Source organism: Cryptomeria japonica, chromosome 10 (genome assembly GCF_030272615.1).
Source record: "Cryptomeria japonica chromosome 10, Sugi_1.0, whole genome shotgun sequence".
Taxonomy (NCBI): domain Eukaryota; kingdom Viridiplantae; phylum Streptophyta; class Pinopsida; order Cupressales; family Cupressaceae; genus Cryptomeria; species Cryptomeria japonica.
The window spans coordinates 57,318,588-57,462,766 of NC_081414.1; positions in this window are offsets into that span (position 1 = coordinate 57,318,588).

Consider the following 144,179-nt stretch of genomic DNA (forward strand, 5'->3'; position numbering starts at 1 on the left):
ACGATGACAAAGAACCATGGTGGGGGAGGAGGAGGAGATTAGTTAGGGGGGCAGAGATGGTAGGGGAGGTGGAGGAGGGTGGTTATAGAGGAAAGGCAGAGGTGGGAAACACTTACGACTATCACAGGGTCCATTGATACAGGGAGCAGCGAGAGCAGGAGGGAGAGATTTTGGTGGTGGAGATGGTGGTGATGTGGCTATGGAGATGGGATAGAGAGTCGTATGTGGGGGAGAGGGGGACCTATGATATGTGGTGATATTATGGTTGTAGACTTTCCTAACGGCTGTCGATGTGCACATCCAAGAGTTAGAGGCACAATAGGAGGACATAGATGCAGAGATTGTAGTTAGAGATGTCCATCTTTTTGCATGGGGGACCAAGTTGACCCAGTTGTGCGAGAGAGAGATCATGTGGTGGATAGAGTGTGAGTTTTGGAGAGAGTATAGGGAGAGGGCCTGACTGGGGAGATGATGAGGGAGATGCGACAGGAAGGGGCAGAGATTGACTACTGGTGGGGATTATATGAGCAAGTTGTACCGATTAGTCAGTGAGCAATGAGCTACTCCCAGATGTAGCGGGTGAGATCAGAGCAGTCTTAGAGGGGTCAAAGCAGTGGTGGTGTGATGGGTCCTCCTCAGAAAATGGTTAGGGTGGTGGGGGGTTGGAGCCATGACATCTAGCCAGAGTTCCATTTGAGGTGTTTTTTTTGCATTGTTACATTGTTATTGTATTGATACTTGGATGGCTCTTGGTAGCCAATATTTTGGACATCATTATATCCTAATATATCACATCATTATTGATGTGATATATGATGAGATCTCAATTTTATGATGATGATATGATATGCATTTATGTGATGGCTTGATTGCTTTATTTATGATGATGATATGATTTATGTCTAGATGTACATGTTGATGATATGATTTATATATCTATAATGATATATATGATTTGCTAACATGTAGATATAGTTTAATAGATGTATGATGTTTATGTGATGTTGTTAATGATTTTCTTAACATGTGAATGCAGGTTAATAAATGTATCTTGTTTATGTGATGATGTTAATGATTTGCTAATATGTGAATGCAGGTTAATAGTTGTATGATGTTTATGTGATGATGTTGATGTGATTAAATGATGGTGGTTTATGCTAAATGATGAGATGAGATAATGAATAATGATATTTGATAGATAATACTTTATATGTTGAAATGATGAGATAATGATATGGACGACATGAGTAAACTATGTGTTTTGAAATGTACTTAATGAATCTAATGAATGCACTTAATGAATGAAATGATATTAAAATGTCATGTATGAATTAAATTAATGCACTAAATGGATGAGATAAATGTATTACCTAAATGAATACAAATGAAGGCTTTTAAAATGAACTAAATGAATTCATGAATGCACTTAAATGAATACACTTAAATGAATAAATGAATGCACTTGATGATTGAAATGCAACTAAATGAAGGAATGAATGCACTTAAATGAATAAATGAATGCACTTAATGAATAAAATACAGCTAAATGAAGGAATTAATGCACTTAATGAATAAAATGCAACTAAATGACAATGCCAATCCTACATGATATATGAATGCCAAGTTGGTTGGAAAATGCAAATATAGAATGGAGATATGAGATGATGTAGAAGAAAACTTCATTGTGATTGTACCCAAGATAAGGCTTATATGATGATCTTTCTCATAGAAACCCAAATTAATTGCATGCTGACAATAGATTTGTACAATGGATGAATGAACAAATGAATGGGTGATATACAATGGAATGCAATATATATAGATGAGATGAAACTGACGATCCATGGCTTATCATAATACTTTATTTTCTCATCGAGCATAGTAATACCAATCTTGGGTGAGGTATCAGAAACCAAGGTTGAGCATTTCACCTATAAGCAAATGTCACATACAAGGAAAGTTCCCCTCCATTCTGGTTCATATATAAATGGTCAAGCTATACATTGTAGTTTGTAAGCCATAGTGATCCATGACGTTATTTTTGCATAGGATCTTGTAGCTTAGTGAACTTCCCATGTAGACACCATTAGTAAATGCCCCAGAACTTCATTAGAATGATCCATAGACAACAAGATATCAAGAACCATCCCAGCTACTCTAATCACTTGTGGATATCCTAGAGTAGCATAGGAACCTAATATAAAGGCAAAAAAAATTCAACCAAGTGCTTATCATCCAAATAGAATTTTCTTGTCAAAGAAAAATGGAACCGTGTCTTGTTTGTAAGGAAGGATGCATCCTTGTGAAGATGGTTGTCTATAGATGTGTGATTTGTTGATTGATTTGATAGGTGGTCATTGTTTAAGAAATTTCAAAATGTTGTTTTTGCGTCTGTTGTGATGTGTATGTACAAGTAACAATTTCTTTTGCAATGGTTTTTTTTTTTTGATTGATTTTGATGTTTTTGTCATGTTTTTGGTTTTTTGAATGTTGTGAATGTTTTTATGTTTTCTTCAGGACATTTTACAACTGTTTTGGGTATTTTTTGAGATTTTACGAATGTTTTTGGTATTATTTTAGGACGTTTTGAATGAGTAACTCAAAGAATCACAAGCATGGAGAATCCACTCCCATCAATAGGTTTAAGAACATTGCCTCCAGTTACATGTTTGTATGAAAGCATGATGTGGAGAACATGAAGTAATAATGTTGATTGCAGATCAATAACAAGCCATGGTATAAATGATGGATGAATGGATGCAATGGATGTGATCGCAACAAGTCTGAAAGAAAATGGAGTTGTAGCCTTTACGAATGGCACCTGTTTATCAGGTTTTCACCACCATACTTACCCAAGGTGCCATCGAAGTGGTTTTCACCATTTGGATGAATGATTTTTCTTTACTATTTTCTTGATTTTTCCATTTTTTTTTCAGGACTTTTCTAAATGTGTTTGGTATTTTCTGATATTTGATGAGCCTGATGCTCTGTATGGCTTACGTATGAAACTTTTTGAGATGCATGTTGTTGATTGGATCTGCCAGTGGTTCTCCTTCTAAATTTTCTAATTGATATGCCCTAGACCCAAAGACTGTAGTGATGACATATGGACCTAGCCAATTGGATTAAAATTTCCCTCGGTGTTCTCTATTTGGTTGATTGTGAGGATTTTCTCTGAGAACAAGATTTCCTACCTCAAATGTGTGAGGTTTGAACCTATTATTGTAGCTTCTTCTCATACATTGCTGATAGGCTTTTAGGTGATTGTAGGAAACTTGTCTCTTTTCATCAAGCAGTTCTAAGTCCTGAAGATGTGATAATCGGTATTCTTCTTCATTTATTAGAGTGTGCAAGGAGACCCGTAGAGATGGCAATTCAACCTCAATAGGCAAGATGGATTTTTCTCCATAAAAAAGTGAGTAGGTGGTTGCGCTTGTACAGGTTTGAATACTAGTTTGATATGCCCATAGTGTTAGATTCAAAGGAATGTGCCAATCATGGCTAGCATCATTGACTGTCTTTTTGAGGATCCTCAATATATTCTTATTTGATGCTTCTGCTTGACCATTGCCTTGTTGATAATATGGGGTGGAAAAATGGTGTTGGATATGGAACTTCTCACAGAGTTTATGAACATCTTGATTTTTGAAAGGGAGGCCTTTATCTGTGATGATGCACATGGGTACACCATACTGGAAGATGATTTAATTGATGATGATGAGGCGATCTACTTCCCAATGACTTGGGTGAGTGGAATGGCTTTGATCCACTTGGTGAAGTACTTTGTGGGGGTAATGATAAATTTATGATCGTTGGATGAAGATGGATGAATTTTACCCACAAGGTCAAGTCCCTACTGACAAAAGGGCCATGGTGTTGTGATAAGTTGCAATTCTTGTGTTGGGGCATGTATCAGATCTCTGTGAACTTGGCATTTCTTGCAATTTTTGACAAAGTACTAGGAGTATTTTTCCATAGAGGGCCAATAGTATCCTGACTGCATGATCTTTTTAGCTAATGAAGGGCCACTTGAATGAGCTCCACAGATACCTTCATGTACTTCTTCTAACATTGTAGTCACCTCACCTTGTGCTAGACATCAGAGAAGAGTACCATCGAGACCTCATCGGTATAGGGTTTTAGTAATGATGGTGTATCGAGAGGATTGGTGTATGAAGGTTTTTTGTTGATTGTTTGATTGGTTAGGGGGAAGGATTTGATTACATAAATAGGCATAAAATTCACCATACCATGGGGAATCAGAACCGATGAGTTGACATACCATCTCAAATTTTGGGATATCATAAGTGGGGATCCAAAGTTGTTTAACTAAGAACTCCTAGCATGTGGAGTTCTATGGAAGATCAAGGAGAGAAGCTATTATAGCCATTGCATTTGCAGCTCTGTTCTAGCCTCGAGGAATCTGCTCAAAAGTGATAGCTATGAATAATTCCCTAAATTTATCAACCTTTTTCTTGTAAGGCACAAGCTTATAATCCTTAGTCTGGTATTCATCATTGACTTGTCGTATGACTAACTGGGAATCACCATATACTTGTAGTTATTTCAAATTCCATTAAATGGCCATGCGGAGTCCTATGATTAAAACCTCATACTTTGTTGTTGTTCGTGCATGGAATGTGAGCCTGTATGATTTGGGTATGTTATCACCTTGAGGAGTGATAAAAATAATGTCTGCTTTCAAACCATGTCTAGTGTAAGACCCATCTAAATATAGCTTACATGGTGGTGTTGCCATAACTATGAAAATCTCCTCATCTGTAAAATTGGAAATGAGAGGATGGTCACTTGTGAGCGGTGCTTCAACTAGCTAATATGCAATGAAATTTACTTTGATGGCTTTGCATTTGATATATTCTATGTCAAATTCACTAAGGAGCATAACCCACTTTGCCAAACGATCGGTTAATGCTACTTTACTGAGTAGATACTTGAGTGGATCTATCTTGGAAATGAATTGTATCTTTTGTGTCAACATGTAGTGCCTTAATTTGGTGTCTACCAAAATTACTGCTAGACAAGCTCATTCAATAGGGCTATAACTAAGTTGATACCCTACTAGTATTCTAGAAATATAGTATACTATGCATTCTTTGCCTTCTGCATTATGTTGTGTGAGTAAGACGCCTAAGGTTGTAGTTGTAGCTGATATGTATAATAAGGGCATGTATGGAGATGGTGGTGTTAGTAATGGTGGCATCATTAGGTAGTACTTTAACTGCTGGAATGTTTGCTTGAAATTCTCTTCCCATTTGAAATGAACATTCTTGTGAAGAAAATGTGTGAAGCGATGACATTTTTCAGCCTATTGGAAATGAACCACTAAATTGATTGTAGGCTTCCTTGTAATGTTCTTAATTGACTAATGTTCCTAGGAGGTGGCATTTCCATAATTGCTTTGACCTTTGCAGGATCAACCTCAATTCCTTTATTTGAGACAATATATCCTAGGAGCTTCCTAGAGATTACCCCAAAGACACACTTCTTTGGATTTAGGCATACATTATATTGCTCTAGTCTATTGAATATTTTGTACAATACAGCGAGGTGACCCTCTCTGGTTAATGATTTAGCTAGTAAATCATCCACATATTCTTCCATCAGTGTATGCATCATATAGTGGAAGATAGTAGTCATTTCCCTTTGATATGTGGTGCTAGCATTCTTGAGACTGAATGGCATTACATTCCAACACTATGTACCCCATGGGCATGTAAACATTGTTTTGTGTTGATCCTATGGAGTAACATTGATCTAGTTGTATCTTGAAAATCCATCCATGAGTGATAGCATTGCATGTCCTCTTGTGAGGTCCATGATCATATAATTTTTTTGAAGGGGTAAGTCATCCTTAGGACATTCTTTGTTTAGATCTCTAAAATCTATATAGATATGGATGCTCCCAGTTGGTTTTTCCACTGGTACTAGGTTGGAGATCCATTCTACATAGTCAATGGGTCTTATCAAACCCACATCTAATAGCTTTTTGAGTTCAGATTTTACTAATAGTATGATCTGATGATGCATCTTTCTAAAATTTTGTTTTACGGGTCTAGCACGTTCTTCTATGATTAAGTGATGCATTACTAGTTTTAGATCTAGTCCTGGCATGTCTACATAGGACAATGCAAAATTGATTTGTTTCCTGTGAAAGAAATCTATAAAATCAAGATCTTCTATTGGAGTCAGTGATTCTACTGCATGTAGTATGTGTGAATTTTTTAGGTGCTCCTAGATTGACTTCCTTTGTTCTTTCTATGAGAATAGACGATCTCTCATGACTAGTGCTAAAGGGGAGAATGTCAAACCTTCCATCCTCAAGTTCCTCAGAGAGGTTTTCATCATTGGATACATCCTTTGTTTTTAGTCTTTTTGTTTCCACAAGTGCCACAGTGTGGTTTACACTTGAGGATCCTGATTTGATTGTAATGTTTTTGTGACTGAATGGTTTGGCATTCTCTCCAAAGTAAGTTGCATTGTTAAGTTCAATAGCATACCCAGCTTTGTTATCCCCACTTGGTATGTCATCCCATAATTCAAGGAAGTCTATGATCGCATCATCATTTTGGAAGGTGTCAAGTTGTGGAGGATCTTGCTAGTTCCATTCAATGAGTTTGGGATGAATAATTGGCATTGCTTCATTGATCAGGTTAATTTCATAAGATGTGTTAGTTATGGTAAGTATGGAGGAACCAAGGTCATCGCCAGTACTATCCTCTTTGTAATCAGGCTTGGGAGGTGACATATTTGTTGTTGAATTATCTGTTAGGTCCCGCAAACAACTTAGAACAGGGGGTGAATTGGTTATCAAATAAATTCAAACCAAAACAACTTAACCAACTTTAATGCTTGATACCGGTGAACTAGACTTGTATGCCGGCAGACAGTTTTATCAGTTAATTATAGAACTGGTAAAGATTAATGAATGAAACAAAAAGACAATAACATTCACAACACATAACACCAATATTTGTACGTGGAAACCCTATAAGGGGAAAAACCATGGTGGGAAACCTTACCCACAATCAAATGATACTACTGTGGATAGTATGTGTATACAAATGGGGTCTGCACATGCAGAAAGGCCAAGCGCCTAGAGCTCACTGCTCAATCACAAATAGGAGTCACATTGACTACAATTGGATGGTTAAATCCAATAAGGATGTACTGCTCAAATTAGCATCTTTCTATGTTGGATTTAGTACCGGTGTAGTTCTGATTATCTTCACAAAAAGCCTCCTTCAACCTTCAAATGATGTATGCATGTATAGCTCTGCTTATTCTCGCATATACCTTCACTCAATTCTATTTTCGCATTCCACATCGGATCTTACAAATAGGATCTTACATTTATATCATAACCTAAGACCAATTTTAGTAGGTCAGCTCTAAAGGATATTACAATAAAATCAATTTACAAATAAAACAATGTCCGATGCAATAACCGATTCAACATGTCGGCTTGATGTATTTACAATAATAATAAGACATCTCCATAGCATTTCGTGCTCATCTGGAAAAGATAAACCTGTCAGTGTATAACCTGGACCTATTTGCTGGTAATAACAAATATGGAAATACGAATATGCCAATGAACAAATATCCAAGACAAAGTGTCCAAATGATGTCTTCAACATAACCAGGTGTTTTCCATGCCATTCCAAGTGTCGGTGAACATTTATATCTTGTCGGTGTACCAGATACCGATGACTGTGCATAAGTCACTTGCTTGTCAGTGAATGTTGTTGATTCTCCAAAGTGCCAGAGTTGATAAGTGCTAGTAGGTGTTGACATCAATGACAAAACCATACCAAAATACCAACAATCTCCCCCTTTGGCATTGATGGCAACACAAGATGGAAAAACCATCAAAGTGCCAAAACAAAAATGCCAAATACCAAAAACCAACAATCTCCCCAAAGTAACAATCTCTCCCCCTGGGAGTGACATGTGTTTTTCTTGTGTTTTTCCATACCAATCTCTCCCCCTTTGACATCAAATGCCAAAGAAATATAAAGACCATTTTTTAGATACAAAATACCAACCAATTCACTACACCAACTACTCCCCTTGAGAAGTAGCGTTCTCATCAAAGCAAGAGTAAAAGATTTCTCTGTTAATTCTGTCGGTTGATGACTATCATCAACTATCTAAGTTTCTACCAGTGGGGGTATGACCCCAAGCAGGTCTCTGAGATATTCAAAAGTCTCCTTAGGTAGAGGTTTAGTGAAAATATCTGCAATCTGTTCTTTAGTATTCACATAAACCAATTTAATTTCTTTTGCTTCAACATTTTCCCTTAGAAAATTCAGTTTGATAGAAACATGTTTGGTTTTAGAATGTAATACCAGATTCTTAGATATATCAATTTCTACAGTGTTATCACAATAGATAGTAATAGGTTCCTTGCATTTTACCTTTATATCCTTCAACATTTGCTTAAGCCATAGTACCTGTGTACAGTTAGTTGTTGCTACAACATATTCTGCTTCAGCTGTTGATAAAGATGTACAACTTTGTTTCTTACTCAACCAAGAAATTAATTTGTTGCTAAGAAAAAATGCTCTGTTGGTGGTGCTTTTTCTATCATCCACATCTCCTACCTAATTTTCATATGTGTATGCACATAATCCAAAGTTTTCATCTCTAGGATACCATAGTCCAAGAATTATAGTGCCTTGTAAGTACCGAAATATCATTTTTACTATTGATTCATGATTTTCTCTAGGATTACTCTAAAATCTTGAAACAATACATACTGCATTCATGATATCAGGTCTTGTTTGTGTCAAATATATTAAACCTCTTATCATAGATTTGTACCTAGTCGAATTAACAAGTGTAGATTCATCCCTTAGTGATAATTTGTTATTTGTAGTCATAGGTGTGCTTGCCAGTTTAGAGTTCTCCATCCCAAATTTCTTTAATAACTCCTTTAAGTACTTGGATTGACTCAAGAATATACCTTTGTCAGTCTGTGAAATCTGCAATCCTAAAAAGAATTTTATTTCTCCAATCATAGACATTTCAATAGAAAAGTCTTTACATAATCCATCTTCTCCTCCAAAGATTATATCATCAACAAAAACTTCTATAACCAAGATTTCATCATTAGTCACTTTGTAATATAAGTTGTTGTCGGTATTACCTTTAGAAAAACTAATCTTCAAGAGATACTTATCCAATCTTGCATACCAAGCTCTTGGAGCTTGTTTCAACCCATACAAAGCTTTCCTTAACTTGCAAACCATATCTTTGTTATATGTCAAAGAAAATCCATCAAGTTGTTCAATGTAAACTTCTTCTTCAAGATCTCTATTCAGAAATGCACATTTAATATCCATTTGATATACTTTGTAGTACTTGTGTGCTAGAAAAGCCAAGAATAATCTGACTGCCTCAATTCTAGCTACCGATGCAAAGGTTTTATTATAATAAATTAATTCTTTTTGAGAATATCCCTTACACACTAGTCTTTCTTTATTCCTGATTACCTTACCATCTTCATTAAGTCTGTTTCTGAATACCCACTTTGTTCCAATCACATTTTTGTCTTTAGGTCGGGGAACTAATGTCCATGTGTTGTTTTTCTTAGTTTGTTCTAGTTCCTCTTCCATAGCTTTAATCTATTTTTTATCTTCACATGCCTCATTAATTGATGATGGTTAAATTTGAGAAATAAGACATACCTCTTCATTTGCCAGTCTTCCTCTTGTCATAACTCCTTTATACTTGTTCCCAATTATCTGATCTTCAGAGTGATTCAGTCTTACATATCGAGGTGTCTTTGTTTGTTGTTGTTCCTCGATTACTATGGATTTTTCAGATGATACCAGTGTAACTGGATCTTCATTTTGTACCGGTGGGTTCAATGTAGGTATATTTTTTAGAATCTTTGTTGCTGGTTCAGAGTCTATATACCTTGAAGTTCCTCTGAATTGTTCATCAATCTTCATATTTGTACTCTCAACAATTTTATGCAATCTCTTGTTAAAACATCTATATGCCTTTCTCTTAGATGAATAACCAAGAAATATTCCTTCATCACTTCTAGGATCAAATTTTCCAATATACTTATCTCTTCTAACATAGCATTTTCTTCCAAATATTCTAAAATATTTAAGAATAGGAGTAATACCAAACCATAGTTCATGAGGTGTCTTACCAGTTTCTCCTTTGATGTGAACTTTGTTGAATGTGTAGACCACTATGCTTACTGCCTCTCTCCAATATACATGTGGTAGATTTGCTTCAGATAACATACTTCTAGCTGCATCCAAGATAGTTCTATTTTTTCTTTCAACAACTCCATTCTGTTGTGGTGTCCGAAGTGCTAATAGTTGTCTTCTTATTCCATTCACTTCATAGAATGCATTAAATTCCTTAGATGTAAATTCTCCTCCTTGATATGATCTCAAACATTTGATTTTCTTACCAGTTTCATTCTCTACCATTGCTTTGAATAGTTTTAACTTCCCAAGTGCTTCTGATTTTTCTCTGAGAAAAGTAACCCAACACATTCTAGAATAGTCATCAATGATTAGCATAAAATATCTATCACCTTGTAAACTTTTAGTTCTAGCTAGACCACTTAAATCAATATGAATTAAGTCAAGAGCATTATTTGATTTTTCTGCAATACTTTTAAAAGTATCTCTAACTTGTTTTCCAAATTGACATTCCTTACATACTGTATTGTGAGGTTTGACAATCTTAGGTAAATCTCTAACTACCTTTGTAGTACTGATTTTTACCATGCAATCAAAATTTACATGATAGAGTCTCTTATGCCATAGCTAACTTTCATCAATATGTGCAATCAAGCATGTCTTTTCACTATTATTCAAATGAAAGATATTACCTCTAGTTTGATTACCGGTTGCAATTTCCAAACCAGTTCTATTCATGATTTTGCATTGTCCATTTTTCAATTGTAACTGAAATCCTTTCTCAACTAATTGACCAACACTCAAAAGATTATGCTTTAAACCTTCCACATAGTAAACATTGTCAGTATTATGCTTACAATCAAGAGATATTGTACCTTTACCTTTGATCAAACAAGCTTTATCATCTCCAAATCTTACTAAGCCTCCATTATATTCCTAAAAGTTCAAGAATGTGCTTTTATCACCAGTCATATGTTGTGAGCATCCTGAATCAATGATCCATTCATCCTTAACTTCAATTTTAGCTGCCAAGGCCTGTTCTACTAGTTGAATAGTAGGTGTCGGTTGATCTTCTGTTATAGCAACAAAAACCCATCCATTGTTTGTCGGATCTTCATCTGAATCATCTGTCACTCTTCATCAACAAGATAACAAGATTTATTTTTTATTTTCTTAAATTTGTATCTATGATATTCAGGTTAGGTTTGTATCTTCTCCTAGCTTTATCTTAGTCTAGCATGTCTATCAGGGCATGTAGAAGCCATATGACCAATCTTATTATAGTTAAAGCATTTAAAGGATGCTTTACCTTCATACTTACTTCCAACTAGACCTTTAGGCATTTTCCTTGCAAATAGTGCTTCAAGTTCTTCATTTTCTCTCCTGCTTTCCTCAAGTTCTCTTGCATAAAAGGCTTTCCAATCAGACTTGTCAAATGATGGTGCATATGATGTTGATGCCTTAAAAGATAAATCTATATTTATAGTAGCAACAGGACCAAATTCCTCAATTGCAAAGGCTAAAAGTTTTCCAATCAATGTATCCCTAGTTACTGATGTATTATGCATTGTTGTTAACTCATTTATAGCAGTAGCCTTCATTTTATATGTCGGTGGCAATCCTCTTAAAACTTTTGAAACAATTTCATCTTCACTTAAGGTTCCTCCACAACATTTAATACCTAAAACAATTTCATTAACTCTTTCCATAAAAGCAGAAATCCTTTCATCTTCTTCCATTTTTAGATTTTCATACCTGACCTAGAACCTTTCAAGTTTTGCAATTTTGACTATGGAATCTCCTTCATTCAATGTTTCTAGATGATCCCAAATAGCTTTAGTAGTTGATCTATCTAATAATCCCATGATTTGTTGATCTGTTAATGCGCTCAAAAGTGCTTCTCTTGCTTTGCAATCATTTTCCTCATCTTTAGCCAAGTTTGGTGGATTAGGCTGATTGGTTGTAGGAGTTGTATAGCCATTCTTTGTAACATCCCAAATGTCCTTTCCAATGCAATTTAGATGTGTCTCCATTCTAATCTTTCACATGCCATAGTTGGTTCCATCAAGTTTAGGACTGTCCTTCCTAAAATAGTTTGTAGACATTTGATCTCCTCAAGCTGTTAAACTTCTGCAAAAAGAGGACTAGGCTCTGATACCTATTGTTACGTCCCAGGGACAACTGAGAGGGGGGGGGGGGGGGTGAATCAGTTTTCAAATAAATTCAAACCAAAACAACTTAACCCACTTTAATTCTTGATACCAATGAACTAGACTTGTATGCTGGTAGATAGTTTTATCAGTTAATTATAGTACAGGTAAAGATTAATGCATGAAAGAGAAAGATAATAACATTCACAAAACATAACACCAATATTTGTACTTGGAAACCCTGTAAGGGGAAAAACCATGGTGGGAAACCTTACCCACAATCAGATGATACTACTATAGATAGTATGTGTATACAAATGGGGTCTACACATGTAGAAAGGCCAAGTGCCTAGAGCTCACTGCTCAATCAAAAATAGGAGTCACACTAACTATAATTGGATTGTTAAATCCAATAAGGATGTACTGCTCAAATTAGCATCTTTCTATGCTGGATTCAGTACTAGTGTAGATCTGATTGTCTTCACAAAAATCCTCCTTCAACCTTCAAATGATGTCTGCATGTATAGCTTTTCTTATTCTTGCATATACCTTCACACAATTCTTTTTCACATTCCACATCCAGTCTTACAAATAGGATCTTACATTTATATCATAACCTAAGACCAATTTTAGTAGGTCGGCTCTAAAGGATATTACAATAAAATCAATTTACAAATAAAACAATGTCCAATGCGATAACTGATTGAACATGTCAGCTTGATGTATTTACAACAATAATAAAACATCACCATAGCATGTCATGCTCATCTGGAAATGATAAACCTATCGGTGTATAACCTGGACATATTTGCCAGTAACAACAAATATGCAAATACGAATATGCTAATGAACAAATATCCAAGACAAAGTGTCCAAATGATGTCTTCGACATAACCAGGTATTTTCTATTCCATTCCAAGTGTCGGTGAACATTTATATCCTGCTAGTGTACCAGATACCAATGACTGTGCATAAGTCACTTGCTTGCCGGTGAATGTTACTGATTCTCCAAAGTGCCAGAGTTGATAAGTGTTAGTAGGTGTTGACATCAATGACAAAACCATACTAAAATACTAAGAGTATCCTCATCAACTGGATCCCAAAAGGTTATAATAAATGCATCTCCTTTAGCTTTCTTAACCTCAAAAGTGTCCCATCAGATGATTGTGAAAATGAATAATCCCACTCATATTCATGTGAATTTGTCTCGAAATAACTCCATAGAACTTTGTCACTATATGCTATAGGGATGTTTGTTGATGTGAAAGTCTTGTCAATAGTTCTTGTAGGGGTTTTATCTGACGGGTTTGTTAATGTTTCTTGGGTGTCTAAAGTAGACAAGAATCTTATCCTAGGAGTGATAATTTGGCAGGCAACATAACTCCTTTACTTACTTGCTATAAATTGAGGAGTATTTCTGTAACTTGAAAATTTAGACCTGGTAGGTTTATTTGTAATAGACATTGTCCTGCTTCTATAAGGGGTGATCTTAGAAGTGATCCTCTTATGTTTGCTTGGAATCCTGAGCCTAGAAGATCTACCTAAAATGAGGTTGAATCCGAGTCCAGTTGTATCTCGTGGTTGTAAAAATGGTTGAAATGGCTCTTGTACACCTTACTTGTGGAATAATAATGCACTATGGCCATCATAACCTATCTTTTGCATTAGGGTAAAACCTTTACCATATCTTTTTGTCAGGATCCTGACCTATTGGCTAGTTGTTTCAGAAGGATCTTTGTAGATCCAACCTGCCAAATCTTCATCAATATTTTCTTGTTCCTATGATCTACCTAGGATGAAGCCATCAAGTGTAGTAGTATGGGATGAAACAAGTGGTTTGAGTGACTGTTGTGGTTTTTCATAAGTCCTAGGTGAGAGGGGTAGTTGGCCAACATAGAAAAGATGACTAATACTATACTCTCCTGGGCCTTCATCTTGTACTTTCATTTTCATATTTTCTTGTTTGGGTGTAGGGATTGGTGGATTGGTGAGATTTGCTAGGTGAATGTAAGATGATGAGGCAGTGGCTTCTCTCTTCCTAGGGACTGTGATATTAGGTTGATACCTTATATGGTTGCAAAAAGTGAATGGGTTGGCATCACCAAGGATAGTAATCTCTACTCCGTTATATGGAAACTAGATACATTGATGGTAAGTAGATGGTACTGCTTTTATGGCATGAATCCATGGTCTACCTAATATGATATTGTATGGAAGAGTGAGGTCTAGGACTTGACAAGCTACATTCTTCACCATGGGTCCTACCCTGACTGGTAGAGTGACACACCCTTTAGAGGAGCATTCTACTATTAGGATTCCCAAAGATACTAAGAGGGGGGGTTGAATCAGTATCTAACCGGTTTGATAATTTTCTTAACTTAAAACATGTAAAGCATATCAATACTGTATACTGGTAAACAAAAAGTAATGCAATAATCAAAGATAATATCAACCACATGAAAAACACACCATAACACAGTAGTTTAATGAGGAAACCCGGTGTGGGAAAAACCTCGGTGGGATTTGTGACCCACAATATTCACTTGTTGGCTAATAAGAGAATATTATTACTACAATAGGGGCCTACACATGGAGGAAGGCCAAGTGCCTAGAGCTCACTGCTCAATTACAAAATGGGAAGTCTCACTGACTTACAAAATGGATTATGAAAATCCAATGTCTTGTACTACTTCAAAATAACATCTACTATGCCAGATCCAGTACCGGTTTTAGCTCTGCTTCATACATAAACCCTTAACCTATCATTCGCATAATAGGTCCGCCTTATTTCACCTATCTTCTTCCTTTTTTTTTTAAATGTTCTATAATGATCTCATACATATATGAGTCATTTTACAACTTTTCAAGTCAGCTTATAATGATTTTACAATTAATTACAAAATATATTATAAACAAAATTCCTGTCGGCCTGGGTGCCGATATACTTCCTTTCACTATCGGTGTTCTATGTGTTGGTGTAGAGTCTGTCGTTGCTGGTGCCGGTAAATTGTCTTGCTGATGTCATAGGATTGCAAGGTTTCCATCAATGACAAAACCTTCAATCACCTACAATATCTCATTGGAGTGTGCATTTGCCAACATCTGCATCATCATAGGCCTTGATGGTGATCCGCTTTCTAGAATCTATAGCATATCCCAATGTTGTGATTAACTATAATGTTCAAATGTTAAGGCCAACTCCATTGTCAATGAAGACTCGCTTGATTATGTGTTTATGTATGAATCCCTCAATATGGAGAGGGGCATTATGCATTTGTTGAAAGGATGCATCATCATTCTCCACAAAAGTGAGACATGGTGATCATTTGAGACTACCAACCATGGCTTGAAATTGATCTATATTGAGGTCAGGTGGAACTGATGCTTCTTGGAGAGCTTGATCTAAGATGGTTTTATATGAGGGTGATATATGCAAAAGCTCTAGTATGGAGATAAGTGTTGGCATCTTATCTAATTGGTCCATGAGGTTATAATGTTTGGGCACATATGTCTCTCTTGATGGTGCACCTGGTAAGACAAGCTTGCTACGACGAGTAACAACATTGCAAGTGGGATCCTTGCCTTTGATGGTAATGGTAGCAACTTGTCCATTGGCATCATTAAGATTATTGATAGTATAGGTATAGGATACACGTGTATAATCTATTGTGTTATCTTGATTCTTATCTTGATGGGAGAGACATCCTTTCTCATATGATGGAAGTGAATTTTTTAACATGGTATGATTGGTATTGGAATTTTTTGCATTGTGACCATCCACTTCTATGTCACCTTGATCAATGAGGTCTTGAATGGTATCCTTTAATTGATGATAGTTGTTTGTTTTGTGCCCTCTTCCTTTATGAAATTCATAATAATAATTATCTCTCCACAAGGAAGGTTTGACTAGTGGTTCATAGTGTGATGTTTTAGGTAATGTGATAAGATCAGAAGAGATGAGCTAGTGTAAGATCATTTGAAGAGATTCTCCCAAGGGTGTGTAGGTGCGATTGGGTTTGTAGGTCGGGTACCTATTTTTAGGTTCCTCTTGTTGTGTGTTTTAAGGTTGATTTCTTGGATTGGTTTGAGGATTACCTTAATTGGTAGTGGGGTTGTTGCAATTATCTACAACCCCTGCAATTTTGACTATGGGTTGGGTGATTTTGATAGTTCATGCATCCACAACACCATTGTTGACAATGTTTTTATTCTTATCCCAAAACTTTGGTTTGTCACTGTTGTAGGCTAGTCTTGGACCCTCCTTGTTGTCATTGTATATTTTGACAAGTCCCTTTTTTGATAAGAGCCTTCTCTATTTTAAGTCCTTGAGCTATGATGTCTTTGAAATTGTCAGAACATTTTAGGTCTAAGTAAAATTCCATTTCCTCATTTAAGCTTGAAATAAAAATTTCAAATAATTGCTCTTCGGGAATGGGAAAGGAACATCTAGAAAGGTGTCTCCATCTTTGTAAGAATGTTGAAAATAACTTGCCATTCTTTTCTTTTGTATTGCATAGATCATCCATGGAGACATCTTGTTCTATGTTATGTGCATGATGAGTGAAATTTTTGTATGAGGTCCTCAAAGGTCTTGATCTCATCGGGTAGGAATGAGAACCATTGCATGGTTGAGCCTCCGAGACTTTGGGGAAAGAGGCACATTAAATGTGTGTCCTCATATGCAACCTCTAAGCAGGTGGAGAAAAATTCTCGCACATGATCTCTAGGGTCTCCCTTTCCTTTGTATTTATCAAACTTTGGGGTTTCGAAGGTGCGTTGGAAAGGAGGCATGTATATGTTTCTATCAAATGGATATGGATAGATATCTTCAAGGGAATATTTCTTTTGTGTCCTTCCTGAGTGCATTTATTTGGAGAGGTCTTACATCTATTGTCTTAACATATCTATTTTTGTAAGATGAGAGGGGATGTTGTTGTGTTGATAGTTATCATCATAGTTATGTGTATTCCTTGCCTCCCTTTCACTATGATTTTGTTCTTGTCGATGGCTATGTTGGGCTTGTTTTGGTATATCCTTTAGTTGTGATACATCAAAGTTAGTGGGAAGTTTATGTTAGGCCCAATATGGAAAGCTAATATACTGAGAGGGGAGGGGTGAATCAGTACTCCAAAACTTTTCTTGAATAATAACTTTATTGCATAAATAGAATAGTGCAGTAACATAAAATAAAGTTAAAACAAATAGATAACAAGCATACATGATTCACTCCATAACACATATATTTTGGTTATGTAGAAACTCTTAGTTAGAGAGAAAAACTGTGGTGGGGATGGCACCCACAACTTCACTACTGCAATAATAAAGAATACTCGGTTAGAGCTACACTTTAGCTATTTCTGATAGCTTACCCTGTTAGGAGTAACAGGATCTATTAGAATTACCTTGCTAAAGTATTTTACAACATTTATTCTGAATGTTGCACCTAGTTAGAGGCTTTAAAATTTATAGACTTGATTAGAGTCTTTTACCCTGTTAAAGGTTTCTCTTTCAACTTCACAATATTACAATAAAATCATTACAAATATCTGCAAATTTACATTTTAAATGTTATAGCAGATTCTATGTGCTTAGAATAGATTGCCTTGCTTATAGCATACCTCGGTAACCCATATAGTAACTCGGTAAACCCTTCTATTTACTCTATTCTTTGACTGTTCTCTAAAAACCTTCTCGGTGACCTATGTGTCTCTATAATAGTCTTCTTTCATGCATACATACACCCTTAACTCATGCTATATAAATAGATCTCTTAAGATGGTGATCCAATTCATTGCTTCAATCTTACAAACAAGATTCCTTGAATGAATAACTAAACAAAATACTTCATTGGTTAGATTGACCTCGTAATCATACACAATCTTCTAGTGCAATTTCCAATGTGATAATGGTTAGATGTGCCTCGATCTTGTAACACATTTTCATATGCATGTCCTAGTTCAATGTATCTAGTAACATGTTTCACTCAGTTTATGTCAACTCGGTGTGTCATATTTGCTACTCGGTAGCTATAAAAAGATACTCAGTAGACAGCTCGGTGTGTACTGCATTCTGTGATTGCTTTCTTCGGTAACTGACTAGACTGTGCATACCGACTTCTCTGTGTATACTGACTGCATGATTCGGTAGGGCTAACTAGCTAGAGTATATAGTATGACTTTGAATATAAAAACTAATGGCAACTTGATAAGTAGTAACAATCTCCCCTTTTGACATTAGTTGAGATGTTTGACAAAAACTACTTTCAAAGTCATAACTCAAAAATCTATATACTTTGCAAAATGACTATACTTGACAATATATACAATAGTCAATGAATTAGTATATTCAAATATACTCCCCTTATCATTATACTATACATAACTCTGATTTTGCATGCTCGGTTATGTGCTTGTGTGCTCTGCTTACTTTGCATACGCTACTTCTCGGTATACTCCCCCTGTATACAATACTCCGAATATTAAATCAAAACTATATCACCAAAACTATATCACTCCCCAAATATATTATATTACTCCCCCTATATAGTATCACTCCCCCTTTTTGACAAACATCAAAAACTTAAATTCCATCTGGGGCTGGTAACTGGTCAAAAATAGATTTATACTTTTTCTGGGTGTCAGTGAGAGTGACTGACAGTGCATCTTTTACACTTTGCATTAATGAATTTTTTGCTTGAATATTAGCCAATAGGGATATTAAGCCATCAAGAGTGCTTCCCTCTTATGTAGTAGATAGGTGTGTAGCTCGGTTAATCTATTCTTGAACTGATGAAAGATGAGGAAGGAATAATGTCTGGAGTGTCATTATATCCATCCTGATCTTGTGTTCTTCATTTCTTAGTTCTAATTGTTGAGCCATGAGCTGTTGAAGCTTGGTATAAAAATTATGAATTGAATTTGGCTCTGTGGTCAACTTATTTGAGAGATCGGTGATCTCTTTCTCAATTGCATCAGTTTTATTCTTTTTTATCTTTAATGAATAAGGAAAATGTGCAAAGTTTTTGAAATAAATAAAGAATATGCTTGAGCTGAGGGAACAACTCAGCAATGAATTTGACAGGCTTGACTTTCCCAATAGCTAGAGCTTTTTGTACCTCTTCTATCATTTTTGCGGTAAGTTCTTTATCTTTTAGCTTGCTCAAATACTCAAATGCATCAACTCTAGATATTTCTATTTGATTAAGGAGTTCATCCAGTTGAATGTGGATGGCTACAATGGTTGACACTGTAGTTGTAGGTAGAATATCTGATAGCGGTGTCTTTACCTTTTGAAGTACTTTATTCTTCTTTTGAATGGCCATCTATTTTTCTTGTTCAGCCTTTGCTTTGCATAGCTCACCAAAATCAATGAGTGCTTGCCCCTTTAATTTTGAGATATCCACATTGGGCAACACTATTGGTTTAGATAAATCAACTTTAAAACTATGCTTTTTCACCTTCTTCTCTTTACCTTTGGTTGGTTGGACCAAGACAATAGCTTGTGAGGCTTACTGACCCTCAGTAGGTTGTTCAGTAGAGGCAACACTTTGGTCAGTTCTTGTAGCTGCTATGGTGTCTTTTGGTGTCTTGGTACAGGGTGTCTCAGCTGCAACATTTTCAATGCTTGATGGTGCTTGAGAGGTCTGTTCCTGAGTTGTACCTTCTGCTGCTTCAGACTGGTGACCTTCAGTGCCTTGTGTTGTATCCTGAGGAGCTTCAGTAGAGACAGGTTGCTTGACCAGTGGGTAAGGCTGAACTTGTTCTAAAATGGATTCACTAGATACAAGTTTTGCATATGTAGTGCCTTCTATCATTTCCTACTCCAGTGCTTCTGTATCCATGACATCTTCATCAATTTGAATAGTGTCAGTTGGGTCTTGCTTGGTAGCTTCAGGACCTTGCTCGGTGACATCAGGATCATGCTCGATGACATCAATGATTTCAGCTATAGATTGTTCATCGGCATCCTTGATTTTGAATATTTCCTGCCATTTTGCTTTTGTCTCCTTTTCTACATCAATATATAGCCCATTCATCAGTTTTAAGGCTCTTTGTTTGACAAGAAATTTTGAATTGTAGGTTGTCAAATGTTCCTTTATTTCTACTACAAACATATCAGGAAATAGATGGACTAGACTTCTTTCTCTAATTTGTTTCTCTGAGTCCATTGCATATTTCCACCTATTATCAATATGCAAGTAAAGTTCATTTGGAAGTGACTTTACTAGTTCTAATGGAGCTAGCCGAAACTTTAGAACTGTGCAGATGACAGCTTCTTCAATTTGTCTCTTCTCATCATTATTCCTAGTCTCATAATTGACATATCTAAATCCTCCAAATCCACCATATTCTTTTAGATTGGCACAAAAGTTTTCAACACTGTGTATATTTACCTTCTTGCTCTTGACTATCTGGAATTTGTTTGCATCTTTGGATTCTGTATCACTAGACTCTTTTGCCAAAATGAGTCTTTGAGTAGATTTCTTGTAGGTCTTTGTTACCTTGGGAATAGTAACACTCTTTTGTTTCTTACTCGGTGATGCTCCAGATGCTCTTGTGTTAGGTCTCTTTGTTGGAGGTGGAGTTGGTAGGGCCTTTGAAGTGTCCAGTTTCTTTCTTTTCATCACTTTACCCTTAGGAAATTCGGTGCTCAATGTTATTGCTACCTCTTGAGCTTCAAACTCCTCTTCAGTGATGGCAAGAGTGCCTTTGACAGGTGTAGAGGAGGAGTCTTCTCTGAATTTCTCAGATAATGCCTTAATCATCTTTGTAGCCTTTCTTGTAGCTTTGGGTACTACAATGCTCTTTTTTACCTTTTCCTTAACTTCTTCATAAGTTCCATATCTCAGCTCGGTAGCATGCCTTGGTAATGAAAGAAATGCATCAATTTGTTGTTGTGTGATATCAAAGTCAATCTCGTAACCCATAGGTGGAAAATATTGAGTCCTTGGTTCCACAACATTCACATAATAGTAATCGGTGTCTACCTCAAAGCATATATCATCTTTATATTTCTCTACTAGCTGGGGTGGAATCCAGTACCTATTGTGCATTTTCTCTTGAAATTTGCTAAAGTAGTCATCCATGATATCATTGAAATTATCTCCCAACTTCTTGATAAAGTCATTAATCTGATGGGTGATTGGTTGGTGTAGCTCCCAAACTACTTTACCGACTGATGGAAACAATTTCTCAAAGTAGAAAAACATGCATACAAGAAGTGAACCAAACTTTAGTGTATTTGCCGAGTTGTTCTTCTTCGGCTTCCTTATTGTGTTCAGGTTCTCAAACAAGTTCTTCAGTAACACTTCACATAAGTCAACTTTCATTCCCTTTTTCACAATTTTATAGGCTAAGTCAACTGTGACACAGGGTACACTATTTTCCCTTGCTGATTGGAAGAAACAGTAACCAATTACTCTAATGGCAAACTTAAGTTCTGCATCAGTGACATTGTTCAGTTTCAGTCCTCTGTAATCAGATTCTACTCTGATTAAACTGATTAACTCCTTCTGCGATATCATCTTCTAAGCTCGGGCATGATCATAGATAGGATAACCGGTGATCACATGAATGATTTCCTTGGTGATTTTGAATGGTTACTCTTCTAGCCACATGAAATCATCATGAACTTTGCTAAAAAAAAACTTAACCCATTGGATCTTGAACACACGAGTATAGGTTAGGGCTTCAGTCAATCCTTTGATTTTGATGTGTTCATACTTGCTCTCCATTTTACCATTGGTACATAGCTCATCATAGGTGTCACTTATCTCAACATGATTGAGTTCTTCAACACAACATTTGGTGAACAATCTTACATCTTCAACTAACAAGACTCAATCCAGGATGAGTGAAAAGGTGGTTTTGTCATCTGGTTTGAAGGCGACTTTAGGAGTCAAAGAGTATTTCAGTGAGGGCTTCTCTACATTCTTGATAACTATGGGATCTTGGATCTTGGGTGCCATTTGTAAATTTCAGATAAAACTAGCTAACTATCCTTAGGGTTTGATGGTTTACAAATGGCAGATGCTTCACACTCAGTAGATAATAGCAATTTGATAAGATTGGTAAACTAGCTTAATAGTGTGATGAGATTTGATGAAATACCTTGGATTCCCTTTGAATGAGGTTTGATCATCTTGGAATTTCTCTACTCTGCTCTCTTGACCATGAAAATGCTTTTAAGTACACAAAATACCTCATCAGGCTCCGTGCGGGTTAGGTCAAAACATTAAATGCACTCGGTTCACCTTTAACCGATTTACTCTCTTTTTGTTTTAACTGAGTAACCAAATTTTACTGACTTGATAGGCTTTCTATATACACTGACTTGACAGGTTTCCTGTAAAGTACCTTTGATAGAATGTCAAACTTACTAATGCATCTTGACTATGTAGATTTTGAATTTAGTACATAATAGAGTAGGAACTGTTATGATTTTAACCTTTAGAGAATACAGTCCCTTCATACCTTTTATGATTAATTTGGAATAGGTGCACCTAACTGGGTAGGTAAGGTGCTTTCTTCATTTGACATGATTTCCTTCTTTTTCCAAATCATCTTTAATTTGTCTTTTATCTCTTTAGTGTCTCCTCTAGGTTGATCTCTGCAATCTCCAGCCAAGTGTCCAACTTTGTGACAATGAAAACATGCCATACCAGGATTTCTCCATGATCTTCAGTTGTTCATTCCAAACCTTACAAAACCGTTGGCACTAATATGTCCATATCTTCCACAACATTCACAACATATCCTTGTATTGTAATCCCATGGTACTGCTACATATTGTCAGTAAGGATTTGTGTGAGTTCGGTAACCTCTAGTGTTTGCTCGGTGTGCAGACCACATGTAGCTCTTTTGCTTAAGCCAGCACTTCTTGGTACTATGTCCATATCTATTGTAGTTTTTACAAAACCCTTTGAATTTTGCCTTCTGATAGATGTTAACAGACTTTGTCCTACATTGATTAGATGTGTGACCATATTTATTGCAATTGTAACAATAACCATTGGACTTAGTGATATTCGGTTACTTACCTTTTCTGATCTGACATATGTTGGCAGTGTGACCTTGATTTCCACAGTAGTAGCAAATAGGCTTCTTTCTTTTGATGTTATTCTTGTTTCTAGCTTGCTTTGATGATTCTCCTCTCTCGGTAGTATGAATTCCTTTCTCGGTAGAGTCTTTTCCTTTGTAACCGAGTCCTGCATCTTTGTTGGGTCTTCTTGTATTCAGTTGCTCGTCCAACATCTTTGATGCTTCATAGCTCTTCTTCAATGTTTCTTCGGATTTCTTCTCTGCTTCAAGTTCATTGGTCAACCTTGATACTTCAAGTCTCAATGCTTGGTTCTCATCATTCTTCAGAATTGCTTCATGATGTGCATAACCTAGTTGATCTGTCATATTTTGTTGAATCCTAGTTAACCTTGTGATTTCATCATTCTTATCAGATACTAAGACTTCAAGTTGTTGTTTCTCTCTTTGTAGATCTCTTGCTTTATCCTTAGCTGTCCTCAATGCATCTAGATTTTCAGTCATCTGTGTGTTGAAATGTTCTTCTTCTCTTTTCATTGCTTTTATTTGATCAGACAATGCATTGTTCTTTTCTTTCAATACAACAATCATTTCTTATGTTTCTTCAGATATACTGTTCTCAGATGATGTCTCAATTTGTTCCACTAACTCTTGAGAATCCTGCAAGTCATCAGATAATCTTCTTCTTACTTTCAAAGTTTTTTGCATTTACCTTTGCATGTCTGCAATCACCTGATTAGCATGATCCAGCTCTTCTTCCAGATACACAATCCTTTGAGATTGTTTATAGCCTTCCATTGATAAGATCTTTCTCTTTAGGTAGTTAAACCCTTTTCCAAGATTCAAGCTCTGATACCAATTGTTAGGCCCAATATGGAAAGCTAATGTACTGAGAGGGGAGGGGTGAATTAGTACTCCAAAAAATTTCTTGAATAATAACTTTTCTTGTTATGCATAAATAGAATAGTGCAGTAACATAAAATAAGTTAAAAAAAATAGATAACAATCATACATGATTCACTCCATAACACATATATTTTGGTTACACAGAAACTCTTGGTTAGAGAGAAAAACTATGGTGGGGATGGCACCCACAACTTCACTACTACAATAATAAAGAATGCTTGGTTAGAGCTATATTTTAGCTATTTCTGATAGCTTACCCTATTAGGAGTAACAAGATCTGTTAGATCTACCTTGCTAAAGGATTTTACAACATTTATTCTGAATGTTGCACCTGGTTAGAGGCTTTACAATTTATAGACTTGATTAGAGTCTTTTACCCTGTTAAAGGTTTCTCTTTCAACTTCACAATATTACAATAAAATCATTACAAATATCTACAACTTTACATTTGAAATGTTATAGCAGATTCTATGTGCTCAGAATAGATTACCTTGCTTATAGCATACCTCAGTAACCCATATAGTAACTCGGTAAACCTTTCTGTTTAATTTGTTCTTTGACTATTCTTTGAAAACCTTCTCGATGACCTCTGTGTCTCTATAATAGTCTTCTTTCATGCATACATACACCTGTAGACACCCAAAATTGACCAGTCTAATTAAATAAATATGTTATTTATTTAATTATCTAAGCTTAATTCTTCTATTAATTAAATAAATCTTTATTTATTTAATTAATTCATTTATCCTCTTCTAACCTTATTTCTCATTTAAATAAATACATTTATTTATTTAAATTATCCTTTTCCTAAATTAAATAAATATCTTATTTATTTAATTAATCCCACTTCTTCTATTAATTAAATAAATCTTTATTTATTTAATAAATTCATTAACCTTTTCTACCCATGACACATGTCATTCATCTCTTAATTCATACACTACCTACCCATTTCATTATTTTATTATTTCTTTTACCTACCCTCTAATCATAGCCGACCTCCTTTTACACCTCTCAATCTTATCCCTCCATTTCATATAGTGTCTTCTATATAAAGAGATGCTTCCTATCAAACCCTGGCTAATCATCATTCTTACTACTTGATCAATTGACTACTTGGCATATGTGATCCTACTTGCAACCACATTCTATTCTTTGTTGAGCTCTTGTGCACATAAAATCTGAGAGCAAATATATCAAGCAAGATCAATGGAGATAGGAAAAATGGAGATCCAAACCCTATTGGACATGTGATGGTATAATCTTTGTGATTTCATTTGATTTGCATTGTCTTAGGTAATATTCATATGTTATGGTGGATCTTTGTTGTTGTTAGGCTAGGGTTTTGTGGTTGAATTCATTTAGCCTTTCAACATCGTTATTATTGTTATCCATTTGCACCATATACATTTTGGCACACCCGGTGGGACTCTTGTCCCTTTTTGCATTTAACATCCTTGTGGCAAATTTTGTGTTTTGAAGTTGCAGATCTAACATTTTCGACAACATTTTGATATTTTCGCATTTGCATACTTTCGGATCACGTTTTTGATTTTCTGGTGCGTCTGCGACATCAGGAACCGCGTCTATGTTATCGACAGTATTTTATTTTGCAGATTCCAGAAACCACGTTTGTGTTCCTAAGGCGCGTCTACAGTGTTTTTGGATGCGTCTGTGTCCAAAAGTCGTGTCTGGGTTTTGGAGATGCGTTTGTGTCTCACAGAACCACATCTGTGTCACAAAGTCGCGTTTGTGTCTAAGGTAATCGTGTCTGTGTGCACCGGTTTCAAATTTTGAGTTATTGATTTAGTTTTGGGTTTTGCATTTAAGGTTTCAAATCTGGTTTATTTTGAGCTAACATTTTCAAATCTAGCTAACGAAATTGGTGTAGCTTGTCTTGAAAGCAAATTCTTTTTGTTGAAGGCCCCTATTTTCACAAAGTCTTTTGGATTTAAAATTTACCTAACTTGTGTGCTTGCAAGAAGGGGTGATTATTTGAAACAAATCCAAACTACTAACAAATCTTTGTTGCAGGTCCTTGGCAAGGGTTTTTGGATTTTTATTGTGTGCCTTGTTCTCATAGACTAGCAAACACTTGAATTAGTGCACTAAAATTGAATCAATGTCTTTTGTGTCTTGAGCAATAGGCTCTTTTTGTTTAATCTTTAGAGGGCCTGTCTTCCCGTGTGGTCATTAGGACTATTAGTGAGAAGAGAATGACCCAAGTGGTAGCAAAAGAAAAGCCATCTTCTTCCAAACCATTATAAATAAATGTATTCATGTTGAAAACTATGAATAACGTGTGCTGATTAGTTCATACCGACATTGTCTCCCCATAAACCCATTTGATCAAATTTATTTGATCATTTGTAGGGCATAACCCCTACCGGCTAGGAGCCTTCTGTATTTACAGAGCTGAAAGTGCCGCATGTATGGCCACACGAGCGGATGCCCTTACTAGCACCTTTTTGTTTTAGAAGCCCAAATCCTTCTAGTTGTTGGGACAGGAGGTCGGACCTCTGGTAGTGGCCCACACACATACGATTCTTAGTAGAGATACAAAGTTCGCCATGGGGAGTTTTCGTGGGGACTGATGCTTGGTTGACCCAAGAAGTGAGTGCCAAGGGTGGAACCAGTGAGGTCAAGCATCTAAGTATCCGCTCTGAATAGCATAGCCTCGGGGGTAAAACCTCATGTGGGATCAACAACTATTGTCTTAGCCAGCCATAAGAATTGTTCTTGACTTATTTTAAACATTCAAAACATTCAAGACCAAATAGAAAAACATTGTGTCTTTTGTGTCTTCAAGTGTATGAAAAACATTTTTACATCAAACAACACACTTTTCTTGGAGTCATTTTGAGTCTAGACACTTGCAAACATTAGGTCTTCTTCAACACTGTGTCCTCTTGTCACAAAAAATAGTCAAACAGTCAGATTTGGTCACATCAAAACAACTTCACAGATTGGAAAAAATTGCACAAATTTTGCAGAAACACGTCTGTGTTTGATATAATAGCATCTGTGTTATATAACTACGTCTGTGAAGGGCAGAAACGCGTCTGTGTTTCCAGAATCAACAGTGCATTTTACAAAAAATCTCAGAAACGCGTCTGTGTTAAACAGAACCATGTCTGTGTCAGGAAATTGCATTTGTGAAGTATACAGGAATGTCTGTGATCAGAATTGAAAAGAAAAAAGAAACATAAACTGTTACAGTTCAACAAACAAACACAGTCAGTTTCGAAATTCTTGAGCTTCCTAGGTCATTTCTTCAAAGTTTCATTTAGCATTCAACCTGTCTTTGGGTCTCACACAGTCCATCATTGCTTTATACCTTACATTACATTCACATTTGTCTAAACTTGAGTCAAAAGGTCACTTGCTTGTCCTCATCATACTTTGTCAACACACTATGTACAACAACACTTTGCTAAGTGGTCCCTCATCAAGGTCTCTCACCTTTGGGTCTCATTTGGTCTTACTTAGAGTCAAGGTCAACTTACCTCATCAAGAGAAACTATCCTCTCTTTGGAAGTCACACCTACTCTACTACATACATACTTGGTCATACACTTTGGACATTGCAAGTACATTTCAGATTCATTTACATTCCATCCAACCCTTGGTCTTCCATACTTTTTCCATTTTCATCTAGTCTCACACATCTCGGTCAATACCTAGTTCATGGTTGAAACCTGTTCCTAAAAATCTACGAGAGAAACTAAAGAGGCTCAAGAGTCCGCAAACATGAGTTCTTATGATTATGACAATGATATCTTTTTCAATTCTTATCATACTACATTACCTGACATGGATGCCTATAGAAACATTCCAAATGTTGAGAACATGGACACTACAAACAACAATGATACACACAATGACAATATGGACAACTTTTTCATACATTCAGCAGATGTGGAAGAATCCATTATGGACACCTACTTCAATCGATTGATTGAGGAAACAATGAGGAGGGATAGACAATATTTCTTACAAATGATGGCACAAAGTGGAGCCAAGATACCTCATGATTTTGACATGTCTCAACTAATGGAAAATCGACCTTTGCAACAACCTCACTCCAACATGGATCAAAGGAGGCCTAAAAGTGGAGGCAATAGAGGACCACATATGGTTCCTGAATCACCATCATCTTTGTTTCAAAAACTAGAGGTCCCACATACACATGGTCAAGCATATGATACTCACCTTCGCAGACCATTATGGAAGTCTTATGTAGAGAAATATGATTAATCACATATCAACGCTAAGGATCAACCACCAAAGCAATTGGATATTCAAAGGCATGCTCAAAATTTGTACATAAGGAAACCCCATGTCAAATTTGGGGGCAACAGATTAGAACATGACATGCCTGTAGAGTATGGTATACATGGAGAAAATAGATATAGTGTTCCTCAACATGAATTTATACCAAGTGGTCCATATATGTAGCATCACTATAGACCTCCTCCATATGAACATGTGTATGATCAATATCATCCATATATGCAACATGCTCCTCCTCCAATTGGTGCCTCAAGCATAGGGTATGGTCCAAGAAGTCGATCTCCACCTAAGAGCAATTTGGAGCAACAAATCAGGGACTTACAAAAGAAAATGGAGGACATAAATACACTGAAGCCAACATACACAATGAGAGACATATGTCCCTATCCATTTGACAAAAGCATTCCAATGCCTCCATTTCCTACACACTTTGTGATGCCTAAGTTTGATAAGTATAGAGGAAAAGGGGATCCTAAGGCACACATAAGACATTTTTTCACAACTTGCATTGAGGTAGTAGGAGAAGAGACATATTTGATGATATTATTCCCACAAAGCCTAGGTGATCAAGCTATGGAATGGTTCTCCCAACTCCCACTTGGTATTAAGTCATGGGGTGACTTAGCAGAGGCATTTATTCAACATTTCTCCTACAGCATGGAGACAGACATATCAGTCACTACTTTGTGCAACACCGAGCAAAAAGATGGAGAGTCTTTTTCATCATTTTTACAAAGATGGAGGAATCTAGCTAGCAGATGCTCTTGTGAAATTCCACAAAAACAAATGGTAGAGATGTTCACCCAAAATGTTAACAAAGAGATTGGTTATGACTTAAGGAAAGCTTGTTTGTCCACCTTCAAGGATGTCATTGAAAAAGGCTTAGCAACAGAGAAGGTCCTAATTGAACAAGGAGTCATTAAGATATTCAAGGAAAACAAAGATGACTTTAAAGGAAAAGACAAGCCAATATTTTGGAATAAAAACAAGAACACAGTCAATGATGGTGTTGTTGATGCCAACACAGTGCAACCCAAATTCATTTTTTCAAGATCAAGTTCTACAAACAATCAAGTGAATAATCAAGCAACTTCCAGATCATGAAGGAAGTACACCCCATTGGGAGAACCACTTGAGTCAGTTTTCAAGAAGCTAGTGGCAAACAAAGTAATCACAGTTCCAGATTTTCCTCCATATGAACCAAAGGTTAAACCAAATTGGTGGAATGATGATGAATATTGTGAATTTCATAAGAGCAAGGGTCATAAGATAGGAAATTGTCATCGATTGAAGAACATCATACAAGATCTTATTGATAGAGGTGACATTGAGATTGAAGGACACTCATCCAATCAAGAACATGAGATGTTTAAGGAACCATTCCCAAAACATGACAAGGGAAAAGCTAAAGCCACAGATGACCAAACCAACTATACCAGAGAAACCTATAACTATGATTCAACTATCAATCACATTTCAATGGACAATTATGTCTCTACCATTATCATCAAGGATAAAAACCCTGAGAATTCTACCCACAGACCCAAGATTGTCCTAAAAGGTGTTGGATCTTCTTCCGAACCAACCTTTGAATGTAATGTTACAACTCATCAAGGTAAATTCACTTTGCAAGGTGCTCCAGCCAAAAACACCACTTCCTCATCAACCAAGCCTGAGTACAATCTTGTGGAACAGTTAGGGAAGACACCCGCGCTCATCTTCATTCTTGAGCTCTTATGCATATCCCCTGCACATAAATCCATTCTTGACAAAATCTTGAGAGAAACTGCTATTCCTACTAATCTGAACATGGACCAGTTTCAAGCCATGGTGGGATACCTTTCCATTCCACATTCCCTTACATTCACAGAAGCCGACGACGCCTCCGTAAGTCAGCCACATAATGCACCACTACACATTGAAGCCTTCATACACAAACATCAAGTAACATGAGTCCTGGTAGATGGAGGAGTTGATCTAAACATTTGTACATTGAGCACAATTAAACAATTGGGATATTCTGATAAAGCTGTGAATTCTACAAATTAAATCACTATCAAGGCATATGATGATGAAGAGCGTTCATCCAAGGGCACAGTCACCTTACCTCTCAAAATTGGGCCAGTTACGAAGGATGTGATTTGTCAAGTCCTAGATCTAGATCTCACTTACAATATATTGCTAGGGCATCCTTGGATTCATGAAATGAGGGCAGTCCTGTCTACATATCACCAATGCATTAAGTTTCTTCACAATGGAGTGGAGGTAACAGTCAACGGTGATCCTAATCCGTTCATATACTGCAATAACCTAAGATCAAAAACCAAGACCATCATTCCCAGTAATCGCAAAGTTGTTCCTTCTTTAGCATACATTGATCCTGAGTCATTAAAACCTTCGACATCAATACAAGGTGAGCTTAAAGGCAAATTTCAGGACAAGGGCATGGGGGAATACACTTTAAATCAGACTATGTACTTACGACAAGTCATGAGTTCACCAAAAGAATATGGAAGACCACATCCTAACAAGAAAGTATCCATCATGGTACTCAAATGGGACCCTACTACCTTTCAAAGATGGGGCGAACTAGAAGAGGAAGACTTATATAAAATTCTTTACAAAGACATTGAAGATGATACACAAGATCACATCAATCTACCATGTGAGAAATATGGAAAAGGTTTCAAGATCCTACAAAAATTCGGGTATGATGGAAAAAACCCTCTTGGGTTATGAAAGGAAGGCATCATTGAACCTTTACAACCTGAATTGACTTTCAAAAAAGAGTGTGCGAAAGGACTTGGTTTCTTGACTTCCAAGATCCATACTCAACAAATAGAAGAAGCCTTACAAATCAAAGCTGCCACAATTCAACAAGAAGGTCACTATTCCACAGACTCCAATGGATGGGAATGGGGTTCAGACAAGTCTTCTAGTGACTACGAGCTCACTGAGACATTCAGAGAGCCAGATGAACCCACAAAAGAGGAGGAATTTTATAAAAGGTTCAAAGCTGGTCAAGAAACAACCCATGAGGATTCCACATAGTCCTTGTCTCAAGGTTCTAGGTTGAAATCACATAGGATGAGAACACCTGTCCCAGAATACGCTAATAGTGATGATAATTTGGATTCATTTGTGATCGAGACTAATGAGGAGAATGCCATCAATGACCTCAATAATTACCTTGACATACCCGAATATAACTGCATCTTCACTCTTAGTCTCGCTAACTTTGAAGACATTAAAAGCCTTCCCCTTGTTCACCACCAACTCATTGACTTGGATCATGAAGGACCTGCACAGTTTGACACATTCCAAAATGATGAAGCTTTTATTGACAATCTTGGCATATGAGACGATCTTCCTCTTGGGGACCATAAAGTGAGATACACTATAGAACTTAATAGCGTGGCATATTTTGGTGAGGGTGTCGGACCTTCCAGTTGCAAAAATGTGAAGATAAGATCAAACCAAGGGTCTTATGGCGAAAACCACACTATGGCACTGTCTGACCCCAAAAAAGTAAAAAGAAAGGACATATCTGAGGGCGAAAACCTCTCTGAGGCACCCGAAGATGGAAGGCTTGACATTCTCCCAGCATCATATGAGGAAAAATCATCCATGTTGGTAGAAGAGACTATCAAAACAAACATTGGTACAGAAGAGGTTCCACACAACATATTCCTGGCTCAATCATTGACTGAGTCAGAAAGGTCAAAATTCATAAGTTTCTTCAAAGAACGACAAATCAACTTTGCATGGTCATACATTGATATGCATGGATTAGATCCGCATTTGGTAATGCATCATTTGACAGTTAAACCGGGGGCAAAACCAGTGAAACAAAAATTAAAAAAGATGCATCCACAAGTCACATTACTAGTCAAAGCAGAACTTGAGAAATTATTGGATGTCAGATTCATACGCCCAATTGATTATCCTGAATGGATCTCCAACTTAGTGCTTGTTAGTAAACTAGATCGCAACATCAGAATATGTATAGATTTCAGAGACATCAACAATGCTTGCCCAAAGGATGACTTCCCATTACCAAATATTGACTTGATTGTTGATCTCATAGCAGGTCATGAAATGTTATCGTTGATGGATGGATTCTCTGGTTATAATCAAATAAAGATCGTGCCCGAGGATCAACACAAAACATCATTCACTTGTCCTTGGGGAACTTTCTGCTAGAATGTCATGCCCTTCGGGCTAAAAAATGCAGGTGCTACATATCAAAGAGCCATGACTACTATCTTTCATGATCTCATGCACGTAACTATGGAAGATTATGTTGATGACCTCTTGGGAAAATCAATAGACAAAAATACACATTTGGACATACTTTCAGTTGTCTTTGATCGGTTGGAAAAATACAAAGTAAGATGAAACCCCAAGAAATGTGTTTTTGGAGTAACTTCCGGGAAGCTCCTAGGATTCATTGTATCCAAAAGAGGAATTGAAGTTGATCTAGCAAAAGTCAAGGCCATCCTGGAGATGCAACCACCAAGAAATATTAGTCAACTTTGGTCTTTACAAGGGAGACTCCAGTCCATACGAAGATTCATAGTGCAACTTGCTGATAAGTGTAATCCTTTTCAGCACCTGCTACATAAAAACATCAAATTCAAATGGGATGATAACTATCAACACGCTTTCCAAACACTCAAAGATTATCTTTTGAATCCGCTAGTTTTGATGCCACCAATTCCAGATCAGCCTTTGTTACTATACATATCAGCTACTCCAATAGCATTGTGGGCACTCTTAGCACAACAAATTGCTGAGGGAAAGGAAAAAGTCGTATACTATATCAGTCGCACATTGGTGGGATATGAGCTAAACTACACACCAATTGAGCATGCATGTCTCACCATGGTCTTTGCTTCACAGAAATTATGACATTACATGCTCACTCATAAGACTAAGTTGGTTGCAAGAATCGATCCATTGAAATACCTTCTCAATAAAGCAACACTTACTGGGTGACTAGCCAAATGGGTGATGATCCTGAGTGAATTCGACATCAAGTATGTGGATAGAAAAGAAATAAAAGGACAAGCCATCGCAGATCAATTAGCAGATGCCCCCATGATAGATGATGTTCCTCTAAGTTTAGAATTTCCAGATGAATCCATTTTAACAATGTCACATGCAAAGCCATGGCAACTATACTTCGACGGCTCATACACACAGCATGGGGCAGGAGCTCGCATCCTCTTTATAACTCCTCAAGGGAATTCTATACCAAAGTCATACTGCTTATCATTTCCTTACACTAACAATATAGTGGAATATGAGGCATTAACAACTGGATTATGGATTGTAGTTTAGTGGAAGTTCTAGGAACTTCGTGTTTTTGGGGACTCTCAACTTGTAATCCATCAAGCAACTGATGATTACCAAACAAAAGATGAAAAATTAATGCCTTACAAACAAATGGTGGATGACCTGAAACAACACTTCACAAAGATAGATTTTGAGTAGATACCAAGAGAGCAGAATAGAGCCGTAGATGCCATGGCTACAATTGCTTCACTGATTGATCTACCTCCAAATGAGACCCGCTATGAGTTCTTGGTGGATAACCTATTGGTTCCTTCATATGAAGTCATTCCTACTGAGATGATATGTGTCATCGGTCCTGAGTCCCAGTTATATGGTTCCATCTTCACATACCTTCGTGACAATACCCTACCTCCTAATTTATCCAATAACCAACGTCGCACTTTCATTCACCAATCCTCTCGATATGTCATTTTAGCTAATATCCTATACCGGCAAGGTCTAGATGGCACTCTTCTTAGTGTTTAGAAAGCGACGAAGCTCAGATTGTGTTATGTGAAGTACATGAAGGGATATGTGGTCCACATGCTAGTGGTCCTACCTTAGCCAAGAAACTCATCAGGACTGGATATTACTGGTCCAATATGGAAAAGGACTCATATCAGTTTGTCAAGAAATGTAAGCAACGTCAAATTCATGGAGACCTCATACATGCGCCAATGCAAGAACTTCAACCAATTGCGTCTCCTTGGCCCTTTTGTCAATGGGGACTCGATCTCATAGGCAAGATTCACCCTCCTTCTTCCAATGGTCATAAATTCATTATCACTGCCATAGAATATTTCACAAAATGGATTGAAGCCGTGCCTCTCACACAAGTCACTAGAAAACAGATTGCTACGTTCATCCTCAACTATATCATTTGCCGATACGGTATTTCTATTTCCATTATCACTGATAACCTTGAAAAATCAGGATGTTCGTGAACTTTGTGATCGCTTCCATTTTTCTCATCATTTCTCCACACCATATTACCCCCAAGGTAACGGTCACGCTAAGGCATCTAATAAGACAATCCTTAAAATCCTAAAAAAGACAGTCGACGACGCTGGCCATAATTGGCATATCCAACTTACTCCTGTAATTTGGGCCTACTGCACAAGTGTTCGCACACCCACAGTAGCCACACCCTATTCACTCATCTACGACACTGAAGCTATCTTTCCTATTGAGGTCAAGCTACCCTCTTTATGAGTCTCTTTGCAAAACATTATCAGTGATGAAGACTATAGGGTCTCCCGCTTACAAGAACTTGAACTATTGGATGAACGAAGACAAATTGCTTTTAATCATCTCAAGGCTTATCAACAACGAATGAGTCGCAACTACAATCACAAGGTCAAGCCTCACACATTTGAGGTAGGTGACTTGGTTATCAGAGAAAATCCCAAAAATCAGCAAGACAGAGAGAAGAAGGGAAAATTCAAACCAAATTGGCTTGGTCCTTACATCATTACAGCAGCATATGGATCCGAGGCATATCAGCTCTCAACTATAGAAGGTGAACCTTTGGAGGATCCTATCAACAACATGCACCTTCGCAGGTTTTACACATAGCTCTTCAGAGTATCCTAATTCAAAAAATACAAAAAAAAAAAAAAAAATTCAAAAATACAAAAAAATCAAAAAATTCAAAAATACAAAAAATCCAAAAAATTCAAAAATACAAAAAAAAAATTATAAAACAAAAAAAATCATTACTTGGTGAAAACCTGGCAAACAGGCGCCTTGTGACACAAAAAACATTGAAAAATCAAAAAAAGTAAAGAGAAATAATTTCGTCCAATGGTGAAAACCACTTCGATGGCGCCCTAGGCAAGTACCATGGTGAAAACTGGGTCACCAACGCCATGTGTAGAGACATTGCTCCTCCCTCCTTCAGGATTCACTTTCATCCTTTCACTTTGCACACACTCACAACCTATTCATTCATAATAAACTTACCCATTCCCATCATGGCTTGTTATTGATCTACCCAAGATTGGTTAGCCATTCATAATAAACCTCCCTTTTCATCCCTTTCCATCCATAATAAATCAAATCCTATATGTGGCTAAGGCAAATCCTACATCTAGTGATGGGTATGGAATTGAGAACATCACATGCTTTGAGGAGTACAGTTTCTTCTAGCTTCCTTCAGTCTATCCGCGCACAATTCGCAATAAAGCAACATTTGCATCACAGATCCACAATAAAGTTTCATCTTCTCTTCAATAAAGTATCAGTTTCATGGATTCAGTCAGTTTTAGATGAGACAACAGCAACAATGGGCTTCAACAAATCAAATCTTTCAACAAACTCATACAACATATGGCTCAGTGCTATCTATCCATTTTGTGAAATTAAACATTGTGACCACAATCAAATAAGACTTATGCAAGTGACAAGAGACACTAAACCTGAGGACTACAGTGGATGTTGGTGTCGAGTCTTGGTTTTCTTTTGATTTTATCTTTTGGTGACATGTCTTTTAGCTTTTCTAGGATGTCTCTGACTAGAGATTCTATCTCCAGGATGTCTTTGACTAGAAAGGCGAGGATGGGGTATCGTCATCTATTTTGTATTTGTTGTCTGTGGATTGTCTCTTAGTAATGCTATGACTTGTCCAAGGATATGAGGACACTGTGAGTCTAGTATGAACTGGGGCATTCCTTGTTTGTGACTATCTTATCTCCATGCAAACAAGTACAATGAATTTCTGGGTCGAACATATGCCTCGATTGTCATAACCTACTTGCCATAATAAAGCTCAATGATGATAACACACAAGAAGCTCTTTCACTTTCATATCTTCTATCTTTCATCCCCCTTTCTTGATTGACTTCCATCATCCTTCTTGAGTCTGTGTAGCCTTCTATCACATGACTGAGTATAATGACACACCGAAAACATTTGCATTTTATGTAGTTGCACCTGCATTATCACATGTTAGCATTCCGTACATACATATAGATATCACAACTGCATCACATCCTGCACACAACACCTGTTAGCACAATTTACATTTGCATTATCATATTCATTTGCATTACATACATTCACATTTGCATCATGAATACACATATTAAAACATAAAAGAACAAAAATATTGCATTTCATTATGTACATATTTGCATCCATATCATAAGCATCACATAAAACATACATCATTAAACATCTCATCACATAGGTACACATGCATATAGCTACCGCAAAGATGAATCATCTCATATATATATATATATATATATATATATAAAGTGTCATGATACAATGATGTCAAAATACATATGGCTATACTCCCAATCCTCATGTCACCCTATCCAGATAGAGGAACCCACTGATCACTCCTGCCAGTACTACTGGTAGTGCTAATCCTATCCATGTCATCATGTCCCATGCCATGTGTCCCACCCTCATCTCTAGTCCTGGATCCTAGAACACTCGTCTAAGGGCATCCTTGTCTCTCTCTCGATTATACAGAATCAACTCCCCATCGATCGGTATCCACAGAATCGTGTATACATCCTCCAAGGTGACTGTCATCTCCCCCATCGGCAAATGAAAAGTGCAAGTCTCAGAGTGCCACCTCTCCGCCAGTGCAGTGAGCAATCCCATGTTCACCCGAAACTTAGGCACATATAGAATATGTCTCAATCCCATAGCCTCAATCACAGCTCGGTCCTCGGTTGTCAACTCAAGTTGCAACCTCTGAGTTGATGGGAATCTCTCCCGTGACTCAGCATAGGCAAATACTCCTACAGTCACACAAATCAATCATCTCAGTCCTAGTGACACTCACTGTTCATCACAAAGTGTTGCTTCTATCCTAGTGGTACTCCCTGTTCATCACAAAGTACTATGTGTTTGGCACTCCCTGTTCATCACAAAGTGTTGCTCACATTTGCACTCACTGTTCATCACAAAGTGCCACTCATATTTTAGTACTCCCTATTCATCACAAAGTACTATATCTTGGTACTCAATGTTCATCACAAATTGCCTCGATCTATCCTATCCTAGGGCCTCTGCTTGAGTGAGTCCTCTTGAGTAGTTTCCTAATTGGAAATGTATGTTCTATCATAGAATTGTCAATCCTAGCCCTATTTGTTATCCTAGTCTTCCCTAGAGGACCTGCTTGAGTGTATCCTCTCAGCAGCTTATCCAATCGACAGTGTATGTTCATCACAGAACTGCCGATTTGACCTAGAAGACAAAAATTCACATTTTTGGACACAAGCGCTCTTTCCTGACATAAACGTGCATTTATTATATTACCTAGCATGCATTAATGACAACAATAAATACAACAAAGTATGAGGAGGTTTTGTGGTACTTACTGGCTCTGCTGCCTCTACTGGCCTCTAGAATCAGCGAACGCGATCGAATCTGTGAACAAAGGCAATCGCTGCTGACTGCTACTACTCTATCTCACTCTGCACTCTGATCTCTTGGATGTGTGGATGACAATGAGGATGTCTTTCCCTCGTGGTCTATCTTATAGACTGCCCTAGCCCTCATTTCTCGAGTCAATTTTCATTATCCCGTGACTCTGTCACTTTATCCGGTCAGTCCATTCTATCCCGTCTTTCTTATCGAGAGATTGTCTGCGATCTTTTTAGACATTTTTTTTCATCCAATCTCTCGAGGGGGCATATCATTCCCATCTTGGGGCAACTCTGTATCAGTTCATCTTATCTTCTTTGAAACAACGCGACAAGCCACATTGTCTCAAAGAGGGGCAAAATGTAGACACCCAAAATTGTCTAGTCTAATTAAATAAATATTTTATTTATTTAATTATCTAAGCTTAATTCTTCTATTAATTAAATAAATCTTTATTTATTTAATTAATTCATTTATCCTCTTCTAGCCTTATTTCTCATTTAAATAAATACATTTATTTATTTAAATTATCTTTTTCCTAAATTAAATAAATATCTTATTTATTTAATTAATCCCACTTCTTCTATTAATTAAATAAATTTTTATTTATTTAATTAATTCATTAGCCTTTTCTACCCATGACACATGTCATTCATCTTTTAATTCATACACTACCTACCCCTTTCATTATTTTATTATTTCTTTTACCTACCTTTTAATCATAGCCGACCTCCTTTTACACCTCTCAATCATATCCCTCCATTTCATATAGTGTCTTCTATATAAGGAGATGCTTCCTTCATTATCAAACCCTGGATAATCAATCATTCTAACTACTTGATCAATTGACTACTTGGCATATGCAATCCTACTTGCAACCACATTCCATTCTTTGTTGAGCTCTTATGCACATAAAATCTAAGAGCAAATATATCAAGCAAGATCAATGGAGATAGGAAAAATGGAGATCCAAACCCTATTGGACATGTGATGGTATAATCTTTGTGATTTCATTTGATTTGCATTGTCTTAGGTAATCTTCATATGTTATGGTGGATCTTTGTTGTTGTTAGGCTAGGGTTTTGTGGTTGAATTCATTTAGCCTTTCAATATCGTTATTATTGTTATCTATTTTCACCATATACAACACCCTTAACTCATGTTGTATAAATAGATCTCTTAAGACGGTGATCCAATTCATTTCTTTGATCTTACAAACAAGATTCCTTGAATGAATAAATAAAAAAAATATTTCATTGGTTATCTTGACCTCATAATCATACACAATCTTCTAGTGCAATTTCCAATGTGATAATGGTTAGATGTGCCTTGATCTTGTAACATGTTTTCATATGCATGTCTAGGTTCAATGTATTTGGTAACACATTTCACTCGGTGTATGTCAACTCAGTGTGTCATCTTTGCTGCTCGGTAGCTATAAAAAGATACTTGATAGATAGCTCGGCGTGTACTACGCTTTGTGACTGCTTTCTTCGATAACCAACTAGACTATGCATACCAACTTCTCTGTGTATACCAACTGCATGATTCGGTAGTGCTAACCGACTAGAGTATATAGTATGACTTTGAATATAAAAACTAATGGCAACTTGATAAGTAGTAACAGTTTAGCTCCTTCGTGAGCAAGTTTTAGAAAATGGGCATTAGCACTTCCCTTGAGAATTTCTTCAAAAAGTCTATTAAATTTGGGGTTGCTAAGGGCGTCTTCTATTTGTGCTTGTGTAGGGATCTCTGGGTCTCCTCTTCTGGAAAAGGGGTTAATGTTCACTTCTTCTTCTTATCATATTTCATTTTGATTTTTTCGATGACTCTAAGACCTAGTCCTAGCCATGTTTGAAGCACACTTTTGTGGGTGAAAAAGTTAATGTGTGATCCCTTCTTATAGTTCCAAGATTTAATGATGATGATGATGAGTTGAAGTGTTTGTGGATGTTTGATCTCCTACACTAAAGGTTGGGTATCAACAAAGTCCTTTTTATAATTGTTCGTTTGATGTCTTAACAATTGTGAGATGAGGTGTAGCAAGGTTTGTGTTGTTACAAACATAAGCTACCTAGTAATGAGAGGATGCACTCATGGACTAGTTTTAACCTATCTAGATGCTTAGTAATGCCTTTTAGGATGATTGACCCTAGATGTAGAGACACACTAGAAAGTAATGTTATTTGTATGATAAGCAATATCTCAGAGGACTAAGGACAAGACCTCTTTGTGTTGAGAGTTGAATTGAATTTTGATGTGTTTGGAATGAGTGTAAACCTTTGAATTTCTACTAAGGGACTATGAATTTGATGATTGATTTTGGAAATGATTTTGAAGTGAGAAAGATGGAAGAAACTGTCAGAAGATTATGTGAACCTAGGAATCTGTAATAAGTGATTGCGGGTTGTGGAATATGCGATGGAGGAATGTGTTGACCATGATTGTGGTGATATGATAGAGCCCTTCTTTGAAAGAAAGCTTGTGACACAAGTGGTTCTAATTCAAAGTCATCAGTAAAACCATTACTAAAATCATGATATCGATGGATGAAAGTGCAATGTTTCAACAACTTAAGGTTTTTGTATAAGAAACTTATTCTCTTTTGGGTTTTCTTTTCACTTTGCTTCTTTTTGGTTTTTCTATAAATTGACTTTTTGACGTATTTGAGAGATTTCTGAACATGAAGCATGGGTAGCTTGTGTGAAGTTGTTTTGTTAAGATTTTTGTTGGGGTGTAGCTTGGTTTAAATGGTTGATTCATTTGACAAGTAAATACGTCAAGTACATAAGAACATATTTTTGCCCTTTTCAAAAATTGTATAAAAGGTGTGGGTCTAAATCAACCAATTCATGAACTTTTTGACCTTGATATTGTGTGTATGTTCATAGGCCTAAAGTCGGCCCAAATTTTCACTGGTATGAAATAAGATGAAGAAAACTCAAACACTTTCTATCCTTAAGGTAATGGCCAGTTGTGATATTTTCAACCCACAACTTGATATTTCTTCGACTTTGGTACTATATACCTTATGTATCCCACCATAGCAGGTAAGGATGTGATATACTAAGTCTTGCGTGAGCATGATAGATAGGTGATCCCTATGATGGGGGAGTCACCACTTTCATCAAGCTACAAGTAGCCTTTCAAAAATTCTTGTTTCTACTCAAGGAAATATGTATGGTGGGTACTTGGGAGCAAAACCATTTATTCTCTTGCACTGAACTTTTCACAAATATCCTCAATCAATAGAATGGGTGGACTTCTAAAATAAGAGGTGTTTAGTAATGTTTGATGTCTTTAGATGTAAGTTCATTCTTCAGTGACTCACTTAAGAGCCTTGTAACTCATAGTGGGGCCCATATGTCCTTTCAAAAAGCTACACTGTAGGAACAACTACTCCCAAGGCTACAACTTTTTCTCTCACCTGATTTCTATAGTGGCTTGAAGGATTTACCACACAAGGTCATCCCAAGAGTGATATGTCTCTTGGCATGACTCTACTAAAAATAAAAAATTTAGAGTGTTGCTAACACTTTTCTCTTGCACCTAGGACCACAAGAACCAAGGGAGAGGATAGTGTGTGCTAGAATTGGGACCACTCTACAAATTTGCACAAGTGTTCCAAACACAAAAGACACTTGTTATTTTTAACCTTTCATTGCAATGTGATCTATTTTGCTACTTGGAGATGTTGCTCCAATAGATATGATATTATTTTTAACCAAGATAGCAAATGATTTTGACACTTGACAAAATTTTTGGAAAGTAAACCTGGTCAACAAAAATAAAGTCATGTATCCTTTGTAGCAAAAAAGGTAAATGTGAGGTTCTTTTTATGTACCAAATGAAAAGTTGAGTATTTTTTAGTTGCACCAAAAGATAATGGAGCTCATTTTATCCCTTTGTTGAAAAACAAGAAATATTGGAGTTCTTTTTATGCACCAAAGTGAAAATTTGAGTTGTGTTTTAGGTGCACCAAATAGAAAACATGAAGTTCTTTTTAATCCCTTTGTTAAAAACAAGAAAGATTAAGTTCCTTTTATGCACCAAAGTGAGAATTTGAGTTGTGTTTTAGGTGCACAAAATAGAAAATGTGAAGTTCTTTTTAATCCCTTTGTTAAAAAATAAGAAAGATTAAGTTCCTTTTATGCACCAAAGTGAAAATATGAGTCATGTTTTAGGTGCACCAAATAGAAAATGTGAAGTTCTTTTTAATCCCTTTGTTGGAAAACAAGAAATATTTTTTTTAAACCAAAGAAATTAAAATGTTTTTAAACTAACTCCTTCCAAAACCTGCAACAAACTGTTAGACCTGCAAAATCCACTCAAAAGGCTAGGCAAAATGGTGGGCTTGTCAAGCCTAAAACTTCATTTTTCTTACAAAAATTAGCTATCTTCCCAATACAAAAGCGTTAAACTAAGGGAAAACAAAAGTGCTAATATTATACAAATGCGCTATAACTTTTAGCAAAAGCATAGTAACAGTACAAAAGTGCTACAACAGACAACATAAGCACTAAATTAAAATAAAAGTACTATAATAGACAACTAAAGCGCTAAACTAAACAATAGCACTACCATGCAGGTAAAAACAAGACACAAAATCAGAGACAAAAGTGCCACTTTGTGAGACAAAAACCTTATAGCATGACCTGTGCGTGAGAATCTGCAAATTCAGAATGATTAGTTAAAAAGTTTTAACTTCTTAGTCTTAGGTTCACGTCAAGTTCACAAAATGATGTCGTGGAAATGGGGACAAGGCAAAAACAAAGTTCAATGTTAGTACGTTAGTTCCAACCAAAAAAAACAAAACAAATAACTAAAAAACCATTCCAAACATATCAAAAGAGATTTCAAAAATCATGAAAGAAGTTTAACAAAACAAAAGAAAGGAGAAGGGTCTCCCTAAGATGCCTCCATGATGCCTTTTGATGCTTCTCCCTTGTTTCTCCCCTCTCCAAGTCCAAAATGAGTGTAGATCTCATCTTTTATCACTATCCATGGATGCGATATGGAGATTCAAGATGGTTGTAGATGATAAACAAATGTTATGCAAGTGTAAAAGGGTTTCTATGAGAAAGCTCCTATTGTCTATGTAAATTTTACTATAATAACAATTCTCTAATGCTCTCTAATGCATTTTTTTGCTTGGGGAATGAGGTCCTTTTATAGGGAAATTTTTTGATTGAATGGCTAAGATTGAGTGATCTTGTGAAGGGTCAAGATTGATGGGTTTAGGATCCATGTGATGGCTTTCAACCCAATCCCATGATGACAAGTGTCAACATGAGATGGCTTGAGAGGAGAGAGAAGGAGAATTTAATGCCTGAGGAGACATGAGGGTAACCTCATGTGGGTTGGGTTATTGGATAAATCTATTATCCAAGGGATAAACTCTTGTGCAAGAGTAAAAGGGATAACCATGGTCAAAGAAATGAATGCTTGAAGAGACCCATGAGTTAAAGGATGACTAAGTTAGAGAGAAAGTCTCTAACCAAAGGTTCAGTTTGAGTTAACCATTTGTGTTCATGTAAGAGCCTTTAATATTTTTAGAAGACTTTAGATGTTATCTTGTTGGAGACACAAAGCCTTTAATGGTTATTGAAGACTTTTGGGTTGTTTAGAGAAGTGACCTTTCTTAAGGGATGTGAAAATGATTAGAGGGGGGGATTAGGCTAATTAGAAGGGGTTATAAGAGTCTAGAATAAAGTTAGAAGAACCTAGAAGGAAGTTAATGAGGAAGTGGGTGAGGGTAAAAGGGGATTTTAATTAAAATTAAATTCATTTATTTCAACTAAAATTATGCAGCTTTTATTTGTAGGAGAATGCAAGTGGGAGGGTTTTTTAGGGATTTTAAATAAATATTTCTTTATTTAAATGTGAGAGAGAGGATTTTAGGATTTAAATAAATGTTGATTTATTTAAATGTGGAGAGGGGTTAATTAAACAAATATTCTTTATTTATTTAATTAATTGTTGGAACATGGTTTAATGAATTAAATTGAATAATTTTTTTAATTAATAGGATAAGAGGGTTAAAATGAATCAATTTAATTAATTATTGATCGATGAATTAATAATCAAATAAATAATGTATTCATTTAATTAAGTAGACAGATTTGGGTGTCTACAGGTAATACATAGAATGCACTTCATTTTGAGGTTGTAGTGTATAATTTTCAGCAAAATCAACTATAGAGACAATGGTACCAAGAGGAAATGTGTCCTTGCATAACTTGAATTGCTCATCTAACCACCAAGCTCTATGTGTATGCATTATGTACTCATAAATTAGTTTCTCTTGAAATGTTCTCATAAAATTTGTTACACATATGTCATTTTTCACTAACTCACATCTCTTCAATTCTTTTCCATCTTTAATGCCATATGTCACTGTCTTGTACTTTCCAAAAGAAACTAGTTTCTTACCAATTTCATGTGCACTATCCAAATGTAGACATCTTGGCAAATGTTTCAAACCACCACATGTAGCACAACAACCTTTCAAACATATCATCTTATAATAAATGAAACCATCATCTCTTTTACATAACACACTTGAAATAAATTCTCTTGGTGACTTAGGAGGTGGTTTTATATTTCATTCCTGCAAAACATCATTAGTGTGCAAAGTACAACATATATGATAATAAATATCATAGTGCACGGAAAATTCAATATGCATCCTACAACAACACATGGTGTGTACATGATTAATCTTAACATAAAAAGGTTTTCCCATTTCTCAAAACATTCTCATCAATGTCAATTAGATACTTTGGTTTCCTACAAATTATTCTAGGAGGTGTTAACATCAATGCATTGCATGCATTGGGTACATTTAATTCATCAAATAGAGTCGGTGTATGTTCATCATTTAATTGATTATTCAATGTGGTCTCTTCTTCAATTGCATTAGGTTCATACATTAAATCAAATGTCTCTTCTTTAATTGCATTAGGTGCATTATGTTCATTTGGTAAATTGAATTGTCATGTTGACGATGATGTACCTTCTTGTCCCATTGATCTTATGTCACGTAATTTCTCCATATGCTGCCTTTGTCTTTCCTTTTTAGCCTCTCACTATTCCATTGTTCCTCGCTTTTTCTTTCCCATCATTAATACCGGTTGTCCTAAATAGAATCATTTTATATTTATATGTAAACATAAGTTCTTAAACAATCAAATAACCATAAAATTGAGCATTATCATTACTTTTTTGAATCAAAACTATTAAACAATCACAATAAAATTTACCAAACTAATAAGAACAACAATCCAATCATTTGAAATCATGCAAAACAAAAAATTCACTTACTTCAACATATAAAACAGCCATATAAGCACAGTAACAATTGGAATGGGGCCTTAAACAACTTCAAAAACTTTTTTTCAGGCTGTTGGGCAACTAAACATATGTCCCAAAGAGTACATGATTGTAAAGCGGAAAAATCGAACCCTAGTTGTTCTCCCCTCCCCAACTCCGAGGAGAGAGAAGGGAGAGTCACTAGGGTTGATGGTTTTCACTTGGGAGAGACTTTACATTCAAAAGAGGGGTTGAAACCCACAAGATCCAATCCCACGCAATGCAAGATTGGATTCTAAATGAGTTTCAAGGGTTAAGACATCAAGGATACCCTCTTTTGTAAAGAAATGTAGATAGAAAGATTGAACTAGGAATGCATGTAAAGTGGAAAATATTTGCTTATAAACAAAGATAGGGTTATGATATGAAGCTGCGGACCTGGAATTAGCAATAAAATGTCAAGACGGTGCTGTTCTACAAATTTGAGCGAAAGTTGACAGGACGATGGCACACCGGCGTGCACACGGTCCTCCGAAAAATCCGCGAAACGAAGTTGGATCTGTTCGTCTCTGCACAAGGATTCCAAATCTTCAATTACAGCCGCGTACCTGCAACCTACACATAGAAAAGAGAGGACGATTGGGGGGTTAGGGATGAGGGGTTTACCTTTAGGTCAAACCCCAGTTTTGGAATTAACCAAGAAATGAGAATGCTGTAAATGTAAATGTTTGTAATGTAAACAAGTACTGATACCTTGTTGTAAGAATGTTTGTATTCTTACATGCGAAGGTGTAATGTATGTAGTATGTTTTATGTTGTATGTGATCTCCTCTTCAATGGTTGAATCCTTGTCTTGAATGCAACACTTAGCCTTGAATGGAGACTTAGAATGCTCAATTGCTTGAAGGAATGCTTGAATGCTTGAATGTTTGAATATCACTTTCGCGCCTTGCTCACATATGTCCTTCTCCCTTTTTTGAGAGAGGAAATGTAGTTTATATACTTTTCAATTAGGGTTAAAAGATTGATTTTCCCGACCTTAGGCCGACCAGGAAATGTTATTTTCCAATTTGCAAACATAAAGACCCGAAGCCCCATAAGAGACCGGGCCCAAAATAGGGCCAGGGACCAGGGCGCTGGGTGCCATGGTCCTGGGGGACCAGGGCACTGGGCGCCATGGTCCCACCTCCAAGGACAGCAGGGTGCAAGGAGGATCAGGCCAGGGTGCTGAGAAATGCAGTTTTTGGTGTCATGAACAAGTTTCGGAGTCTCCATTCAGGTTCAGTGTTGCATCGGCATTGTGCAGACCCAAATGCAGTCGAAATTGCAAGTGTCGCAATTTTAGGACACTACATTTAGCCCCCACTTTAGCGGGAGTATAAGCGTACGCCAATACTTCTGGTAAAGTACAAGGAAACAACATTGAAAGACTTTCACCATGTCAAGAAGGCAAGATACACCAAGCCCCCAGTGGACTAAGGATCTTACGACTTCGATTGACAAAGTAAAAGGGAAGATCACGAGGGAGAACCATGACTGTCAGTAGTAAGGTTCCCTCACTATGAGTCATGCAAGAAAGATATCAAAAATTTTCAAGGCAAAGCTAAATTTGTCAAGAAATTTTCAAGTATCTTGAAAAGATATGAACGGGATGTATGCCCCCCTACGTTAAAGCGATCGCACAGGCCTCACTGGGGGTGATTGCTTTAAGGTAGTGATACATATAAGAAATGAGAAAGGAAAGGAGCACATTATCACAAGGATTTAGCCCCCAAGTGTGAGATAAGCCCAAGGATAATAGACACAAAACACAAAGCACAAGGTGACTTCGCTTTCCTCGGGGTCAGTATGTTGTATGATAATTCATGTATATCATATGTATGTATGCATAATTGTTCTTCATTCCCCAATCAAGGAAGGTCACCTAGAAGAAGGGAACACATGTGTCTTTTGAGTCAACATGAGAGAGACCAAGAGATCTCAATGCTTTGCATCGTCCTCAAGTAGCCAACACTAAGGACAACAAATAGAAGAATAAGAATAACACATAGAAGAAGTAACAAAAGAGAGGAGGAAAGAGTCTGCTATGCTAATGAAACTAGTCTAGCACGTCATCTACCCCCCGATCTTGCTGATCAATGTTTTGGGAAGGTAGGAAACACGCTAGAGGAGGAACATCCAACACAGCAGATGGAGCTATCACAAGATCCAAACAAGGGCTATGTTCATGTTCCGAGCCACGTTGTTCTTGTCTAGGAGCTAGGATAAGTGCTTTAGAAAATGCGTTAGATAAATGGTTATCAACATCAACATATTCATATTCACTATCAGAATGAACAGGAGTAACATTTTCATCATGAATAACATTTTCATCTATATCATCATCAAGATTTATAAAAATAGGATCTTTAACTCGCACAGGATCAAGACCATCATGCATCTTATGTTTAGGAGATTTTGGCTCAATCGTCGACTGAGGAGAAAATGGAATAATACTGGCTGAAGGTGTTCTTGGGGATTGCAAAGTTTGAGAAGCAGCTGCCTAAGCTCTAAGACGACGCTTTCGTCAGCGTTCACGTGCAGAATGATTTCATCTAGTCTTAGTAGGAAGTTGAGGAGAGTGAGGAGGAGGAATGTTCTCATCTTTATCACTTGGGTGTTTAGGTTGTGGTCTCTTAGGTTGAATAATAGGAGAAGAGGAAGGTCTCTTTTCTCCATAAGAGGAAGGAGGAGGAACTGCTCCATATAAGGGAGGAATATTTGGTTTAGGAAGGAGACCAAGTCCATCATGACGAGGAGGTATAGGTCTACTTTTAGGAAGTTTATTAGATATAGGCATAGTCACATCCATAGGGATGGGTTGGGAATCTTCTTGAGGAAAGACATTAGTTTTATCTTTCAAAGGAAGAACTTCCTTCTCAAGAATGATAGGAATGTCAAGTTTGGGTGTTCTAGGTTCACTTAGAGATAGGATCATATCTTTTTTCCACTTTTGATAAGATTTAAAAAGATGATCACTTCGCGGAGGAAGAGATTGGAATTGTTTAGGCCAAAAGTAATCAATAGGAACCCTAGAAGTTCTTTCAGCTGGTTTAAAGAGACTATGATTGACAATAACAACTTCACCATTATGGGGAAATTTCAAACACTTGTGAATAGGAGAAGCAATAGCTTTCATGGAAGATAGCCAAGGATACCCTAGCTTCACATGAAATTGTTCGGATGATGGAATAATAGCAAAGTCCACATCAAGGGATTTATTATGGACCTCAATAGGTAATGTAATAGAACCAATTGCAGGAGAAGAAAATGCATCAAATAGTTTCACAACCACATTTGTTCCGTCATAGATCACTTGATTCAATTGCAAAGTAAAAAGAAATTCTTCAGTAATGACATTAACCATACAAGAAGGATCAATAAGCACTCCACGGCAAGGTGTATTTTTGACTTTTGCAACTATATATAAAGGACCATCAGGTGCCCTGATAGTTTCACTGGAATCAAATGTGATGGAAGGTTCTTTAGGGATTTTTTGCTGCTCTACAAAATTAATCACATTCGGAGTCATAGACACAAGATCATCAGGTGAGACAAAGGAATCAGTAGTATCAATCGCATTAGAGGTATGAGAAGGTAATGGATCAGTAAAAATATGAAGATTTTGGTTAGGAGGAGCTACAGATTTGTTGCCTTTATCATTCACACCAGAAATAGAGATAGTATTATTATCAATCAAATCTTGAATTTTACCCTTTAAAGCAAAACATTTTTTAGTATCATGCCCAGGATGACGATGAAATTGACAAAAAGATTTGTTATCAAAATAGGGCGAATTAATCTTTGCACTATCTATTTGCCTTATAGGAGGAAGGGTAAGCACATTTTGTTCCAATAACTTATTCATAATACTATGCAATGATTCATTCAAAGGAGTAAACTTTCTTTCTTTCTTGAAAAATTTAGAAATAGGAGGCACACCTGATGCTGCATTCACATTGTTGTTGATGATGTTTTCATTGAATTTAATGGACTCTTTGTTCGGTTTAAACTTCCCAAATGGTTGTTGACTACTATCACCCTTATCACTCGGAGCCATAGGATTTGCTTGTTCCATTTGACTCACAGTCAGTTGATAATTGTGAAGAGTTGTGCACAACTGTTGAAAAGAAGTAAACTCAGAAAATAGGAGTTTTTCTCTAATATCTTTTTGTAAATTAGAAATAAAGATTCTTTGAATATCATTGTCAGGCACTGGAAAGGAAATTTGAGCATATAAATGCTTATATCTACCAATGAAATTAGTCACTTTTTCTTTAACACCTTGTTTACAATGCATTAAATCAATCAAAGTAACTTTAGGACTTATATTGTTTTGAAATTGTTGAATGAAAACATTTGCAAGTTGTTTGAAAGAAGTAATAGAATAGGAAGGCAACGAGAAATACCATTGTAGGGCTTTATCTCTTAATGTTCTAGTAAACAGTTTTGCAAGCAATCTTTGGTCATAAGCAAAATCGGTACATATTGTTTGAAATGTCTTAACATGTGTTAGAGGATCACCCTTACCATTATAAAGCTCCAAATGCAGAATTTCAACATGTTTAGGGGGGATAGCTCGAACAATGTCAAGAGAAAGTGGGCTCGCAACATCAAATGTAGGCACACTAAACTTAGATTGATTCATAGAAGCAATTTGTTGTTGTAAAGAAGAGACAGTTTGTGCAAGATTGTTAATGGTCGCTTCAGTCGAAGAGTTCATATTAGACGTGTTAGATTGTGATGGAGGTGTTATGTTATTGAAAGAAGGTAGACAGTAAGGTGGTGGGACACTATGATAGTTAGTCATAGGAGATGATTGGACAGGAGGAACACTACAAGAAGGAATGGAAAACGAATTGCCCCCTTGCGTCATGTTCATTTGTGGTGATATAATAGGAACACTTATTGAAGGAATGAATGAAGAAGTCGGATTGAATGAAGGAAGAGGGTTGATTGAAGAAGAGGGATTGCCCCCATGATTAGTGATCATAGGAGGGATGTTTTGTGTTGAAGTAGTCATTATGTTTGATGTAAAAGTAGGTATACTAGCAATAGGAGTCATCAAAGGAATAGAATGATTAACTTGAGTAGGAGGTTGTGTATAACCTAAGGTTTCGGCACAACTCTTCATAGGCATCACATTCGAATCCACAATGTGTGCAATACCACGCAAAATATCAATTCCATTCTTATCACTTTGAACCATACGTTTTAGACCCTCAATTAATGAAAGAGCTTCACTATCAGGGTATTCTTGAGACATCCATTGTCGAAAATCGTCAAATTGGTTATCCAATTTTGAAAGTTGTTCTACAGAAACCTCATGGAGAGCTTCTTCATCATTAAGAGGATTAGAGGAATTACCCATGTCCTCATTAAAAAGGCCATTCAAATTAGGTTCCATCTCCTCAGTAATTAAACCTTGGAAGGACTTAATTCTAAGGCTTCGTCTAACGGGAATAGTGTAAGTAGGGCTTATTGTTGTAAAACTCATGCACTAAAGAGAGAGAGAAGATTTTGAATTTTAGAGCTAGCAAATTTCAATAAAATCAGCCAATCTCCTAGATTTAAGCTGTTAAATGCAATCAGGACAATCTCCCAAAATTTTGGAAAAAATGTCCGGGACCATGGCGCTCGGAGTGCACACGGTCCTCGCAACTTTTTTTGAAATTTTCAGGGATGAAAGTAATGATGATTTTAAAGCTAATCTGAAAAAATTGAGTGATTTTACGATCTGTAGATAGGCCAAATTAAAGTTGCAATCTCAAAATTGAACCCTACCAAGATTGTTAAAAAATGTAAATTTTGAATTTTGAAAAAGAGGGGGAAACTAAAATTTTGAATTTTATGATTTTAGAGGGAATACTGAAAGCAATGCAGGCTTTGAAATTTAAAAGTTGACTCGATTTCATGCAAAATTCGAATTTGAAAGTGGAAATCAAAGTTGTTGCAATTAAACACTTAATTTCAAAAGTCACAAACTGCAAAAATTTGAATAAAGCACTGAAATTTCGAATGAATGCCAACACACTTTTCAGATTTAGGACTGTAAGAAACACAATTTTGACACAAATTTCAATTTCAACGATTTTTGAATGATTAGAAGCCTTAATCCAAGCAATCCCTAGACCAACTTTGACCTTAATTTTGAAAGTGTTAAATTTCATAAAATCAGCCAAATTTTTGGATTTTAGCAGAAAAATACAGTAAGATCTAGCACCCGAAATTTGGAAAAAAATGTCGGGGACGATGGCGCTCGGGGTGCACACGGTCCTCGCAATTTTTTTCCAAATTTTTAGGGATGAAAGATATTGTGATTTTATTGCAGAATCCAAAGTTACAGCCGATTTGGAGGTGTTTTGATTAGTGAAATTATCAGTCAAAGGTTGAATCAAGAGGGTTTTAAAAATTAGGGTTTTGACACTTAACCACTTAATTTTCAAAATTAAAGCACAGATATGATTTGATAATTTGCAATAGAAGGATAGATCTGAAACAAGCATTAACAATTAAACATTTCACAAGTTTAATTACTTAAAAGAAAATTTAGGGTTTTCATGCAATCAACCTCTAAAATTTGCAAAAGATCAAACATGGAAATGTAATTAGGGAAGCAAATTTTTCAGATCTAACCATGAATAATTAGAATGAGGATGTTCACGTCAGGTTCACCAAAATGTAAAGTGGAAAAATCGAACCCTAGTTGTTCTCCCCTCCCCAACTCCGAGGAGAGAGAAGGGAGAGTCACTAGGGTTGATGGTTTTCACTTGGGAGAGACTTTACATTCAAAAGAGGGGTTGAAACCCACAAGATCCAATCCCACGCAATGCAAGATTGGATTCTAAATGAGTTTCAAGGGTTAAGACATCAAGGATACCCTCTTTTGTAAAGAAATGTAGATAGAAAGATTGAACTAGGAATGCATGTAAAGTGGGAAATATTCGCTTATAAACAGAGATAGGGTTATGATATGAAGCTGCAGACCTGGAATTAGCAGTAAAATGTCGAGACGATGCTGTTCTGCAAATTTGAGCGAAAGTTGATGGGACGATGGCACCTGACGTGCACACGGTCCTCCGAAAAATCCGCGAAATGAAGGTGGATCTGTTCGTCTCTGCACAAGGATTCCAGATCTTCAATTACAGCCGCGTACCTGCAACCTACACACAAAAAAGAGAGGATGATTGGGGGGTTAGGGATGAGGGGTTTGCCTTTAGTTCAAACCCTGGTTTTGGAATTAACCAAGAAATGAGAATGCTATAAATGTAAATGTTTGTAATGTAAACAAGTACTGATACCTTGTTGTAAGAATGTTTGTATTCTTACATGCGAAGGTGTAATGTATGTAGTATGTTGTATGTTGTACGTGATCTCCTCTTTAATGGTTGAATCCTTGTCTTGAATGCAACACTTAGCCTTGAATGGAGACTTAGAATGCTCAATTGCTTGAAGGAATGCTTGAATGCTTGAATGTTTGAATATCGCTTTCGCACCTTGCTCACATATGTCCTTCTCCCTTTTTTGAGAGAGGAAATGTAGTTTATATACTTGTCAATTAGGGTTAAAAGATTGATTTTCCCGACCTTAGGCCGACCAGGAAATGTTATTTTCCAATTTACAAACACAAAGACCCGAAACCCCATAAGACACCGGGCCCAAAATAGCGCCAGGGACCAGGGCACTGGGCGCCATGGTCCCACCTCCAGGGACAGCAGGGTGCAAGGAGGATCAGGCCAGGGTGCTGAGAAATGTAGTTTTTGCTGTCATGAACAAGTTTCGGGGTCTCCATTCAGGTTCAGTGTTGCATCGCCATCGTGAAGACCCAAATGCAGTCGAAATTGCAAGTGTCGCAATTTTAGGATGCTACAATGATATTTTTAGTAACCTCGTATGTACTATTATCCCTAAAAATGTTCAGCAGGCCAATGTTAATATTCCTAGCACCCCATACATGCTTTTAACTCATCAAAACCCTATGCGCACTTCTTGTAGTAAATAAAATGTGAAGGAGAGGGAGGGAGGGAGAGGGAGAGGGGGGGAGCAGGAGGGAGAGGGGGAGAAGGGGAGAGAGAGTGAGGGAGAGTGGGGGAGAGGGAGAGAGGGGGAGAGAGGATGGAAAAGGGAGGGAGGGAGAGGGAGAGGGAGGGGGAAAGAGAGAGGGGGTAGAGAGAGGATGCAAAAGGGAGACAAAGGGGTGGAGGGAGAGAGGATGGAAAAGGGAGAGAGAGAGAGAGAGAGAGAGAGAGAGAGAGAGAGAGAGAGAGAGAGAGAGAGAGAGAGAGAGAGAGAGAGAGAGAGGAGTGGGATGGAGAGGGGGGAGAGAGAGAGAGAGAGAGGGAGAGAGGGGGAGAGATACAGAGGGGGAGAGAGGATGGAAAAGGGAGAGAGGGAGAGGGAGGGAATTAGAGAGGGGGAAATAAAGAGGGGGACAGAGAGAGGATGGAAAAGGGAGACAAAGGGGGGAGGGAGAGAGGATGGGAAAGGGAGAGAGAGAGAGGGGGTAGTGGGAGGGAGAGGGGGAGAGGGGGAGAGAGAGTGAGGGAGAGGGAGAGAGAGGGAGAGAGGGGGAGATATAAAGAGGGGGAGAGAGGATGGAAAAGGGAGGGAGGGAGAGGGGACAAAGAGTATTGGCTTGATGATGATGATGATAGAGTTGTAATAGGTTGATTGATGACTTGATTTGTTTTATTATTAATGGCAACCATGTTTTTCTAGTCATCTAGGTCATTTATTCCAACTGGTAAAGCCTAACCAGTAGTGGGGTCAGTTAAATAGTGAACCGATAAAGAGAGATAGTGTTATGTTCAATCAGTTGGTATGGAAGATTAGTGAAGAGTTAAGTTTTGTAGTTTGGAATGTATGTTCATGACATTGGCAGGAGTCTATGACTAGAACAACATCAACAGATACAATTGAATGAGTGATTTATGATGTACTGAGCAATTAGTTAAGAAGAATAGTTAATCAGTAGAGAAGAGTTACTTAGATTGGTAAACCGATAGACATAATGTTATATTTTTTAGTTATAATTTATGTGGCTGACATAAGTAAAGAGCAATGAGAAAGATTTAGTAGGTTCAATGTACCTAGGAAATTGTTCCAAGGATTTTATCCAACTTAGCAGAGTTGTTTATAAAAAGATGAATATTGTGTAATGATGTACCTAATGAAGGATCTAGATTGAGAATTTGATTGTGTGATGAAAGGTGAAGCTTTGTATTGATGTCTAGTCAGTGTTAGAATCAGAATTGAAGTGGACCTAATTAGGCACAGAGGTGCTAATAGTAGATCAGTCACTTGTTATTCCCTAATAGTTGTAGCAAGATGAAATCCTATCACAAGGTCACTCCTAACAGGGTGCGGTAGGATCCTCATAGGTCCAAAGGTTTAAATCCTTTAATAGGGTGACACATTAGCTTGTGTTTTGAAATCCCATAGCTGGGTAGCTTCTAAGAGGGCTGGTCCAAATAGGCCTTATTGTAATATCTCTTAACCAAGCTAAGACACTCTTAACTGAGTGTGCTCCTAATAGAGAAGTTGTAAGACCTTAATTGGTTAGATCTCTATTTTGTAGATAGTTTATCCTTGTGGGTACTAATTCCCAGTATGGTTTTTCCCATTTAGTTTCCACGTGAAAAATATTGTATTATTGGGTGTTAGGTTATGTGGTTATTTTCCTTGCATGCTTGTCAAATTTCAAGTTGATTAAAGTGGTGATCATATTTATACCTTTTTTGCTTACACTGGTTCACCCCCCCTATCAGTCCCTTATAAGTTTATCAGAGAGAGGATGGAAAAGGGAGATGGAGGGGGGGACGGAGAGAGGATGGAAAAGGGAGAGTGAGAGGGAGGGATTGGAAAGTAAGTGAGATAAAGGGAGATAAAAGGAGAGCATGTTGGTCATATTGTGTCATATGACCCCTCAGGACACCATATGACCACTTACAACACCATAAGGTGTCGTTATGGGACATAAGTTGTCCTTAGGGGTCATGTGGTATCCTGTGACCCCTTAAAATACCATATGACCCCTTAGGTGTTGTTAGAGGTCATATCATGTCCTAAGGGATCATGTGGTATCTTGTGACCCCTTAGGACTGTTAGGTCTTGGAGACAACTGAGAGCAGGGGGGGTGAATCAGTTGTCAAATAAATTCAAACCAAAAACAACTTAACCAACTTAATGCTTAATATCGGTAAACTAGTTCAATATGCCAGTGGACAATTTTAATAGTTAATTGTTATACCGGTAAGGATTAGTGCATGAAACATAAAGACAAAGTCATCCACAATATATAACACCAATATTTGTACGTGGAAACCCTGTAAGGGGAAAAACAATGATGGGAAACCTTACCCACAATCAGATGATACTATTGTAGATAGTAAGTGTACATAAATGGGGTATGCACATGTAGAAAGGCCAAGTGCCTAGAGCTCACTGATCAATCACAAAATGGGAGTCACACTGACTACAATTGGATGGTTAAATCCAATAAGAATGTACTGCTAAAATTAGCATCTTCATATGCTAGATTCAGTACCGGTGTAGTTCTGATTGTCTTCACAAAAACCCTCCTTCAATCCTCAAATGATGTCTACGTATATAGCTCTGCTTATTCTCGCATATACCTTCGCACAATTATTTTTCGCATTCCACACTTGATCTTACAAATAAGATCTTACATTTATACCATAGCCTAAGAACAATTTTAGTAGGTTGGCTCTACAAGATATTACAATAAAATTAATTTACATTTCAATTAATACTTGATGCAATAACTGATTCAATATGTCAGCTTAATGCATTTACAACAATAATAAGTCATCTCCATAGCGTGCCATGCTGATCTGGAAAAGATAAACCTACCGGTTTAACCTAGACCTATTTGCTGGTAATAGCAAATATACAAATGCTAATGTACCAATAAACAAAACTCCAAGACACAGTATCCACACAGTGTCTTCGACATAACCAAGTGTTTTCCATATCATTCCAAGTGTTGGTTATCATAATATCTTATCTGTGTACTAGATACTAATGACTATGCATGAGTGACATGCTTGCCGGTGAAAGTTGTTGATTCTCCAAAGTGCTAGAGTTGATAAGTGTTTAGTAGGTGTTGACATCAATGACAAAACCATACCAAAATACCAACAATCTCCCCCTTTGGCATTGATGGCAACACAAGATGGAAAAACCATCAAAGTGCCATAACAGAAATGCCAAATACCCAAAAACCAACAATCTTCGAAATCAAGATACAGAGAGTAACAATCTCTCCCAAATAACAATCTCTCCCCCTGGGAGCAACATGTGTTTTCCTTGTGTTTTTCCATACCAATCTCTCCCCCTTTGACATCAAATGTCAAAGTTCTTACCAAGCCAAGTTCATATACAAAATACCAATCAATTTAGTATACCAACTACTCCCACTGAGAAGTAGCTTCCCATCAAAGCCGGAATAAAAGATTTCTCTTTTAATTTTGTTGGTTGATGACAATCATCAACTTCCTAAGTCTCTACTGATGGGGGTATGACCCCAAGCTGATCTTTGAGATATTTAAAAGTCTCCTTAGGTAGAGGTTTAGTAAAGATTTATGCAATCTATTCTTTAGTATTCACATAAACCAATTTTATTTCCTTTGCTTCAACATTTTCCCTTAGAAAATTCAATTTGATAGAAACATGTTTGGTTTTGGAATGTAATACCGGATTCTTAGATATATCAATTGTTGCAGTGTTATCACAATAGATATTAATAGGTTCCTTGCATTTCACTTTTATGTCTTTCAACATTTGCTTGAGCCATTGTACCTGTGTACAGTTAGTTTCTGCTGCAACATATTCTTATTCTACTGTTGATAAAGATGTACAACTTTGTTTCTTACTCAACCAAGAAACTAGTCTATTTCCAAGAAAGAATGTTCCACCGATGGTGCTTTTTCTATCATCCACATCTCCTACCCAATTTGCATCTGTGTATGCACATAATTCAAAGTTTTCATCTCTAGGATACCATAATCCAAGATTTATAGTACCTTGTAAGTACCAAAAAATCCTTTTTATTGTTGATTCATGATTTTATCTAGGATTACTTTGAAATCTTGAAACAATACATACTGCATTCATAATATCAGGTCTGGTTTGTGTCAAATGCAGTAAACCTCCTATCATATATTTGTATCTAGTTGGATTAACAGGTGTAGATTCATACCTTAGTGATAATTTGTCATTTGTGGTCATAGGTGTGCTTACTGGCTTAGAGTTCTCCATCCCAAAAAAATTTAGTAACTCTTTTAAGTACATGGATTGACACAAGAATACAACCTTTATCAGTCTGTGGAATCTGCAATCCTAAAAAAAAATTTATTTCACCAATCATAGACATTTCAAATTCTTGCTGCATTTTAATAGAAAATTCTTTACATAATCCATCTTCTCCTCCAAAGTTTATATCAACAAATACTTCTATAACCAGGATGTCATCATTAGTCACTTTATAGTATAAATTATTGTTTGCATTACCTTTAGAAAAAACAATCTTCAAAAGATACTTATCCAATCTTGCATACCAAGCTCTTGGAGCTTGCTTCAATCCATACAAATCTTTTCTTAACCTGCAAACCATACCTTTGTTATTTGTCAAAGAAAATCCATCAGGTTGTTCAATGTAAACTTCTTCTTCAAGATCTTCATTCAAAAATGCACATTTAATGTCCATTCGATATACTTTGTAGTTCTTATGTGCAGCAAAAGCCAAAAATAATCTGACTACCTCAATTCTAGGTACCGGTGCAAAGGTTTCATTATAATCAATTCCTTCTTTCTGAGAATATCCCTTACACACTAGTCTTTCTTTATTTCTGATAACCTTACCATCTTCATTAAGTTTGTTTCTGAATACCCATTTGGTTCCAATTACATTTTTATCTTTAGGCCAGGGAACTAATGTCCAAGTGCTATTTTTCTCAATTTGTTCTAATTCTTCTTCCATAGCTTTAATCCAAAATTTATCTTCACACGCCTCATTAACTGATGATGGTTCAATTTGAGAAATAAGACATACCTCTTCATTTGCCAATCTTCCTCTCATCATAACTCCTTTAAACTTGTTTCCAATTATCTGATCTTCAGAATGATTCAGTCTTACCTACCGGGGTGTCTTTGTTTGTTGTTGTTCCTTAGTTATTGTGGAATCAATCGGTGTAACTAGATCTTCACTCTATACGAGTGGATTCAATGTAGGTTCATTTATCAAAATTTCTATTGCCGGTTTAGAGTCTATATACCTTGAAGTTCATCTGAATTGTTCATCAATCTTTACATTTGTACTTTCAACAATTTTCTGCAATCTTTTGTTAAAACATCTATATGCCTTGCTCTTAGATGAATAACCAAAAAATATTTCTTCATCATTTCTAGGATAAAATTTGCCAACATACTCATCTCTTCTGATATAACATTTACTTACAAAAATTCTAAAATATTTAAGAGTAGGAGTAATACCAAACCATAGTTCATGAGGGGTCTTACCAGTTTCACCTTTGATGTGAACTTTGTTGAATGTATAGACCGTTCTACTGACTACCTCTCTCTAATATACATGTGGTAGGTTTGCTTCTGATAACATACTTCTTGCTGCATCCAAGATAGTTATGTTTTTCCTTTCAACAACTTCATTTTGTTGTGGTGTCCAAGGTGCTGATAGCTATCTTATGATTCCATTTACTTCATAGAATGTATTAAATTCCTTAGATGTAAATTCTCCTCCTTGATCTGATCTTAGACATTTAATTTTCTTACCGGTTTCATTTTCTACCATTGCTTTGAATAGTTTGAACTTTCCAAGTGCTTCTGATTTTTCTCTGAGAAAAGTAACCCAACACATTCTAGAATAGTCATCAATGATTAGCATGAAATATCTATCTCCTTGTAAGATTTTAGTTCTAGCTGGACCACATAGATTAGTGTGAATTAAGTCAAGAGCATTATTGGATTTTTCTGGAATCCTTTTGAAACTAGCTCTAACTTGTTTTCCAAATTGACATTCCTTACATACTGTATTGTGAGGTTTGACAATTCTAGGTAAATCTCTAACTGCCTTAATAGTACTAATTTTCACCATGCAATCAAAGTTTACATGACAAAGTCTCTTATGCCATAGCCAACTTTCATCAATATGTGCTATTAAGCATGTCTTTTCACTGTTATTCAAATGAAAGATATTACCTCTGGTTTGATTACTGGTTGCAATTTCCAAACTAGTTCTATTCATGATTTTGCATTTTCGATTTTTGAATTGTAACTGAAATCCTTTCTCAACTAATTGACCAACACTCAAAAGATTATGCTTTAATCCTTCAACATAGTAAACATTGTCAGTGTTATGCTTACCATCAAGAGATATTGTACCCTTACCTTTGATCAAACAAGCTTTGTCATCTCCAAATCTCACTAAGCCTCCATTGTATTCTTGAAAGTTCAAGAATTTACCTTTGTCTCCTGTCATATGATGTGAGCATCCTGAATCAATGATCTATTCATCCTTTACTTCAACTTTAGCTACTTAGGTTTGTTCTACCGATTGAGCAGTAGGTGTTGGTTGATCTTCTGTTATAGAAACAAAAACCCATCCATTGTCTGTCGAAACCTCATTAGAATCATCAGTCACACCTTCATCAGCAATGTAACAAGATTTGTCTTTATTCTTATTAAATCTGTATCTTTGATATTCAGGGTTAGCCTTGTATGTTCTTCTAGCTTCTTCTCTTAGTCTAGCATGTCTTTCAGGGCATCTTGAAGCCATATGACCAATCTTATTGCAGTTAAAACATTTAAAGTGTGCTTTACATTTCATACTTACTTTCAACTGGACCTTTAGGCATTTTCCTTGCAAATAGTGATTCAAGTTCTTCATTTTCTTTCCTACTTTCTTCAAGTTCTCTTGCATAAAAGGATTTCCAATCAAACTTGTCAAATGATGGAGTAGATGATGTTGATGCTTTAAAGGCCAAATATGTTTTTATAGTAGGAACAAGACCAAATTCTTTAATTTCAAAAGCTGAAAGTTTCCCAATCAATGTATCCCTAGTTACTGATGTATTAGGCATTGTTCTTAACTCATTTATAGCAGTGACTTTCATTTTATATGCTGGTGGCAATCCTCTTAAAACTTTTGAAACAATTTCATCCTCACTTAAGGTTCCTCCACAACATTTAATACCCAAAACAATCTCATTTACTCTTTCCATAAAAGAAGAAATCCTTTCATCTTCTTCCATTTTCAGATGTTCATACCTAACCCGAAAGCTTTCAATTTTTGCAATTTTCACTATGCAATCTCCTTCATTCAGTGTTTCCAAATGATCCCAAATAGCTTTAGCAAAAGACCTTTCTGATAGTCCCATGATTTGTTGATCAGATAATGCGCTCAAAATTGCTTCTCTTGCTTTGCAATCATTTTCCTCGTCTTTAGTCAAGTTGGGTGGATTGGGTTGACTCTGAGTAGGAGCAGTATAACCATTCTTTGTAACATCCCAAATGTCCTTTCCAATGCAATTTAGATGTGTCTCCATTTTGATCTTCCATATGCTATAGTTGGTTCCATCAAGTTTAGGACTGTCGTTCCTGAAATAGTTAGTAGATATTGGATCTCCTCAAGCTATTAAACTTCTACAAAAGAGGACTAGGCTTCGATACCAATTGTTAGGTCCTAGAGACAACTGAGAGGGGGGGTGAATTAGTTGTCAAATAAATTCAAACCAAAAGCAACTTAATCAACTTAATGCATAATATCGATAAACTAGTTCAATATGTCGGTAGACAGTTTTAATAATTAATTGCTATACCGGTAAGGATTAGTGCATGAAACATAAAGACCAAGTCATCCACAACACATAACACCAATATTTGTACGTGGAAAACCTGTAAGGGGCAAACCCACAGTGGGAAACCTTATCGACAATCAGATGATACTACTGCAAATAGTAGGTGTACATAAATGGGGTCTTCACATGCAAAAAGACCAAGCGCCTAGAGCTCACTGCTCAATCAGAAAATGGGAGTCACACTAACTACAATTGGATGGTTAAATCCAATAAGAATGTACTGCTAAAATTAGCATCTTCATATGTTGGATTCAGTAACAATGTAGTTCTGATTGTCTTCACAAAAACCTTCCTTCAATCTTCAAATGATGTCTACGTGTATAGGTCTGCTTATTCTCGTATATACCTTCACACAATCCTTTTTTGCATTCCACACTTGATCTTACAAATAAGATCTTACATTTATACCATAACCTAAGACCAATTTTAGCAGGTTGGCTCTACAAGATATTACAATAAAATTAATTTACATATCAATTAATACCTGATGCAATAACCGATTCAATATGTCGGCTTAATGCATTTGCAACAATAATAAGTCATCTTCATAGCATGCCATGCTAATCTAGAAAAGATAAACATGTTGGTGTAACCTAGACCTATTTGCCGGTAACAACAAATATGTAAATGCTAATGTTCCAATACACAAAACTCCAAGACACAGTATCCACACAATGTCTTTGACATAACCAAGTGTTTTCCATATTCTCTCCAAGTGCTGGTGATCATAATATCTTGCTGATGGACCAGATACCGATGACTGTACATGAGTCAAATGCTTGCTAGTGAATGTTGTTGATTCTTCAAAGTGCTAGAGTTGATAAGTGTTTAGTAGGTGTTGACATCAATGACAAAACCATACCAAAATACCAATAAGGACACCATATGACCCCTTAGGTGTTGTTATGGGCCATATTGTATCCTAAGGGGTCATATTGTGTCCTATGATCCCTTATGATACCATATGACCCCTTAGGTGTCGTTAGAGGTCATATCATGTCCTAAGGGGTCATGTGGTATCTTGTGACCCCTTAGGACACCATATGACCCCTTAGGTGTTGTTACGAGCCATATTATATTCTAAGAGGTCATATTGTGTCGTATGATAGGGTCATATTGTGTCGTATGACCCCTTAGGATACCAAATGACCCATTAGGTACCGTTAGTGTTTGTATTGTGTCCTAAGGGGTCATACAGTGTCCCATGACCCCTTAGGTGTCATTATGGGTCATGTAATGTGTCCTTAGGGGTCATATTGTATCGTACTACCCCTTGCAACACCATATGGCATCATTATGGGACATATGGTGTTCTAAGGGGTCATATGGTGTCCTATGACTACTTAGGACATCATATGACCCCTTAGGTGTCAAATTTTGTAAGCAGTATTGGCAGTGATTTTTTATATTTTAATAATGGTTCATCTTGCCACCTCAAGACACTGTATGACCCCTTAGGACATGATATTATCCTAAAGGGTCATGTGGTGCTATGTGGGGTCCTAAGGGAGAGGGAGAAAGGGAGAGAGAGAGAGAGAGAGAGAGAGAGAGAGAGAGAGAGAGAGAGAGAGAGAGAGAGAGAGAGAGAGAGAGAGAGAGGTAGATGGGGGAGAGAGAGAGATGGGGGAGGAAGGGAGGGAGGGATGGAGAGTGAGGGATAAAAAATGGAGGGAGGGAGATGGGGGGAGAGGAAACTATGTCACATGATGTTGTTAGGGGTCACATGGGTCCTAATTGAGCCACACATATGTTAAAACACCATATGACCCCTTAAAATACCATTTAACCCCTTGAGATATCATGCATGGTCTAAAGAGGTCATATGTCATCATTTGGGGTCATGTAGGGTCATAATGGATTCGCAAAACACCATTTGACCCCTTGAGATATCATACATGGTCTGAAGAGGTCATATGGCATCATTGGGGGTCATGTATAGTCATAATGGGTCTGCACGTGTTAGAACATCATATGACCCCTTAGGACATCATATGGTCTTAAGGGGTCATATGTGTGCTAAGGGACCTACATGATGTCATTAAGTGCTATGTGGGGTCCTGAGAGAGAGAGAGAGGAATACAATGTAAAATACGATATCAAAAGACAATATATATCAATATATTGATAGTTCTAATACTTAATATAAGTACAGATCCAATAGCCAACAAGATGAGAGGGGGGGGTGAATCATACAAACTTATTCATCCATAAAAACATCAGATTCAACCTTGGTAACATATATCAGTCATATAATAAAACTGTCAAACAAGCAAACTCAAAAGCATATGAACAATATAAACCTCATAACACTAGATTTAACATGGAAACCCAAATAGGGAAAAACTACTATGGGATTTCGGACCCACTAAGAAATATACTCTTCTAGAGTATGCTCGGTTAAAAGCCAATCCTGTTAAATATTACAAAACACATTGCTAGATGTGACCCGGTTAAGGGATTTCCCTCAGATCTGTTAGGATCTTCACTTTGTTAGAAGTGACCTTGTCAAAGGATTTCAAACACTCATTTAGAATGTCACCTTGTTAGAGGATTTACATATAAGACTGTTAAGTCCACTCGGTTAAGAGATTTCCTATCACTTTCACAAAATAATAGTAATACAATCTATCTGCAACTTCACATCTAGAATGCTAAAGCAGATTCCTATTTGTTCAATAAAATTTAGACATGAACTAATCTTGTCTATCTGCTGGGCATCAATACTCTATTATTCTAATAGGTCTTCAAGCTTCTGTGCTCGATAATCACTATGTAGCATCCCTGTGCATACACTTGCCCACATACATTGTTTATTAATAGTTCCTTATTTATAAACAATCTTCTAACCACTTAATCTCCTTGATCACATTTCCCATGATCAATTATAGCCATCAAATCTTCAATCTTGTCCAGGTTCATTGTATCTTTCAATCTGAAAATGTTTTACCCCACCTCGAAACTTGCACATTCATCTTGGAACTTGTCTTAGGGTAATGCGGTTCAATCTAAGCTGTAGTTCTTCTTGCCGACTTTCCATTGCCTTAGATTCATTAACAAACTTTTTCTACAACTTGCCAATCATTGATCCGCTCCAGCTCATCACCATCTTTCATTAAATATCACATGTAAACATTTCATGCATTTTGTTATAGCTTAGTTACAACTCGGTGAATACTAAACTTTATTCGGTAGACATTCTATCTTTATTAACCAACTGCGATAACCTTAGGGTTTACCAACTAGGTTCCTTAGGGTTTACCGACTAGGTTCTTTGCTTGATAACATAGTATAGTATTAACCTTTACATTTTACAACATATGTATGATGTTAGAACAATCTAAAACATCAAGATCTCATAATTGTCTAACTCGGTAGAGTTTCCCATTGAATAACTTATCCCTTTATTCATCATATTATTTCCTGTGTCTTTACCGACCTCTTTATAATCTTCATATCATATTTCTTAAGATATGGCAACATCATACTGAATTAGAAAATCAATTTCTTGACATCAATGACAAAATAATAATATCAAGACAGTAAAACATCTTTAATTAGTTATGTCCATAATCATCAACAACCTTCTCAATATCCTTGTAATATTGCCAACATATATATGTACATGTACATACACATATACATATAATACACATAATTTATCAAAAGACAATACACATACATACATATTATATATATTGTACATGATTATATATTATAAACATACATATATATATACATACATCATACATATATTATATACATTGTTGGAATCCAATAACACTGAGAGGGGGGGGTGAATTAGTGTTATACCAAAATGATCAATTTTAACCTTAATAAAGCATGCATACACCAACCAGTATACTAGTACATACAAAATTGAAAGAAGTAAAGAAACCAATAAGCCAATCACTTAAATGAACACCATAACACAGAATTATACATGGAAAACCTCAAAGAGGAAAAACCACTGACCCACAATATCAATCCACTGGCCATATGAAGAGATTACAAAATATAGTGACCTACACTTGCAGGAAGGTTTACAGCCTAGAGCATACTACTCAATCACAAAAAGGAGCCTCACTAACTATATATAAATCCATACTACAATCTGGAGAAATGATTAAACTACAAATATAGCATCTTATATGCCTAAATACAATTCCGGTTAAGCTCTGTCTGTTCTAGTCTGAAACCATAAACCCTTTACTAGAATAACCCTTTACAAAACTATCTAGACATACATGATCTCTCTAATATGTTTTGCATTACTTAACATCCATATTCACATCCATACCATTACCTCACAAAATGATCTATCCAATTGACCTATACACCTTATATAATTTAGCATGCCTTATGTCGGCTTACAAAGATAATTACAATGTCAATATACATGTCGGCTAGATAACATAAATACATGAATATCAAAAACAATTGTCAATGCCAGATCCAAAAGATGTCAGCCTTCAATACTGATAACTTGATTCTAAAACATGTTGGCTTGTATTGTAGGTAACAAAAGAAATCCTTCCATCCTATCGGTACCAATGAAGTGTACGTGAAGTGCCTGTCATTACAACAACTAACCCAAAACATGAAGCCAAAACAAGATATCATGTTGCCATCAATGAAAACATATTGAAACCAACCAATTAAATGTTAATTGCCAACAATATCCCCCTTTGGCATTGATGGTGACACTCATGTGAAAAATGATCATGGTTTCATCTATCGGCTCCATCCTGAACCTACTCCCCCTGAGCTAAATATCCATTAATACAAAATACTCCATACCTCCATAGTTTTCCATATCTCCCCCTAATGTATACAAATCCCTTTTTATTTTTCACATCTATATCACTCCCCCTTTGACATCAATGCCATCAATTTTTTAAAAAAGAATACCAAAAATCCAAAACCGGAATGAAGAATGAAAGATACTATACAATAAATGTCCCAAAAATACCTTACCGAAGCTTAATATATTTGAAAATATCCTAATATGCCTTCTCCATTGGCTCAAGATAAGTATCCCAACCAGATTTTAAAGTGTTGGAAATAGATACAATTCCATTTAACATATGTGCAAATGACTCTTTCTCATTTAACTCTATCGGTGTGGGCTTACAAACCATATCCATACACTCCTTATGTACACTAAGTGAATCCAACCAGGGACTCACCAAACCTCTAAGGCTTATAGCTCTTCTAATGATTTTATCTTTTTCTTTCTCAAGAACAAAAATTTGGGCTTCCAAAACCAAAATTTGACCATTAATGGATGTAGTTAATGAAGTCAATCCATCAAAAGAATTAGCTATACTTGCAATTTTATCATGAGATTCCTTAATCTTTTTATCCAAATTAAATGTAAGAACATTTGTGTTACAACATACTATAAATATTTGTACACTGCTTTAAAGAATTGTCTATCAATTTCAACCTTTCATTAATCTTCTTTCTCTCAAACTCAATCACTTGATCAAATGTAGCTCTTTTTGCCTGTGTGAACCTCTCTAGTGCTTGTCGGTTTGAAATTTGCTACAAGGATTGGAAACCCTTTGAAATGTGCTACGTAATTGTCTTAAGCTTGTCAGATGGGCTCGCTTCTCTATCAATCTTTCACTCTAGGACCAGTCTATGCAAAATAGTGATAAACTGATCAATAATCCATTTATCCATAGATCTCACTTTCATCATTTTCTCTATAGCCATCATCATGAGTTCAGTAGAGCTCATCTCACTTATGCTTTTCTTTTCAACCTGTGAGGTGTCAATTGACAACAATGATGGACTCACTACCGGTTCCCTGTTGAATTCCTCTTTCTTCTCCTATGATGATTTATCTTTTATAGCTTCCTCACTTGTATCGGTGGCTTTGCCACTTGGTGCAGTCTCAGTAACTGTCGGTTGCTCCCTAGGAACTGTAACCTCAACTTGTACATCTGTATCCGAAGGGTTATTATATTCAACATTAGTGTCATGTACATTATCAACCTTTACACTCTCTATATCTATCGGTATCTCAACATTTATCTATACATTTGTATTTATAGGGGGCTTAATTTCCACTATCTTAATGTTTTTTAAAATTGAGGGTGAAGTACCCATAATACCCTTCTCTTTTCCTTCGACTGGGATGTCTGTAGTGTCTATTTTTTATTCTCATGAAGTATAAAAACCATGGTTCTCTTCAAAGAACTTAACCCATACCTTGTAGGTCTCCTTGATTATCTGATTTACTCTTCCTAACATAAGACTGATCATTGTATGTTTGCTATTCAATATTTTCCTATCGGCAACCTCAAGTGTCCTATCCATTTCCTCTAGTGCAATAGAAACACAAAAAGATAACAACTCTTGTATATTTATATGCTTGTGTTCTTGCATTGTTCATAGTCTCCTATCATCTAACATATCATACAATTCTACCGGTATTTGGTTTTCAATTTCTATCAAGGCTTTCTTATAAATATGCAAATATAACAATATTGCTTCCTCTATCTCTCTTTGTTCATCATCCTCTAAATTTTTCATAATAAAATTATGTTGGCATTATGTGAACCAATATGAGGACATGATGACATTGTATGTTGTCATTGATGTCAATATGTTGAAGAGGAGAGAACCGGTATATGTGAGATCTAGTATGTTACCAAGAACCAGTATATGTGAGAATCGATATAACACTGTGAACGGGTATATGTGCCAAAGTGAACCAGTGTGTTGGTTTAAGGTGAACAGGCATGTGGTTATGGGAACCGGCACATGGAAGTTTTGTATGACTACCAGTTGGTAGTCTCAACATCAGGGTTTCTGGTTGAAGTACTTCAAGCCTATGTGACTCAACCGGTGACTTTGTGTGATGAGTTAGCAGTATAACGAAAAACTGATTGTGTTGCCACATCAGCCTTGTGCACATGAAGGATATTGCATGAAGAAGAGTGTTCCTATCTACCTCGAGAATGTGTGAAGTTAGTAAATGGTGATAACGTGTAATGGGTTATCAGTCACCATGAAATCAATAGAAAACGAATGATGGAGAACGTCTTGATATTGGTTCAAGACTGTTACATTTAATGCAATGTGCTCAATGGTCAGGATTGAACCATTTGAATTGCTTAACCTAATAGGTTTAGGGTTTAGGGTTTATGCTACTGACCTATTAGTTTCTTATAAGGTCGATGTTGTGTTTCTTTCTGAGGTTGTTGGCAAAAGTTGTGTGTGTGTATCCAAGTGAAGGGATACATGATTCTTGTTAGACCAGAAGAGAGAAGTAATACCTGCAGAGTGTGAGTGCAGAAGGTGAAGAGGAGCTAAAGAAAATTTGCATTGCCATTGAGTGCTATTACCAGATCATTGTAATACCTGTTGATCTCTAACCACTTCAATAGTTGGGAAATCCCTTAATAGGGTAGCTTTAACTGGCTTACTGTAAATCCTTTAACAGGGTGACTCAAAACCATTGAGTTTTTGAAATCCTCTAACAAGGTAACCTTTAATAGGGATTAACCCTTAACCGGGTATTCCAGCCATCCCTTAACTAGATGATCCCTAACAGGATCGATTCCTAACAGAACCTATTGTATCAATCTTTAACTGAACAAGGCTCCTAATAGGGCAGACTTCTAAAGAGTTCAAAAATAGCTTGTGGGTATTCATCCCCACCGTGGTTTTTCCCAGTTGGGTTTCCACGTGAAAAATTTGTGTGTCATGTGTGGTGTTATTCATGTGATGGTTTAAGTGATTTGTATTTGAAGGTAAATAATGTTGATCTAGTTGTTTATATATATCTTTGATGATAGATTACCTATTCATGCACTAGGGTGAAATGGAATGAAGTATTAGATTGTATGAAAAGATAAGTGTCAACCGGTTTATGCTTGTCTGAGTTATTCAGGGTTTTGCCGGTTGTACTCTGTTTAAGACCGGTGTTACTATTTGTCTGCCAAAGTGTAGTGTCTGCTGACAAAATGGTTTAGGATTGTGTTTTTGTGTGTACTAATTCACCCCCCTCTCTAAGTGCTGGTTTGGTACTATCTATTCATCATTGAGTTATCAATTGGTATCAGAGCATCCTCTAGGTCCTCTGTGTTATAAGCTTAACTGCTTGAGGAAAAGATCCCAGTCTAATGATGAAGAGGGAAGGTCCAAAGTTCAACAGAGACAATTTCAGTATATGGAAAGATAGAATAAAGGTATACATCAGAAGCATGGCTGCTCAACATTGGAGCTATGTTGAGAATGCCTATGTTGCCCCTACCAGTGCTCTCACCGATGACCAAAAGAGAGAGATGCAGGAGAATGGGCAAGTGATGGATGCCCTAATTAGAAGTTTATCTAACATTGAGTTTATTGATGTCCAAGATAAAGTAAATCCCAAAGAAGTATGGCATACTCTTGAAGATATCTATGGTAGTGATGAGCATGTAAAACAAGCTAAGGAAGAAAGCCTTAGAGGTAAGTTTGAAGACATGCAGATGGTTGAAGGTGAGACAACTCAATATTATGGTATAAGAATCAAAACTATTGTTGGAGATATCAAGAGTGTGGGTGGTAAAATGGAAGATTCCACTATGGTAAGCAAAGTCCTGAGATCCTTATTACCGGTCTATGCAATAAGGGTTGCTGCTATTTAGGAGTTGAGATCAATAGACAAGACTAAGGTATCCCTAGACTCCATCATTGCAAAGTTGACAACCTATGAGCTAAATAGTTTTGATGGTAGTGTTTAAAAGAATGAATCAGCTTTTAAAACCTCTGTTGTACCATCCAGAAAAGGAAAAGAAGCTAGCACTAGTGGTGAACCAAGATAGAGTAGAGAAATGGACGATGAGGAGATTCTGATGGCATTTGAAGCTCTTCTTGCCAGGAAACTTCCTAAAGGAACCGATAAATACAGAGGTAATCTCCCTTTGAAATGCTTTTCTTGTAACCTGATAGGACATATTGTTGTAAACTGTCCAAATGGCGACAACAAGGACAAATCGGAAAGGTTCAAGAAAATCAAAGGAGGAAACCGGAGAAACTAATTTGTGGCAGTTGATGAAGGTGTCACAGATGAGGAATTAGAAGATGAATAAAATGAAGATATTGTGTTTGTTGCTGTCAAGGAAGATGTGTTAGACAAGAAGGCTCTTGTCTCCTGCTTTGATAATTCCAATGAGTGGATTATTGACAGTGGCTATTCTCACCATATGACTAGTGACCCGAGCAAGTTTCTATCCTTGGAAGAATATGGTGGTGGTGTGGTTCACTTTGGTAATGATGCACCATGTATGGTCAAAGGCAGAGGGTCCATCTCTCTGAATGGAAAGAGTAGTGATGACAATGTGTATTGGGTTGATGGTCTTAGACACAACTTTTTGAGTGTTGCCCAGCTAAATGACAGTGGTCTCACTCTAGAATTCAAGAATGGAGTGTGCAGAATCAAAGGAAAGAATGGTGAATTGGTGGCCACCAGTATGCAGACCAAAGGTAATCTATTTCAGCTGAATGCAAATATAAGTACGTCTTATGGCTAAATTTGATGATAGTTGGATATGGCATAGGAGACTCTGCCATGTAAACTTTGATAACATTGTGAAGACCAGTAAGATCAAGGTAGTCAGAGGGTTGTCGGTGCTGAACAAACTGGAAAATACCTTGTGCAGAGAGTGTCAACTGGGGAAAATGTCTTCCTCAACCTTTAAAGGTAAACCTTTCACTGCTGACAACTTACTTGATCTTGTGCATATTGATTTGTGTGGTCCTATGAAAACTGGGAGTGTGTAGGGTGATAGGTACTTCATGATTCTCACTGATGATTGCTCAAGAATGATGTGGGTCACATTCTTGAAAGATAAGTCTGAAGCCTTTGGAAAGTTCAAAGCTTTCAAAACATTAGTGGAGAAGGAAAGCAGTAAAAAGATCAAGTGTCTTAGAACTGATCAAGGAGGGGAATTCACTTCCAATGAATTCAAAAAGTACTATGAAGAACATTGCATCAAGAGGCAACTGTCTACCCCCAGACTCCACAGCAGAATGGCCTAGCAAAGAGGAATAACTGGACTGTGGTTGAAGCAGCAAGAACAATACAGATTCAAGCAAAGGTAGCTCACACCTTTTGGAGAGAAGCGGTGAGCACTACAGTCTACACAATGAACTAGGTACTCATCAAGAAAGGTAAGGATAAAACTCCTTATGAGTATTGGACTGGTAAGACACCTGTGGTTAGCTACTTTAGAGTGTTTGGTAGCAAATTTGATGCGAAATGTGATGAGGGAATATTCCTAGGGTATTCCACCAAGAGCAAAGCTCTCAAGTGTTTCAATAATAGGACTCAGAGAATTATGGAAAGCATCAATGTAAGAGTTGATGAAACCTCTGAGAAAACTAAGGAAACCGACAGTAAGCAAGTGGTAAATGAACCGGTTGTAACCTTCTGGGAACTGGTTGCCAGTCAACCAAGTACCAGTAGCAGTGTTCCTACACTGGTAGATGTAGATGTTGATACTGATGGAGATGAGGATGAAGAAGAAAAGAAAGAGGAATCTATCAAGACCATTCCTCAGTATGTCAAGCTAAATCATGATCCTAAGAAGATCATAGGAGATAAGGATGCATGAATCCTTACAAGAAGAAAGGTCAAAGAAAACTCATTTATGATCTCTGAATTTGAGCCTAAATCATTCAAAGAGGCACATAAAGATGAAGTCTGGTTCAAGGAAATGGAAGAGGAACTGACCAGATAGAGAGAAATGGTACATGGTCTTTGGTACCTAGACCGGATCATAAAAATGTCATTGGTACCAAATGGGTTTTCAAAAATAAGATGAATGAGGATGGCACAGTGATCAGAAACAAAGCTAGACTAGTGTGTAAAGGATATGCTCAAGAAGAAGGAGAAGACTATGGAGAAACCTTTGCTCCTATAGCTAGATTGGAAGGAGTTTGTATGCTTCTTGCATATGCATCTTTTAAAGGATTCAAAGTATATCAAATGGATGTAAAATCTGCATTCCTAAATGGTGTACTTGAAGAGGAGGTGTATATAGAGTAACCAGATGGGTTTGCCCTATCTGAAGATAGTGACATGGTGTGTAGGCTACATAAAGCCTTATATGGTCTAAAGCAGACACCTAGAGCATGGTATGAACGCCTGCACTCCCATCTTGTGAAGATTGGATTTGAGAGAACAAACGAAGATAGCAATATCTACTTGAAGTCTAAAGGAGATTAGATCCTAATCTGTGAGGTATTTGCTGATGACATTATCTTTGGTGGAGATGACAAGATGAGTCATGAGTTTGCAGATGAGATGAAGAAAGAGTTTATGTCACTCATAGGGGAGATTAAGTTCTTCATTGGACTTTAGATTCAGCAGATGAAAGATGGAATCTTTATCACTCAGTCTAAGTATGTCAAATAGGTGTTGAAGACCTTTGGCATGGAAGATAGAAAACTAGTTGGTACACTGATGGTGACCAATTGTAAACTATCCAAAGAGGATGACTCAGCATTGGTTGATGAGAAGGAATATTGATCAGTGACTGGTAAGTTGCATTATGTAGTGCATAGCAGACCAGATATTGCACATGCAGTTGGCATTACTGCAAGGTTCCAGAAAAGTCCAAGAGAATCCCACTTAGTTCCAGTCAAGCAGATTCTTAGGTATTTGAAGGGAACTATTGATTATGGATTGTGGTATCCATATAGAAAGGATTTCAATATGAAAGTATTCACAGATGCTGATTGGGCAGGTAATGTGGACGACCGGAAGAGCACAACTAGTGGTGCATTCTTTCTCAGTGGTAGACTGGTCTCATGGATGAGTAAGAAGCAGAGTTGTATCTCTTAGTCTATAGTGGAAGTAGAGTATGTTGTAGATTTCATGAACTGCACTCAGACAATTTGGATGAAGCATGTATTAAATGGCTTCAAAGTTCTTGTATTTGAACCAATAAGTATATTTTGTGACAATACTAGTGCAATTAACATCTCCAAGAATTTGGTTTTACATTCTAGAACCAAGCACTTTGACCTTAAGTATCATTTCTTAAGGGAAAAGGTTCAGAACAAAGAGATTGCACTAGAACATGTTTCCAGTAAGGAGCAGTTAGCAAAAATATTCACCAAGCCTCTCCCAAAGGCTACATTTATATACTTAAGAGGCAAATTAGGGGTTCTACCCCTTCAGGAGGTAAACAAAAGGTATATTCTCCACATTAGTCAAGTATTGCATAGTCAAATTTTTCTTCAGGATTGATGTGTTGAAGGATGCTACTCCTCAGGGGGAGAATCATAATGGAACTAGGAAGCTTGTGCCTCCACTTTGGCATTGTTGTTAAAGGGGGAGAAGAAGTGAACCAGAGAAGATATCTGTAGAAATTGGGGCAGAAGATGTCTAGCGGAGAGATATCTTTGTACATTGCCATCAATGCCAAAGGGGGGGATTGTTGGCATTATGTGAACTGGTATGAGCACATGATGACATTGTATGTTGTCATTGATGTCAATATGTTGAAGAGGAGAGATTGGTATATGTGAGATTCGATATGTTACCAAGAACTGGTATATGAGAGAACCGGTATAACACTGTGAACCAGTATATGTGCGAAAGTGAAGCGATGTGTTGGTTTAAGGTAAACCAGCATGTGGTTATGGGAACTAGCACATGGAAGCTTTGTATGACTACTGGTTGGTAGTCTCAACTTTAGGGTTTCTGGTTGAACTACTTCAAGCTTGTGTGACTCAATCGATGACTTTGTGTGATGAGTTAGTAGTATAACAAAGAATAGATCATGTTGCCACATCAGCCTTGTGCGCGTGAAGGATCTTGCATGACGGAGAGTGTTCCTATCTACCTCAGGAATGTGCGATGTTAGTAAACGGTGATAACGCATGATGGGTTATCAACCACCATGAAATTGGTGGAAAACGAACGATGGAGAACATCTTGAGATTGGTTCAAGACTATTGCATTTAATGTAATGTGCTCAACGGTCAGGATTGAACCATTTGAATTGCTTAACCTAATAAGTTTAGGGTTTAGGGTTTATGCTACCAACCTATCTATTTCCTATAAGGTCGATGTTGTGTTTCTTTGTAAGGTTGTTGGCAAAAGTTGTGTGTGTGTATCCAAGTGAAGGGATACATGATTCTTGCCAGACTAGAAGAGAGAAGTAATACCTGTAGAGTGTGAGTGCAGAAGGTGAAGAGGAGCTAAAGCAGATCTGCATTGGCATTGAGTGTTGTTACCAGATCATTGTAATACATGTTGATCTCTAACCGCTTCAATAGTTGGGAAATCCCTTAATAGGGTAGCTTTAACCGACTTACTGTAAATCCTTTAATAGGGTGACTCAAAACCATTGAGTTCTTGAAATCCTCTAACAAGGTAACCTTTAACATTGATTAACCCTTAACCGAGTATTCTAGCCATCCCTTAACCGGGTGATCCCTAACAGGATCGATTCCTAACAACACCTATTATATCAATCTTTAACCAAACAAGGCTCCTAACAGAGTGGACTTCTAAAGTGTTCAAAAATAGCTTGTGGGTATTCATCCCCATCATGGTTTTTCCCAGCTGGGTTTCCACGTGAAAAATTTGTGTGTCATGTGAGGTGTTATTCATGTGATGGTTTAAGTGATTTGTGTTTGAAGGTAAATCATGTTGATCTAGTTGTTTATATATATCTTTGATGATAGATTACCTATTCATGCACTAGGGTGAAATGGAATGAAGTATTAGATTTTATGAAAAGATAAGTGTCAACCTATTTATGCTTGTCTCAATTATTCTGGGTTTTTCTAGTTGTACTCTGTTTAAGACCGGTGTTACTGTTTGTCTACCAAGTGCAGTGTCTGCTGACAAACTAGTTTAGGATTGTGTTTTTGTCTATACTGATTCACCCCCCCCCCTCTCAGTGCTGGTTTGGTACTATCCATTCATCATTGAGTTATCAAATTGTACATTCTTTAACATACCATCTTTAGTAATCTCATCAAATAATTATGCACAGGTTTTTGGTGGAATAACCCTAAACCCTTTACCGGAATAACACTTTACAGAAATATACTTGCATACATGATCTCTTTGATATATTTTGCATTACTTAACATCCATATTTGTATCCATACCATTACATCAAAAAGTGATCTATCCAACTGACCTATATACCCTATATAATTTATCATGCCTTATGTCAGCTTACGAAGATAATTATAGTGTCAATATACATGTCGGCTAGCTAACATAGACACATGATTATCAAAAAAAATTGCTGAGGCCAGAACCAAAAGTTGTCAGCCTCAAATACCGATAACTTGATTCTAAACCATGTCGGCCTACATTGCCGGTAAAGAGAAATCCTTCTATCCTATCGGTGCCGGTGTCGGTGAAGTGCCTGGTAGTGCACAACTAGCCCAAAATATGAAGTCAGTCATGTTGCCATAAATGACAACATATTGAAACCAACCAATTGAGTGTCAATTGCCAATATACATATACATATATATTACATACACACACATGTGTGTGTATATATACACATATTATATATACATATAATATCTACATATTTTACCTATTATACATATACATATATGTATGCACACACACACATTAATATTTTTTATGATGTAGTATCATAGGAAGAACTGTGTACGTGCTTCTTATTGAAAAAATACCCCATATGCGGTTTTATAAAAAAAAACCCATACATAGTTTTTATACAAAAGAAAGCCCGTACGCGCTTTTGACTGTTTAGGCTTATGAATAGGCTTGGATGACAAATTTTCAGGTTGGAAGTTTGATTTCCCTCCATTTCCCTCCTTTTTCACATGTTTTTTTTTATCAACTTGGTTTCTCGACTTTGTCATCATCAAGTGGGTATTTCTAAAATTGCCAACATATTTTCACCCATCTTCTGAGCTTTCTAACCATATAATTTTTAAAAAATTTTAACAACAGTAACATATTATTGTTGGAATCCAATAACACTGAGAGGGGGGGTGAGTCAGTGTTATATCAGGAAGTCCAATTTTAACCTTATTAAAACATGCATACATTGATTGGTATATCGATACATACAAAATTGAAAGAAGTAAAGCAACGAATAAGACAATCACATAAATCAACACCATAACACATAGAATTATATGTGGAAAACCTCAAAGAGGAAAAAACATGGTGGGATTTGTGATCCACAATATCAATCCACTGGCCATATGAAGAGATATTACAAAATATAAGGGGCCTGCACTTGCAGGAAAGCCTACAGTCTAGAGCACACTACTCAATCACAAAAGGAGACTCATTGACTACATATAAATCCAGACTAAAATCCGAAGAAGTGTTGAACGGCAAAAGATAGTATCTTCTATGCCAGAATATAGTTCTGGTTAAGCTCTATCTATTCTGGTATGAAACCCTAAACCCTTTGTCAGAATAACCCTTACATAAATATCCTCACATACATAATCTCTCTGATATATTTCGCATCATATCACATCCACACTTCCATCAACATATCTATATCAAAATGATCTAATCCAACTAACCTATATACCCTATACAAATTATCATGCCTTATCTCGGCTTACAAAAATTATTACAATATCAAATTACATGTTGGCTAGATAACATGAATATCAAAAACAATTGCCAATGTTGGGTCCAAGAGATGTCAGCCTCCAAGATCGATAACCATATTCTAAACCATGTTGGTTTGCATTGTCAGTAACCAAAGAAATCCTTCTATTTGTCAGTGTTGGTGCCAGTGTAGTGTCTGTGAAGTGTCTGTCAGCACACAACTGAACCAAAACATGAAGCTAGAAAAAATATCATGTTGCCATCAATGACAACATAGTGAAACCAACCAATTGACTGCCAATTGCCAACAATCTCCCCCTTTGGCATTGATGGCAACACTCAAGTGAAAAATGGTGAAGGTTTCATTTCCCAGTTTCATCCTGCCTGCTCCCCCTGAGCTGATATTCATCAATGTAAAATATGTTGGTGATTGACACTCATTGGATTCATATGTTTTCATTAATGGCAACAAGATTCTATAGAAGGCATACACCAATAGATACTGGCATTGGAGGCATACATCGGCAGATACTGACATTGGAGTAATCAGGGTCATCATCAGAATCGGCACCGACATCCAACACTTCAGTGGAGCTGACATCAGTTTGGGATCCAAAATTTTTTATTTATAAAATCATTTTGTAATTATTGTATAGGGCCGACATTAGACATATTGCTTGTAGAGGGTATATAAGTTAGTCTATTAGGTCATTTTGATATATGACAAGGTAGTAGAATAAAGTGATGCGAAGGATATGTATTTAGGTCATTTGTATATGAAAGTAATATCATGTAATGATCAATAGATGGTTTGTAAAGCATTCTTAGAGGAAAGGAGAAACTGGTAAAAGGGTTCAAGGTTTATGAATCGGTATAGAGTAGAGCTATAACCGGAACTCTTTTTGGCATTGAAAATGCATTTTGTGAGTTCACCATTACTATTTTATCTTGGCAGAAGCTTGTAGTCAATGAGACTCTTTTGTGTTGAGAAGTGTGCTCTAGGCAATGTGCCTTCTTGCATGTGTAGGCCCCCATGCTATGTAATATATTTCATATGGCCAGTGAATTGATATTGTGGGTCACAAATACCACCGTGGTTTTTCCTCTTTGAGGTTTTCCACGTATTAAATTTTGTGTGTTATGGTGTTCATTCATGTGGCTGGTTTGTTTACTTCATGTTATATGTTTCTTCATTTACCGGTTTATATGTGTATGTTATAAAAGGTTAAAATCTTGTTGTAGCGGTAGAACACTGATTCACCCTACCTCTTAGTGTTCTTGGATTCATTGTATTCCAACAATTGGTATTAGAGCTTGGTACCTCATAGGAAGTTTAATAGCTTGAGGAAGATCCTGAAATAGGAATCACTGAACATTGCTATGGAGAAGCAACTTGAGATGGCACTTGAAGATTATGCTGAAAGGTTGAAGAGCTTAAAGCTGCAAGATGAATTGAATTTTTCTAATGAACTCATTCTTGTTCTGCAAGAAAGGTTATCATCAGCTCAAGCTAGGAGGAAGGAACTTTTTCAAAACTAGGATGAAGAGAAAAATGCACTTAAGGAACAATGTCAAAAACTGAGTCAAGCAAACATGCTCATGAAGAATGAAATGCAAGACCTGACTATGAGGATGTCAAAAGATATTGAGGACAAAAAGAACAAGGAAGAAAATCTTGTTGTATCTCTAAAGAAAAAATTTGAAGAATGTAGTAGATTGGCTCATGAGAATGATCTATTGAGAATTGATTTGGTACAATCCCAAAATAATGAACAAGAGATTGAAAGACAAATAATGACTCTGAGAGATGATCTTTTTACTACAAGTTAGTATAAATAAAAATTCAGGATTAGTGCTGCACAGTTGGATGATTTATTGAAAAGACAAAGGCAGAGTAAAGATTCTAGAGGACTTGGATTTGCACAAGGTGAAATCTCTGGTACTAAAAATGAAGATTAGACAACTGGTATGCAGAACTCATCAGACCAGAGGAAACCGGTAAGGCAATCTAATGCTTACAAATTCAATGATAGATGCTCTTTTTGTAATAAATTTGGGGATATGGCTAAACAATGTAGAAATAGAGCAATTCAAAAGTACAATCAATTCCTGGTCAATGCACAATTGCATGAAATATGGTCATAAGTCAAAAGATTGTAGAATGAATGTTAAATGTAATGCATGTGGAAAGTTTGGACATTTGGCTAATCAATGTAGGTCAAGGAATGACACCAGATATGTCAAAGAAATTCAAAAGAACAATGTTACATGTTATGCATGCAACAAAATAGGTCATATTGCTAAGTACTGCAGAAGCAAGACTACACCAATTAGCAATGATAAAGCAAATGAGAAAGGAAAGTAGAAGGTATATGAAATACAACAAGATCACACCAAGAGATGGGTTAGAAAGTTTTAAGAACCAAGTGGAGATGCAACTACACCAGTAACTACACCAGTAACTCCACCGGTAGGAAATTCAACTGGTAACAGAGGCATACGCCTTAGGGGCTGGCAAATTTTTTGCAAAACTTTCATATTCCCTGGAAGAGATCTGGAGAGTTGTATTGATCATTGATGGAGGTTTATCCAGCATAAAACTATGAAACTGACATCTGGTAGGGCACACCGCTAAGCATTTATGACAATGAAGGATTAGTGTTTACTCGCTAATAAAAAGGGAAAATAGACTCATTTTCACTCACCCAGCACTTGAGAAAACTAGAGTGAAGTGAAGGTGAATCACAAGCAATCAAGAGTGAGCAAATGCATTCTGAAAGTATTTCTAGCAGTTATCTGAGAAGTGATCAAGATCTTTAAACTAGTGATCGTTATCTAGGTATTTCTTTGAAATGGCATCCAGATCATCATCTGCTCCTACTTTCATTGTGAATCCCACTATTGTTGAGGTTAAGAATAGGCTTAGACCTATTTTCAAGGAAGTTCCTCAAATTGCAATGAAAGATGACTCTATTGGTGCATTTTCAAGGGTTATCGTGATGAATACTAAGAGGGGGGGGTCAATTAGTATGCCAAAAACCTTTACACTTAAACACTTAAATAGTCTAGTGATAAACTGGTAAAATAGTTTAACAAACAAACCGGTTAACACACATGTAAACCAAACTGCAAATAAGACATTCACCCACAGAAGCAATACCACCATAACACAAGATATTTGACATGGAAACCGAAATGGGAAAAACCACGGTGAGATGGAACTCACAAGTAACTATCTGCAGATTAGGAACCAGACCGGTTAAGGTCAGATCGATTAAGGTCTTACAATGTTCTTTACCAGAATAGATCCTGTTAGGAATCTCAATCTCTGTTAGGAGATAAGTCTGATTAAAGACTACCTTGCTAGAGGATTTTCGATCCACATATGTGAACCACCTTGTTAGAGGATTTTTAAAAGGCTTTTTGGCCTACCCGGTTAAGGGCTACAGACTTGTCAAAGATGTGAGTAATCAACAAGTGATTGATCTACCTAATAGCACAGATTGCTTGATTAGATCCTTGATAGCTCATTCCTAATGCATTCCAACATTACTTTTTTCTTCTACACATTCATACTCTCTCTGACTCCTCAACCACCTTAAACCCTAGCAACAATATCAACTTCACCAATAGCAACATCAACCTAATACCCTAGACATGATGTCCTTATAAGGGAAACTGATTTCATGTCAGTCCAATAGGATTACAATCTAATTCCCTAGGTTCAATGAACCTAGACATACTTGGTAACATGACACAAAAAGCACCATTAAAGTGTCAGCACCATCAAATAATCAGTGGATGGTAACTCATCACAAAATTCCGGTTGGTAACTCATCATAGAGTATTACCGGTTCATACAAAATACCAGTTCAAGAAAAATGCCAGTTGCCGGTTTGACAAAATGAAGACTGGGAAATATGTGTTTTTCCACTTTGATCCCTCGTACCGCTTGGGATCCACGAACTGCTTGGGGTCAACATGCTGCTTCAGACCGGTAAACACATTCTGCAAAACACCAATAGTCTAATGACTATAATACAACATACCGGTTACAACATATTTTGGTTGAGCTTAAGCTCATACATATAAAGAAGATCTTAATGCAAGTGTGTGTCCATCAATGACAATCACATCATAAACATAAAAAATGCCAACAATCTCCCCCTTTGGCACTGATGGCAACACTTCGGAAAATAAAATTTTGACATCTAAGTGTTTTACAACAAAATCATGCCATTAGCAAAATTGCTCCCCCTAAGCATATACACTATCCCTTTAACAATACAATGTATAACTATTTTGCACATAGAGATATCAGAGCATAGATCAAAATTTTAAATACCAGATACTTCTCCCCCTTTGCCAACAATGACAAAGTACAACTGAAAAACACTTGTTTTCATTTGGTATTAAAATTTTTTTTATGACAATAAGGAATAAAACTTGTCAATAACAGATTTAAAGTCCTGCAAGAATTGTTTCATAGATAAAGACCAGGACTCAAGTAGGGAGGTGGCTACTTCTTTCTCTGTCTGCATCTGGGAGACCTATTCTTCCTTGGTGTCAATTGTGCTCATCTCCTGTGTCACTATTAAGGCATCCAGATTTAGATAGCACTTCTGAGGAATTTGCAGACATGGGAGTAGAACCAATTGTAGCTCCTACAAATCTCGAGATCAGGTGCTGATCTCATGCTCCATTTTTGCTGTTTGGATGTGAAACTGGTGAATGATTTGCCCATAGGCTATAAAGGAGTCATAAGGTGGCTTGAATGTGCTCATGTAGGACTGAAAGTCAGATTGAAGCTTTTGCTTTTGTGTAAGCACATCATCATAGAATAGATGGGGTTGGCAAATCTTGCTGAGTAGAAGATTCCCCTCATCCAGAGCGTCCCTTATATCCTTTTGTGCTTTTTGGAGTTTAGTCCGAAGCCCATTTAACTTCTTCACCAGAGCAATATTTAGAGCCTTTTGATGCTCTTTCTTAGCATTTTCCTCTGCTACCTCTTCTAAGCTCTATACTTGATCATCTACTACTTTGCATAGGAGCTTTAGTTGTGCCAATGATGAGTCGATACTAGGGAGGTTTGCACCAGGTAACAAACCAGTAAGAGTGTCCACTGCAGCTTGGATCACATCTTTCTCCTTCTTCCTCCTTAACACCTCAAGGCATTCTTGAGCAACCTTGATTCTCTGTAGTAGCTCCATTTCACTTGCAAACTAGAGGTCAATGGGACTGGTAAGGTCAACCAGTTTGGCTTGACTACTAGTTGCCTTAGGTGTCTCCATTTGCGTGCTCTTTGCCACTTCTCCTGCCTTGTCCTCCTCTGTTTTCTTCCTTGCCACTTCTCTTCCTCTTCCTTCTTCCTTTTCTCTATTTCCTTCCGCTTCTCCTCTTCCTTATCTTCCTCTTCCTTCTTCTTTTCTTCTTCCTTTCACTTCTCCTCTTCCTTTGTCTTTTTCTCATCCTCTTCCTCTTTCTTCTTCCTTGAATCTTCTTGTTTCTTTTTCTCTTCTTCCTCTTCTTTTCTTTTCTTTTCTTCTTCTTTTCTCTTTTCTTCTTGTTTCCATTTCTCCTCATCTTCTTCCTTTTTCTTCTTCTCTGCTTCATCCTCTTTCTTCTTCTCCTCTTCATCTTTCTTCTTCTTCTCCTCTTCATTTTTCTTCTTCTTCTCCTCTTCATCTTTCCTCCTCTTCTCCTCTTCATCTTTCTTCTCCTATGCTTTCTTCTTTGCTTCCTCCTTTTTGTCCTCTGTTTCCTTTAGCTTTACTTCCTTTTCTGCCTGCTTCTCCTATCCTGTGACTTCTAATGGTGTACCCTAAGCAGCATCTTCTCCATCTAGAGCATCGACATCAATAGTGTCGATAGGTTCAACAACCGGGTTTCCTTCATCATCAAATGCTTCATCTAGTTTTGTTATTATTGGTTCTTGCTCAGTCTTCCAGTTGGCTTTAGCCACTCAATGCATCTTTAGGGCTTCTAGAGCAAGGGTGTGTGTATTCTTGAGCACTTCTTTACCCTTCCCTTAAAGTAACAGGAGTCTTCTTCTTCTCATGAAGAAGAGGCCTTTGTATTTATTCATTACTTCAAACAGTTTTGAATTTGATACATTAGGAAAGTGTTCAGCAAAAATTTTTTCTCTCATTTCCTATTCCTGCTCTATGGCAATGTGCCATTTATTGTCTGAGGACTTATACAAAGAATCTGGTGTCTTGGATCTAATTTTTGAAGGTGACCAATCATTAACACATAAATACTGAATTATTTCTTTTTCAACTGCTTCATTTTCATCATCATTAAAGTCATCAAAACAATCAATTAAATCATTCAACACTTTTCTCCTAATGTTTTTGATAGTTCTTTGACAATGTGTCAAAGGTTTGTAGGAGGAGATGTCAATATTTACCAGTGTCGATGATGTTGGTTCATTCTTTGTCTTTTTCTTTGCTTGATGTGTCTTCTTTGGTTTTTCCTCAGACACAGTTTCTTCTGAGTCTGGAGAGGTATTCCTTGTCTTCCTCTTTCTCTCGAACACTTTAGCAGGTGCCACTTCAGGTTTCTTTTTATCTGGTGGTCACTTGGTCACTGCAAGACTGGCTGTAGTAGCCGGTGCCGATGCTAAAGGCACTATTTTTGCCTTCTTCCCTGAATGTTCTTTTCCTTTCTTTGCAGAGGGTTCCTAAACCGGTGCTATCCTTTCTAGGTAGGTGCCGATTCTTTTTGCCTTTGGATCAAGTGGTGAGGCAATAAGGGTAGAGGCATATCCTTCCATCATATCATTCATTACCTCATAGCCCATAGGCTCCACTTCCTCTTGTTTGGGCTCAACAGCCTCCATTATGCATTGGTCCACTTTAATGGTGAAACAAATATCATCTTCATATTTTTTGACAATATCACCTGATATTCTCACCCTCTAACTCATTTTGCATCTAAACTCATCAAAGTACTTGTTCAGAACTTCAGGGTAACCGGTTCCAACTACTTGAATACTCTCCTTGATTTGCTTGGTTGCCGGTTGGTCAGCAGACCACAGGACATCACCTACTCCTGGAAAGTAGCCTTGGAAGTAAAAGAACAACCCAACCGGTAGTTGTCCAAACTTGAATCTCAATGCATCATCCTGTTTGATTTATTTAAGATTCAATAGGATTTTCCTTTGCATACTGGTTCATAGGTCAAATGATGCATCCTCCTTGATCATCTAGTAAGTGGCATTTACCGCTACTGTAGATACAGAGTTAATTCTGCTGGCTGAGAACGTCTAGTATCCAATCACCATACATGCATATTTCACCAAATCATCCTTGATAGAATTGACGGTCATACCTCATGAGTTGCTCACTGAACTGGTGAGCTTGGACATTTTAGTTTTTCTTACCATCCTTAGTGCTAGCACTTCCCCTATATTGTAGAAACCAGTGATGGCATGAATTGCTTGTGGTGTTATATCATGCGTTCTTTCCAGGTACATCTTGTCACCATGAACTCTGCTCAGAATGATCCTAATGTGATCATTTGTGAAATCCTCCAGGAAATAAAAAACATTGTGGAGCTTCTTCTTCTCCAAGATACTATACTCTAATTTGATCTTTTTATCTTGTCCACAAAATAAACCTAGCTACAAGTGAATTGCTAGAGACCCTAGGTCTTCGATTTTACAATCTATGTAATCTTAGATTCCCTCTTCTACTATCACACTGGCTGGAACTTGTGATAGGGAATTATATCTAGACTTACATTAAATAAAGCTTGTTGAATCTATAGATGTACTAGAGCTAGTATGGGATGTAGAAGCCATGATAGAAACTGAAAACTCAAAAAATACCTTTCGAAAATCATGAATTTAGGGCTTTCAGATTCTTCTCCACCTCACACTCCGTCGATTGCAGAATCACCGCTTTGTGTTCTTGACTTAAACATTTGCAATTTGAATTTGAATCTCCTTCAAGGTTCCTTAAATTCTCAGAATCGCAGCACAAATCACTTTGTCGATGCTCTACACTCAAAAACCTCCTTCGCTTCGAAAACTGATAGTGAGAAATGATTTGAAAAATCCTTTTAAACACATTCCTCACCTACCGCAATTAATGTTCCACCATTAGGGCATAAACCCTAATTTTCCTTTTACCATTTTTGGTCTTCCACCTATTAACAGGTATTGTATACTAGTTAAGGTCTTTTACTGGTGTAAATCGGGGGTTTGAAACATTTCGTCATTTGCTTCCCCTAAGATTTTCTAAAGCTTAGTTTGTCGGTTCCGTGATTTCCACACTAGGTGCTTATAAACATAAAAAATGCCAACATCTCGATGGTGTAGTTTATGTGGAAGATGTCAGGGCTTATATTCACTGCACCTTGGAGGATTTAGGCATTGATGAAATCAAGGGAATGTATCAATTTGTGATACTAGGTAGCTCCGAAACAATCAAGCCGGAATATCAAATCCTTGAAAACCTAGGGTTAACCGAAATCCTGTATATATCAGAATTCAAGGATGAAATGATTAGATATGTTCTGAGCATAGTGCATAATGAATTCATCTAGCTGGACTGGCCTCACATGATCACCAAAGAACCAATTCAAGCGGTAATTGGCTTACCCAAAGTTGGACAAGAACCAGGGAAGAAGATCTCCAACACTGAGGTTGAAAAGCTCATCGACGCAACCCATGATGGAAGGTCAATGAGGATAAGCACCATTAAAGATACAAATGTGAAATTTTCTAGCATGATCATTGGCTACAAGGTAACACAATCAAGTTGATTGAACTCTATTGCTAGTTCTTGTATCCATGTTCCATATCAAATGATAAAGAAAATGGAAAGTATGATTTGTGTGAATGGTTAAGAAGTGAATTAATGTTAAATCTTGGAAAAATCAAAGGTGTTAAGAAAGGAACTTTTTGGTTTGTCAATCTTATTGTCTTCTTGATGTTATATTACATGAATGAGCTACCGAGTTTGGGAAAGAAATATTGGGCTTATGAAATACTGGTAGGTATGCAAATTAAAGATACAATCACTGGTCTTGGCAGCAACATGGATGAGAATATTGGGGCTTCTTTAAAAATTTTCAAGAGAACATGAGACTGAGGGAGAGAATCTCCAAACACATTATGGAGAAATACTTCACTGATATCTACTTCATGGTGAAAACAGATTAGACCCTCATGGAAGCAGTGGAACCTAGAACATTATGCGTCACTGAATTCGGATATGAAGTTGATGACAACATTCTGGAACTATATGCTAAAATGTTGATTGATGCTCCTTTGGATGATAAGGTTGAACACTTTGGTACTGTAGAAGAGAAGGGTCTTGAAGTTAAAACTGGTTTCAACAAGAAAAGGAGGGAAAAGAAAATAGACAAAATGTTTGCCTTCATTTAGAATGTAATTCACAGGATAGATACAAAACTAGGTTGTGGATCTAAACTGGTAGATCAATCAGTAATGGAAGTTGCAGCAACTATAGTGAAAAGTGCTCCTGAGGTAAAGTGGCTAGTAACTTTCATATCTCCTATCACTTCTAACTTTGATCTAGAGGATAATCAACCTCTTTCATTTAGAAGGGTACAAAGGAAGAAAGATGACAAGCTTCTGGTAGAAGAGAAGAAGGTGGAACCAAGGAGGAAGCTAGTAAGAAAGGTGACAACAACATCCACACCTCTGGCAAAGAAACCAACTCAGAAGAGGAAGCCTACTCCATTCGCTCCTATAACCCCCAACAAAAGAAGAGTAAGAGTGATGAAGCAAGTGAACCTGGTAATATGACTTGTGTAGAGTTAATTGATGAGGTAGCTAAAGATGGAATTTTGAAGAATGTGTCAAATTTATATGAAGATTTAGATGTAATGATCAAAATCAAATAGAAGAAGCAATTTTGTTACATTTAGACATATATAAGAAGGCTTTGGTAGAGATTTTGAAATAAATTCCTTTATCGTTGTATAATAAGTTAGATTTAAGGAGATTAGATGCAATCAAGAGGGACAAAGAGATTAAAGAAGTTGAACTTTTGAGTATGTGTAGTTCTATAAATAATGAGGAAATGAAAAGATGTATAGAAGATGCAAATAGAACAATGTATAGCAGCAAACCTTGGCAAATAAGCTTAATGATGGGCAAAGTCAATGAAATAATAAATGAGACTGGAGATAGTTGGGCTAAATTCTTCCAAAAGAATCCTGATTTCCTTACTTCTCTAGAAGAATTTGCTAAGGCAATAGCTCCCACCATTCCGGACAAATCTAAAGGGAAAGGAATTTTGGGAAGTTCAGATCAAATTTTGAATGAACTAGTAGATAATGCTAAAATTGATGAGAGTGTATAGACTAAATAGATAGAGACAACATTTGTACAGTCTGAGCAAGGTAATAGAGGTAATGTACAAGATATAGATAACATTGTGGATAATACTCCACCGGAAGTTACAGATACTGCACCAAGTGGCAAAGCCATTGGTGCAAAAGAGGTTGAGATAAGTGATACACTGGGAGAGGATAAGGAGAAGATAGAAAAGTAAAATGAGACTGAACCGACAGTTGATTCCCCGGCAAAACTTTTGGCAATTGACACTTCTCAAGTTGAGAAGAAATCAATCATAGAGATGAGTTCCACAGAGCTAATGATGATGGCTTCTCAAAAGCTAATGAAGGAGACATCTACAGACAAAGAAATAATAGATTAGTCAATAATAGTTTTGCACAGATTGATTCCTGATTGTATGATTTAAAATGAAGCAAGCCCTTCTGGCAAGCTTAAGGTATTGATAGATTACATATCTAAAAACTTTCAATCATTACAGTAGATTTCCGATGGGAAAGAACTTGAAAGATTTACTTTGGCTAAGAAAGCCACTTTTGACCAGATTATTGAGACAAAAAAGAGGAAGGTTGAAGAGAAACTTATACTTATTGAAAATTCTTTGAAACAATGTACTAACATCTACAGGGTCTATTGTAATATAGAGATTCTTACAACAAATGTAGATAAGAGGATAAAGGAGTTACAAGAAAAGATTGCTAATATTGCAAATTCTTTTGATGGACTAACTTCACTTACAACATCTATTGATGGAAAAATTTTGACTTTGGAGAACCAATTTTTTTCTTTTGAAAAGGAAAGACACAAGATTATTTAGAGAGCCAGAAGTATCAGAGGTTTGGTGAGTCCAAGTTTGGATTCACTTGGTGTACATAAAAGGGAATGCATGGATATGCTTGCGAAGCCCACACCAAAAAAAGTCACTGAGAAAAAAACACTAGCACATTTACTGAGTGTACTTGTATCCATATCTGAAACATTCAAAACCGGCTAGGATACCTATATACAGTTACTAGAGAAATCTTACTCAGAAATCTTGAAATTGGTCAAGCTCGAGTAAAGTAATTTGTAACTATTCTTTCAATTCTTTCATTAGTCTTTGGCATTGATGTCAAAGGGGGAGTATATGTATGTGAAAAATATGTATATGTATATAGTCCTATGAAGAGGATATCAGATAGAGAGTATATTGCAAACATAGTCAATCAGCTCAGGGGGAGCATGTTTCAGTTCAACCAGCAGGGAATCCATTTTTCACATGAGTGTTGCCATCAATTCCAAAGGAGGATATTGTTGGCAATTGACACTCATTGGATTCATATGTTGTCATTGATGGAAACAAGATTATATAGAAGGCATACACTGGTAGATACCATCATTGGAGGCATACACCAGTAGATACCAACATTGGAGTAATCAAGGTCATCACTAGCATTGGCACCGTCATCCAGCACTTCAATGGAACCAACATCATTTTGGGATCTGAAATGTTTCATTTGTAAAATCATTTTGTAATTATGGTATAGTGCCGACAATGAATATCTTTTGTAATGTATTGTAAGCCAACATAAGACATTTCTTGTAGAGGGTATATAAGTCAGTCTGTTAGGTCACTTTGATATATGACAAGGTGGTAGAATAAAGTGATGCAAAGGATATGTATGTAGGTCATTTGTATATAAAAGTAATATCATGAAATGATCAGCAGATGGTTTGTAAAGAATTCTTGGAGGAAAGGTGATACCGGTAAAAGGGCTCAAGGTTTATGAATCGGTACAAAGTAGAGATATAATTGTAACTCTTTTTGGCATTACAAATGCATTTTGTGAGTTCACCATTATTGTTTTATCTCAGCAGAAGCTTGTAGTCAATGAGACTCTTTTGTGTTGAGCAATGTGCTCTAGGCAGTGTGCCTTCCTACATGTGTAGGCCCCCATGCTATGTAATATCTTTCATATGGCCAGTGAATTGATATTGTGGGTCACAAATCTCATTGTGGTTTTTCCTCTTTGAGCTTTTCCACATATAAAATTTTGTGTGTTATGGTGTTCATTCATGTAGCTAGTTTATGTACTTCATGTTATATGTTTCTTCATTTACCGTTTTATATGTGTATGTTATAAAAGGTTAAAATTTTGTTGTACCGATAGAACATTGATTCACCCCCCCCCCCCTCTCAATGTTCTTGGATTCATTGTATTGCAACAAAATATTCCATACTCCATGTCTCCCCCTAATGTATACAACTCCTCTTATCTTTTTTACATCTATATCACTCCCCCTTTGACATCAATGCCGTCAAAATTTCAAAAGAATGTCAAAGATCCAAAACTGTACAATGAATATCCCAAAACTATCTTACCGGAGCTTAACAAATTTGAAAATTTCATGATATGCCTTCTCCAATAGCTCAAGATATGTATCCCAACTAGATTTAAAAGTGTCAGAAATAGATACAAGTGCATTTAGTATATGTGCAAAGGACTCTTTCTCATTTAGCTTTGTTGGTGTGGGCTTCCCAACCATATCCATACATTCCTTCTTATGTACACTAAGTGAATCCAACTGAGGACTCACCGAGCCTCTAAGACTTCTAGCTCTTTTTATGATTTTGTCTTTTTATTTCTCAACAACAAAAATTTGGGCTTCCAAAACCAAAATTTGACCATCAATGGATGTAGTCAATGAAGTCAATCCATCAAAATAATTAGCTATGCTTGCAATTTTCTCCTAAAATTCCTTAATCTTCTTATCCACATTAACTGTAAGTATATCCATGTTACAACATACCTTATAAATATTTGTACACTTATTTAAAGAATTATCTATCAGTTTCAACTTTTCATCAATCTTCTTCTTCTCAAATTCAATCACCTAATCAAATGTGGCTCTTTTAGCCTGAGTGAACCTCTCCAGTGCTTGTCAATTTGAAATATACTGCAAGGATTGAAAATCCTTTGAAATATGCTTAGTAGTTATCTTAAGCTTGCTGGATGGGCTTGCTTCATTGTCAAACATGCAATCTGGGACTAGTTTATGTAAAACAATGATAGACTGATCAATAATCCCTTTATCCATATATCTCTCCTTCATTAATTTTTGTGTAGCCATCATCATGAGTTCAGTAGGAATCATCTCAGTTATGTTTATCTTTACAACCTGCGAGGTATCAATTGACAACAATGATGGACCCACTACCAGTACCCCACTAGATTCTCCTTTCTTCTCCTCTAATGATTTATCCTTAATAGCTTCCTCACTTGCAATGGTGGCTTCCCCACTTGGTGCAGTCTCTATAAATGTTGGTTCCTCTCTAGGAACTGTAAACTCAACCTATACATTTGTATCCCATGCATTAGTATCATGTACGATATCAATCTTTTCACTCTTTGTATTAGTCGGTGTCTCAATATTTGACTGTACACTTGTATCTACTAGGGGCTTAATTTCCACTATCTTAATGTTCTTCAAAATTGAGGGTGAACTACCCATAATACCCTTTCCTTTCCCTTCAATCGGAGTGTCTGCAGTGTCTGTCTTTGATTCCGGTGAAGTAAAGAAACCTTTGTCTCCTTTATTATCTCATTTACCCTTCCTAGCATAAGACTGGTTATCCTATATTTGTTGTTAAATATTTTTCTATCTGCAACCTCTAGTGTCTTATCCATTTCCTCTGGAGTAATAGAAACACAAATAGATAATATTTATTAAATTGTTATGTGTTTGTCTTCCTGTATTGCTGATAGCCTCATAGAATCTAACATATCATACAGTTCTATTGGTATTTGGTTTTCCATTTCTATCAAGGCTTTCTTATAAATATCTAAATATAACAAAATTGCCTCCTCTATCTCTCTTTGTTCAACATTATCTAGACGATCATAGTAAAACTGTACATTCTTTAACATGTCATCCTTAGTGATTTCATATACTAACTCTGCACAAGTTTTTGGTGGTATGATTTTGAATAGCCATATCAATGCCATTCTTCTTCTTCCTTTTTGCAGTACCAGATGGAGATGAAGTGGTTAATTTTGGTTCTTGCTTATGTGTCGGTAACTTGAATGTAACCTTCCTAACCGGTTTATTTTTAGCTCTACCTTTGTTTCCTTTGTTTTCTTCCTTACAACCCTCTTGAAAGCCAGGGGTGCATCATCCTCAGATTTAGACTTTGTTGTAGCAAGCTTGATGTGTACTTCTGGATCCTTCCTCTTCCCACCTTTATTCGGGATAGCATCAATTAATGCTTTGATGTCCTGTGAAACCTTCTCAACAAACTTGCTTGCCTTTCCTTCCTACTTCTCTCTCTTCTTCTGGTTGAACTCTGTTTCAACCTCTTGTGTTTTCTGTTTTGCAGTACCATAGGGCTTCTTAGCCTCATCAACAGGTGCATCAATCAACATTTTTGCATAAGCCTTAAGGATCTATACATCAAATTTATAGCCCATTTCCTCAATCCAAATCTTTCGAGACTTAACCACTTCCATAAGTATTTCATCCTTCTTCTCCGTGAAGCATATGTTGGTTGAGTATTTTTCAACAATATGATTAGGAACCCTTTCTCTAGATTTCATAGACTTCTGGAATCCCTTAAAATAACCCCATACTTTATCATCTCTCTGACTACCTAAAGTAGCAAATGATTGTTTCAATTGTCTCCCTACCGGGATATCAAATGCCCATTGCCTCTTCCCAAAACCGGGAGTGTCATTCATGAAAAATAACATTAAGCAGACAAATAAGTTGCCATACCAAAAAGTCCCTTTATTTTCACCTTTAATCTTTCCTAGTCTTATTAACAGTTCATCTAACATCCAACCACATAGATCCAGTTTCTCATTTTCTCTCATCATTTTGTAAGCTACAAAAATGAAGGAACTGGAAACAGAATTTAGTCGGTTTGACTGAGTTACCTTATAACTGATGATCATGCTACCGAATCTGATGTCTGTGTCGATAATAGTTCTTATTCTCATTTATCTTCTATCAGATGCCGCGTTGGTGATTTTGTTGACATAATCATTTGAAACCTTCTTGTCTAGACATTTCCCAACCTGTGGTAAACCAGTGATTGCCTTGATGGCTTCCTTGGTAATCTTGTAAGGTCTATCTAACTAGATAAACTCTCCATGTACTCTACTTAAAACATACCTTATGGTTTCATCTTTGAATTCCAGAATGTCCAGAATGTCGGTAAACCCTAAGTCTTCATTGTGCTTATATGTCGGTTTGATCTTTCCAGAATCTCCCATAAGCTTACTCATGTACATGCTCTTTATATCAGATGTCCCCAAATCCTCAATGTGACACTGTATGTATGTCCTAACATATTTGACATAAACAACTCCCTTGAGAACATAGGAAAATGCTCTAACCAAAACTTCCAGGGTAGCCACATGCAGATACTGCTTGAAAGTTGGCCTAGGACAGTCCTTGACCTCTTCAAAAGTTGGATTTGAAACAAAGATAGGAATAGATGATGATCTTGCTTCCATGATTAAAGATAAATACCCGTTGATTGCTTCTGATGAAAACCCATAATAAAATCTTCTAGTCGCCGGTGAAATTGCTCAAGAATAAATCTAATTGCTCTGAAATGCCTTTGATTTCTCTTAGTTGCTCTTAGTTTCTCTTAATCATACTGAATTGTTCTGAATCCAAGGTGATCAATAATGAAGTGAATTATACCTTTTGTCCTGCAAGAAAAACTCTAATATTTCATTGACATCAATGACTGCTGGTGAAAGATATCAGATCTCAAATAGAACACCTCCATGCCATATAAGAATCTCCAGTGTCTCGAACATCTTCAAGAACCTCTTCCTGGGGTATATGTAGAATCTTCATGAATTTTTCCTACCGCTAAGGCATCTACCTTAGTTACCGGTTGAGCTACCTACCGGTGCAAGAGTTGTTGGTATTATGGATGAATTGATTATGTGTTGCCTTGATTTTTTGTCATTGATGTCAACACTAGCTATTATGGATGGTTACCGGTGGACAAGTTTTGGTTACCAGTAAAAGATCAAGTGTTGCCGGCAGAAGACATTATCTATTGGACACTTCCTACATGTTTCGATCTATGGAATTTGATTGGTTACATGTGATACGTGCTTCTGGAGCATTTTTTGGTCAGTTGGTATTGGCTTGGTATTGGATACTATAATACACTCTTGTAAACCCTTACCGACATTGGCTTAAGGCTTTACCGACAGAGATTTCACTGAGGAATCATGATAGGATGCATAAGTGGTGTTGGTGTGGCTTCTAGATGGATTTTAGGATGTTGAAGATGTTCTTTGATCATGCTTCAACTGCTTGTAGACATTTCTTTGGCATAGTGGACGCACAATAGGCTTGGTGCCTATCTAGGTTATGGGTCGGTATCATGATAACGTATACACTACATGTTACCGAGATGTTTTAGGAGGATTTATGATTTGTTATTGTTGTTTTGGTCTTAAGCCGACATGGCATATCATTGTAATATGAAATTATGTAATGATCTTATTATAATTTGTTTTAGGGAGGAGACCTAATTGGTTTAGGTCTTAGGATTGGTATAAATGAATGTAAGATCTCATTGTAGATCATGGTGTGGAAATAAAAGGTTTATCATGGTCATGAATTGTAATATCATATATGAAGGATTAGGTCGATCATAGGTGATTGAATTGGGATTAAGGAAGAGGTCAAAGGACTCTAGTATTGAGCTTAACTGGGACTATAATCAGGCATGATAGATGTTATCTCTGGCAGTTCACTTTATTTGATTGTTTTCCATTTATCTTGAGGTAGTTTTAACCTCTGTGGTCAGTGAGACTCTTTTGTAATGAGCAATACGCTCTAGGCAGTGTGCCTTCCTCCATGTGCAGGCCCCTCATTGTATCACATACTTTCTGTAGAAGTATCATCTGACTATGGGTAGGCTTCCCACTGTGTTTTTTCCCTTTCCAAGTTTTCCACGTTAAAATCATGGTGTTATGTGGTATGGTTTCTTTACATTGATTATCTATTTAATTATTAAGTTACATTGTTTACTGGTATCTATGTCTATCAACATCTGTTTCTGCTTTACTGGTATTTGAATGTTTATGTGCTCCGGTTTAAGGTTGTATTATGGATTAAATGTTATAACTGTTAACAACTGATTCACCCCCCCCCCCTCTCAGTTTTTCACCAGTTATACTAACTATTGGTATAAGAGCTTTGGTCCTCTTTTGTAGATGCTTAACCGCTTGAGGTAGATCCTATGGCAACTAACACTTCTAATCCACCCAGAACTATTTTCATAACAGAAATCCCTAAGCTTGATGGAACAAATTATGGGATATGGAATATTCGAATGGAGACTCATCTTAGTTGTCTTGACAAGGATATTTGGAAGATCATTGAGAAAGGATACACACCTTATGATCTGGAATCTAGAAATCCTACTCTTGCAGACTTGGATAAGAATATTGAAAATGATTGCAAAGTTAGAGAAGCCCTCTTGTGTGCACTTACTGATCAACAGATCATGGGATTAACTAATAAATCATCCGCAAAGGTTATGTGGAACAAATTGCAAACTCTGAAGGTGATCCTACTGTCAAAATTGTTGAATTTGATGGTTACCGGGTAAGTTATGAAAACTTGAAAATGGAAGATAATGAGAGAATTGTTGTATTTATGGAAAGAGTAAATGAGATTGTTATGGGAATTCAATGTTGTGCAGGATTTCTAAGTGTAGCGTCCTAAAATTGTGACACTTGCAATTTCAACTACATTTGGGTCTTCACGATGGCGACGCAACACTGAACCTGAATGGAGACCCTGAAACTTGTTCATGACATCAAAAACTGCATTTTTCAGCAACCTGGCCTGATCCTCCTTGCACCCTGCTGTCCCTGGAGGTGGGACCATGGCGCCCAGCGCCCTGGTCCCTGGCCCTATTTTGGGCCCGATCTCTTATGGGGCTTCGGGTTTTTAAGTTTGCAAATTGGAAAATATTGTTTCCTGGTCGGCCCAAGGTTGGGAAAATCAGTCTATCAGCCCTAATTGACAAGTATATAAACTACATTTCCTCTCCCATTTGAGGAGGTCAAAGAAAAAGAGGAAATAAGCAAGAACAAAAGGCGAAAGCGATATTCAAACATTCAAGCATTCAAGCATTCAAGCATTCCTTCAAGCAATTAAGCATTCTAAGTCTCCATTCAAGGCTAAGTGTTGCATTCAAGACAAGGATTCAACCATTGAAGAGGAGATCACATACAACATACAACATACTACATACATTACACCTTCACATGTAAGAATACAAACATTCTTACAATAAGGTATCAATACTTGTTTACATTACAAACATTTACATTTGCAGCATTCTCATTTCTTGGTTAATTCCAAAACCGAGGTTTGACCTAAAGAAAAACCCCTCATCCCTAACCCCCCAATCGTCCTCTCTTTTCTGTGTGTAGGTTGCAGGTACGCGGCTGTAATTGAAGATCTGGAATCCTTGAGCAGAGACGAACAGATCCCCCTTCGTTTCGCGGATTTTTCGGAGGACCGTGTGCACGCCGGGCGCCATCATCCTGTCAACTTTCACTCAAGTTTGTAGAACAGCACCATCTCAACATTTTGCTGCTAATTCCAGGTCCGCAGCTTCATCCCATATCCCTATCTCTGTTTATAAGCGAATCTTTCCTACTTTACATGCATCCCTAGTTCAATCTTTCTATCTACATTCTTTACAAAAGAGGGTATCCTTGCTATCACAACCCTTGAAACTCATTTAGAATCCAATCTTGCATTGTGTGGGATTGGATCTTGTGGGTTTCAACCCCTCTTTTGAATGTAAAGTCTCCCCTAAGTGAAAACCATCAACCCTAGTGACTCTCCCTTCTCTCTCCTTGGAGTTGGTGAAGGGAGAACAACTAGGGTTCGATTTTTCCACTTTACATTTTGGTGAACCTGACATGAACATCCTCATTCTGATTATTCATGGTTAGATCTGAAAATTTTGCTTTCCTAATTATATTTCCATGTTTGATCTTTTACAAATTTTAGAGGTTGATTGCATAAAAACCCTAAAATTTTCTTTTTAAGTAATTAAACTTGTGAAATGTTTAATTGTTAATGCTTGTTTCAAATCTACCCTTCTATTGCAAATTGTCAATTCATATTTGTGCTTTAATTCTGAAAATTAAGTGGTTAAATGTCAAAACCCTAATTTTTAAGACCTTCCTGATTCAACCTTTGACTGATAATTTCACTAATCAAAACACTTCCAAATCGGCTGTAACTTTGGATTCCGCAATAAAATCACAATATCTTTCATCCCTAAAAATTTGGAAAAAAGTTGCGAGGACCATGTCCACCCCGAGCGCCATCGTCCCCGACATTTTTTTCGAAATTTCGGGAGCTAGATCTTACTATATTTTCCTACTAAAATCCAGAATTTTGGCTGATTTTATCAATTTTAACACCTTCAAAATTAAAGTCAAAGTTGGTCTAGCAATTGCTTGGATTGAGGCTTCTAATCATTCAAAAATTGTTGAAATTGAAATTTGTATCAAAATTGTGTTTCTTACAGTCCTAAATCTGAAAAGTGTGTTGGCATTCATTCGAAATTTCAGTGTTTTATTCAAATTTTTGCAATTTGTGACTTTTGAAATTAGGTGTTTAATTGCGGCAACCTTGATTTCCACTTTCAAATTCAAATTTTGCATGAAATCGAGTCAACTTTTAAATTTCAAAACTTGCATTGCTTTCAGCATTCCCTCTAAAATCATAAAATTCAAAATTTCAGTTTCCCTCTCTTTTTCAAAATTCAAAATTTGCATTTTTCAACAATCTTGGTAGGGTTCAATTTTGAGATTGCAACTTTAATTTGGCCTATCTACAGATCGTAAAATCACTCAATTTTTTCAGATTAGCTTTAAAATCATCATAACTTTCATCCCTGAAAATTTTGAAAAAAGTTACGAGGACTGTGTGCACTCCGTTCGCCACGGTCCCGGACATTTTTTCTGAAATTTCGGGAGATTGTCCTGATTGCATTTAACAACTTAAATCTAGGAGATTGGCTGATTTTATTGAAATTTGCTACCTCTAAAATTCAAAATCTTCTCTCTCTCTTTAGTGCATGAGTTTTACAACAATAAGCCCTACTTACACTATTCCCGTTAGACGAAGCCTTAGAATTAAGTCTTTCCAAGGTGTAATTACAGAGGAGATGGAACCTAATTTGAATGGCCTTTTTAACGAGGACATGGGTAATTCCTCTAATCCTCTTAATGATGAAGAAGCTCTCCATGAGGTTTTTGTAGAACAACGTTCAAAATTGGATAACCAATTTGATGATTTTCGACAATGGATGTCTCAAGAATACCCCGATAGTCAAGCTCTTCCTTTAATTGAGGGTCTAAAACGTATGGTTCAAAGTGATAAGAATGGAATTGATATTTTGCGTGGTATTGCACACATTGTGGATTTGAATGTGATGCCTATGGAAAGTTGTGCTGAAACCTTAGGTTATACACAAGCTCCTACTCAAGTTAATCATTCTATTCCTTTGACAACTCTTATTGCTAGTATACCTACTTTTACATCAAACATAATGACTACTTCAATACAAGACATTCCTCCTATGATCACTAGTCATGGGCGCAATCCTTCTTCTTCAATCAACCCTCTTCCTTCATTCAATCCAACTTCTTTATTCATTCCTTCAATGAGTGTTCCTATTATATCTCCACAAATGAACATGATGCAAGGGGGCAATTCATTTAACCATTCCATTCCTCCTTGTAGTGTTCCTTCTTTCTAATCATCTCCTCTGACTAACTATCATAGTGTCCCACCACCTTACTCTCAATCAATGCCTTCCTTCAATAACATAACACATCCATCACAATCTAACACGTCTAATATGAACTCTTCGACTGAAGCGACCATTAACAATCTTGCACAAACTATCTCTTCTTTATAGCAACAAATTGCCTCTATGAATCAATCTAAGTTTAGTGTGCCCACATTTGATGTTGCGAGCCCACTATCTCTTGACATTGTTCGAGCTATCCCCCCTAAACATGTTGAAATTCCGCATTTGGAGCTTTATAATGGTAAGGGTGATCCTCTAACACATGTTAAGACCTTTCAAACAATATGTACCGATTTTGCTTATGACCAAAGGTTGCTTGCAAAACTGTTTACTAGAACATTAAGAGATAAATCCCTACAATGGTATTGCTCGTTGCCTTCTTATTCTATTACTTCTTTCGAACAACTTGCAAATGCTTTCATTCAACAATTTCAAAACAACATAAGTCCTAAAGTTACTTTGATTGATTTAATGCATTGTAAACAAGGTGTTAAAGAAAAAGTGACTGATTTCATTGGTAGATATAAGCATTTGTATGCTCAAATTTCTTTTCCAGTACTTGACAATGACATTCAAAGAATATTTATTTCTAATTTACAAAAAGATATTAGAGAAAAACTCCTGTTTTCTGAGTTTACTTCTTTCCAACAGTTGTGCGCAACTCTTCACAATTATCAACTGACTATGAGTCAAATGGAACAAGCAAATCCTATGGCTCTGAGTGATAAGGGTGATAGTAGTCAACAACCATTTGGGAAGTTTAAACCAAACAGAGAGTCCATTAAATTCAATGAACACATCCTCAACAACAATGTGAATGCAGCATCAGATGTGTCTCCTATTTCTAAGTTTTTCAAGAAAGAAAGAAAGTTTACTCCTTTGAATGAATCATTGCATAGTATTATGAATAAGTTATTGGAACAAAATGTGCTTACTCTTCCTCCTATAAAGCAAATAGATCCTGCAAAGATTAACTCACCCTATTTTGATAACAAATCTTTTTGTCAATTTCATCGTCATCCTGGGCATGATACTGAAAAATGTTTTGCTTTAAAAGGTAAAATTCAAGATTTGATTGATAATAATACTATTTCTGTTTCTAGAGTGAATGATAAAGGCAATACATCTGTAGCTCCTCCTAACCAAAATCTTAAGATTTTTACTGATCCATTACCTTCTGATACCTCTAATGCAATTGATACTAATGATTCCTCTGTCTCACCTGATGATCTTGTATCTATGACTCCGAATGTGATTAACTTTGTAGAGCAACAGAAAATCCCTAAAGAACCTTCCATCACATTTGATTCCAGTGAAACTATCAGGGCACCTGATGGTCCTTTATATAGTTGCAAAAGTCAAGAATACACATTGTCGTGGAGTCCTTATTGATCCTTCTTGTATGGTTAATATCATTACTGAAGAATTTCTTTTTACTTTGCAATTGAATCAAGTGATCTATGATGAAACAAATGTGGTTGTGAAACTATTCGATGCATTTTCTTCTCTTGCAATTGGTTCTATTACATTACCTATTGAGGTCCATAACAAATCCCTTGGTGTGGACTTTGCTATTATTCCATCATTCGAACAATTTCATTTGAAGCTAGGCTATCCTTGGCTATCTTCCATGAAAGATATTGCTTCTCCTATTCACAAGTGTTTGAAATTTTCCCATAATGGTGAAGTTGTTACTGTCAATCATAGTCTCTTTAAACTAGCTGAAAGAACTTCTAGCATTTCTTTTGATTACTTTTGGCCTAAACAATTCCAATCTCTTCCTCTGCGAAGTGATCATCTTTTTAAATCTTATCAAAAGTGGAAGAAAGATATGATCCTATCTCTAAGTGAACCTACAACACCCAAACTTGACATTCCTATCATTCTTGAGAAGGAAGTTCTTCCTTTGAAAGATAAAACTAATGTCTTTCCTCAAGAAGATTCCCAACCCATCCCTATGAATGTGATTATGCCTATATCTAATAAACTTCCTAAAAGTAGACCTATACCTCCTCATCATAATGGACTTGGTCTCCTTCCTAAACCGAATATTCCTCCCTTATATGTAGCAGTTCCTCCTCCTTCCTCTTATGGAGAGAAGAGACCTTCCTCTTCTCCTATTGTTCAACCTAAGAGACCACAACCCAAACACCCAAGTGATAAGGATGAGAACATTCCTCCTCCTCAATCTTCTTAACTTCCTACTAAGACTAGACGAAATCGTTCTGCACGTGAACGCTGACGAAAGCGTCGTCTTAGAGCTCAGGCAGCTACTTCTCAAACTTTGCAATTCCCAAAAACACCTTCAGCCAGTATTATTCCATTTTCTCCTCAGCCGACAATTGAGCCAAAATCTCCTAAACATAAGATGCATGATGGCCTTTATCCTGTGTGAGTTAAAGATCCTATTTTTATAAATCTAGATGAAAATGTTACTCCTGTTCATTCTGATAGTGAATGTGAATATGTTGTTGTTGATAACCATCTATCTAACGAATTTTCTAAAGCACTTATCCTAGCTCCTAGACAAGAACACCGTGGCTTGGGATATGAACATAGCCCTTGTTTGGATCTTGTGATAGCTCCATCTGCTGTGTTGGATGTTCCTCCTCTAGCATGTTTCCTACCTTCCCGAAATATTGATCAGCAAGATCGGGGGGTAGATGATGTCCTAGACTAGTTCATTAGCATAGCAGACTCTCTCCTCCTCTCTTTTGTTACTTCTTCTATGTGTTATTCCCATTCTTCTATTTGTTGTCCTTAGTGTTGTCTACTTGAGGACGATGCAAAACATTCAGATCTCTTTTGGTCTCTCTCATGTTGACTCAAAAGACACATGTGTTCCCTTCTTCTAGGTGACCTTCCTTGATTGAGGAATGAAGAACAATTATGCATACATACATGAATTATCATACAGCATACTAACCCCGAGGAAAGAGAAGTTACCTTTTGCTTTGTGTTTTGTGTCTATTATCCTTGGGCTTATCTCACACTTGGGGGCTAAATCCTTGTGATAACGTGCTCCTTTCTCATTTCTTATATGTATCACTACCTTAAAGCAATCACCCCCGGTCAAGCATGTGCAATCGCTTTAACGTAGGGGGGCATACATCCTATTCATATCTTTTCAAGATACTTGAAAATTTCTTGACAAATTTACTTTGCCTTGAAAATTTTTGATATCTTTCTTGCATGACTCATAGTGAGGGAACCTTACTACTGACAGTCATGGTTCTCCCTCGTGATCTTCCCTTTTACTTTGAAAATTGAAGTCGTAAGATCCTTAGTCCACTGGGGGCTTGGTGTATCTTGCTTCCTTGACATGGTGAAAGTTTTTCAATGTTGTTTCCTTGTACTTTACCAGAAGTATGAGCATACACTTATACTCCCACTAAAGTGGGGGCTAAATGTAGCGTCCTAAAATTGTGACACTTGCAATTTCGACTGCATTTGGGTCTTCACGATGGCGACGCAACACTGAACCTGAATGGAGACCCCGAAACTTGTTCATGACATCAAAAACTACATTTTTCAGCACCCTGGCCTAATCCTCCTTGCACCTTGCTGTCCCTGGAGGTGGGACCATGGTGCCCAGCACCCTGGTCCCTGGCCCTATTTTGGGCCCGGTCTCTTATGGGGCTTTGGGTCTTTAAGTTTGCAAATTGGAAAATATTGTTTCCTGGTCGACCCAAGGTCGGGAAAATTAGTCTATCAGCCCTAATTGATAAGTATATAAACTACATTTCCTCTCCCATTTGAGGAGGTCAAAGAAAAAGAGGAAATAAGCAAGAACAAAAGGCGAAAGCGATATTCAAACATTCAAGCATTCAAGCATTCAAGCATTCCTTCAAGCAATTGAGCATTCTAAGTCTCCATTCAAGGCTAAGTGTTGCATTCAAGACAAGGATTCAACCATTGAAGAGGAGATCACATACAACATACAACATACTACATACATTACACCTTCGCATGTAAGAATACAAACATTCTTACAACAAGGTATCAGTACTTGTTTACATTACAAACATTTACATTTGCAGCATTCTCATTTCTTGGTTAATTCCAAAACTGGGGTTTGACCTAAAGGCAAACTCCTCATCCCTAACCCCCCAATCATCCTCTCTTTTCTGTGTGTAGGTTGTAGGTATGCAGCTGTAATTGAAGATCTGGAATCCTTGTGCAGAGACGAACAGATCCCCCTTCGTTTCGCGGATTTTTCAGAGGACTGTGTGCACGCCGGGCGCCATCGTCCCGTCAACTTTCGCTCAAATTTGCAGAACAACATCATCTTGGCATTTTGCTGCTAATTCTAGGTCCGCAGCTTCATCCCATATCTCTATCTCTGTTTATAAGTGAATCTTTCCTACTTTACATGCATTCCTAGTTCAATCTTTCTATCTACATTTTTTACAAAAGAGGGTATCCTTGCTATCACAACCCTTGAAACTCATTTAGAATCCAATCTTGCATTGCATGGGATTGGATCTTGTGGGTTTCAACCCCTCTTTAGAATGTAAAGTCTCCCCTAAGTGAAAACCATCAACCCTAGTGACTCTCCCTTCTCTCTCCTTGGAGTTGGTGAGGGGAGAACAACTAGGGTTCAATTTTTCTGCTTTACACTAAGTGAACATGAAATAGTTTCTAAAGTCTTGAGAGCCCTTCCACCGACTTACAAGATGAAGGCAACTGCAATTAATGAGTTAAGAACAATGGAAAACACTTCAGTTAATAGAGACATTCTGATTGAGAAATTATCTGCTTTTGAGATTGAAGAATTTGGATCTTCTGGAGCTGTAAAGTTTAAACCTACTTTTCATGCATCATCATCATCATCATCTACCAGCAAAAGTAATTGGAAAGCCCTATATGCAAAAAAATTGGAAGACATGAGGAAAGAAGATGAAGAACTTGAGCAACTTGAAGCCTTATTTGCTAGAAGAGTACCTAAAGGACCAACTAGAAGTAAGTATGAAGGGAAAGCACATTTTAAATGTTTTCCATGTAATAAGATTGGTCATTTTGCATCTAGAAATCTTAAAAGGAATGCAAGGTTTGAGGAAAGAGTTAAAAAATCTTTTAAGCCTAACCAGAATAGATATATATTCAAGAAAAGTAAATGATGCTACATAGCAGATGAGGAAGGAGTAACTGATGACTCTAGAGATGAACCAGCAGAAGACTCTACTAGTGGATTCAACAATAGAAAGGAATGGGTGTTCTATGATTTGAAGGAAGATGAACTGGAACTAGATATCAAGAATGAAGAAAAGGCCTTGGTAGAAAAATTTGAAGATAAGGATGAATGGGTAATTGATAGTGGATTCTCACATCATATGACTGGAGATAAAGGGAAATTTTTCTCCTTGCAAGAATAAAATGGTGGTCAAGTCAGATTTGGAGATGACAAGGAATGTATGATCAAAGGTAGAGGTATTATTTCTTTGGATGGCAAGCATAATATTGATAATGTCTATTATGTAGAAGGTTTAAAGAATAATCATTTGAGTGTTGGTCAATTGGTTGATAAGGGTTTCCAACTTCAGTTTAAAGATAGAAACTACAAAATCATTAAGAAGACTGGTTTGTAGATTGCAATCGGTATTCAGATAGGAAGAAATATCTTCTACTTGAACACTAGTAATAAGACATGCTTAATTGCTCATATTCATGAGAATTGGTTATGGCAAAAGAGGTTGTGTCATGTTAGTTTTGATTGTATTGTTAAGATCAGTTTAACTAAGGTAGTTAGAGATATACCTAAGATTATGAAGCCTCATAATCCAGTATGGAAGGAATGCCAATTGGGTAAGCAAGTTAGAAGTTATTTTAAGAGCATACATGATAAATCTAATTATGTACTTGATTTTATTCATACTAACTTATGTGGTCTAGCAAGGACTAGAAGCTTTCAAGGTGATAGGTATTTCATGTTGATTATTGATGACTATTCTAAAATGATGTGAGTGACTTTTCTAAGGGACAAGTCTGAAGATTTTGAGAAATTAAATATCTTTGAAGCGAAGTTTGAAACTGAAACTAGATTGAAAATCAAATGTCTAAGATCAGATCAAGGAGGTGAGTTCACTTCTCATGAATTTAATAGTTATTGTGAGACAAATGGAATCAGGAGACAACTATCTACACCTAGGACTCCTCAGCAAAATGGGGTAGTGGAAAGAAATAACATAAGCATTTTGGATGCAACAAGATCTATGATGATGGAAGCCAAATTGCCTCATATCTACTGGAGAGAATTTGCGAGTACAACAGTCTACACATTCAACAGAGTTCACATCAAAAGTGAAATAGATAAGACCCCTTATCAACTATGGTTTGAACATACACCTAATGTTAAATATTTCAGAATTTTTGGAAGTAAATGCTATATCAAAAGAGATGATTCAATTGGAAATTTTGATCCTAGATGTGATGAAGGGATATTTCTTAGATACTCCATTTAGAGAAAAGCATATAGATGTTATAATAAAAGATTACAGAAAATTGTTGAGAGTGCTAATGTGAAAGTGGATGAGTAGTAAAAAAATCATTCTATATCATATGATAGGGAATCGATAGTGGAAATGATCATAACTAAACCAGCTATGCCTCAACTAGTACAAGAAGTTGAGACAGTTACACCAGCACAATCAAAAAATTCAACTATGATTGATGACCAGAGAAGTGAACATGAAGTTCAAAAGACACCAAGGTATGTAAGATTAAATCATTTTGAAGATCAAATCATTGGAGATAAGAACAAAGGATTTATGACTAGAAGGAAACTGGCTAATGAAAGGTATGTCTTATTTATAAAATTGAACCGGCAACTGTTATTGAAGCTTCTAAGGATAAACATTGGTTAAAGGCTATGGAAGTTGAATTAGATCAGATAGAGAAGAATTAAACTTGGACTATAGTTCCTCGACCTAAAAATAAGAATGTTATTGGAACTAAATGGGTTTTTAGGAATAAACTGAATGAGGATGGTCAAGTTGTAAGAAACAATGCTAGATTGGTCTGTAAAGGATATTATCAAATGGAAGGAATTGATTATGGTGAGACATTTGCACCTATAGCTAGAACTGAAGCTATTAGACTATTTCTTGCCTATGCAACTTATAAGAACTATAAGGCTTATGAAATGGATGTTAAATGTGCATTTTTGAATGGTGAGCTTGAGGAAGAAGTATACATTAAGCAGCCTAAAGGGTTTTCACTAAAAAATGATAAAGATATGGTATGCAGATTGAAGAAAGCTTTATATGGTTTGAAACAAGCTCCTAGAGCTTGGTATGCAAGGTTGGATAAATATCTTTCGAAGCTTGGTTTTACTAAAGGTAGTGTTGATAGTAATTTATATTATAAGATCACTGATGATGATATTTTGATTATTGAAGTATTTTTTGATGATATCATTTTTGGAGGAGAAGATAAATTGTGCATGGAATTTGCTAACAACATGAAGAATGAATTTGAAATGTCCATGATTGGTGACATGAAATTTTTCTTAGGTTTGCAGATTACTCAAAACTAACAAAGGCATTTTTATCTCTCAAACTAAGTATCTAGGGGAATTGTTGAAAAAGTTTGGTATGGATAATTCCAAACCGGTAAGTACTCCTATGGTAAAAAGTGAGAAATTATCTATTAAGGATACTTCTACACCGGTAAATCCGACAAGGTATAAATCTATGATTGCTGGTCTATTATAAATAACTTAGACTAAACCTGATATTATGAATGCAGTAAGTATTGTTCAAGATATCAAAGTAATCCTAAAGAAAATCATGAATGTAAAGTAAAGAGAATATTCTGGTATTTGCAAGGATCAACATAATATGGCCTATGGTATTCCAAAAATGATGATTTCACTTTATGTGCATATATTGACTCAGATTGGGCAGGTGATACCGATGATAGGAAGAGCACTTATGGTGGATCTTTCTTTCTTGGAAAGAAATTGGTTTCATGGATCAGCAAAAAAGATTCATGCATTTCTTTATCTACTGTAGAAGCTGAGTATGTTGCAGCAACAACTAATTGCACTCAAGTCTTGTGGATGAAGCAATTGTTGAAGGATATCAGGGTAAATTGTAGTGAACCGGTAGTTATCTACTGTGATAACTCTATAGCTATTGACATGTCTAAAAATCTGGTATTTCACTCTAAGACTAAGCATATATCAATAAAGTACAACTTTCTGAAGGACAAGGTAGAAGAAAAGGAAGTCAAATTGGTTTATGTGAACACTAAAGAACTGATTGCAGACATATTCACTAAACGGTTGTCTAAGGAATCATTTGAGTATTTGAGAGACAGGTTAGGGGTTTTTGCCCCTCCGACAGAGACTTGATTGATGTTGTTTTGTCATCAGTCCAACATGCATTATCAGAAATATTATTCATTCTGGCACTAATGAGTGGTGCTACTACTTAGGGGGAGTAGTCAGCTTTGAGGTTTACATTATTGCTTTGATATTTTTGTCAGATTTCTGGCATTGATGTAATGGGTGAGAGATATTGATGTGAAAATAAAGAAAAAGGAGCTGTATACATTAGGGGGAGAGATTTATTCAGAACTTTACAGAGATATCATTCACATGGATTGTTGGTTGTCTTCCACAGGGGGAGACTTGTTTGGCACTTATTGGTACTTAGATGTTTTTCATATCTAGTGTTGCCATCAATGCTAAAGGGGGAGATTGTTGGCATTATGGATGAATTGATTATGCGTTGCATTGATGTTTTGTCATTCATGTCAATACTAGTTGTTATGGATGCTAAGTGACAGACATGATTTGGTTGCCAGTAGAAGATCAAGTGTTATTGGCAAAAGAGATTATCTGTTGAACACTTCTAAAATGTTTGGATCTATTGAATGTAATTGGTTACATGTGATACATGCTTCTGGAGCATGTTTTGGTCAGTTGGTATTGGCTTGGTATTGGATACTATCATACACTCTTGTAAACCCTTATCGGCATTGGTTTAAGGCTTTATCGATAGAGGTTTTACTGAGGAATCATGATATGATGCATAAGTGGTGTTGGTGTGGCTTCTAGATGGATTTCAGGATGCTGAAGATGTTATTTAATCATGCTTCAACTGCTTGAAGATATTGCTTTGTGTCATGCCCAAACTTTTGGGCAAAAACACACACAACAAATTTTTTCTGAACACTTAATTACATGCAACCTATGCTTATTTAGATGTGACAACTTAATAGGTTGCTCCAAGCGGAACCTTAAATTATAACAAAATGTTTTTTTAACGTGAGCAATCAATAGAACAAATTTATCTAGAAGCCTTAGGTTTCTATGAAACTCCTAGATGATAAAGTTAGGATATTCCTAACATAACAAATTACGATAACTCCTATAATCAAACGAAACAAAATGAATTTATAAGGAAAATAATATATTCACATCAAATGTCCCTTTTATTACAGTTGCAAATTATAATTCTTAATTAGATCATCTTCTATTAAATAGGCTTTAATATAATTACTTGATTCAATAATAATTATCTATCTCCTAACAAGTTTCCTCCATCCATGATAATACATCATTCCTTTATAACTTGATTAAATCTTGCGTATATTAATTATTAATATGATTTTAACGTAATAATACTAATTCATCGAGCAATTGAAAATTGAAGTGTCGAACATTAAAATGTTAATTGCTTTATTTAGTATAAGGTTCTATCTAGGCTAAATAAGTTCACAAGATCAAGGTCTTGGACTTATTTTCGAATATATATATATATATATATATATATATAATGCAATATCAAGTCTTGTCTTAACTACATTTGAATTCTTTTTTTTTCCAACTACAATTAATTTAAACCACCATGTCAAGTAAGCGGGATAATCTAATTTGCATGCGGGAAATTAACGTTACAAAAAATTTATTATTATCTCATTAATGAATTAAATAATAAATTCGCTTACGCAAAAAAAAACCCCCAAATAAATTTTCAAGGGATATTATTAATCTTAACCAATCTTTTTTAATCATTGTAGGAATTAATTAAATTTCTCTAGCACTTAGATTTTTTTTTTAAAACACCTATATTTCAATATAATGATATTTATAATGTGTATCACATTTATTTGAAGGGCTAAATAAATCCATAATAAAATTTGCCCTATTTTATTCTCGACAAGCCTAAGATTAGGTGTACTAAAGTTAATCCCCTATGGTCAGAATTCATACAAAAGAAATCATTATAATTTACCAAAAGATTAAACTCCAAATGAATTAAATTTTTAACATCATATTCAAATATTTATATCCCTAATCGGTATTAACATATATAAAATATGAACGTATGAATAAGATAATTAATCCAAACTTAGATTTACACACACACACACACACATATATATATATATATATATTTAAAACATATATATACATATATATATAAAGGAATAAGGCCCCTTAAAAACAAAGGGACTAACATATATTACTAACTTAAAATAATGAGGGAATACCATATTCAAATTTTGAATGGGTTTTCCCCCCTTTTAAAATTTTCTAACCCTAACCATTTAAAGATATACCTAAGTTAACCTATTTCTTCTATCTTCATAACTGCCCTAACCCGAATTTTGGATTAGGGCTTGACTATGTTATACCCTTTTTCTTTGTGGTTGCAGGGCCGAAGTGGAAGACTGGGCAGAGGCCGAAAGAGGCGGCCGTAGTTTTTTTTTTTTTTTACTGGAGGTGCGGGGTGGGGGAAGTCGTGGGGGCTCCCCACAGGGATGGCCATAGCCGTGCCTACGGGTCCCGGCCCACAGCCTGACTGCGCCACCGCTGGGGGCGCCGCCCATTGGGGGGGGGGGGGGGTGAAGCCTCCCTGACTATGGGTTGCAGCCCACAGTGGCAGTTCCGGCCTCCACTGGGGGTCGCCACCCACAGTACGAGGGGGGGGGAAGATTCCCCTTTTAATTATATATATATATATATTTGTGTTTAATATACATATATATAGTCATTCACTTTTTTTTTTTTTTGTATATATATTTGATATATATATATATATACATAATCATGATAACTTAGGAGTAGATTTAATTCAGACTTACCTTAAAATGGATTTATTTTCTTAACCTCCTAAGCTATGCAAAAATAATAAAATATTGGCAGCATAGAAATAGAGGTATATTATTTTTATTTACTTTAAACAATCTATTTATTTTTATGTCTCCAAAAGAAGTCACCTAAAGTAGTTTAACAATATTGAACAGGTTAAAATAATGCTTTCCTTTTCTTTGGGACAATCTAGTTGCTAATTTTAGAGATAGATTATTAATTTTAGATTTACTTATTGCAACTAAATAATGTGACAGAATTTAATAACTTTTAACAGCAACTATATTAGACTAGAAATCATTTAAAATAAACCTTAGAGATTAACAATTTAAATCTATTTAACCATGATATGTAAATGGGAATAAAAAGATGCTTACTTTTCTTTTACTAACATGCAATCTTACTACTTCTCTTTCTTTTTTTTTCCATTACTCCAATATGCATAAGGGGATTTAATGAACTTTTATTTTCAAAAATAATATGAATGCAATAAATATTATTTAAATAACTATAGGAGCTTAAACCAAAAATAAACATTTCTTTTCTTTTGCAATAACAAATTGAAAGAATAATGCATTTCTTCAAAACATATTTAGAATACAATATAGTCAACATTACAACTAGGTGAGAAACCCAACTAGCCTCTCATCTCTATTAAATGAGGACTTTAAATAAATGAATAAATTCCTTTCAAAATAAATACAACATGCAACTTTTATTTACATTTCTACAACTGAAAAATATAGCATCCCTTTTCTTATTCTTTTTTGCAAATCAAGGACAAAAACCAGCAACTCCTAGCTTGACTTTTTCCTTCCAATCCAAGCAACCTGCAAATAAATCATAAGGCTTGACAATGGAGTGCTCACCTCCCAGCCTAGGCTTACCAGAAGCCACCCCCGAGCTTGGAGAACCAAGCCCTAGATAGGTTATAGACATGCAAACACAACAAGCAAGGGAAAAACATATAGCAAACACTTTCCTAACCAAGGCTACACTTCATCACCAATGTGATGTTTTTACATGGGTGGTAGTGGACCAAATACCCTAAGGAGACTGCAAGAATAGTACATCACAAAGGCACCTCATGGCAACAAAGATATATCATAAGTTCGTTAACCCTACATCCTTATGCCCCCCAAGGCATTTCATGCCATACTTTCTCCCCTTATGACCCCCAAATGCATAAACTAGGCCATGCAACAAGGGTCACAAATACACCCTTTGAGATCGCTCTCATAATGAAAGCCTTTCACTTGAGGGTTGTCAAACTCCTACCACCCGCAAGGCCATCCTACTCTCCCAAGAGTAGGAGGCCTTGGTTACTCCCAAATCACAATAAAATAAATAAAAGAAATAATAGATAGGTCACATAATAATTTCACAAAGGAAATACAAGAAAACAACTTATACATACAAACAATCTTTCCAGCATAACATGCAATATGAAAGGGAGAAGATGAATCAAACCTTCAATTTGCCCAAAGGTTTGCTAGAGCTAGTTTGAGGATGAGTAGCCCAATTCCACCATCCTACCTCCTACACTTCGCCAAAATTCAATCCCAAAAACTCTCTTTTTTCAAAATCGCATGATCTCCAAAAATGGAGAGTGGGTGATTACCCACAAAATCTTTCATTCTTTCCTAAAATGACCTCAGTGAGAGTTCTCATAGGTTTCTAAAACTGAAAAAGGAAAAAGTAAGAAAATGTGGAAAAAAGGATTTCTCATCAAAAAGGAAGGTTATCTAACCTAGATGGCACCTTCTAATTTCAATTTTCGCTCACCTTAGGAAACCCACTTTTTGAGGTGACTAAATAGTCACATGGGAGTAGACACATGCCTAAAAATGCTCCTAACCCATAGGTATACCTTATGGACTTTAGGAAACACCTTTAAACTACCCCTAGGAGTCCATTTGATCCCTTATAAACCCATCTGAAGTTTATTTTTGTGTCAAACTTGAGTTGACCACTCCAAAGGTTCTCTACCCAAGGAAAATTTAGAAATACATTCAAATGTTTGAAAAAGCCATGGTTGAAACAACTCCCTCCAAGAGACAAGTCAAAAATCAAGACATAAATCAACACGTGTCAAGTGACACAATAAAATACATTACGAAATTACACATGGAAATTGTCTCTTGTTGGATTTAAATAAATCAATAAATAAAATTTAACACACATGCATCTTTTACTATTACAAATAAAATATGATACATACGGGGTGTTGTCTCTCCAAATAGACAACCTCTGGCTTTACGAATGTACATAGGTCTAGGTTTGGTTCTCCATAATATTTCCATGGTCACATGGATAATTTTCCTGCACATCTGAATTACACATTAGTAATTTCCAAATAACCTCATATAAAATCAAACACATGAATAAGAATACACATCAAACACTCTGCATACAATTTACATTTAAACAAATCGATATATCTTATATCCAAATAAATCCTCATAAGCCATTATCATAATCCTCATAGTTTTGATCCATGCATAAAACATGCATCCTATTTCTATCATCATAGTAAAGTCCTGCAAATGTAATAATGACATACATCATCTCAAAGTTATCCTATACTAGAATCATATAAAGTTATGTATCCATAACACATCAAAATGTACAACTCAAGGTGAAATTATTCTGTAACCTAGTTCAAATTACTTTTCTCACCAATCTATCCATCTAACATAGCCCATCCTATTGAAATATAGCATTAATTAGTAAGGTCAACCATGGTGAACTGAGTTAACCAGGGCTTGATCGGGGAGGGGCTCTACATCCTCCTCCCCTAAAGATCGACTTACTCCTGGAAGTCGCATGAGAAGAATACAAAATAGGGACATAACATTTCCCACAATTTCAATAGGTTACTCTAAATCTTATCTTGCCTACTAGAAAGATGCATTACCAAAACCAACTTATTATTGTAATTAGCTTACTATCTTCATAAGGTTAAATGCTTACATTTCCCTTTAATCTTAGGTAGGTGTTTAAAAAATTCTATCTTTCAAAAACTTGTGTTAATGCACCATCCAAATTATATCAATAACACACATCAACTCCCATAATCAAGGTTACACGTGATAGTTTACTTATTAATTTCTAGGAGTCATACTTATTAAGGGTTCATGTAAAACATGTCTATCCCACTACAATTGTCATCCATGCTCACCACTAAAGAGAATTGACATCACAATTTATCCATAATGAATCTACTTATTTTACATCAAGGTGCCTCATAAGGGGGTTAATTACATATTTGTTAAACCACCCTAGGTGCATGATTTCTTCCAATAGCCTTAGGCAACAAGGAATAATCAAGTTTAAGTTCTTTGAATCTACCCATAAGTAGGGAAATTTTCTACTCCTAGGGCCCACAATGCTTGGTATTTCTAGGCACCAAGGTTTTAGTTTCATAGGTACATTATTCCACACACACACACACACACACACACATATATATATTAATTTTTATTTTATTTTTTTGTTATAAATTTCCTCTCTTAGATTACTCGCAAATAATTTTATTTAGAAGAATGTTCCTTTCTTTACCTTATTTCAAAATATCATTCTTTTTTAATTATGTTTGCCTAATTTCACTCCTTGCGGTATTCTCCCTTGACACACTATCAGTGGTTCAACTAACATGATAGACATTACAAAAATCACATCACTAGGGCTAGCTTATATTAACATCAAAATGACCACTTGACACTTTACAAGATCAAAAAGTTACTTTTACCAAGTCCAATCAAAGAAGAAAAATGCCGCCAATTGAAAGATATTAAAATTAGCAACATGGCAAGTGCCATAGCTCCAATAAAAAGAAACATAAATTTAGTGGTCCTTTCATCATAAAAATAAATAAATAAAAAGAAAGTACTAGCCCCTAGGTCACAAAATACTATTCAAATAAAGTCAAAAATGTTGTCGAATCAAACTCAAAACAAGATGAACACTCTAGCCATGCTATAGGGAGTAACCGTTGCACAACACCCAAGATCACACGTCCTGAGTGTGTTAGGAAGTGATTATTAGACTCTTGAGATTCTTAGATTATCTATATTTCTTTATTATCTATGAAATATCTTATACACATGAGATTGCAAACGTTTTATAGATCATGTTCCATTTTAACCTTCACGTGATTGCTATCGCAAGCCACATTTTCTGACATAATCCATGATCTATTTAGGGTTATTAACTAATAGTTCTGATACTCAATATAAGTATAGATCCAATAGCCAACAAGATGAGAGGGGGGGGGGGTGAATCATACAAACTTAATCATCCATAAAAACATCAGATTCAACCTCGGTAACATATACTTCAGTAATAAAACCAAAACTGTCAAACAAGCAAACTCAAAAGCATATAAACATCATAAACCTCATAACACTAGATTTAAAGTGGAAACCCAAATAGGGAAAAACCACTATGGGATTTCGGACCCACTAAGAAATATACTCTTCTAAAGTATGCTCAGTTAAAAGCAAATCATGTTAAAGATTACAAACTCATTGCTAGATGTGACCCGGTTAAGGGATTTCCCTCAGATCTGTTAGGATATTTACCTTGTTAAAGGATTTCAAACAATCAATCAGAATGTCACCTTGCTAGAGGGTTTTACAAATAAAACTATTAAGTCCACTCGGTTAAGAGATTTTCTATCACTTTCACAAATAACAGTAATAAAAATCTATCTGCAACTTCACATCTAAAATGATAAAGAAGATTCCTGTTTGTTCAATACAATCTAAACATACAACTAATCTTGTCTATCTATTGGGCTTCTATACTCTGTTATTCTAACAGGTCTTCAAGCTTCTGTGCTCAGTAATCACTATGTAGCATCCCTATACATACACTTGCCCACATACATTGTTTATCAACAATTTCCTATTTATAAACAATTAGGTAACTGCTTAATCTCCTTGATCACATTTCCCATGATCAATCATAGCCATCAAATCTTCAATCTTATCCAGGTTCAATGCATCTTTCGATCTGAAAATGTTTTACCCCACCTTGGAACTTTCATATTAGTCTTGGAACTTGTGCTAGGGTATTGCAGTTCAATCTGAGCTATAGATCTTCATGTTGACTTTCCTTTGCCTTAGATTCGTTAACAAACTTCATTCACGACTCACCAATCATTTAATCAGTTCCAGCTCATCAGCTTCCTTCATTAAATAATGCATGCAAACATTTAATGAATTCTGTTATAGCTCAGTTACAACTCAGTAACAACTTGGTGAATACTAAACTTCACTCGGTAGACATTCCACCTTCATTAACCGATAGCGATAACCTTAGGGTTTACCGACTAGGTTCTTTGTTTGATAACATAGTGTAGTATTAACCTTTACAATTTACAACATATGTATGATGTTAAAACAATCTAAAATATCATGATCTCATTATTGTCTAACTTGATACTAGTTGCCCATTGAATACCTTATTCATCCCCTTATTCATCATATTATTTCCCGTATCTTTTAACGACATCTTTATATTCTTCATATCATACTTCTCAAGATATGACAACATCATACTGAATTAGAAAATCAATTTCTTGACATCAATGACAAAATAATAATATCAAGACAGTAAACATCTTTAATCAGTTATATCCATAATCATCAACAACCTTCTCAATATCCTTAATGAAATGCCAACAATCTTTCATTGTTTGTTCTAATGCAATATTGCCAACAATCTCCCCCTTTGGCATTGATGGCAAAATCAATTGATTTGACCTTAAAAGATTTGGATTGCTATGATTCTGAAATACTGAAATGCTCTCCCCCATACATTAGACTTCTCTTTTCTTCAGTCTTCTTTCCAATCTGTAGTCTTCTCAGTTTTCTCCTTAGTCTTCTCCCCTGATAGATAGGTCTTCTGCCCCTATATTAGTCTTCTCCCCCTTTGACAACAATGCCAAAAAGTAAAGAACTAAAACATAATTACTTTCTGTCTGAAGTGATTGCCTACGGTTGTGTATCAACTGAGTCTCAGTCAGAGCATTTGTCTTCAATTCCTATTCCTTGTATTGTTTCTTGTATTATTTCCTATACACCTTTAGAAAACATCCTAAACTGTATAAATCAGCATCAACTCCTAAAAGATATTCAATAGAGTCATCGGATTGATGCTTTCACCGAACTCGGTCAGTGAGTAGAAGATAGGGGTAGGACCCCTAACTTACTTCTAATATATTCGAAAGTGTCCCTTGGTAGTGGCTTGGTGAAGATATCTGCTATTTGTTCCTTTGTGCTAACATACTCCAACACCACTTTCTTCTCTTGAGCTTCTTCTCTAAGATAATGATATTTGATAGATATGTGCTTTGTCTTAGAGTGCATAATAGGATTCTTTGAAATATTAATAGCACTAGTATTGTCACAGAATATAGTTACTGGCTTGGTAACTTTCTCATTTATACCTTCCAATAGTTGTTTGATCCATGCAATGTTGGTACAATTCAATGCTGCAGCAACGTATTCAGCTTCTATTGTTGACTGTGAAACACATCCTTGTTTCTTGCTAAGCCAACTCACTAGTCTTTCTCCTAAAAAGAAAGCTCCTCTACTTGTGCTCTTTCTGTCATCAATGTTGCCTGCCCAATCAGCATCAGTATAAACTTTTAGATGAAAATTATTTCCTTTCTGATATACTAAGCCATAATCCTCAGTGCCTTTCAAGTATCTAAAAATTCTTTTGATTATTGTCATGTGTGTTTCCTTAGGATCTACAGAGAATCTTGCAACTATACCTACTGCATGTGCTATATCTAGTCTACTGTGAACAACATATTGTAGTTTTCCAATCATGGATCGGTAAAGTGTCTCATCAACAGATGCAAATTCATCATTCTTTGACAATTTACAGTTGGTAGTCATAGGAGTACTTACTAGTTTCGAATCCTCCATTCCAAATTTCTTCAATATTTCCTTTATGTACTTGGATTGAGTAATGAAAATCTCATTTTTCATTTGCAGTATCTGTAAACCTATAAACTACTTTATCTCACTGATTAATGATATCTCAAATTCTTTGCTCATTTCATTTCCAATGTTCTTGCATAAAGAGTCATTTCCACAAAATATAATATCATCAACAAATATGGCTGAGATCAGTATTCCATTTTCATCATTCTTCATATACATGTTGTTATTCTCACTTGTCCTTATAAAACCAATCTCTATCAAATAAGAGTGCAATCTTTCATACCATGCTCTTGGTGCTTGTTTTAAACCATATAAAGCTTTGTTCAATTTACATACCTGATCTTTATTATTGTCTTCAACAAATCCTTCAGGTTGTTCAATAAAAACTTCTTCCTCTAATATTCCATTCAGAAATGCAGATTTAACATCCATTTGATATACCTTGAAGTTTTTGAAAGCAGCATAGGCCAACAATGTTCTTACTCCTTCAAGTCTAGCAATAGGTGCAAAAGTTTCACCATAATCAATTCCTTCTTCTTGAGCATAACCTTTTCAAACTAGTCTTGCTTTGTTTTGAATGACCTCTCCTTTTTCATTTAGCTTGATTCAGAAAATCCACTTTGTACCGATTACATTTTTATCCTTAGGTCTTGGGATTAGTGTCCATGTGTCATTCTTCTTGATTTGATCAATCTCTTCTATCATAGCATTTATCCAATCTTCACTGTTAAATGCCTCTTTTACTATTCTCGGTTCAAATTTAGATATCAAACATGTTTTCTATCTTAGTTTGTTTCTTGTCATCACTGGATCATCCTTATCTCCTGTAATCTGACTTGGTGCATGATGTCTTCTGACATACTTGGCTAATATAGGCTCGGTAGGCTCTGTATGATCTTCTTCATCACTCAGTAACTGGATATTCTCTTCATTTTATTCAATAGTCTTCTTGGTAAGACTTTTCGGTTGAACATAGACAAATTCATCATAGTCTTCTGGTTCCTTGGAATTTCCTTCATCATTTCTTTCTGCAAATTCATCAATTTTCACATTTGCACTTTCTACTATTTTGTTAGATGATTTGATCAAACATTTAGATGCTTTGCTTCTAGAAGAATAACCTAGAAATGTTCCTTCTTCACTTTTCTGATCAAACTTGCCATTTCTATCATCTTTGTGAACATAGCATCTACTTCCAAAGATTTTAAAATAACTTACATTAGGTTTCTTATCATACCAAATTTCATATGGTGTCTTCAAAGTACCTTTCTTCAATTGAACTCCGTTCAAGGTGTAAACAGTTGTGCTTATTGCTTCTCTCCAAAATGTTTGTGGCACCTTCTTTTCAACCATCAGTGTTCTAGCACAATCCACAATACATCTGTTTCTTCTCTTAGCTATTCCATTCTTTTGTGGAGTTCTCAGTGCAGAGACTTGTCTTTTAATACCATGATCATTTCAAAACAAGTTGAACTCATCAGATGTGAACTCTCCTCCTCTATCTGATCTAAGACATTTCAGTTGTCTTCCTATTTCATTTTCAACTCTTGCCTTGTACCATTTAAACATTTGAAAAGCTTATGATTTTTCCTTTAAAAACATTAGTGACATCATCCTTGAATAGTCATCCACAAATAATATGAAATATTTATCACCATAATAACTTTTAACTTTGATAGGACCACAAAGATTAGTGTGCACTAGATCTAAAATACCCTTAGAAGTGTAAGACTTACTTGTAAAGCTTGATCTTGTCATCTTACCCATCTGGCATCCTTGACACATAGCATTCTCAAGTTTTTCAAGACTCGGTAGACCTCTTACTCGATGCTTCTTGCTTATTTTGACCAGATTATCAAAATTTACATGACAAAACCTTTTATGCCATAACCAGATATCATCAATATTTGCATACAAACACTCATTCCAAGTTGAGTCAAGGTGAAATGTATTACCTTTTGTTTGTGTCCTAGTAGTAGCTAACTTTCCATTTTTGTCATGAACTTTGACAATTCCCTTTTGAAATTCTATTCGGTAACCTGTGTTGTTTAGCTGTGCTACACTTAACAAATTATATTTCAAACCTTCAACCCAATAAACATCATTGCATCTTGCATTATCAAGAAGTGTTATAGATCCTTTACCTCTTACCGGACATGGTGCATCATTACCAGATCTGACATAGCCTCCATCATAATCTTCTAATATAACAAACATGTGTTTATCTCCTGTCATATGATGTGAGCATCCACTATCTATGATCCAAGAATCATTAGTGTTTATGTGAGATATTAGGGATTTTTCTTCATACCTTTCTTCATCTGATCCATCTTTGATAGCCACATAAACTACTTCCTTTGTATCAATCTCATCTGATTTATCATCATTAGATTCCCCATCAGCTATTAAGCATGTCTTTCTATCTCTTCTTCTGAAGTCTCGATGTCCTCTGTAATGATTATCTTTCTGTCTGTCATCTTGGTAATCTCTCTTTTCATTAAAATATTTGTTAGGACAGTTAGAAGCCATATGTCCTATCTTATCACAATTGAAACATTTCAAAGGTAGCTTTCCTTTATACTTACCTTTGCCTCTCAGTAACCTTTTGGCTAATAGTGCTTCAAACTCTTCTTGCTTTCTGATTTCCTCATATAGTTTGTGTACCGCCTCCATGTTCTTACAAAATCTTTCACTTACTCCACTATGATCTCCTTCAGAGTACTTATACTTTCTTTCATTGAAATCATTAGATTCATCAAGATGAAAATAACTAAATGCAGATTCAACTTTATTTACCGAAGATCCACTATTATCAAAGTTAGTTAAATCAAATGCATGTAGCTTACCAATAGTGGCATCTAAAGAAACTAGCATATTAGGTACATACCTCAATTCATTGATTGCAGAGACTCGGATTGCATAAGCTGGTAGAAGGGTTCTCAACAACTTACTTGTTATATCCTTTTCTTCAATAGTTACACCTGCTCCTTTGATTTGATTGACTATCTCCTTTAGTCTTGTACTGTACTGAGTTATGTTCTCACCTTCATTCATCCTCATAGATTCAAGTTGTCCTCTTAGACTATCTACTTTTTCTCTTTGAACATGTTCATCCCCTCCATATACTGATATGAGGTTATCCCACATTGACTTTGCATCATTGCAGCCTTCTAGATCATTAAACTCTGAGTCGGTCAATGCAGATGTTATTTCAATCATTGCTTGAATATGTTCTTGCTTTGCCTTTATCTCTTCCATAGTCAATGGATAGGTGCTTGGTGTAACAAAATCATTCTCCAAATAGCATACAACATATTCTCCAACTCTTGATAGATGTAACTTCATTATTTTCTGCCATGTAGAGAAACTTGACTTGTTTAGCTTCAGTGCACCCCTCTTGTACATCTTTGGATCTTTAACTCAAGTTCCTTTAAACTTTCCTTCCGAAGTCCAAAGCTCTGATACCAATTGATAGTTCTGATACTTAATATAAGTATAGATCCAATAGCCAACAAGATGAGAGGGGGGGGGGGGGGGGTGAATCATACAAACTTAATCATCCATAAAAACATCAAATTCAACCTCGGTAACATATACTTCAATAATAAAACCAAAATTGTCAAACATGCAAACTCAAAAGCATATAAACATCATAAACCTCATAACACCAAATTTAACGTGGAAACCGAAATAGGGGAAAACCACTGTGGGATTTCAGACCCACTAAGAAATATATTCTTCTAGAGTATGCTCGGTTGAAAGCAATCCTATGAAAGATTACAAACACATTGCTAGATGTGACCCGGTTAAGGGATTTCCCTCAGATCTATTAGGATCTTCACCTTGTTAGAAGTGACCTTGTTAAAGGATTTCAAACACTCAATCAAAATGTCTCCTTGCTAGAGGGTTTTAAAAATAAGACTTTTAAGTCCACTCAGTTAAGAGATTTTCTGTCACTTTCACAAAAAATAGTAATAAAAATCTATCTGCAACTTCACATCTAAAATGCTAAAGCAGATTCCTATTTATTCAATACAATCTATGTTGGTATTTTGGTATGGTTTTATCATTGATGTCAACACCTACTAAATACACCTACTTTGGAGATCCAGCAACATTCATTGGCAAGTAATAATCTATGCAACAGTTACTGGTATATGGTTAACCAGTAGGATATAATGTTCACCGGTACCTAGAATGACATGGAAGACACTTGGTAATATCGAAGACATCATGTGGACACTTTATTTTGAAGAAATAATCATTGGTATGTTCATATTTGTATATTTTCTTTTACCGACAAATAGGTCCAGGTTATCTAGGGTTACATCGGCAAGTTTCTCTTTTCCAGATCACCATGGCATGCTATGGAGATGATTTATTAATATTGTAAATGTATTAAGCCGACATGTTTAATCAGTTATTGCATCATATATTAGATTATTTGTAAAATGTTTTAATTGTAATATCTTATAGAGCCGATCTACTAAAATTGGTCTTAGGGTATGGTATAAATGTAAGATCTTATTTGTAAGATCAGTGTGGAATGCGAAAAAGATTTGAGTGAAGGTATATGCGAGTGTAAAGGAGAAAAATCAAACCCTAGTTGTTCTCCCCTCCCCAACTCCAAGGAGAGAGAAGGGGGAGTCACTAGGGTTGATGGTTTTCACTTAGGAGGGACTTTACATTCAAAAGAGGGGTTGAAACCCACAAGATCCAATCCCACGTAATGCAAGATTGGATTCTAAATGAGTTTCAAGGGTTGTGACATCAAGGATACCCTCTTTTGTAAAGAATGTAGATAGAAAGATTGAACTAGGAATGCATGTAAAGTAGGAAAGATTCACTTATAAACAGAGATAGGGATATGGGATGAAGCTGTGGACCTGGAATTAGCAGTAAAATGTCGAGATGGTTCTGTTCTGCAAATTTGAGCGAAAGTTGACAGGACGATGGCGCCCGGCATGCACACGATCCTCCGAAAAATCCGTGAAACGAAGGGGGATCTGTTCGTCTCTGCACAAGGATTCCAGATCTTCAATTACAGCTGTGTACCTACAACCTACACATAGAAAAGAGAGGACAATTGGGGGGTTAGGGATGAGGGGTTTGCCTTTAGGTCAAACCCTGGTTTTGAAATTAACCAAGAAATGAGAATGTTGTAAATGTAAATGTTTGTAATGTAAACAAGTACTGATACCTTGTTGTAAGAATGTCTGTATTCTTACATGCGAAGGTGTAATGTATGTAGTATGTTGTATGTTTTATGTGATCTCCTCTTCAATGGTTGAATCCTTGTCTTGAATGCAACACCTAGCCTTGAATGGAGACTTAGAATGCTCAATTGCTTGAAGGAATGCTTGAATGCTTAAATGTTTGAATATCGCTTCCGCATCTTGCTTCCATATGTTTTCCTCTCTCCCTTTTCTAGGAGAGGAAAAGTAGTTTATATACTTGTTAATTAGGGCTGATAGACTAATTTTCCCGACCTTAGGCCGACCAGGAAACATTATTTCCCGAATTGCAAACTTAAAGACCCAATGCCCAAAAGAGACAGGGCCCAAAATAGGGCCAGGGACCAGGGCGCTAGGTGCCATGGTCCTGGGGGACCAGGGTGCTGGGTGCCCTAGTCCTGAAGGACCAGGACGCTGGGCGCCATGGTCCCATCTCTCAGGACAGCAGGGTGCAAGGAGGGATCAGGCCAGGGTGCAGAAAAATGCAGTTTTTGGGTGTCGTAAATAGGTTTCGGGGTCTCCATTCAGGTTCAACGTTGCGCTGCCATCGTGAAGACCCAAATACAATTGAAATTACAAGTGTCGCAATTTTAGGATGCTACATTTAGCCCCCACTTTAGCGGGAGTATAAGCGTACGCTCATACTTCTGGTAAAGTACAAGGAAACAACATTGAAAAACTTTCACCATGTCAAGGAGGCAAGATACAACAAGCCCCCAGTGGACTAAGGATCTTACGACTTCGATTAAAAAAGTAAAAGGGAAGATCACGAGGGAGAACCATGACTGTCAGTAGTAAGGTTCCCTCACTATGAGTCATGTAAGAAAGATATCAAAAATTTTCAAGGCAAAGCTAAATTTGTCAAGAAATTTTCAAGTATCTTGAAAAGATATGGACGGGATGTATGCCCCCCTACGTTAAAGTGATCGTACACACCTCATCGGGGGTGATTGCTTTAAGGTAGTGATACATATAAGAAATTAGAAGGGAAAGGAGCACGTTATCACAACGATTTAGCCCCCAAGTGTGAGATAAGCCCAAGGATAATAGACACAAAACACAAAGCACAAGGTGACTTCGCTTTCCTCAGGTTCAGTATGCTATATGATAATTCATGTATATCATATGTATGTATGCATAATTGTTCTTCATTCCCCAATCAAGGAAGGTCACCTAGAAGAAGGGAACACATGTGTCTTTTGAGTCAACATGAGAGAGACCAAAAGAGATCTCAATGCTTTGCATCATCCTCAAGTAAAGAACACTAAGGACAACAAATAGAAGAATGAGAATAACACATAGAAGAAGTAACAAAAGAGATCAAGAGAGGAGAGAGTCTGCTATGCTAATGAAACTAGTCCAGCACGTCATCTACCCCCTGATCTTGCTGATCAATATTTCAAGAAGGTAGGAAACACACTAGAGGAGGAACATCCAACACAGCAGATGGAGCTATCACAAGATCCAAACAAGGGCTATGTTCATATCCCAAGCCACGTTGTTCTTGTCTAGGAGCTAGGATAAGTGCTTTAGAAAATTCATTAGATAAATGGTTATCAACATCAACATATTCATATTCACTATTAGAATGAACAGGAGTAACATTTTCATCATGAATAACATTTTCATCTATATCATCATCAAGATTTATAAAAATAGGATCTTTAACTCGCATAGGATCAAGACCATCATGCATCTTATGTTTAGGAGATTTCCTCTCAATCGTCGGCTGAGGAGAAAATGGAATAATACTGGCTGAAGGTGTTTTTGGGGATTGAAAAGTTTGAGAAGTAGCTACCTGAGCTCTAAGATGATGCTTTCGTCGGCGTTCACGTGCAGAACGATTCCATCTAGTCTTAGTAGGGAGTTGAGAAGATTGAGGAGGAGGAATGTTCTCATCCTTTTCATTTGGGTGTTTAGGTTGTGGTCTCTTAGGTTGAACAATAGGAGAAGAGGAAGGTCTCTTCTCTCCATAAGAGGAAGGAGGAGGAACTGCTCCATATAAAGGAGGAATATTTGGTTTAGGAAGGAGACCAAGTCCATTATGACGAGGAAGTATAGGTCTACTTTTAGGAAGTTTATTAGATATAGGCATAGTCACATCCATAGGGATGGGTTGGGAATCTTCTTGAGGAAAGACATTAGTTTTATCTTTCAAAGGAAGAACTTCCTTCTCAAGAATGATAGGAATATCAAGATTGGAATTGTTTAGGCCAAAAGTAATCAATAGGAACGCTAGAAGTTCTTTTAGCTAGTTTAAAGAGACTATGATTGACAGTAACAACTTCACCATTATGGGGAAATTTCAAACACTTGTGAATAGGAGAAGCAATAGCTTTCATGGAAGATAGCCAAGGATAGCCTAGCTTCACACGAAATTGTTCGGACGATGGAATAATAGCAAAGTCCACATCAAGGGATTTGTTATGGACCTCAATAGGTAATGTAATAGAACCAATTGTAGGAGAGGAAAATGCATCAAATAGTTTCACAACCACATTTGTTTCATCATAGATCACTTGATTCAATTGCAAAGTAAAAAGAAATTCTTCAGTAATGATATTAACCATACAAGAGGGATCAATAAGAACTCCATGGCAAGGTGTATTCTTGACTTTTGCAACTATATATAAAGGACCATCAGGTGCCTTGATAGTTTCACTGGAATCAAATGTGATGGAAAGTTCTTTAGGGATTTTCTGCTGCTCTACAAAGTTAATCACATTCAGAGTCATAGACACAAGATCATCAGGTGAGACAGAGGAATCATTAGTATCAATCGCATTAGAGGTATGAGAAGGTAATGGATCAGTAAAAATCTGAAGATTTTGGTTAGGAGGAGCTACAGATGTGTTGCCTTTATCATTCACACCAGAAACAGAGATAGTATTATTATCAATCAAATCTTGAATTTTACCCTTTAAAGCAAAACATTTTTCAGTATCATGCCCAAGTTGACGATGAAATTGACAAAAAGATTTGTTATCAAAATAGGGTGAGTTAATCTTTGCAGGATCTATTTGCTTTATAGGAGGGAGAGTAAGCACATTTTGTTCCAATAACTTATTCATAATACTATGCAATGATTCATTCAAAGGAGTAAACTTTCTTTCTTTTTTGAAAAACTTAGAAATAGGAGGCACACTTGATGCTGCATTCACATTGTTGTTGATGATGTTTTCATTGAATTTAATGGACTCTCTGTTTGGTTTAAACTTCCCAAATGGTTGTTGACTACTATCACCCTTATCACTCGGAGCCATAGGATTTGCTTGTTCCATTTGACTCACAGTCAGTTGATAATTGTGAAGAGTTGCGCACAACTGTTGGAAAGAAGTAAACTCAGAAAACAAAAGTTTTTCTCTAATATCTTTTTGTAAATTAGAAATAAAGATTCTTTGAATATCATTGTCAGGTACTGGAAAAGAAATTTGAGCATACAAATGCTTATATCTACCAATGAAATCAGTCACTTTTTCTTTAACACCTTGTTTACAATGCATTAAATCAATCAAAGTAACTTTAGGACTTATATTGTTTTGAAATTGTTGAATAAAAGCATTTGCAAGTTGTTTGAAAGAAGTAATAGAATACGAAGGCAATGAGCATACCATTATAGGGATTTATCTCTTAATGTTCTAGTAAACAGTTTTGCAAGCAACCTTTGGTCATAAGCAAAATCAGTACATATTGTTTGAAAGGTCTTAACATGTGTTAGAGGATCACCCTTACCATTATAAAGCTCCAAATGCGGAATTTCAACATGTTTAGGGGGGATAGCTCGAACAATGTCAAGAGAAAGTGGGCTTGCCACATCAAATGTGGGCACACTAAACTTAGATTGATTCATAGAGACAATTTGTTGCTGTAAAGAAGAGATAGTTTGTGCAAGATTGTTAATGGTTGCTTCAGTCGAAGAGTTCATATTAGACGTGTTAGATTGTGATGGAGGTGTTATGTTATTGAAAGAAGGTAGAGAGTAAGGTGGTGGGACACTATGATAGTTAGTCATAGGAGATGATTGGAAAGGAGGAACACTACAAGGAGGAATGGAATGGTTAAATGAATTGCCCCCTTGCGTCATGTTCATTTGTGGAGATATAATAGGGACACTCATTGAAGGAATGAATGAAGAAGTCGGATTGAATGAAGGAAGTGGGTTGATTGAAGAAGAAGGATTGCCCCCATGACTGGTGATCATAGGTGGAATGTCTTGTATTGAAGTAGTCATTATGTTTGATGTAAAAGTAGGTATACTAGCAATAGAAGTTGTCAAAGGAATAGAATGATAAACTTGAGTTGGAGGTTATGTATAACCTAAGGTTTCGGCACAAATTTTCATAGGCATCACATTCGAATCCATAATGTGTGCAATACCATGCAAAATATCAATTCCATTCTTATCATTTTGAACCATACGTTTTAGACCCTCAATTAAAGGAAGAGCTTGATTATCGGGGTATTCTTGAGACATCCATTGTCGAAAATCATCAAATTGGTTATCCAATTTTGAAAGTTGTTCTATAGAAACCTCATGGAGAGCTTCTTCATCATTAAGAGGATTAGAGGAATTACCCATGTCCTCGTTAAAAAGGCCATTCAAATTAGGTTCCATCTCCTCAGTAATTAAACCTTGGAAAGACTTAATTCTAAGGCTTCGTCTAACGGGAATAGTGTAAGTAGGACTTATTGTTGTAAAACTCATGTTCTAAAGAGAGAGAGAGAAGATTTTGAATTTTAGAGGTAGCAAATTTCAATAAAATCAGCCAATCTCCTAGATTTAAGCTGTTAAATGCAATCAAGACAATCTCCCGAAATTTCGGAAAAAATGTCCGAGACCGTGGCGAACGGAGTGCACACGGTCCATGCAACTTTTTTCAAAATTTTTAGGGATGAAAGTTATGATGATTTTAAAGCTATTCTGAAAAAATTGAGTGATTTTATGATCTGTAGATAGGCCAAATTAAAGCTGCAATCTCAAAATTGAACCCTACCAAGATTGTTGAAAAATGTAAAATTTGAATTTTGAAAAAGAGAGGGAAACTGAAATTTTGAATTTTATGATTTTAGAAGGAATACTGAAAGCAATGCAAGTTTTGAAATTTAAAAGTTGACTCGATTTCATGCAAAATTCGAATTTGAAAGTGGAAATCAAAGTTGTTGCAATTAAACACTTAATTTCAAAAGTCACAAACTACAAAAATTTGAATAAAACACTAAAATTTCGAATGAATGCCAACACACTTTTCAGATTTAGGATAGTAAGAAACACAATTTTGATATGAATTTCAATTTCAACAATTTTTGAATGATTAGAAGCCTCAATCCAAGCAATCGCTAGACCAACTTTGACTTTAATTTTGAAAGTGTTAAAATTGATAAAATCAGCGAAAATTCCGGATTTTAGCAGAAAAATACAGTAAGATCTAGCTCCCAAAATTTTGAAAAAAATGTCGGGGACGAGGGCACTCGGGGTGCACACGCTCCTCGCAACTTTTTTCCAAATTTTCAGGGATGAAAGATATTGTGATTTTATTGCGGAATCCAAAGTTACAGCCAATTTGGAGGCATTTTGATTAGTGAAATTATCAGTCAAAGGTTGAATCAAGAAGGTCTTAAAAATTAGGGTTTTGACATTTAACCACTTAATTTCCAGAATTAAGGCACAAATATGAATTGACAATTTGCAATAGAAGGGTAGATCTGAAACAAGCATTAACAATTAAACATTTCACAAGTTTATTTACATAAAAGAAAATTTTAGGGTTTTTATGCAATTAGCCTCTAAAATTTGCAAAAGATCAAACATGAAAATGTAATTAGGGAAGCAAATTTTTCAGATCTAACCATGAATAATCAGAATGAGGATGTTCACGTCGGGTTCACCAAAATGTAAAGCGTAAAAATCAAACCCTAGTTGTTCTCCCCTCCCCAACTCCAAGGAGAGAGAAGGGGGAGTCACTAGGGTTGATGGTTTTCACTTAGGAGGGACTTTACATTCAAAAGAGGGGTTGAAACCCACAAGATCCAATCCCACACAATGCAAGATTGGATTCTAAATGAGTTTCAAGGGTTGTGACATCAAGGATACCCTCTTTTGTAAAGAATGTAGATAGAAAGATTGAACTAGGAATGCATGTAAAGTAGGAAAGATTTGCTTATAAACAGAGATAGGGATATGGGATGAAGCTGCGGACCTGGAATTAGCAGTAAAATGTCGAGACGGTTCTGTTTTGCAAATTTGAGCGAAATTTGACGGGACGATGGCGCCCAACGTGCACACGGTCCTTCGAAAAATCCGCGAAACGAAGGGGGATCTATTCGTCTCTGCACAAGGATTCCAGATCTTCAATTACAGCCACGTACCTGCAACCTACACACAGAAAAGAGAGGACGATTGGGGGGTTAGGGATGAGGGGTTTGCCTTTAGTTCAAACCCCAGTTTTGGAATTAACCAAGAAATGAGAATGTTGTAAATGTAAATGTTTGTAATGTAAACAAGTACTGATACCTTGTTGTAAGAATGTTTGTATTCTTACATGCGAAGGTGTAATGTATGTAGTATGTTGTATGTTGTATGTGATCTCCTCTTCAATGGTTGAATCCTTGTCTTGAATGCAACACCTAACGTTGAATGGAGACTTAGAATGCTCAATTGCTTGAAGGAATGCTTGAATGCTTGAACGTTTGAATATCGCTTCCGCGTCTTGCTTCCATATGTTTTCCTCTCTCCCTTTTCTAGGAGAGGAAAAGTAGTTTATATACTTGTCAATTAGGGCTGATAGACTAATTTTCCCGACCTTAGGTCGACCAGGAAACATTATTTCCCGAATTGCAAACTTAAAGACCCGATGCCCAAAAGAGACCTGGCCCAAAATAGGGCCAGGGACCAGGGCGCTGGCTGCCATGGTCCCACCTCCCGGGACAGTAGGGTGCAAGGAGGGATCAGGCCAGGGTGCAGAAAAATGTAGTTTTTGGGTGTCGTAAATAGGTTTCGGGGTCTCCATTCAGGTTCAACGTTGCGCCACCATCGTGAAGACCCAAATGTAGTCGAAATTGCAAGTGTCGCAATTTTAGGACGCTACAGTGAGATCAAGCAGAGGCATACACAAAGACATCATTTGAAGGAGAAGTTAGGTTTTTCTAGAAGCATATCAACATTACACCAGTACTGAATCCAACATATGAAGATGTGATTTTGTGCAGTACATTCTTATTGGATTTAACCATCCAACTGTAGTCAGTGTGACTCCTATTTGTGATTGAGCAGTGAGCTCTAGGCTGTTGGCCTTTTTGCATGTGAAGACCCCTCTTTGTACACTTACTATCTACAGTAGTATCATCTAATTGTGGGTAAGGTTTCCCACCATGGTTTTTCCCCTTACAGAGTTTCCACATACAAATATTGGTGTCATGTGTTGTGGATGACTTTATGTTTATGTTTCATGCATTAGATATTACCGGTATAACAATTTACTGTTAACACTGTCTACCAGCATACTTAACTGGTTTACTGGTATTAAACATTAAGTTGGTTAATAAGTTTTTGGTTTGAATTTATTATACAACTGATTCACCCCCCCCCTCTCAGTTGTATCTAGGACCTAACAATTGGTATCAGAGCCTAGTCCTCTTTTGCAGAAGTTTAACAACTTGAGGAGATCCAGTGACTACTAATTATTTTAGGAAGGACAATCCTAAACTTGATGGAACCAACTATGGGATATGGAAGATCAGAATGGAGACACATCTGAATTGCATCAGTAAAGACATCTGGGAAGTTACTAAGAATGGTTATACTACTGTTGTAGCTAGTCAGACTACTCGAACTACCTTAGCCAAAGATGAAGAAAATGATTGCGAAGCAACAGAAGCACTCTTGAGCGCATTATCAAATCAACAAATCATGGGATTATCTGATAGGTCTACTACTAAAGCTATTTGGGATAATTTGGAAACATTGAATGAAGGAGATTCCATAATCAAAATTGCAAAACTTGAAAGCTTCCGAGTCAGGTATGAACATCTGAAAATGGAAGAAGATGAAAGGATTTTTGCTTTTATGGAAAGAGTAAATGAAATTGTTTTAGGTATCAAATGTTATGGAGGAACCTTGAGTGAGGATGAAATTGTTTCAAAAATCTTAAGAGGTTTGCCACCGGCATATAAAATCAAGGTTACTACTATAAATGAGTTGAGAACAATGCCTAATACATCAATAACTAGGGATACATTGATTGGAAAACTTTCAGCTTTTGAAATTGAGGAATTTGGTCTTGTTGCTACTATAAAAACTGATTTGGCCTTTAAAGCATCAACATCATCTGCTCCATCATTTGACAAATCAGACTGGAGAGCCTTTTATGCAAAAGAACTTGAAGAAACCAGAAAGGAGAATGAAGAGCTTGAAGAGCTTGAAGCACTATTTGCAAGGAAAATGCCAAAAGGTCCAATTGGAAGTAAGTATGAAGGTAAAGCACCCTTTAAATGTTTTAACTGCAATAAGATTGGTCATATGGCTTCAAGATGCCTTGATAGACATGCTAGACTAAGAGAAGAAGCTAAAAGAACATACAAGCCTAATCTTGAATATCAAAGATACAGATTTAAGTAGAACAAAGATAAATCTTGTTACATTGCAGATGAAGGTGTGACTGATGATTCTGATCAGGATCCAACAGAAAATGGATCAACCGACACCTATTTCTCAACTGGTAGAACAAGCCCTAGCAGCTAAAGTTGAATCAAAGGATGAATGGATTATTGACTCAGGATGCTCACATCACATGATTGGAGACAAAGGTAAATTCTTGAACTTTCAAGAATACAATGGAGGTTTAGTAAGATTTGGAGATGACAAAGCTTGTTTAATCAAAGGTAAGGGTTCAATATCTCTTGATGGTAAACATAACCCTAACAATGTCTACTATGTTGAAGGATTAAAGCATAATCTTCTAAGTGTTGGTCAATTAGTTGAGAAGGGTTTTCAGTTACAATTTAAAAATGGAAAATGCAAAATCATGAATAGAACTGGTTTGGAAGTTGCAACCAGTAATCAGAGTAGAGGTAATATCTTTCATTTGAATAACAGTGAAAAGGCATGCTTAATTGCACATATAGATAAAAGTTGGTTATGGCATAAGAGACTATGTCATATAAATTTTGATTGCATGGTAAAAATCAGTACTTCTAACGTAGTTAGAGATCTACCTAAAATTGTGAAACCTCATAATACAATTTGCAAGGAATGTCAATTTTGAAAACAAGTTAGAGCTAGTTTCAAAAGTATTCTAGAAAAATCCAATAATGCTCTTGATTTAATTGACACTAATTTATGTGGTCCAGCTAGAACTAAAAGCTTACAAGGTGATAGATATTTCATGCTAATTATTGATGATTATTCTAGAATGTGTTGGGTTACTTTTCTCAGAGAAAAATCAAAAGCACTTGGGAAGTTCAAACTATTCAAAGCAATGGTTGAAAATGAAACCGGTAAGAAAATCAAATGTTTAAGATCAGATCAAGGAGGAGAATTCACATCTAAAGATTTTAATACATTCTATGAAGTGAATGGAATCAAAAGATAGTTATCAGCACCTCAGACACCACAACAGAATGGAGTTGTTGAAAGGAAAAAAAGAACTATCTTGGATGCAGCAAGAAGTATGTTATCAGAAGCAAATCTACTACCACATGTGTACTAGAGAGAGGCAGTAAGCACTGTTGTCTATACATTCAACAAAGTTCACATCAAAGGTGAAACCGGTAAGACCCCTCATGAACTATGGTTTGGTAATATTCCTACTCTTAAGTATTTAAGAATTTTTGGAAGTAAATGTTATATTAGAAGAGATGAGTATATTGGCAAATTTGATTCTAGAAGTGATGAAGGAATATTTCTTGGTTATTCATCTAAAAGCAAGACATATAGATGTTTTAATAAAAGATTGCAAAAAATTGTTGAGAGTACAAATGTAAAGATTGATGAACAATTCAGAGGAACTTCAAGGTATATAGACTCTGAACCGGCAATAGAAATTGTGACAAATGAACCTACACTGAACCCACCGGTATAGAATGAAGATCCACTTACCCCGGTATCATCAAAGGATTCCACAGTGATTTAAGAACAACAGCAAACTAAGACACCCCGGTATGTAAGATTGAATCATTCTAAAGATCAGATAATTGGAAACAAATTTAAAGGAGTTATGACAAGAGGAAGATTGGCAAATTAAGAGGTATGTCTTATTTCTCAAATTGAACCATTATCTATCAATGAGGCATGTGAAGCTAAATTTTGGATTAAAGCTATGGAAGAAGAATTAGGACAAATTGAGAAAAATAATACATGGACATTAGTTCCCCGACCTAAAGATAAAAATGTAATTGGAACCAAATGGGTATTTAGAAACAAACTTAATGATGATGGTAAGATTGTCAGAAATAAAGCAAGACTAGTGTGTAAGGGATTGTGAGGCCTCACCTCAACTCAGTTTGACATTTTAGTGGATTTTATATTTAGACTATTATGGATACTTTATTTTGATGCATTTCGAGACTTAGAACTTATATGATTTCAGGATTTGGATAACATTGCTATGTTTTGATGATTTACTTATATGCTTTATGAGATAGAACACTACATGATTGTTAGATAGGATGATATTGCAATGATAGATGTCATTATTATATTTGCAGGACTTTTCTATGATAATAGAACTATGATGTATGGTTAAGTTTATGTGAATTGGGATGAAATTGCTTATGTGAAATTGCTTGATAAAAGATGTATTTAATCTGTGCAGATGAAAATTGTATACAAGTGATGATGTGTATTGTTATTCCTTTGAATTATATTATATGTGGATATTTGAAAGTACTAATGTGTAAATTGAGATGCGCAGGAAATTTACCATGTGACCATGGAAATTTACGGAGAACCAAACCTAGACTTATGTATGTTCGTAAGCCAGGGGTTGTCTATTTGGAGAGACAACACCCCATTTGTGTTGTATTTTATTCATAACAGTATATGCTACATGAGTGTTAAGTGTTATTTAAATTTAATGTGTAAAAACCCACAAGAGATGATTTCATGTTTTATTTTGTAAAAGTGTTTTATTTGTGTCACTTGACACGTGTGGATCTAAATTTAAATGTTTTATTTTTGTCTCTTGGTGGGAAAGTGTTTAACTATAGCTTTTTCAAATAATATAACGTGTTGTCATAAATACATTGGGAAAGAAATCTTTGGAGTGGTCAACATATGTTTGACCCGAAAATAAACTTCAGAGGGGTTTAAAATGGGTTAAATGAACACCTAGGGGTAGTTTAATAGGGTTTCCTAAAGCCCATAAGGTATACCTAGGGGTTAGGGGTAATTTTAGGCAAGTTTCTTCTTTTAAGTGACCTTTTTGACGCTTTAAAAATTGGCTTTTTTGAGTTGTGCGAAAATTGAAAATTAGAAGTTTAAATCTAATTGAGATTTTTCCTATTCGAATGAGAGTCTTTTTGCATTTTGCTTTACTTTCCTTTTTGGTTTTTAGAAACTTGTGAGAACTCAGAGAATGAGCTTCTTAAGCAAGAATTGGAAAATTTGGAGGGTAATCACCCATTCTCCATTTTTGGAGACAAAAAAAATTTTGAATAGAATAGAAAAGATTTGAATAGAAAAAAAAATTGGCTAAGGGTAGAAGAAGAAGATCCGTGGATTAGGCAGCTCTTCCTCAAATACCTTCATACCTTTGGGCAGAATAAGGTTGGTTCCATTATTCTTTAAAATGTTTATTTTCTTGTATGTGTTTGAGAGTATAATTGGTGTAAGAAATTTGTGTTCTTGAATGTCTTGTTTTAGAATTTCATTTGGAATTTTTGCATTATGCTTTGTTGTGTTTTGGGAGTTTTCTCAACACCTCTTACTCTTGAAAGAGAGGAGGATCTTGTGGGTGGCAGCAGTGACAACCCTCGAGTGAGAGACTCTCGTTGAGAGCGATCACAAGGGATCTTTGTGTGACCCTTGCTGCATGGCCTGTTTGTGCAATGGGGGTCATAAGGAGGGATATAAGGCTAGAATGCCTTTGGGGGGCATAAGGAATAAGGGGTTGAGATCTTTGACGTATTTATTGTGCCATGAGATGGCTACTTGTTTTTCCATACTTGCAGTTCTCCTCAGGGTATTGGTCCACTACCACCCTTAAAAAGGTCATCACCAAAGTGTGGTGTTGTGAAGCCAAGTTTGGGAGTGTGTCTGAATATCTGTGTGAGTATTTTTGTTTTCTATGTGTTTGCATGTTTGTTACTCGTCTAGGGCTTGGTTCTCTGAGCTCGAGGGTGGCTACCAGTTAGCCTAGGCTGGGAGGTGAGCACTCCGTGGTCATATTTGTGTTTCTATTATGCAGGAATGCCAGGAGAAAAAACTAGGAAAAGTGAAAGGTTGCAGAAGAATATTGTTGAAGAAAATTTAAATTGATTTGCAGTTATTAGTTGTAAATTTGATAGGAGTGTAGACACCTAAAATTGTCATGTCTAATTAAATAAATATTTTATTTATTTAATTACTTTAGCTTAATTCTTCTATTAATTAAATAAATCTTTATTTATTTAATTAATTCATTTATCCTCTTCTAGCCTTATTTCTCATTTAAATAAATACAGTTATTTATTTAAATTATCCCTTTCCTAAATTAAATAAATATTTTATTTATTTAATTGCCCTACTTCTTCTATTAATTAAATAAATCTTTATTTATTTAATTAATTCATTAACCTTTTCTACACATGACACATGTCATTCATCTCTTATTTCCTACACTACCTACCCCTTTCATTATTTTGGTATTTCTTATACCTACCCTCTAATCCTAGCCGACCTCTCTTTTTACACCTCTCAATCTTAACCCTCCATTTTCTATTGTGTCTTCTATTTAAGGAGATGCTTTCTTCATTACCAGGACCCTAATGACTAATTTTGGAGGACTTGGCTACACTACGATCCTACTTGCAACCACATTCCGTTCTTTGTTGAGCTCTTGTGCATACAAAAATCTGAGAGCAAGCATATCAAACAAGATCAATGGAGATAGGAAGAATGGAGATCAAAAACCCTAGTGGACATGTGATGGTATAATCTTTGTGATTTTTTGAGTTATTTTGCATTGTCTTAGGTTATCTTCATATGTTATGGTGGATCTTTGTTCATTGTTAGGCTAGGGTTTGGTGGTTGAATCCATTTTAGTCTTTCAATATTGTTGTTTATTGCTATCCATTTTCACCATATACAAGGAGAAATACATCCTCATTCATAGAAATGAGAGGTAAGTTGTAATTTTGAAAATAGACATGAGATTTGTTATTGTAGTTAAATAAAGAAACATCCTATAAATTTGCAAAATATCGTTAGAGTTGTAAAAATCTAGATATGCTTCTATTTTCTATAAAAAAAAATAAAAAGAATTGCTTTTTGATTTGCATGCAATAGTTGTTTTTTTTGCAATATAAAAATCAGTTTATTTAAATCTGAGTTCTTCTTTTTAGCTGAAAATCTATCTCCATTTTAATTGCAGAAAATTGTGATTTGTACTTGGTGTTAACATGTAAATAAATGAGTTGTTTTATTAGTTGAGAAATCAATGAATGTATTTATTTCAGAAAAGTATAATGCTTTCCTAAAATAGTATTTCTTAAGTTTTAAGAAAAAAAAATCTTAGAATTCTGTTTCCTGCATACCCATAGATTACAATATATAGATTTCGATATAGTTCTGGAAATATATATTTATCCATTAAAACAGACGTAATCCATATTTCCTTTCCTACAATGGTATATCAAAATCTTTCATGATTACGATGTTAGTTTAAGAAAAAGAATTAAAACTATTAGTCATAAATAAATATTTATATATATCTATATGCATGTAGAAATCATGGGTATATTTATATATATATTTATATAAAACATGCCATATAAATACCCTGCAAAACAAATGAAAATGTGAGCCTAAGTTTATTTACCACACACACACACACACACACACACACACACACACACATATATATATATATATATATAAATTTAGCATAATGAGTTACTTTGTTATTTTGTTTCTTTTAAAAAAAATTTGCATGTAAAATTAATTTGACACTTTAATCCGATAAATTAATTAATGATTTAAAATGAAATTTAGACAATATGGCTTTATTGGAGATCAATTTTTATCTACGTCTACCATTTAAAAGAGTTTAATATATTAAACTAATGACTATATTTGATGAGAAAATAAATTAAAACATTTAGTTTCTGCAAATGAATTTTAATTAAGTTTCGATACTTAGTTAGTATCAGAGTTAGTTCGATCTTTGTTATGGCCAACATGTTAACACATGTCGTGATAGCAAACTTTGTTAATTAATCAGTCATTTTTTTAAAAAAAATCATTCCATTTTTGCCCTAAATTTTGGGCATGACAGGGATATTCTCAGAAAGAAGGAGTTGATTACAATGAAACCTTTGCACCAGTAGCCAAAATTGAGGCAGTTAGATTATTCTTGGCCTTTGCAACTCACAAGGATTACAAAGTTTATCAAATGGATATTAAATGTGCATTTTGAATGGAGATCTTGAAGAGGAAGTTTATATTGAACAACCTAATGGATTTTCTTTGATAGATGACAATGATATGGTTTGCAGGTTAAGAAAAGCTTTGTATGGATTAAAACAATCCCCAAGAGCTTGGTATGAAAGATTGGATAAGTATCTTTTAAAGATTGGTTTTACTAAAGGAAATGCAGATATCAATTTATATTACAAAGTAATTAATGATGACATCTTGATTATTGAAGTATTTGTTGATGATATAATCTTTGGAGGAGAAGATGGATTATGTAAAGAATTTTCTCTTGAAATGCAACAAGAATTTGAAATGTCTATGATTGGAGAAATAAAATTCTTTTTAGGATTGCAAATTTTACAAACTAATAAAGGTATATTATTGAGTCAATCTAAGTACTTGAAAGAACTACTTAAGAAGTTTGGGATGGAGAACTCTAAACTGGTAAGCAGACCTATGACTACAAATGACAAATTATCTCAAAGGGATGAATCTACACCTGTTAATCCAACTAGATACAAATCTATGATAGGAGGTTTACTGTATTTGACACAAACTAGACCTAGTATTATGAATGCAGTATGTATAGTTTCTAGATTTCAGAGTAATCCTAAGGAAAATCATGAATCAGCAGTGAAAAGGATTTTCCAGTACTTACAAGGCACAACAAATCTTGGATTATGGTATCCTAAAGATGAAAATTTTGATCTATGTGCATATAACAATGCAAATTGGGCAGGAGATGTGGATGATGGAAAAAGCACCACTAGAGGAGCATTCTTTCTTGGAAAGAGATTAGTTTCTTGGTTGAGTAAGAAACAGAGTTGTACATCTTTATCAATAGCAGAATCAGAATATGTTGCAGTAGCAACAAACTATACATAGGTACTTTGGCTTAAGCAAATGTTGAAAGACATAAAGGTAAAATGCAAGGAACCTATTACTATATACTATGATAACACTGCAGCAATTGATATATCTAAAAATCCAGTATTACATTCTAAAACAAAACATGTTTCTATCAAACTGAATTTTCTAAGGGAAAAAGTTGAAGAAAGAGAGATAAAACTAGTTTATGTGAATACTAAAGAATAACTTGCAGATATTTTCACAAAACCTTTGCCTAAGGAGACTTTTGAGTATCTCAGAGATCAGCTTGGAGTCATACCACCACTAGTAGAGACTTAGACAGTTGATGATTGTCATCAACCGGCAGAATTAAATGGACAAATATTTTATCCCGGTATTTGATGAGGAAGCTACTTCTCAGGGGGAGTAGTTGGTATATTGAATTGGTTGGTATTTTGTATGAACTTGACCTTTTGTAACTTTGGCATTTGATGTCAAAGGGGGAGAGATATCTATGGAAAAAGACATTATCTTTTTGGTAAGAAAAAGAGATTTTAAGGGAGAGATTTTGAAAAACACATTTAAAGAAAATTGGTATGAGAAATTGGTATTGTTACTCCTAGGGGGAGAAATGAAGCTTGTTGGTTTTTGTATTTGGCATTTCTGTTTTGGCACTTTGATGGTTTTTCCATCTTGTGTTGCCATCAATGCCAAAGGGGGAGATTGTTGGTATTTTGGTATGGTTTTGTCATTGATGTCAACACCTACCGAATACACCTACTTTGGAGATCCAACAACATTCATCGGCAAGCAGTAATTTGTGCAACAGTTACTGGTATATGGTTAACCGATAGGATATAATGTTCACTGGTACCTGGAATGACATGGAAGACACTTGGTAATATCGAAGACATCATGTGGACACTTTATTTTGAAGAAATAATCATTGGTATATTCATATTTGTATATTTGCTTTTACCGACAAATAGGTCTAGGTTATTTAGGGTTACACCGGTAGGTTTATCTTTTCCAGATCAGCATGGCACGCTATGGAGATTATTTATTATTGTTGTAAATGCATTAAGCTGACATGTTTAATCAGTTATTGCATCGTATATTATCTTATTTGTAAAATGTTTTTATTGTAATATCTTGTAGAGCCGACCTACTAAAATTGGTCTTAGGGTATGGTATAAATGTAAGATCTTATTTGTAAGATCAAGTGTGGAATGCAAAAATCATTTGAGTGAGGGTATATGCGAGATCAAGAAGAGGCATACACAAAGACATCACTTGAAGGAGAAGTTAGGTTTTTGTAGAAGCATATCAGCATTACACTGGTACTGAATCCAGCATATGAAGATGCAATTTTGTGCAGTACATTCTTATTGGAATTAACCATCCAACTGTAGTCAGTGTGACTCCCATTTGTGATTGAGTAGTGAGCTCTAGGTTGTTGGCCTTTCTGCATGTGCAGGCCCCTCTTTGTACACTTACTATCTGCAGTAGTATCATCTGATTGTGGGTAAGGTTTCCCACCGTGGTTTTTCCCCTTACAGGGTTTCCATGTACAAATATTGGTGTCATGTGTTGTGGATGAGTTTATGTTTATTTTTCATGCATTAAATATTACCGGTATTGCAATTTACTATTAACACTGTCTACCGACATACTTAACTGGTTTATCGGTATTAAGCATTAAGTTGGTTAATAAGTTTTTGGTTTGAATTTATTATACAACTGATTCACCCCCCCCCCTCTTAGTTGTATCCGTGACCTAACAATCTAGACATAGAACTAATCTTGTCTATCTGCTAGGCTTCTATACTCTGTTATTCTAATAGGTCTGCAAGCTTTTGTGCTCGGTAATCACTATGTAGCATCCCTATGCATACACTTGCCTGCATACATTGTTTATCAACAATTTCCTATTTATAAACAATTAGGTAACCGCTTAATCTCCTTGATCACATTTCCCATGATCAATCATAGCCATCAGATCTTCAATCTTGTCCAGGTTCAATGTATCTTTCGATCTAAAAATGTTTTACCCTACCTTGGAACTTGCATATTAGTCTTGGAACTTGTTCCAAGGTATTACGGTTCAATCTAAGCTATAGATCTTCATGTCGTCTTTCCTTTGCCTTAGATTCATTAACAAACTTCATTCACGGCTCACCAATCATTTAATTAGTTCTAGCTCATCAACTTCCTTCATTAAATAACGCATGCAAACATTTAATGCATTCTATTATAGCTCGGTTACAACTCGGTAACAACTCAGTGAATACTAAACTTCACTTCGTAGACATTCCACCTTCATTAACCGATAGTGATAATGTTAGGGTTTACCGACTAGGTTCTTTGTTTGATAACATAGTGTAGTATTAAGATTTACAATTTACAACATATGTATGATGTTAAAACAATCTAAAACATCATGATCTCATCATTGTTTGACTCAGTACTATTTGCCCATTGAATACCTTATTCATCCCCTTATTCATCATATTCTTTCCTGTGTCTTTTACCAACATCTTTATATTCTTCATATCATACTTCTCAAGATATGGCAACATCATACTGAATTAGAAAATCAATTTCTTGACATCAATGACAAAATAATAATATCAAGACAATAAACATCCTTAATCAGTTATATCCATAATCATCAACAACCTTCTCAATATCCTTAATGAAATGCCAACAATCTTTCATTGTTTGTTATAATGCAATATTGCCAACAATTAACATCCATAATTATATCTAACAAGTGATTGCACTAACTCTACCATCCTTCATCTATTCTTCTAGGACTTCCATTGATTTTCTTGATATGCTAAACCTTGGTTCAATATTACGTGGTAACTCATGCATCGACACTTTCATGTCTTACTCCCATGCGATGGATAGTTCAGCACACAATTGTCACTTGTATACTTAGAAACACTTTGGATTTTAAAAAAAATAATCATATAATTCTACTAGGGACATCATTTGTTTTCTTAGCACCTTTGCTAGCTCCTTGAATTTTCACCTCTAATCATCCTTTCATTTTCGTCAATAAGGAGTATGTTGCCAAATTACTAACACTTATGGTTAAGAATCATTTGGGGTGGACTAATTGTCAAGTAAAATCAATAATGCTTGACAACTAATTCCTTCCCACACATTTCATGACATAATTCAAACAACATGTAGAATTGACTTATTCCCTCCTACTTCCCTTATGCAACTTATGATATCAAGGGGGTGTGCACTCAAGAAGTTACCAACACTCACCCTAATAATTAAAATTTGGTAAAAAGAAGTTATCTTTTTCCATATTACTTATTTATATTTACTTACTAGCCAATTTTCGGCATATCACAACTTACAATTTCCTTAAAACCACGCAAACCACCTTATCATCATAATATCCTGTTACCCAATTATGGTATAACATAAGGGTGTCCAATAATTACCAATGTCTTAAGACTCCCATAATTTCCAAGTTCTCCCTTAGCTAGCCACATAATTCGGCTCCTTATCCATGTTCTCATAAAATATCTTATACTACCAACTAATTGTCACTAAAACCTTCGTATTATAATACTGCTATACTATCTTTCCTTAAGCCATTTCCATCTGCATGTTGTTTCATCCATACTTAATGTTTTCGCATACCTTCACACTTGAGTGCCATAAATTTACAAACCTACTTCAGTTGTGTCAAGTAGTTAAATTGTGTTACATATTGTCTTGTAACTAGCGACTAGCCATGGTTGGGTTGCACTTTTCTCCTTAGGTTTTGAACGAATATTAGTTTCCTAGAGTATAAGATCCTAATACTTTTACACTCCTTGCACTTCAATAGGGATTTTTGTACGATTCCCAAATCATCCCTACTCTCCTTTCCATTAGTTTCTCCAAGATTGTCTTCCCATAAGGGAACTAGTTGTGGCTTTACTTTGCTTGTTTCCCCAATTATATAACTATAGATGAACTTAGGGTTTATTGCAATTACGTGCTTTAACCCAAGAAGTTCAGGTATCCTTTCTCCTTAGTTAATTCCTCTATAATATTTCTAGGGTCCACTTATCAAGGAGATTATCATTCATCATTTTAGTCCTTATCTTCAAGGTTATACAAATCTAGCTTCCCTGTGTTGCTGCAAGGATTGTCTAACTAATGCTCTTAATAAGCAACCTAGCCTGACCACATGCTTAAGGAACCTATTCATTAGGATAGGTTAATGCTTCTTTCTAATATTTGCAAGAGTACCTCTTAACTCTTCTTCATTGTTGTCTCAAATGGTGGTCGTGCTCCTTGAACCACCAAAATTTTTGCATAGCTTAAAAAAAAATTAACTTGAGTTGTTGCTATCTCAATTATCTTGTTTATGGTGCCTTCATCTTATGTCTAACTAGCTTTCTTGACTTGCCAAGTCAAGAACATACCTCAATGGATGGTATTCTCTTAGTTACCATCAGAGGTATTTTATTGTAGAACTAACTCCTCATACTTGATTTGATTAGGGCAATAATTGCATTTGGGTTCCAATCGAATGGTAACCTTATAAGTACTAATGGTCTAAATTTCATTTATTAAATACCGAGAATATTTATAATTTTAAATTTTTTTGCAGCCTTTGGGGTCTTATTATGCCATAAACATTATGACTAATTAGTTTCAATTTTCAGAGCTTTTAGTGACCCTTGGAACCCCTTCAATTGATATATGTTGATTTGTTGATTTAGAAGAATTTTCACTTAGGTTTCACTTTGTTATTTTGAAAGTTTCCACCTAGGTGTTATACTTTGATGCTATAGTTTAGTTCAACTAAGTTATGAATGTAGCCCATGTTCACCAGTGTATGAACCTAGGGCTCTGATACCAAAATGTCATGCCCAAACTTTTGGGCAAAAAAACACACAACAAATTTTTTTTGAACACTTAATTACATGCAACCTATGCTTAATTAGATGTGACAACTTAACAGGTTGCTCCAAGCGGAACCATAAATTATAACAAAATTTTTTTTTAATGTGAGCGATGAATAGAACAAACTTATCTAGAGGCCTTAGGTTTCTATGAAACTCCTAGATGACAAAGTTAGGATATTCCTAACATAACAAATTATGATAACTCCTATAATCAAACGAAACAAAATGAATTTATAAGGACAATAATATATTCACATCGAATGTCCCTTTTATTCAGTTGCAAATTATAATTCTTAATTAGATCATCTTATATTAAATAGGCTTTAATATAATTACTTGATTCAATAATAACTATCTATCTCCTAACATGTTTCCTCCATCCATGATAATACATCCTTCCTTTATAACTTGATTAAATCTTGTGTCTATTAATTATTAATATGATTTTAACGTAATAATACTAATTCATCGAGCAATTGAAAATTGAAGTGTCAAACATTAAAACGTTAGTTGATTTATTTAGTATAAGGTTCCATCTAGGCTAAATGAGTTCTCAAGATCAAGGTCTTGGACTTATTTTCGAATATATATATATATAACGCAATATCAAGTCTTGTCTGAACTACGTTTGAATTTTTTTTTTTTTTTTCCAACTAGAATTAATTTAAACCACCATGTCAAGTAAGCAAGATAATCTAATTTGCGTGCGGGAAATTAACGTTACAAAGAATTTATTATTATCTCATTAATGAATTAAATAATAAATTCACTTACACAAAACAAAACCCCTAAATAAATTTTCAAGGGATATTATTAATCTTAACCAATCTTTTTTAATCATTGTAGGAATTAATTAAACTTCTCTAGCACTTAGATTTTTTTTTAAAACACCTATATTTCAATATAATGATAATTATAGTGTGTATTACTTTTGACTGAAGGGTTAAATAAATCCATAATAAAATTTGCCCTATAAAGTTTATTCTCGACAAGCCTAAGATTAGGTGGACTAAAGTTAATCCCCTATGGCCAGAATTCATACAAAAGAAATTGTTATAATTTACCAAAAGATTAAACTCCAAATGAATTAAATTTTTAACATCATATTCAAATATTTATATCCTTAATTGTTATTAACATATATAAAATATGAACGTATGAATAAGATAATTAATCCAAACTTAGATTTACAGATATATATATATATATATAAAGGAATAGGGCCCCTTAAAAACAAAGGGACTAACATATATTACTAACTTAAAATAATGAGGGAATACCCTATTCAAATTTTGAATGGGTTTTTCCCCCTTTTAAAATTTTCTAACCCTAACTATTTAAAAATATACCTAAGTTAACCTATTTCTTCTATCTTCATAACATGCCCTAACCTGAATTTTGGATTAGGGCTTGACTATGTTATACCCTTTTTCTTTGTGGTTGCAGGGCCGAAGTGGAAGACTAGGCGGAGGCGGAAAGGAGACGGAAAGAGGCGGCTGCAGTTTTTTTTTTTTTTTGACTGGAGGTGCAGGGTGGGGGAAGCCGTGGGGGCTCCCCACAAGTACAGCCGCAGTCGTGCTTACGGGTCATGGCCCATAGCCCTACTGCACCACCACTGGCGGCGTCGCCCAAAGGGGGGCCAAAGCCTCCCTGATTGTGGGTTGCGGCCCACGGTGGCGGTTGCGGCCACTGCTGGGAATCGCCGCCCACAGCGCAGGGGGTGGGGGGGTTGGGGGGCGAGGCTCCCCTTTTATATATATATATATATATATATATTTGTGTTTAATATATATAAATATTTATATATATATATAGTCATTCACTTTTTTTATATTGTTTGTATATATATTTGATATATCATGATAACTTAGGAGTAGATTTAATTCAGACATACCTTAAAATGGATTTATTTTCTTAACCTCCTAAGCTGTGCAAAAATAATAAAATATTGGTGGCATAGAAATAGAGGTATATTATTTTTATTTACTTTAAACAATCTGTTTATTTTTATGTCTCCAAAAGAAATCACCTAAAGCAGTTTAACAATATTGAACAGGTTAAAATAATGCTTTCCTTTTCTTTGGGACAATCTAGTTGCTAATTTTAGAGAAAGATTATTAATTTTAGATTTACTTACTGCAACTAATTAATGTGAAATAATTTAATAACTTTTAACAGCAACTATATTAGACTA